The 144,179-nt window shown below is 41.1% G+C and overlaps 10 protein-coding genes across 11 annotated transcripts; 2 read left to right on the top strand and 8 right to left on the bottom strand.

The window, feature by feature from the left end:
• Positions 1–3,428: 3,428 nt before the first annotated feature.
• Positions 3,429–7,354, bottom strand: aimp2 (aminoacyl tRNA synthetase complex interacting multifunctional protein 2). Of its 2 annotated transcripts, none has more exons than XM_083896981.1 (4): positions 7,214–7,354; positions 5,352–5,570; positions 4,862–5,096; positions 3,429–4,288 (listed from the first exon to the last, which is right to left on the bottom strand). In XM_083896981.1, exons 1-4 carry the CDS (start codon positions 7,226–7,228, stop codon positions 3,900–3,902), a joined length of 858 nt encoding a protein of 285 aa, XP_083753107.1. In that variant the 5' UTR covers positions 7,229–7,354; the 3' UTR covers positions 3,429–3,899. The 2 variants fall into 2 exon arrangements, with proteins under 2 accessions (XP_083753107.1, XP_083753106.1); XM_083896980.1 differs by having other exon boundaries at positions 7,100–7,341.
• Positions 7,355–14,169: 6,815 nt separating this feature from the next.
• pvalb8 (parvalbumin 8) lies at positions 14,170–15,290 on the bottom strand (the record flags this gene model as incomplete). Its single annotated transcript, XM_083895802.1, has 4 exons — positions 14,170–14,195; positions 14,491–14,600; positions 14,779–14,911; positions 15,230–15,290. The coding sequence occupies 4 exons, from the start codon at positions 15,288–15,290 to the stop codon at positions 14,170–14,172; spliced, it is 330 nt and encodes a 109-aa protein (XP_083751928.1).
• Positions 15,291–20,006: 4,716 nt separating this feature from the next.
• Positions 20,007–21,809, bottom strand: LOC310932810 (parvalbumin beta-like). The gene is made up of 5 exons (XM_083896174.1): positions 21,726–21,809; positions 21,215–21,287; positions 20,976–21,108; positions 20,408–20,517; positions 20,007–20,296 (listed from the first exon to the last, which is right to left on the bottom strand). The coding sequence occupies exons 2-5, from the start codon at positions 21,279–21,281 to the stop codon at positions 20,274–20,276; spliced, it is 333 nt and encodes a 110-aa protein (XP_083752300.1). The 5' UTR covers positions 21,282–21,287; positions 21,726–21,809; the 3' UTR covers positions 20,007–20,273.
• A 1,475-nt stretch (positions 21,810–23,284) lies between these two features.
• Positions 23,285–25,214, bottom strand: LOC310932811 (parvalbumin beta 2-like). Its single transcript, XM_083896175.1, has 5 exons — positions 25,121–25,214; positions 24,429–24,494; positions 24,205–24,337; positions 23,767–23,876; positions 23,285–23,567 (listed from the first exon to the last, which is right to left on the bottom strand). The coding sequence occupies exons 2-5, from the start codon at positions 24,484–24,486 to the stop codon at positions 23,542–23,544; spliced, it is 327 nt and encodes a 108-aa protein (XP_083752301.1). The 5' UTR covers positions 24,487–24,494; positions 25,121–25,214; the 3' UTR covers positions 23,285–23,541.
• A 2,923-nt stretch (positions 25,215–28,137) lies between these two features.
• On the bottom strand, positions 28,138–29,881 carry pvalb5 (parvalbumin 5; the record flags this gene model as incomplete). The annotated part of the gene is made up of 4 exons (XM_083895803.1): positions 29,818–29,881; positions 28,798–28,930; positions 28,419–28,528; positions 28,138–28,169 (listed from the first exon to the last, which is right to left on the bottom strand). Exons 1-4 carry the CDS (start codon positions 29,876–29,878, stop codon positions 28,138–28,140), a joined length of 336 nt encoding a protein of 111 aa, XP_083751929.1. The 5' UTR covers positions 29,879–29,881.
• A 1,684-nt stretch (positions 29,882–31,565) lies between these two features.
• lmtk2 (lemur tyrosine kinase 2) lies at positions 31,566–56,110 on the top strand. The gene is made up of 14 exons (XM_083895769.1): positions 31,566–32,041; positions 36,603–36,736; positions 37,268–37,421; positions 37,691–37,767; positions 38,630–38,748; positions 39,077–39,164; positions 44,262–44,392; positions 46,965–47,049; positions 47,982–48,103; positions 48,544–48,693; positions 48,798–51,837; positions 52,027–52,159; positions 53,081–53,335; positions 54,191–56,110. The coding sequence occupies exons 1-14, from the start codon at positions 31,936–31,938 to the stop codon at positions 54,217–54,219; spliced, it is 4,623 nt and encodes a 1,540-aa protein (XP_083751895.1). The 5' UTR covers positions 31,566–31,935; the 3' UTR covers positions 54,220–56,110.
• Positions 56,111–57,129: 1,019 nt separating this feature from the next.
• tecpr1b (tectonin beta-propeller repeat containing 1b) lies at positions 57,130–69,607 on the bottom strand. The gene is made up of 25 exons (XM_083895944.1): positions 69,549–69,607; positions 67,945–68,177; positions 67,681–67,863; positions 66,601–66,723; positions 66,384–66,506; positions 65,789–65,963; positions 65,443–65,543; positions 65,239–65,340; positions 63,496–63,623; positions 62,798–63,408; positions 62,238–62,350; positions 61,995–62,150; positions 61,752–61,901; positions 61,465–61,622; positions 61,216–61,343; positions 59,929–60,022; positions 59,730–59,826; positions 59,561–59,640; positions 59,414–59,470; positions 59,162–59,336; positions 58,874–59,009; positions 58,672–58,764; positions 58,499–58,605; positions 58,288–58,407; positions 57,130–57,868 (listed from the first exon to the last, which is right to left on the bottom strand). Exons 2-25 carry the CDS (start codon positions 68,167–68,169, stop codon positions 57,722–57,724), a joined length of 3,582 nt encoding a protein of 1,193 aa, XP_083752070.1. The 5' UTR covers positions 68,170–68,177; positions 69,549–69,607; the 3' UTR covers positions 57,130–57,721.
• Positions 69,608–73,869: 4,262 nt separating this feature from the next.
• Positions 73,870–80,552, top strand: bri3 (brain protein I3). Its single transcript, XM_083896392.1, has 3 exons — positions 73,870–74,493; positions 77,029–77,137; positions 79,892–80,552. Exons 1-3 carry the CDS (start codon positions 74,316–74,318, stop codon positions 80,022–80,024), a joined length of 420 nt encoding a protein of 139 aa, XP_083752518.1. The 5' UTR covers positions 73,870–74,315; the 3' UTR covers positions 80,025–80,552.
• Positions 80,553–82,447: 1,895 nt separating this feature from the next.
• Positions 82,448–114,277, bottom strand: baiap2l1b (BAR/IMD domain containing adaptor protein 2 like 1b). Its single transcript, XM_083897033.1, has 14 exons — positions 114,153–114,277; positions 111,976–112,051; positions 111,738–111,824; positions 103,655–103,716; positions 101,959–102,030; positions 100,871–101,005; positions 95,579–95,731; positions 95,257–95,412; positions 93,823–93,937; positions 93,446–93,665; positions 90,975–91,037; positions 88,460–88,688; positions 82,647–82,684; positions 82,448–82,554 (listed from the first exon to the last, which is right to left on the bottom strand). The coding sequence occupies exons 1-14, from the start codon at positions 114,201–114,203 to the stop codon at positions 82,482–82,484; spliced, it is 1,530 nt and encodes a 509-aa protein (XP_083753159.1). The 5' UTR covers positions 114,204–114,277; the 3' UTR covers positions 82,448–82,481.
• A 16,171-nt stretch (positions 114,278–130,448) lies between these two features.
• Positions 130,449–139,162, bottom strand: nptx2a (neuronal pentraxin 2a; the record flags this gene model as incomplete). The annotated part of the gene is made up of 5 exons (XM_083896116.1): positions 130,449–130,676; positions 131,333–131,512; positions 134,743–134,987; positions 136,315–136,561; positions 138,713–139,162. The coding sequence occupies 5 exons, from the start codon at positions 139,160–139,162 to the stop codon at positions 130,449–130,451; spliced, it is 1,350 nt and encodes a 449-aa protein (XP_083752242.1).
• Between the last annotated feature and the right edge of the window lie 5,017 nt (positions 139,163–144,179).

The raw sequence follows: 144,179 nt of genomic DNA on the forward strand, positions 1-144,179 counted from the left end.
AACTCAGAACATACAAATGTCACATCTCCAGCATAACGGGTTTTTCTCTCTCTCTCTCTCCCTCTTTTCTCTCTCTTTCTTTCTTTCAGAGAACACACTTGGGCTGTGAAGCCAGTCCTGATGCCAAGAGGGGGAGGAAGAAAGAGGAACACAACGGGGAAGAGAGCAGGCACTGCCAACTCAAAAAGCTGAAGGCAGAAATCATCTCCAAATGCATGACCCAGGCAAAGATCAACGAGCTAATCTTCAGCTTCATTGTGGAAGATTGCCAGTCATTTTATGTGCTGGAGCAGCCCGGCTTCAAGAAGCTGATTGAAGGCTTAACTGAGGGGCTGAAGTCCATGGACCGGGTGACCTTGTTTACAAAGGTGGATCAGGGCTTCTCTAGGATGCGGGAGGAACTTATAGCCAAGTTCAGCAACATCCAGTATGTGTGCACCACAGCTGACATCTGGACGGCCAACAACAGGAGCTTCTTTGGGATGACCTGTCACTGGATCGATGCGGATACTTTGGAGAGGAAATCTGCCGCTCTGGGGTTCGCACGGCTGCAGGGCAGGATCACATACGACGTCATAGCCGGGCGAATACACGACATCCACGTGGCGTATAATATCGAAAGCAAGGTTCAGACCACGGTTACTGACAATGGCAGCCCCTTTATCAGCGTATTTAAAGAATTTGCCATGGATAGCCAAGAAAGTGACGATGACATTGGTTTCTATGAGAATGTGAGCACCATCCTCGAGGGCGAGCCTGAGCAGGACATGCTGCTGTTTCTGCCACCTCTACAGCGCTGTGCATCACACACCCTGGAGCAGATTGTCTCTGAGGACTTTTGGCAGGCTGTGTCAGAGGGGCCCATGTGTCAGCTGCATTTTAGCACAATGGCAAAGGTGTTTGGCATATGGAACAAGTGTCACCATCTCCAGGTGGGGATGGACGCAGCAGAGGAGATAGGAAAGATGTCCCTCGTTGTCCCGACAATTATTCGCTGGAATGTGGAGTTCTGTGCCGTGCAGAAGATCGTCTCTCTCACCGAGCGGGAGCTCACAGAGCTGTGTGCCCGCCTGGAGGTCCCGCGCCTGCAGTCAGAGGAGATGGCCTTTCTCAAAGAGTACGTGACTGTGTTCCACCCGCTCGCTTTTGCACTTGAACTCTTCCAAGCTGAGCAGAAATGTTACTTGGGTCTGGTCATCCCAACCGTGCTCAGTCTAAAGAACAAATTAAAGGAGCAGAAAGGTGCTGCAAATTACTTCGGGGATGTCATCAACGCCATTGTCGTGGCTATCGACGCGCGGTTCCAGGAGTTGTTTGCGAGCACAGAAGCAAAGATTGCGACAGCAACCACTCCTCAGTTCCGCTTGTGGTGGATGGCTGCGTCCGAGAGGGAGGAAATGTGCTCCCTGCTGGCTACAGAGGCGTCTCAGATGGATCCGTGCAATATCGACGAGGCAAACACCAGCCGCAATCTGTCCACCATTGAATCGGAGGACGACTTCTTCAGCTACGGCTCCGCGAAGCCGTCGACGCAGATCCAGCAGCGAGGGGCGCTGGAAGAGATCCGCAAGTACATTGGAGGAACGGGAAAGAGCCTCGAGTGCTTGCAGGACTTTCCGCGAGTGAAGCAGCTTTTTCTTAAATACAACACCACCCTGCCATCCACAGCCCCTGTCCAGCGGCTCTTTAGCCAAAAAGGAAACCTGGTCACGTCACAGAGGAACTTTCTGACCGATGATTACTTTGAGCGCCTTCAACTTTTGAGATACAACGGCAACGTGTGCTCTTTGACCACAGAGTGACATCATTTCACTCTCTGTATCAGCCTGTTCGCTGATACATAATCAAACCACAATGAGCTTGAATCAGTGCAGAAATTAGTTCATATGTAATTTCAGACAGCATAGCCCAGATGTGTTTTCTAATATTACGTTTGCCTGTTTTTATAAGCACAGCTTATGTCTCTCACTCCAGAATAGCCTCATAAAAAGTATTTAATTGACAATCATGGACAGAAGCATCTTTTTATGTGTGCTATTGTCGTGATTTGAAGTAGCCACAGGGTTAAACTGAAGTGATTTTGTCTTTCAGTGCAGTGATTTGGTTTTTTTTTCCCTTTTCTACAGCTATCCAATGACAGTGCATCTCATGTGTGTATGTTTTATATAAACTATAAAGAGACCAGGGAAGAGCACTTTTTTGTTTTCATTTCAGCTGGAAACCATGGATAGTGATATCAGGGTTAGGCTGTCTTATCTTTGTGCTCAAGTCACACTGTTTCAAAGAAAATGTTGTTTGTTAATGGAAAAAGCTGAAGAGCGTGCAAACATAACAATGTCAGTGTTGCTCAGTCCCGTGTGTATTCTTGGCTTTGTGCCATGTGTCCAGTTGTCAGTCTGGAGTTTTTGCCACATATCACAGCTGTCTGGAGACCAACTGAAGTCTGTCAAATCACACACACACGTCACCAACAGAGCTGTCAACAAAAAAGAAAACATGACAAATCCATGGGTTATGAATATTGCCTGTATATGTATATTTTAAATACGTTAATCGAGTCACAGGATTAGATTTATATAAACTGGAAATTCTTCACAGACTGGGTATTGGGAGCAACACAATCAGCTGATCAGGACAGCTTGAACAACCAAGTGCAACAAAGGGATTGCTGTACTAATTAAAACCATCACGTCTTTAACAACCCTAATAATTTTACATCTGAAATTAATTGGTACCTTTTTCAGTGCTGACGTATTATGCAAAAACAGGCCAGGAACTAATAAATCCTTCATTTAAAATAAAATTACTTCCTTATGGAATTAATTGGTTTCAATTGGAGCATAAGGAATATCACAGCACTAGATTTTATACAGTTTTCAGACACAATGTATTCGTACTTATATTATTTTAATGCATAACCAAGAATAGTTAGTTTCCTTCTGGGCAGTTCAACTCCAATAGATAATCTATAGGATGACTGATACTCAAAATATGGCATTTCAGTACTTTTCTTAGTTATTTATTGGTTGACATCTACATTGATACGGACATAGCCTAAGATGAAAAAGTTATAAATTGAGCTTAGCATTTAAGATTACAATATTCTTATGGATTACATTTTATTTGAACATCTGGACAGACCTTAATCTGTGCTTCTTCTTAGATCTTAACTGCTGATGTCCGATGTAAGCCAGGTGGGAGTATTTTCAAAGGATGTGACCGTTCTTCCTGATTGCGTGATAGAAAGAAGAGCAGCTCTACATCTTTGGATCAGTAGGTGATCAAAATCGTCCATTTTCGAATGACAACTCTGCCACCTGCTGGACACATAAGTGTACTTGAGTGAATGCCAACTGGTCTGTTACGTTACAGAAGCACTGAAATAATCAAAACTGTGTCATAAAACAAAGCCCAAGCCTTAGTTCAAAGTTTGATCCAAAGTAGAAGTTTTAATGGCTTGAGAAAAAACATTGTACAAAGTATTATTCCAGAAAACATCCAGTAATACCCGCCACCACACATGAACACACATTTAAAACAGGATCATGTTAGGCACAAAGTGGGAAGGTGTACCGTGTGTTTCTGTTAGTACCTTTGATTTAATCCATCACCAAGCCCTCGTCTTTACAGTCCTCTCATGCTTCCTCCCATGCAAAAATAGCTTAGAATCTCTTGTTATAGAAAAGCAGCATGGCAGAGAAATTGTCTTAAGTAACTTTAACCCATTAACCATCTAGCTTCTACTGCGTTTTTGTCAGTTCAGTGATACAATACTGTAAGGAGGGAAGCATTAGAAAGCTGTCCAGACAGGGCTGGGATATTTTATAATTCTAATGCCTTTCTCTCACTTTACTACTTAAGGAGACTCTTTCTGGTGTCCGGTCCTGGGACGCCTCCATTCACTGCACAACTACCTTGGCCGGGCTAAAGTGGCCCAGGTTCTCGCATGACTTGAGCCAGCGCTGGACATTAGCAGGAGCCGAGGAGGCCAAGCCACTGCGCAGAATGCAGCAGTAGCAGGCGATGTCGGCCAGGGAGAATTCCGGCCCTGCCAGCCAGGGGTTGCGGCCCAGGGCAGAGTTGAGAGCACGGAGGACGGCGGCATGCTCTTTAGCACTGCCCTCTGCCAGCTGGAAGAAAGCAGTGTCCACCCAGCTGTCCACCAAAGTAGCAAGCGCAGGGTCGCTGGGGTGGGGAGCCAGCAGCTTGAAGAGGAAACGTGCCACGTTTGCCTCACCCTCGATGGGACACATGTCACGGATACTGAACTTCATTTGCAGCTTAGGGACTGTGGATAGGACACGGGAGAAAACAAAGACACTGTTAGACTGCAGCTTCTGTAGTATTTACAACATTTAAGTCTATACCGGGGTTTCTCACTCCTGGTCCTGGGGAGCCACTGTCCTGCATGTTTTAGGCATTTCCCTGCACCAACGCACCTGATTCAAATAAAGTTGTTATCAGGCTTCAGTGGAGCTTACTGATGAGTTCACCATTTGAATCAGGTGTGCTTGAGTGGGGAAACATCTAAAACATGCAGTACAGTGGCTCCCCAGCACCAGGATAGGGCTGTCACTTATTATCTGACATTTTGTATGGTTTAAAGCATAACATGTAACGTTCAAACTAATTACAGTGTGATCAAATGTATTCAAATTGATTTTGGATCATTATAAATTGGTTCAAACTTTATTTCTGCAAAAGTGACAGCCCTACTAGATTAAGACAACCGTTTGAATTGAATACAAAGTTTGTATAGATTGATGATAATAAAAGACAATAGCAGTTTTGTGATTTCATGCAATTACTTTCTGCCTACATCCATCCACTAATACTAAATTCGCTCGCAATGTCATTTTACCATCTTTCCATATGAGTGTGAAGCCCAGCTGGAACATGTGGCGGGCATAGCTGTCTGTGTGGCGTGGTCCGAGACAGGAGAGGAGCTGTGGCAGCACACCGGCAACGGACGAGTGAACGTGGACAGTGGAGAGTACCCGATAGCGCTGACACAACAGGCTATGGAGCACCAGCAGGGTCAGAGGTGGCTGTGCTGGGTTGGCATTTATGACAATGTCCCGGAGAGCGCCGCGGTCCTGGCATAGACAAGATGGAGGTAAATAGCTGTACAATCCAAAATAAATGCTAGATTTATAGCAAGATGAAAACTGCGCCCATAATCAGTCCACAACCTCAGTTATGCTTCAAGACAAATTCCATGATGAACAGACTGTGCCAGTTAGAGTACTGGAACTTGTAAGAACAGGCAGATACAACAGCCAGAGAGGAAAGCATATAAACAGAAAAAACTATGCTTAAAAAAAAATATAGTATTAGTCCCAGTTTCTCACCTTGCCCAGTAGTGTGTCCAGGTCTGTCGTGCATTTGAGGGTTGTGGAGCTCAGGGTTTGGGAGGAGAGGCTGCTGCTGACCGTCAGGTCCAGGTCAGCATCTGGGGTGGTCACAGTTTTTGCCAGGCCCTCAACTGCTGCTTTAAGCTCATATAGTTTCCTCAGGATCTCATCCTGACGAGCCTCCAGAGCTTTGACTGCTGGGTCCACCTCACCATTCTGGGGAAATTTCACAGTTAAAACAATTTCAGCACAACCCCAGAGGGGTTTTACAGCCTGCATGTTTACTGGAGTACCGACATTAACTAGGCAACACAAGAACGCAGGGAACTAAGAGATGAGACTTTATGCCCTAGGTCTTATGTCACAATGTTTATCCCAGACTAAAGTGAGTGAATAAATTGTTTGCAAGAAGTATCCAAATATGTCACTAAAACTACCAACGTCACAGGGTTAAAATACTTGCTGTATTAAAGACATGTCAGCTTCCATAAAGGAAACTGTCTGACACAGGTTGTTATTGTTGCTTGTTGATCACTCCTCTTCATTATGGCAAATCAAAATAATTATGTTTGGTTGTTCACAAATTAAATAAGTTTGTTCTGGCTTTTATGGTAAATAACAGGGTTTCTTACTCCTAGTCCTGGGGAACCACTGTCCTGCATGTTTTAGGCGTTTCCCTGCTCAAAAGGTCAGCTCGTCAGTAAGCTCTGCTGAAGCCTGATAACGACCCATTTATTTGAATCAGGTGCGTTGGAGCAGGGAAACGCCTAAAACATGCAGGACAGTGGCTCCCCAGGACCAGGAGTGAGAAACCCTGGTAACGAGGAACAAATAAAAACCAGAGGATATTCACATTTAAGAAGCTGCAAAATCTGATAAGTTATCTGTGGCTTGTTGCTCTTTTGAAGCTTGAATAAACAAGAGGAATGATGATTGGGAAACACCCAAGGATCGGTTATAAATCCATCAATAGAAATGAATCTATCGTTTAAAGAAGGGCTGAGCAACATTAGGGTTAGAATTGTTATCACGGTAAAAACGTTTCAAATCAGTCAGTATTGATCATTATCCTGACAAAAAGTTCTACTCCTAAATGAAAACTTAAACTTCATGGCAACATTTCGCAAAACTCATGAGAATGGTCTTGTGTCTCAGTGTGTTTGTTTATACTTAAAATATCCATATACACAGAACATTTGTTGTACTATTTTAAAGTAATTTAAGTGAGATGATGTTGCACTTGTCAGTGTAACAATATTATTAACACTGGTGATATATGAATGTGTACTGTCAATTCTCAAAGTGGAGCATATAGATTTTTTATGAAGTTAAGATTTGTCATTTTGAACAGAAAAAGAAAAAAGGTCGTATAATAGGAGGAAAATGTGTTGAGCATTGAAATATTCAAACTGAAACTATTATAATACATTGATATACTATCGAAAAGCTTAACGAATAGTGTCCTCGTTGCTAATGTACAACCATCTTCACAGGTTAATGGTCAGAGAAGTTCCTATCATTGTTGCATCAACTTTACGTGACATTACTCATTATCCTGACAAGCTAGGATAGTTAGCCAGCTAGCTTAGCTGAAAGCAGCTCTTGTTTGTGCGGAGAGCGAAAGTCGGGGAAGAAAACGAAGTGCGGGCTACAGAAAAGCGAGGGCAAAATGGGGAAAAATATTTATTCACAAAAGCATAAGGGAAACATTGGAGCGTGTCGAAATGAAATCAGTTAACAGTTACCTGAAGCGCGTGTTCGGGGGTGTAGCTGTTCCCTTGCTGCGCGTGGATATTTGGTAACTTGTACATGCACGTTGGTAAATCAATCTGTATATCACCCCCACAGGTGGGCTTTACCTGGTACATGGGCATGGCGGAGGACAGCCTGAGCACTGTTACAGACAAACTGATAAAAACACAAAAGTCCCAACACACACGTCTTGTGAGGCTGACAGGCAGTGACAGAAGCTACCGGTGAAACCGGTCCAACCGGAAAAGGCCGCGCAGGCGTCACTTCCGGTATGAAATTAAAATAAGATATATAGAAATGTTTGGTTGTTGTTGTTTTACTTTATTGGTTATCAAGTAGTAAGTTATTTATTAGTAGTAGAGCTAATAAGTCATAATATGGTGATATAGTCATAAGTAGGTCATTATTGTGAGATAAGTCATAATTATGAGAAGGTACCTCACAGTCATGATGTATATTACCAATATAATTTATATTATCTGAACAAAATTTACTTTAAAACATTTTTATTTTTTACATTTGAAGTAAAAATATGAATCATTCATCAGGTATCATCAGCCTGTTGATTTTCTGTCTCCAATTGACAGGGATTGTGGAACTTTCTCTATAATAGGAGGTGTGGAAATGCTTGTTACATGTTTGTGCCACAAAAAAATGAACTTAAAACAAGACAGACTGATTAAATGATAATGATGCAAGTTAAGGTTAGTAATGGAAACAAACTGATGCCATTGTGTGTATTTTCCTCCACAAAAATGAAGATTGAATTGACTGTATCTGTTTGAATTCATTATATTCCAGTTTTTGTGACACCACTAATTTCAGCCTGTAGAGGGCAGTGCTGATGCAGGTTTCTGCCTTGTGTGAATGAGCTGAGGTTGACATTTTGATGCATCTCTTAGACTAAAAAAAGCAATAGCATTAGAGTGTTTTTAGACAACACAGTTCTCTGCCCAAAAGCATTTGACGTAGCCTCTCCTTTTGCTTGTCCGCTTGATTTCATTGTTTTGCTGTTTTACACTTGAGCCACCGCTGAAAAATGTGGACATATTTTTACGTCCCAACAGCTTGTTAACCCTGAATAATTCACTGAAGTCTGGAGAGAATGAGGGATGGAGGGGAACAGTTGTGGGGCCATTGTGGCAGCTACGCTGAGGTAACAGTCAGATCTAATAGCCAGTCTATACACCTGAGCTAGAAACTGAGACTGCAGGGGGAGCTGAAACCTGACAGTTCAAAGTAGTTCTTTCAATCATGTAGGAACAAGGGAGTCTGTCAGGATGTAGGCAGCATGGGAGTAGAGTTGGAGGTGACATAGGCCCTTGTCAGTGCTATCTTATCCAGGTTCAGTCTTACTGGGTCACTGATATAGATAAACAGCGGTGTTAACTGATAGATGGCACTGGATACTTTGCTTAGAGTTGCTTGGAGTACCATAAACACAGCTTATAAATTATATGTGGTGCACACATGGCTACATTTTAAATACCGTCTCGAACTGAATATAATTAAGGAGTATTAAGTTCCTCGAAGAATTTTGACAGTATAGAGCTAATCGTCCTGTACATGTGGAGTATTTAGTCAGTGAGTGTGGAAAGGCAGGGTTATGTTATGTTATTACATTACATTTCATACAGCTATACGGTGGTTAAGGGTGTACAAATGTGATAGGAAGAGATCAATGTGCAAACAATGCATGTGGCAGTGAAGGTCTGATGTGTAAAATTTAGTTGACGTGATTACCCGATTGTATGAACTGCTGTTTTTCGTCACCCCAGTATGATGAGCAGAGGATGCAGCCTTGTATGAGTATACCAAGGGATACTTGAGTAAAAGTACAAGTATCTTGCCAGAAAAAGTCTTTGGTAGAAGTTAAAGTCACTTTTTAAAATATCCCTTAAATAAAAGTCTTAGTATATGACATTTAGTACACAAAGTAATACAATTTTACACAGGGTTTTCCTGTCCTGGATTTTCATGGCTCAGACCAGCCCACTTAAGTTCACAACATTTTCAAATGGTCAGCTCATCAGTAAGCTCTGCTGATGCCTGATAACGACCCATTTATTATCAGGTTTATTCCTAATGAGAGTAATCCAATCTTTTACTGGTGTTTACCGACCAAACTCCACCGAGTCAGACATTTTCTTACCCGTCCTCTCCAACCAGATACTTTGCCCCATCATTCAGTCAAACCTAACTTTGTCCTGGATGACTCTCACCATCTTGTCTGATTGTGCCTTCTCATTTGGAAAAGTCTGCAAAGTACCTGTCTACTTTTCCATGACAGCCATTACTCAGTCTGAGGTGAGTCAGCACATGCAGCAGCCGCTCAGGGCTTTAAACAGGGTGCGGCTTGCAGTTTCAAAATTGCAAACTTGCATTAGTCTCGTTTAAAAGAGACAATTTCTATGCAAGAACATGTCAATTAGCAGCGATGCAAACAACAGGTTCGCACCTGTGGAATCTGATTTCAAGAATTTGCCTTGCACTGACGGTGCCTGTCCTATCATTCATTAATGAAGGGAAGCTACATGCAGACATCATAAGTAGAGGCTCGGGACTAATGCATGTTGGGGAACAGTGGCAGTGCTGTCATCTCCTGCATTATGGATAGAGTTCCTGCTCAGAGCTCACAAAGCCTATTCAGCCATCCTAACACGCCAGTTAAATCTTTTACGATGTTCCTCCCTGTTCAGACTATCGGGTAGCAAAGTCTCGGATACTTCCAGGCTCCAAACGCGAGGAATTAGTCAAAATATGTTCAGTGTTTGTCGCCGTAAACTCTGGATGCATGGCTGACGTCCGATGACGCTTCCCATTCCCTCTTCGCTGAAGAGCAAATGTTTATCAGCTGAAGATGGGGTGCACATTAATGTTTCACACAGACTTAATCATGTAAGCTGAGCCTGACACTCCTTTCTTGATATGAGTTTTTAGTGACAATGAAGCAAGGGCATCAATTATTGAGGTGCCAGGCAGGAAAGTAGACGAGCCTGCATTTTGCGTTTGTGTAGAACATTGAGCAGTCATACAAAATCTTAAAGTTAAGTTTGTGTGTTGAATTTCTTAATTGTTCATTAATTGGGTCACGACGACTGTTGTAACTGACAGCCCGTCACTGGCTCACAGTCAAACTCAGAAATGGCTTCAAAATGTGACTCACAATTTAGAAAGTCCACGATGGTTTTGCCTCATCCTGTCTTTTTCAGAACTCCATTCTTGCATCGGTAAAAAAGGGGACACTGCTTTTTTTTGGCAAGAGCTCAGTCACTATGAAAGAACCTACTATATGTTTGAGGTGTTTCCCTGCTCCAACACACCTGATTCAAATAAATCATAATCAGGCTTCAGCAGAGCTTACTGACGAGCTGATTTGAATCAGGTGTGAGAAACCCTGGTATAATGCAGTACACCCATATCTTATATTTAGCAATATGTGACTCAAATGTATTAGATTATAGAGTGAATTTTTTTTTTAAAAAGAACTTGTTGCTCATGGCATAGTTCCTGTCCTGTTGCTCTCAATTATTCTAGTTGTGTTTATTATGGTTAAAATATGTGGTGTTAAAATCAGGAACCAACAAGATGTCAGAGATGTGATTTTTCTTTTCGGGATTGATATGTGTCGCTGATCATGTAACAAATACTCCTCCGTTCTTTTGCTGCTTACAGAAATAAGGGTTCCAAAAGGGTCCTTCTACAAGGGCTGAGGTTCTACCTGGAAAACCCTTTCTTTCCCGAAGAAAGGGTTTTTCAAGGGTTCTTTGTAACACTAATGGTTCCAGTAAGAACCATTTTGATCCAGAGAACCCTTTAAAACCCCTTTCTTGAATAAAAAGGGTTCTTAGTGGAACCCTCCAAAATGGTTCCAGGTGGAACCTTTATAAAAAAAAAGGAGCCTTAAAAGGGTTCTCCTATGAGGACAAGCCGAAGAACCTTATATGGTTCTACTTAGCACTTTTATTTACACACCAGGACAGATGACCTCACAGAGACTATAGGTTTAAGGACATTTTGGTTCAGAACAATGATGAAACTGTTGTCCTCTCAGGGGAATTTTATGAAAAAGGACTTCTCACACACTTACATGCCCACAAAAAACGATTATTATCGGGTTTTTGTAGTTATCTGGTTATTCAAGTGCTCATGTAAATGGAATAAACCGATATTTATTATCGGTTTTTGAAAAACACGTTTAACACACCTATTTTTCTTTCAATAATCTGATTTCTTCAAGACATGTAGACCTTAAACGGTTTATTCCAGTTACCCGATCATTGCCAGTAATCGTTTTTTTAGTGTGCATGTAAACGCACTCACTGTCAGCTTTTGTACATTCCTCACCTGTCACCTCTCTCATCTCTGACAGAGAGAACCCCAGCTGGAGTCTCTATACGTCCTTGAGTCCAGGTAATCTGCCTGTCACATTATCTTGTAGTGCCGTCCCACAGCAGCAGCATGTCCGACCGTTAGCGTCAGCCTGTTGTCTCACGTTTCCTTCCTGTTTACCACTTGCTGCTACTGACCCATAAGGGTCACAGGGCTCCATTGTGAGCTCCGTGGCTTGTGTTACCTGATGGCTTCCCCAACCCTGTTCCGCTTTCAGTTGCACGGCCCACCACCACCACCACCACCACCGTCATCACCACTGCCATTTCGTTCCTCCACATCATGTCTGTGGGTGACGTCATGATCAGATCCAATGACATCACGATCAAATTTGTGCTCGTTCTCTGCTGTGTCTTGATTTGATTTGAAGCTACATTCTTATTTTAAAAGCAGGTATTGTGATTTTTATTTGTGATTTATCTTTGTCAAAATGTGTGGTTACCTGGACTTTGCTTACACCTTAAAACATATGAGTTCATCAATAAGTTAACACGCAAACTACCAGAAATGATGTACCTATAGTAGAAAGACCATAGATCTATCTATACATCTGGCAGGATTTGAAGATAAAAATAACTGTTGATTTTTGTGCAGCGTACAAAACACACGATTTTAAGAACTGCTGTTTTTCAAGCAGTCTCGTAAAAGTACCTTAAAGGGATACTTGAGTAAAAGTACAAGTATCTTGCCAGAAAATAACTTGAGTATAAGTTAAAGTCACTTTTTAAAATATCACTAAAGTAAAAGTCTTAAAGTATGTGACATTTACTGTACTTAAGTATCAAAAGTAATTGTACACACTTTTCAGATAATGTTGTGATATTCAGGGCTGGAGTGGGTCTACTTTTCAGCCCTGGATTGTCACGGCTCAGACCAGCCCACTTAAGTTTTTTTATTGGAAATAGTTAACTTGCCTTACTAGTCAGCAAATAGGAAATAGCACTTGATTCTCTACAATATTGTGATTTATGCTGTATTTTATCAAAAAATAAATTCGAAAACATAAGTACACATATAAGTTAACCAACATATAGCTGTCATTCCCTGTGTAAACAGTGTCTGAGTTGACACTGCTCCCTCTTTAACTCTTTATTTATGTATTTAACCTTTTTAACCAGGAAAAAGGAACATTGAGATTAAAAATCTCTTTTTCAAGTGTGTCCTGGCCAAGACAGTATATATTATTTTATAATACAAAGACATTTCAAAAATCAAACACTCATGTGCACCTGAATTAAATCACAATATAAAACGCAATGTGTATTTGAAACAATTGAGATATATAAATAAAATACAGTGTCCCTTTTAATTATGGCATACTAAGCATAATACAAGACGTTTCCCTGCTCCAACACACCTGATTCAAATAAATAGGTCGTCATCAGTTATTCAGCAGAGCTTAGTGATGAGCTTACTATTTGAATCAGGTGTCTTTGACACATAAAACATGCAGGACAGTGGCTCCCCAAGATCAGGAGTGAGAAATCCTGATCCAAATCAACGTAATCGTGTTTTAATTAATTAATTCATCCATCTTCTGCCGCTTTCTCCTCCATAAAAGGGTCATGGGGGTCACTCAATACAGTGTCATTGCTTTATTGTTGTTTGTTCTAAATTATGTTACATACTGCATTAATAATTGGGAAAGCGTTATCACTTCACAGTGAAATCCACTGATTGGTAGAATTCACAGACACAAACAGTGGCCACTAACACGCTGTCCAGTCCCTGCTGAAGAAACAGCATCGTGAATTAAACTAAGCGATAAAGGCTTAATTACACCACAGCCTTGTGCTAATGCCAGGGTTTGCTCTTTACAGCTCTGAGATGCATGTGTGTGTGTGCTGTAATAATCAGGTTCTCCCTATAATATACAGATAATTGAAATGATGCTAAGGTGGTGGGGGAAAAAAATTGTTACTCTGGGAGAAGAGTGAGGTGATTGTTAATTTGAATCCTGTGGATCCTTTAAGTGCAGAGAATTCAACACTCGGGTGTTATTTAGATGTTGTTAAACTGACAGTTTGGGGGATTCCTCTCACCTTATACTGAGCAAAACATGCATAGCAAGGCAAGGAATATTTTTGTTTACTCTGTATGTGGTCAGCTGGCTTTACAATGCTGAGGTCAGGCGTCACCGGATCCAAACACAATGACTCTCAGGCAGTCATCAAGGTCACCTCCGCTTCTTTCTCCCTGTGTTAGCTCTACTGGCATTTGCAAAAATACTTCCTCTGTGCATGTAAATCAGTTCAATACCCCTTTATGTAATAACCATCGCTTCCGTGTAATATTTTACATTTCTCGTCATGCTCCTCTCCATCAACACAAAAACCATGTCTAACTAGAGGACACACACATGTACACATACAAATAATGCAAGGACTCGCAAGATCTGGATTTTATGCTTTTATTTTCTCAGTAAATTTGGTAGATTGTACAATTTGTGTTGGGCAACGGACTTGATCTGTCTCAAGCCTGAAAAAGAAAAACATGACGACAAGGTGAATGTGCGTGTGTGTGTGTGTTTGGACCAGAGCGAGTTTTGTCAAATGAAAATAAATCAATAAAGGTTCTACTTAAATACTGATTGCCTAAAGCTAAGAGAAGCAGTGAACTGAGGGGCAGCACTGTGGTCAGGTGACTTTTGAAGAGATGGAGATCTAGCTGTTCAGGGGAGAACCATGGCCTGGAACTCTGTGGAGAAAACAAAAAAGTAAGATTAGTAAGAATGTTAAGAAATACACATAAAGAAAGAGAGCTTGCATCATGATTCCAAGTTGTAATTGCACTTATGTGTCTTGTGTGCTGTTAAGATGATAGAATTGGAGATGCCCTTTGAAAACAGCACACATTTAATATTAACCAAACTAAGCAATGGCTTAATTTCTAATATATAACCAACTCAGAAGACACACTATTCAAAGAATACAACTGTGTACATTTACATCTTGTGGAAATGGATATATCAAATAATTGCGCATCCGCTCACCATCTACTCCAATTCGGCCATCGCTGTCGTCATCAGCAGCGCACAGGAAGGCCTTGGTCTCGTTGTCTGTCAGAACACGAGCTCCGGGGGTAAACCTCTGCAGGAAAAACCTGTCAGACAAAAACAACAGCACACAGTTAGAGAACCGTGAAGACCGAGGTGGCTCCATCTTTTGCAGTATCTTAAAAGAACTGGATTTTCAGTAGGACGTCTGGTCATCTTGGGTCTAATCGAACAGTCTCTGAGCGACCGGATCCTGTAAACACTGGGAACTGGCTGCTCACTCACTTGAGCTCTTCCTCTTCGATGAAGCCACTGGCATCATTGTCCAGGATCCCGAAAACCTTCTTCACATCCTGGGGGGACTTCTTGCTGAGGCCACACATCGCGAAAAACTTCTTAGCGCAGAAAGAGTCTGGTGCTATAGGGAAACATAGAAAGCCGAGTCAGACACAGCATGAGACTATTTATTCTTATTCCGATTTTTATTTTAATTTAGAGCGACAAAATGTTGGCCTCAAACTGCAGATGCTGCAAAGTCATACTACAGTTTAAATTGTGAAGACAATCATTGCACAGTGGTACAGAACCTTACATTTCTGGCTCGTTCCCAATTTCTATGAATATAATAAAGTGTCAATGAAGAACCTTATACGCACTAAAGCTATACATTTATGGTCTGTATATTTTTAACAGCATAGAGGGAGAATGCAATAATTAAATTGGAGGAAGATGATACCTTGGCAGTCCTTGATTGCGCTGTCGATGTCAGCAGCAGAAAGGATAGATGAGAGTGACATTTTAATCCTGTATAGGAAAAACAAACAAGGTGAATTATTAACACACATTGACTCAAGTGCCGCTGCAAACATTTAAACCTGTATCCACTCATGAGGACTAAAATGTGTCCAGGTAACTGTGATGATGAGTAGTAGGAAGGAAAGCCCTTAAACCCTGATGAGCTTTTGTCAGTCAGGAAAAATATCATTTACGATATTTAAGCGAGGTCCCGTGTGACGGATGAAGCATGATAGAAGTTGCACAAGACAAACAGACAGCACTTTTAGTTTACTTCACCTGTCACTCAGCAAGCAAGACAGAGGCAGATCCCCCTTTTTGAAACTAAAAGAAACAAACAAATAGCAACCTCCTCGGATCAGCTTGGACACTTACCGTGTTGAGGGGAACTCGCCTGGTTGTTGATTCAGCGGAGAGGTAAAGGCTATGTGGTGACTGCTGTCCGTCAAGGTGGATTTATATAGGTCTGATTGCAGTGACAATGGGGATTACTTGAGTTACCTGTCTGTGGATCGAATTCTAGCTGCCCGCCCCGATCCAGTTTCTCAGCTAACTAATTAACCTTTACTATTTATAACGCCCAGGGCTAGAGGGACTGGACCGTGGACATCTGTAACGCCCTCGTAAATAACAAATTAAGTTAAAAAGGGGGGATTCCTCTACCTCCTTCCTGTCACTGTCATCCCAACACCACTCCTCCCCTCACCTCCAGGATTATACAGTAGAGTGAATGCAGGGAGTCTGTAATGTAACTGTAACCTCCCTCTCTCCCTCCCTCCCTCCTTTTCTCCCTCTTCATGCTCTTTCCTTTGCAGGCAGCAATCTGAAATAAAGAGCTTATTTGTTTGATCCTCATCTTAAGTGACTATATGCTCTTATTGATACATTCAAAGTGGGTTGTGTTAAGTTGAACCATATAATTTTCTTCGGATTGTCCTCATAGGAGAACCCTTTTTGGCTCCAAGTAGAACCTTTTTATAAAGGTTCCACCTGGAACCCTTTTGGAGTGTTCCACCAAGAACCCTTTTAAAACCCTTTATTCCGGAAAGGGGTTTTAAAGGGTTCTCTGGATCAAAATGGTTCTTAGTGGAACCATTAGTGTTACCAAGAACCCTTGAAAAACCCTTTCTTCGGGAAAGGGTTTTTCAGAAGCAAATGTTTTCCAGGTAGAACCTCAACCCTTTTGGAACCCGTATTTCTAAGAGTGTGCAATTAGATTAGATTCAACTTTATTGTCATCACACAAGCACAGAAGGCATCGAACCAGAAGCGCATACAGTAGCAGGTTTAGGTATATGTATATATGGTTATCATTAAAAGTATAAATATGGTCATATAGATATGAGATTATATACAATAATTAGTAGGTGGAATACCAGGTTAATATAAAGTTGAGTTATGGAGTGGTATGAGTATAAACAAATACAGTATATACATACACATATATATAATTACTAATCTAATTAATCCATGTGATAGAGTAAACTGTGCATTTATTGTTTATTTATTTATTTCATAGCATGTGTTTTTCCTGCTTTTTTTTAATACACATTGACCTGGGTTGCACAACTTTATTCTATTCTATTCTATTCTGGGTTAAAGGGAGAAAACATGATGTCCGTTGTGTCTTGGATAATCCTCATGTTAGTCATCTGATCTGATGACTGACCAAATGAAAAGTGATAAAGTTAAAGAAGTTTCTCACACTGTCTCACACTGACAGGGTTTCACAAAGCCTTACTCGACAGCTTTGTCATGTGTGCTGACCGAGGGACCCAGGGTCACCCCTTTCTCCATGATGCTGATGGTGACGATGATGATGCATAATGTATATTGCCCTGGGTATTATTAACATGGACAATGTAAACACCGCTCTAGAAGACAAAGGTGACACTGGAGGACCGTTTGTTCCTCATTGTCACAATCTTGTTTCTGTTCAGAGCCCAGAACCTCTCATACCTCTCCCTAAGATGGCAGGTGAGTTGATGGTGTTTAAATGTTACAGTATATGTGACACGAGACGTGTTAAATGCAAGAATGTGAGCTGCTATTTCACATTAACACAAGTATTTACATTTACATTCACATGAACTCTCATTGAACAAGCGCAAAAACTCGGCAGAAAATTCAGGTTCCACCGAGATTTGAACTCGGATCGCTGGATTCAGAGTCCAGAGTGCTAACCATTACACCATGGAACCGCCATGCGCTGCTAAGGGCACAAGACAAAGTTTATTCATGCCTCATGGAACGTTTTCATTTGTGTTTGCATCTAAACGTTGATTATTTCCTGAAGGTTAAAAAAAAAATAATATATATAATCAACTATAAACCATGACTGTCCGCGCACGCGGCAGGAGCAACTCTTTCTTGTCGCCGCTTCGCTCTCGCACGCGTCGCCCTGACGTCAGTGAATGACAGGAAACGGAAGTCTTGTTCACCATCGTACCACGACTTGTGCGTAAAAGACAATCTTAAACGTTATTTAAACAGCGTGAAGACAAGCAGTCGAAATGCAGGATAAAGGAACTAACATAATATCTATCCCTTTTGTTTTAATTGTCGGTTCTAGCTTGCCTATTTTACTGTTGTCTCTTGTTTTCTCCATTTCCTCCTATTTTAAAGCGGACCTAGACCGGAAGTTCCAATTAACGCTGTCTTTTAGTGTGTATCTGCGTCCTTACCTTGTTTAAGAAGCCCTGAAGGTTCTAAACAAACAGTTCAGCCACTGCTGAGAACGCTGTGTTTTATTGTAATCTCGGGCTCAGCGAGATCTCTGAAAAAACCCGGTCCGGTTACGTAAACAGCGGTTCTCCGGAACAGCAGATCATCCTGCTCCGGGCACATCCGGTTGTGTACATTGAACCACAGAAGAAGAATAAGTGGAGGTGTTTCACGAGCGACAGTGTCTTCTGACTCTGGGTCTGACTCCGGGTCAAAGTCATAAAAGGAACTGCGGCTGGGAGTCGTGAAGAAGAATTTTTAAACATTGTTAAAACAATGTTCTGATAATTAGTATCAGTGCATCCACTGTTCCAGAGGGGGGAGCTGTGCTTCTTCAGCGGGTTTGCTGAATATGTCACTTCCGGGTACTGGCCAATCACAAGACTCTGTCTTCTGGGTGTGAGAGTTGAGTCTCAAATCTCGCGGCTGGGAAACACCGTCAGAAAAGAGGATTTCTATCGGCTCGTTTACAGCAACTAGGAGGTTTTTGACCATAAAAACAAGTTAATGTATGTAAGTAGACCTCCATAACTAACATATATGTGCAACAGGACCACTCTATGTGAGCTTTAACATATTTGCTGTATTGTTTGATTGTTGACACGTTGAATTGTCTTGCTGTCCCCTATTTTCCTTTCACCCCAACCTGCCGAGGCAGATGCTGCACATGTTTGATTCTGATTCTGAGTGATGTGTCTGGCTTCTCATTTGAAATATTTGATCAGGCTTGCTTGGACTGTTAAAATAAATAAATACAAATAAAGCTCATTATTATTATTATTGCATGGCCTTGAGTGTGGAGGTTACAAATCCTGTAACGAAGAACACTTTGGATGATACAGGATATGCACAACAGCGATTTGTTTACCTCTTTGCCAGCTTCCTGGCCTCCTCCATTTTTTAAAGAAATGCTTGTACCGTCCGGTGGTTTGTCAGTGACAACGTTTCCTGAACCTAATCCCTGGTGCCGACTTGTTAATGGGGCGTCTCAACATGTGTGCTATTGTTGAGTAGAGAGTTATGGTACATGTGGACTCCTGAGCAGGTGAAGAGAAACTCTAGCTCTGGATTGTGTGTGAAAAAGAAACAGCAGGGGACATCAGATCGAGAGCTGTGGTGTGAGTCTTACCCACAGGTTCATGATGTCATGTGCCATGTTGATACCTTGTAGACTATACAGTTACGGGCCAATCATTTATTCATTTACATTTGCTAATGCCCTGCGCAGGCCTGCAGCCGTGGTCACTCGTATGGATGTGTCGAGAGGAAGACCTGAGCCTTTCTTCTAGCTTATCACTGCTCTTTATGGAATCAACAGGGGATTTGAGTTATCGTGCATATTTAGACAAATGTGTTTGTGTGATGTCTCGGCCTAGAAGACGTCACCTACTGTTTTAAGTAATGGGAATTACATATCCAGAACATTTAGTGTCCACTGAGTGTGTGTCATGCCCATTTGGTCCCAACATCTCATGCATTTACCTCCATCTACTGGCTGCAGGGTGCAGCTGCATGACCGAACACACACACACACACACTGTGACTGAGACGCAGCTGTCCAGCATGGACGTGCATAGATAAATACCAGGTGGCTCTCCAACAACTGCCCTTTCTGACCAGATAAAGGTCCATTATAGTAATTATAATATAATTACTATATTATAGTAATTATTAACTCTTTGCACCAGTGTATTATTACTGAAATACTGATATGTATGTAATTTTTGTGCAAGTCTAAAAGCAGAAAAGCTCAGAGAGAGATTTTTATTTGTAAAACTTAGATTTGTAAAATTACAATTCTTTATCCGTCCATCTTCTACCGCTTTGCTGTGCCAGTACAATTCTTTATTAATTTCGAGGTTATATCTTCTTTAAGTTTTAGCTTAACCCTTACATGCTTATTGAATTGAAATCTGGGAGGCAGAAGTAGATTAAACTGGTCTTTTTATGGTCATGTGTGTGCAAGTTTGAAAAAGAGACACAGAACGAAGGAATAAAAGCCCAGTTAGACCGTAGCAAAAGAATATTTATTCTTTTTTTACTGTTTGTTCCTGGAAAGTGCATCATAAATTTTACAGTAAGCAAAATTCATATTTAAGACATGAACACAACCGAGCGACATTCATCATTTTTTGGACAGTGTGTTGCATAGGAGGAAAGGTCTCTCCAGCAAATGTATAAAAATTATTCATATTTGGATGAAAAGGGGGAGGTCGACGTGGGCTTCGTTGTTCCATCAGAGCAGACGTTCAATTGCCAGTTCATTTGATCAAGTCAGCAAACTCTGCAGGGGTGACAGAAGAAAGCAAACAGTCGATATCAGTCGTCCTAACACAAATAATATCCCAATTAAGTCTATACAGGATTAGAACACAGTTGATGAGGCGATGCGTACCACTCTCGCCGATCTTGCCGTCATTGTCGGTGTCGCCGGCCTTCAGGAAAGCCTTGGTCTCCTTGTCGGTGAGTGCGCGTGCATCTTTCTTGAAGTTCTGCAGGAACAGCCTGCGGACACACGGGGGCGCTGGTTATTTCACGGATTTTGAGAGAAGACGTTAAAAAAAAAAAAAAAAAAATTAAAAGCTACATTTTCATAACAAACTCTGTTTAACGGATGTCCCAAAGAGACACATACAAGCTCGTCGGCCTGCTGACCATAGAGGGGGAAAATAGAAAGTCACTGTAAAACATAACACTGGTTAAAGATAGTTTGACCCCGTTGTCTCAAATGATACTTCCAGTCAGTCCATGCGCTCTGCTACTGTTTATGTTATTCATTGTCCCTGCAGACAGAAACATGAAAAACTGAACATTTTGGGAAGAATTTGGGACCTTTAATGGCATAAACCCTGATCCCTTTTCAAAGTCTTGTCCTAATGAGGCATTTAAAAGGAACTGGTTAAAGGCATAAAGTGGTAGTTCAGTGAGGGAACTTTTTCTCTGTGTATGTGTGTGTGTCCTACTTCAGCTCGTCCTCCTCAACGAAACCACTCTGGTCCTGGTCAATGATGTGGAAGACCTTCGTCACTTCAGCAGGAGTCTTGCCGGCCAGACCGCAGGTGGCGAAGAACTTCTTGTGGCTGAATGAGTCAGCACCTGAAAGCAAAGCAAACAAAAAAACAACAACAGCAGTGTGTTAAGAAAACATCCTGAAACCTGCTGGCTGCTGCCGATGTTTGTATCGTCACACTAGAGGACTCACCTTTGCACTCTTCCAGGGCTGCATGGATCTTACCATGATCCAGTATATCAGTGATAGTGAGTGGCATTTTGACCTGCAGAAATAAAATACAAGTGGTAATTAAACTTGTTAAGTAGAATATTTGACTAAATAATTGCTTTGGGGGCCATGGGACCATCATGGAACTTTAGTGGTCTATTGACAAAAAAACTCCATTGCCAGGATATTTATAATAAAAGTAAAAGTAGAGACATTTCACATTTCAAATCATTAAATCCTCTTCTTTCTGAAGTATAAATGTTTCCAATTCCAGTTCTCCAACGCGAGAGGCTGAGATTGACAAGCCTATAGATGCCAGGAGATAGAACCAGTAATCCGTGTCTTCATGAAAGAAAAAAAATCTCAATGCGAAGTCCTTTAAGGAAATTCTTTTTTTTTAATGATTACTGATCTCTCATGCAGCGTGGGTGCTGCAGCTCTGACTGCATGGATGCCCGGATATCTGTCTCTGCTCTCTTTCATTCAAACTCACCTCTGGTGTGGTTGCTTGTTAGGCTACAGATGATACAGACAAGGGTCGAGTCGACTGCAGTGATCTTCCCGGTGCTCCCGGTGACCTTTTATAGTTTCACTCCAATCGAAATCTGAGGCATAAGATAACTGACACCAGGCAGCAGCAGCGGCAGCAGCAGGAGGAGGAGGCTGGTGGTGAGATTTTCTATTTTAGGTTTCACAAATGAAGACGCTTAAAAGGTGCGTTTGAAGAAGTCTTCAATATGCCCCAATGCTAAGAATAGGCCTGTGCACTGCTGAGGGGGACGATTTGGAGGTTCTGCTGGCAGCACACAGAACCTTAGCGTAAGTGGCATTATTGACTGTTTTCCAACTTTTCTGTGTCACATTGTTTAATTTGGAGGCCCTGTCTGTTTTCATTTATGCATTTAGTTTCCCTCTTCTCTTCGTGCTTTTGGGGGAAAAAGTCAATTGATATCATTAATTATCCATTTATTTGTTTTTATGATTTCAAGGTTGAGAAATGTGAATGTTTTTTGCTTTTTAGCCATGCTCAAGTTAGTTACCTGTGTAATAATGTAATTGGTTAAATTTAGACTGCGGCTGTGAGAGTTTTTATGTGATGCATTTGAAAACTGCCAAATTTGACTGATTATGGGTCATATTCTGAGAGTTTATTTATCATATCTATTAAGTTTCTATTCAAAGGGTTCTGAAACTCGTTTTTGTTTGTTTTTTAGCTCTGTGTACCATTTGTTGTTTTTTCGTCCATGCTGACTGGTTGATATTGTATCATGTCCCAGTTTTGTCAGCTCCATTTGTAATGCTGAGAGAGCAGCTCTGTCCAGTAGGTGGCAGCACTTGGTTTACATGTTTCTGGCCCTCATGACTTTGTCACTGCAGGCATTCGACTTAGGAGAGTGAAATTTAGATTGAGATTGGGATAATAGTATATTTTGTTTGTGAAAATGTCACTTTCTAAAAAAGCCATTTTGTCTATAGTGAAGGAAAAGTAGAGGAATCTGTCACAAGCGATGCTGAATTGAGCTGTTCTATGTTCTTTGTCAATTGAAATGTGGCACATCTTAAACACTGCAAAGCGTGTTTCAATAATGTTTTTAGAACAAGTAAAGATTTGCATTTTAGCAGCAGGTGTAAGAGATCCTGCTGATTCAATGGTAGCTGTTAATAGCCCTCCTGTTGCCACAGCACATCAACTAATTGACTACGCGGCAGTTGGTGGAGAAAAAGACCTTGGAGCAGCTAATTATACTATGTGTGACAGCTATCCATTGCAAGTCTCCCTGAATCCAGGAAGTACCCCATCCAAGCCCCGAAGGCCATTCCCACTGTGTTCCTGGACTGAGTCCAGTCCCACTCTCCTTCTCATTAGCTAATTGTCAAAACAAGTGTTGGCCAGGTCAGTTCAGCTGCCTCTCAGCACCTCCCAAGTATTCAGAACCCATTAGCACCACCTCATCCTCAGCCCGTGTGTTGACATGCAGTAGTAGAAGTTAAAGCAGTGGATTAAGATACAAGACAAGTTGACCGAATCAAAGACAACTGACCTGAAGGGGATGACTTTACACCAAAAGAGTATTTATTCCTGGTTTTTCACTCTTCCTCAGAAGTGCAGATGGTACTGTACAATTTGCACAAGTCATTTTTCAAAACATATCACACATAACATAAACAGTAAAATATGTGTTCCATGTTGAGAAACAGTCTGCAGGCAACTCATAAATAAGGTATAAAAAAATATTCTTTCAGCTGATGATTAACTGAATCTTGCAAGGAGTTCCATGAAAAGAGGTCGATCTTGGTCAATGGAAAACTTATGCCTTTACAAGGGCAGCGAACTCTGTGAAAGAAGAACAAAAAAAAACTGCTATTAGTGGCGAACAAAATGTGCTGGTGCTATGTTCTGATTGGACCCACTCTGTGAAGAAAAGTGTGGGTCGATATAGAAAGTACTGTATGTGAATGGATGTTAATGATTTAAAATTAAATACATTTTAAACTTCATCATGTTTGTGTGTTAAATGAGGCAGGACTCTTACCATCCACTCCGATCTTGCCATCACCATCACTGTCACCAGCGGCAAGGAAGGCCGCGGTCTCCTTGTCGGTGAGGGCTCTGGCACTGGAGCAGAAGTTCTGCAGGAACAGCCTGACAAGTGGAGAAGCACAATTCATTAAATCATCAAGTAGAGTGATTTTCCTTAAGAACAATCTCTGTGTTGTTGTTGATGTTGATGATGTCCACCCACCCAGGCTGTCCATTAGATATCAAATGTGCAGCTTCTGTTTGACCATGTCACCCATATGGGGTCATATGCCAGGCTAAGCTAATGCTTTCACACATGTGGGGACCCCCACCCTGTTTTTGAGATTGACTAAGGCCTGACTCAAACATGCCACAGTAATACTATATCTGGTGAATATTTTGGGCCACTGAAGCCTGAGCTTCGGTGTCAGCTGTAAGTGTGAAGTCTTACTTCAGCTCCTCCTCCTCAATGAAGCCACTGTTGTCCTGGTCAATGATGGCAAAGGCCTTCTTGACATCATCTGAGGACTTGCTGGCCAGGCCGCATGCGGCGAAGAAGGTTTTGTAGTTGAAGGAGTCAGCAGCTGGAAACGCACATTTGGACAATATTGGCACGATATTCAGACTCGAGTGAATCAGCCAGTCGTCATGATGTACAAAGACAGTGAAGCTCACCTGAACATGCGTCCAGAGCCTTCTTCACTTCTCCTTCGTTGAGGTTGCCGAACACCATTTTTATATCTGAGAGGAGATAGATGATGGTTAGCATGTGAACATCAGGAATTCCATACAGTGATTTTTTTTGGTTTGTTTACACATTGCAAATAACTTTCCAACTCAAATAATGTAAAAAAATACTGATAACATGAAGATTCACAAAGGCCCAGGGCCAAGAAAACATGACTTCAGTGTCAATAAGTGAAAATGCCTAAAATCTGAAATCATAATGCATGAGCTGTCAGACATTAACATACTTCTGCAAGGAAATAAAACTATAGTCATGATGTATGTAAACTGTATTGTAAAGCCACAGCACAAGTCTGAACTTAAAGAGATGATTCCCCCACTGACCAAACCAATATCTGCCACAAATAATAAAGAGCGCAGCTGCGGAGACGCGGTGATATATTTATCCGGTCAAGAGGTCAAATTAAATAACGCGTTTATCATCCAGAGACGTTGCTCCTTTGAAATGGCCACACTGGGCCTCCTCTTTGCACTCTTTGAATCGTCCTGAGGTCCGAGTGCAGAGCTTTGCCTATGATGGGTTATAGTCCAGCGCATCTCCTCGTCTGAATCCCTATCCTCCCGGTGCAATCAGCCGGAAGACTGAGTGTAGTCTGTGCGGGACGCCTCTTCCCACTCACCTTTGGGTTGCTGTTGAGGCGAGAGTGAAAACCAAGGAAGACTCGAGTGACTGTCTAAAGCCCCGGACCCTCTCCCTTATATATGCAGGAGCAACACCATTTACAGAGCTTTGCGTCTCAGTGTCAGATGCCAGGATGCAAGGGTTTCGAAAAAATTTGCCCAGTCGTCTCGACCTATTTTTAGGGGAACAAATGAGGATGCTACCATGTGTGAGGCCTATAGCAAGACGTGTGGAAACCTGAGCGCGCTCTCCCAACTCACCAACTTCACGGGACACGTTGCACTCAAGTATTGCGTCGCCCTCCCCTCATCCGTTTACCAATGACGATTATTTTAATGTCGCCAAATTAATCCGAGATTATCATTGTGTATTGACCCGGCCACGTGCATCATCTGTTCTGCTTTGATGCATGGCCACTTTCCTCATTAAGGAGAAATGTTTAATAAATGGCTTTATGTCATTACAACTCAAAATATATACACGTTTTCATAAGGAATACTTAAAAAACACCAACTTTTTTTAAATTCAAATGTGTATTGTGTAATTATTGTGTCCCTCTGTGCTCAGAATGCAGATAGTTAATGTGTTAATTTATATATATTTGATAACCTTGTCTATGGTTCAAATGCTCAGAGATGAACATTCATTATTCTTCTGCCCTGTCATTTCTAATTCAGTCCATAATTTCAGTTATATCACAAGTTCATGATAAAAAATATAGTAGTCAGGATTTCTATTCTTAAACTGGGGGATTGGGGTTGCAACTGAGATGGCCTCAGATGATTGAAACCCTTTTGCTATAGGCCACACCATACAGTATCTCCACATGGTTCATCTGAACTCCATATGTGGGGTTCCAGTGGGGTTTGAGGGGGGAAAGGGGAAGGTGTAACAAACACTTGGGGGGAACCTCTCTCCATCACGACCCCGTCTTATCATGAACCGACCATTCAAGACATTTCTTCTGTGCCGTGTTCTTGTGCGTGTGAACATGTGAACAAGTTAGCACAGTGTGGGAGGTGTATATTGACAACTCATTTATACCCTGGTGCTAACCATTGCTCAGTTTCTCCTACATTTATAACTAATCCATGGATGACATTTTGGCACATGCAACTAATGAATGAATGTGTGTGTTTGCGGCCCATAATGTGACCTAATTATGAATTAATTTACTGTGTGAAGACCCTGTCTTTTAATGATTTGGTCCATTTAGTCTTAATCATCAGTCACCTCATCTCAGTGTCTCTTGACTATTTCTGCTCGGTCCACGGGAATTTGAAATGAGAGAACCGAGGAATTTTTTTGGTGGAAGCCACAGGTGTGGACTCACAAGGAGGTAATTTAAAAAAATATAATGTCATCAGTTTAGGCAACCACTTACATGTCAAAAAAAAAATTATTTGGTAACACTTTACAACAGGGGTCTCAAACTGGCGGCCCGGGGGCCACATGCGGCCCCCCAATCGATTACATGCGGCCCCCCACTTAATATCATGTTATAATGAAAACATGGCCCACGACCTCACTGTCTTTTAAACACAGTGTGTAGCTGAGGCATATGTTTGCTACCAATGTTTTTTATAACAGTAAAAATAAGACATTCGGTCATAATTATCCCATTATTAAATGTATCATGTTCAACATTCAACATATAAATACACTTGTTAGTGTAAACATGTATCCCTTAGGAAATGCATAACAGTGGTAAATAAGCATTACTTCATCACTATTAGCTGAAATGTAGTTTCACATAAAGGAGTCAACACTTTTTATTTAGACACATTAAAACATATATTTACAGATAACATCTCAACATGCACAGAGGAGAACTTTGAGTAAACATGAACATCCAATCCCTTATTTAGTTAAGAACACAGAACAAAAACAACTAATGGTAGTTAAGTAATGCTTATTTACATGTTTACACTTTACAATAAAGGTCCAAAAAACATTCAGTAATGGTTAACTATGGTTAATTAATGCTTATGAGGCACTTCTTAAGCGTTAGGTCAGGCTACTAATGTTAATTGAAACAGTATGTGGCGAGGAGGTGGTTCCAAGTTAAAATACACTTTACTTCAATAATTAATTGGTTCTAAAACCTCAATGAAATGCATTCATACAAACAATAAAGGGGAAAAAAAACCTAATCAAGGTTGAGGCCAAAGTGGATGGACAAAGGCTAGTGCAGGGAGGATCCACCAAAGGAAAACAACAAAATCTCTGGGTATACATATCAGACACTCTCAGTGAAGAAAACCCACACCCAGAAACACAGCCAGACAAGACGGAAGGATACCCCCACCAGGTCACCAGCACCACCACCATCGGCCTACAGCAACTGAAAAGGGAGGAGAATAGCACATTAGTGGGGTTGTACACACTCAAAAAGAAAAACTCAGAACCTAGCAAAACTATAAGAATGGACAGGTCACATGCTTACACAACCAATATAACTGTACAATATAAGAGGAAGTTAAAGAAAACAAAACTCAATTACCTCATATACAAAACAAATCCCTGAATTAACAAAATAGAAACACAAATGCAAATGCCTCGAGCGTAATGACCAGCGAGGTGAAGTAGTGCGTGGATATACCTGTCGAGAGCGCGGCCTCTGATCCGGAAGTGACGCAGGTGACGCAGTAACTGATGCAATGATAAGAATTTAGGTGAAATTGAATCTGTGAACATCTACAGTACACTGTCATTATTGTGATGAAAATCTATGGGCAATATTATTATGTTTTTTATATTACAGTGGGACAAAAATAAACACACAGAAATTTCACATTTCAATCAATACATTTATTAATAATTAGTACCACATACTTGAAATACACACCAAATTAACCACCATCTTTAGGTCTGCCAAACACATTGTGCACCATTGTATCACATCAACAGGGGAAACAGCAGACAGTACATTATATCTGAAGTTCTGCAATGTCAGGATTTCCATTAAAAACGTCGTTCTTCAACATAAGGAAAGCCAGCTGTCGCCATGTGTGTTCATTCTCTGAATTTCAGGAGATCGCAGAATTCTGTGAGGAGGATAAAAAAAAGTGGATTTTTTTTTAATTTATTTTTTAATGTTGGATTATGGTTGGTGCAAAATGATAAAAGAACCCAAAACAATGTACTTCTGTGTTTGAAGGCATAGTTATATCATTTTATTTTTTGTTGTTTTGTTATCCAGTGCACTTTCAGCACCAGGTGGTGGACAGTTCCTATTCCAGTTCCACTTTTCCTCAGCTGACATCAGCTTTTTCAGATGCTTAACATCCACTCACCTTCCATCCCAATCTTGCCATCACCGTCCTTATCGCCTGCAGCCAAAAGAGTCTTGGTCTCAGCCACAGTCAGCTCCCTTGTCCCGGGAGAGAAATTCTGAAGGAACAGCCTGATGGGTAGACAAAAAGTAGATACATTCATTTTAGAAAATCAGCAATAAGTGAAAATATAATAAAATAAACATTATAGTTTCATGTTAATGTCGCTTCTAGTCCTTTTTGAGATGTTTTAACCATAGTTCACATGCCATTCATTGACAACACGCTCTATTCGTTGGCTTTATTCACCAAATTTTGCTTGATAAGCACAAGGGAGTTACAAAATAGACACACATACACAAACAAAACCACACGTGAAAGCATACACAGCCATCCCTACTTTAGCTCCTCTTCCTCAATGTATCCACTCTTGTCTTGGTCCAGGACATTAAAGACTTTCTTTCTATCTGCCTCAGATGAGCCGGTGAGTCCCACTTGTGCAAAGAAGGACCTGAATTTGAATGTGCCTGGAGCTACAAAGGAAGAAAAAGAGAGATAGAGACAGAGAGACGAAACACAGAATGACAAGAATGGCGTGACGCTGAATAGAGGCGTCACATTTATTTTTCTCGCTCTTATGACTTTGATTTTCACTCTCGTTCCAGTGGCATTTATCAATATGGACCCTGTAGCGCATCATTGCCCTACACCATTTAGGGCTAGTTCATTGTGCCAGTGAAACGTTCCCATGGCTCTAATATGAATGGAAATTTCAAGAGCTCTTCATTTATCCAGCTGTTTGGAATGGAACTTCAAATCCCGGATGAGGTGACTTTCAGTAAACAAATGTCTTGCACCCACTCACAGGCAGATTAAAATAAATATCCGAAATCAAGGGAAGGGAATCAAACGTTGTGATTTGTCTTCTATTCTAAGTTTCATTCAGTTTAAAGAACAAGACATTTGAATGCTACAGTGTTTTGCCTAAAAGATTGGCATATAAGCATTGACATTTGATTTTCATCATGGTTGAGCGGTTTGTGCCTTGTCATGCAGATATAATTGCTCAAGATAAATAATTAAGTGCTCAGGGAAGTAAAGGCTGTATTCCTTGTGTGATTAGTTCTTCTCTGTGTGAATACTCTACATAAACACGTTGGTATCTGGGTGGTGACTACCCTCTTGCCACATGGCTGCCAGGTTACCTGCAGGCTCCCTGTCCCCACTGAGAACTATACAACATAGCTGCTCCCTGTGGGAGTGGGTTTAACACTACGTGTGTCACTCTCTGTCTGTCTATTATGTGGGAGGATATGTAGTGAATTCACTTAATGCAAAGGATGTGTTCTTATGGGTAATGATTACATTCTTGTAGCGAGTGTGTCCCGAGTGTCCTCGAGTGTGTGCTGTCTTTACTCACCTTGACAAGCCTGGACCGCAGCCTTGATGTCCTCCTCGCTCAGCATCCCTGCAAATGCCATGCTCCTCTGTGGCTGCCCGAGGGACACACACACACACACACACACACACACACACACACACACACACACACACACACACACACACACACACACACACACACACACACACACACACACACACACACACCCACACACACACAAATGCATGCAAAGTTACAATAAATGAAACCGGTGTGTTTTCTGCAGTCTGATATCAGCATGAAAACTGTCATAAATGGTGATTAAGCTCCATCATTCATCATCATATCAGCACAGTATGACACTTGGGGGATGAGTTGTACCTTTTTTATCAATAAGGCTATATATCGATTTCACATAAGATACAACCACACGACCAAAAGATATAACTACAATTTTTCCTCACCATATGGGGATAGACTGGTGGTCCAAGATTTGACAAAATAAAAGCTATTCATTTCGAAAGTTGTTGCATCTTATTGGTTATCTCTCTTACATTTTGCATTTCCTTCAAAAAGTGGGATGCTCAAAGGCACAAATACATACAAGATTACTATAGCTACCATCACATAAACACTGCAGTGCAGAGGCATTTGCAAAAACAAAACTTTGTACTCACTGTGCTTCAGGTTTCGGTGCAAATCTTTGCCTCTCTGTGCCTATGAGCCACTAACACTCTCTCACAGCTTTGTGATTCAGAGCGCAAGAATCAACCTGACTGTCGTCAAACCCAGGGAGATTTACCCCAAGCTAAAGAATCCCTCCTCCTCCTTCTTCATCAGCGGTTCGGAGCAGATCATTTCATTGTTCAGCAAGAAAGAGAGAAAAAGGAAGACAATGGCCACAGATCATTTCTGAAATTGATAATATAAATGTATTTTATTTTTGGAAATTGTAAGAAGAAGTACTCTTTTGTTGCTACTGGTACAACAATAGCCACCACTATTCAACCACTAATACCACAAGATTATCATTAAAATCAATTTAATCATTCAAATAAACTTTGATTACTATAATGTAATACAAAAGCCTTCAGGTAATGTAAAATCTTTTGGCAGATTGGATGACTGTTATTAAACATATGTACTATTATTAAGTGGATTCACTATGACAATTTAAAAGATGCAATGCACAGTTAACTAAACTATTATAAACATTTCCAACCTGTGATTGTGCAACTGTCATTGGATATTTGGTGCAGTGTCTTTCCAAATATTCACAAAACACTTGAATGAGCAAATCAGTTTTAAATAATAGTTTATCAGATAGAATTAGTTATTTTTGCATATACCCCAATTCGTGATAGAGAATTTAACCTCTGCATTTAACCCATCCTTATTACACAGCAGTGGTGAACACACACACAGTGAGCAATGGGGGAGTGAGTGCCATGCTCATAGGCACTCCAGCCCTTGGCCCTTTCCGGTATTTGAATCGTGAAATATGATCAACATTACGTTGTACAGGTATTATTATATGAGTATATCTTTGTATTGTGTTTTTTTTACTATTGTATTTATGTGTGTAGTATTTGTTAAAATGTGCTGGATTTACACGACTGATAATGAAGCTGGAAACCGATTGGCTGCGTGTATTTAGGGAGAAAATCCTCTTTGGTGATTGGCTGAACGACCTGTCAGTCATGTTATTTTTACGCCTCATCCTGTGACGTGACGTTGGACAGGATCATGGCGCTATGGATGAGCGGTGTTTGGTGATATGTCAGAGGAACTGATTAATTTAATTTGCCCGTAGTTTGGGTAGCTTTTAAAAACATGACTGTACATATAACAAAGATGATAAGTCGCGATAGGTAATTACACGTTCTCGTCTCTATGGACAACGGAACACTGCATTCGGTAGCAGTGTTTGCTGTCGTCAGCTGAAAGTGTTAGCATCAACATGCTAGCCGAGGCTAGTTAGCTGGTTAGCAGCGGGTCGCCAAAACAGACAGAAACTATGCGTCTTGCTGAAGTCTACATTGACGTTAAGCTCACTGTAACCAATGACCATACACTAAATATAGAATTAAACCGGCCGTTTTTTGTTTAGGACGAACGATTCCGGTTAGCCAACATTTCGTTAGCTAAGCTAGGAGGATGAAGAGCCGCCGCCATGGATGTGTTTTGGTGCTGGTCACTGGGATTTTCATGTTGGCGTTTTGTTTGTCTGAAGGTGCCCCTCTTCGGCATCATCACAAAGCAGGTGAGACAACTGACTGCAAACTGACACACACGGTTAGACTATTGTTTGACTGTCTAAATGCATAGCTAGTAGAAGTTAGTGCTAGCTAATAACCACTAGCTTGGGTAGCTGAGGCTAATCTGCAGCAAAAAAGATAGAGACCTACACAACACACTGGCTGTCTTTCCTGCTAACCAATGGTGACACTTTCCACTATGTAGCTTATTATAATGTTGTTCGTTGTGTTTTTGTCCAAATGAGCAGGTAGCACGTTAAAAAAAAGAACGGTAATAATAGCTCCATGCAAGCGTATACTGTGAAGTCCAACCGGTAAACATTAATTTACTAGTGCTCAGAAAGCACTTATTAACCAATTATGACTTAACAGTGATTGGTGTTTCACGCAGCTAAGCTAGTTTCCGGGTAACAGTTATGTATCTGAGTTAATGTATTACATCTTATTGTAACTGCAGGTTGAGAGGTGTGTCAACCTGTATGGTTGGTCTCCTCTGACATATAACCAAGTTTATAGGACAATAGAATGGATGTTGGCACACCTGCATGGAAACACTCTTTCTCCATGTTTTGAAGTGAACCATGAGTCATATCTTGATATTGGTAGTTGTGTTTTCACTCTTTGCCTGAATCACTGGTCCTGTTAGGAGTGTTATCCTCCAAGTTAAAGTTTGAAATCTATTGTCTCCTGCTTTATTCTCCACCTGAGGGTCACGGGTCACTGGGGCCAATCCCAGCTGACAGGTCACATCCTGGGCAGGTTGAAGTTTGAAAGGTCCATCTATTGTCTTCTGCTTTATTCTCCACGAGGGTCACGGGTTACTGGGGCCAATCCCAACTGACAGGTCACATCCTGGGCAGGTTGAAGATTGAAAGGTGTAAACAATAGTTTTACTTAGGATACTAATGTGATGCCCGTTTGACAATCAGGACCATAATCTACTGATATTGGAGACAATTCTGTCTCCAATATCAGTAGATTATGGTCCTGATTGTCAATGGTCCATCAGGACCATTGACAATCCTGATGGTTTAATTCATTACATTATTCATCAAGTCAAACATTTTTCGTAATAATTTGGCCTTAAAATGCATGTGATTATTTCACTTTATTTCACAAGTGTCAATCTAATACAAGTGAAATATTGAGATGAATATTTTGTGGTGAATTCAAAAATCTAAAAGAACAGTGGTTGCAATGAAATTTGCAGATTAATCTACTCAGAAATATTAGAATTATTTCAAGCAGAATGTCTTAATGATATTAATGAATGTGCTTGGATGTGAGGGAATGGTTTCTGTCCCATCACTGTGACCTCCCTTGTTTTAACCTGCGTCTCTGAGAGAAATAAAAAGATGTAGACGCATTTGAGGGTTGGTAATTTGTAACTGTAACACATTCCGCTCTTATCCGAACCAGTAAATCATTAACAGTGGTGTTGTTTGCTATAATAACTCAACATACAGGCAGGTGATGTTGCAATATGAGCATAGTTTTTTTAAATGCTTTTATTACATAGCAAATCATCCTTTGCACTCCTATCCCACTCTGTGTCACATGGCTGCCTGGTTACTGTGTACAGTTGTGGTAGAGTAATAGTAATGGTGTAAACTTTAATTGAGGTCATGGATTGTGTGAGAGATACAATAATAAACTCAACTAGTCACATGTTCTCTGGGATAAAGGTAGACAGGTCTGCTTTAATGGAAGTGTTCATCTGTAGTATTAGCCAGGTGAGAGTAGTATGTCTACTTTGTGAGTCAGGGTGGGCCTTTGTCAATGGATATTAGCCTTAACTCTGCCCTACTGCTTGGTGCGCAGTGACTGTATAACATCTAGACTGTAGGGATGCTGCTGTTAACAAACCAGCCTGTGCTTTATGTCTCCAGCCATAGGCCCTTCCTTGCAGTTGAATTCTTCCATAATACATCCTTACCAAACAGAGGAGTTTTTATACGACAAACAACAATGCATTCAGGTGTTGACGACAAAATATGGAATCCATCAGTCAACTGGTTAATTTGATCGAGGCGTATTTTTCTTTTCTTTGAAATCTCATCTTCTTGCACCCAGGCATGTCAAGCCATAGTGGTATCTTCCTTCTTATACAAATGTACTACATCCATGGTTATCCACACTGGTGGGCAGAACCTGTAGGAAATGGGTCAACTCAACTCCTCTGTGTGAATACCACTGTAATATGCAATGGAAGTTAAAGAAGACCTGGCAGCTCCCTGTCGAATTGGTCTCAAAAACCAATTGACTCATTTGGTGGGGCCTGCCAAGTCATTACATGAACCAATGAGTCAGGTCAGACCTAACCAAGGAGTAGAGATCCCATGTAGAGCTGCCTTAACCAAGGTTTTTTATTTCTTTTTTTAAGTCTGTCTGACTGGTGCTGAAACCTCTCTTGAAATTGCATTGCTTTGTCGAATCAAACCGGACTGTTTTTCCACAACATTACTATGAAGTTAAGATCCTTATTGAAGTCACTTGTAATACTCAGTATATCAGTAGGGCTCAATACCAAGATTGAGCTCCATTGTATAAGCTTGATAATGGCTTGTTCTAAAGATAAATTTAACTTTGGAAAGCTGTCTTCTTGTTGTTCTCATCTAATGTATGACCCAAGCCAGGGTTTTTATCTTCATTTATTTTGGGATTCACGCAGTAATAGATGCAATATAAGTTGAGTTTTTTTAATTTAAGGTAAATTTAATATTTATATATTACAAATTACACAAAAGGTACCTCCAACTGTTTATGCTGATACACTGGCAGAAAGTCGCTAACTAGTTTCCAAGTATGTTTGGACTAGCTTGAAACTTTGTTTTACAATCACAGTTATTTTTCAGCACATATTCCATTTCTTAGATTTTTCTACAATTAAGAAAACCGCTATATGGGTAGTGTTTGTGTAGTTTAGTGTAGTTTTCCTCTCTAATGGGCTGTGCTGTCTGCATACACCACATCTTCATATGACATAACCATATCTGTCTAATGATTGGTCATTACTCAGCATTTTGGTTGTTGGACTAATTTTCAGCCTTAGAGCACTTATCACTGTGGGTAGGGACGGTCAGAATTAGGTGCAGCGTCATTTCAGTTCCACACAAGACCTCAATACTTAAGAGAGGGTTTGGCTGACGTTGTCATGGTGTTAGCCACCATGCTGTGTTTTCTGCTCCTGAAGCTCTCCCATAAAGTGCTAATGCACAGGGGAACAAAACAAGACTACAAAACAGCAATTCCCATGATCCCATCTTGCTTCCTGATCTTATCAAACTAGGTATTATGTATTTGTTTTGAGTGAGAGCCAGATTGGGAGGAATTAAATACTGTATGTGTAAATGCACCTTTGTTGTGGGGTAGATTTAGACACATTTATGTAGGGCCCTATGAAATCCGTTTTATTTTTTTCCAAATTCCGTTTTATTTTTTTCCAAATTCCGTTTTTTCCGTTTTAATTTTTTAGAATTCCGTTTTTTCCGTTTTATTTTTTTTTTATTCTGTTTTTTTACCTTTTATACTTACTTTACCACCATAGAATGTGTCCTATTTGTGTCAGTGAATAAAATGTCCACTGAAATGCAACTTTCTTCTTGAATCCACTGACTTCTCAATTGTTCAATTGTTTTGACTTAAGTTAAATCCTAATTAAGTAAATGCCAGTGAATCTTAAAACAAGCCATGCAATGCTGGTCACATTTAAAAGTAAAATAATTAACATAAATAAGTGGTAGTGCCCCCTCATCTGGTGCAGACGGATTTCTGATTTCGGAGTACTGTTCTCCTGCTCCGTCCGCTTCTCCGTATCCGACTGGATCATTTCTCTACACGCAATATTACCCCTACAACTCTGCAATTAAGGGAATAACAGATGCATCAGATGAGCCGATGTCTTTAGTTAACTGTTCAAAGAGAGAGAATGTTCTCTGCTGTGAAGTGAAAGTCGCGGGGAGTTCATAAGTTTCACTTTTAACAGGTGATGTTCCACAGTCTACTCGCCGTGTTTCGGCCGCCGAATTATCGGTGCATTCCTAAATATAACATCTTTATTGACAATAACAATATAACCGTAATAATGGCGTATGTGACTGAGTTTCAATCGGCACCTGGACAAGGGGACGCTCGCCGGTTACATGCGGGCGCAGTGCACTTGTTCCGCGGTGTAGAAAAAAAAGTGTATATTAAGTAAATAAACAAGCAACACGCAATGGGGGAAACCCTGACCGGGTGAGTGTTTGTGACGAGATGCACGGGTGGTGCCACGAATGAGCGTTCCCCGGAAGATTTCTCCAGACAAACGTTCCTTCTCCTCACGATGACAGCATTTCAGTCACATTATGTCAATTTCCGCGAAATTCTGCGTTTAACATTAGATTCCGTTTTTATTGGCCAATTCCGCGATTCCGTCCGCGATTCCGTTAACACGGAAATCATAGGGCCCTATTTATGTTTATGCTTTAAACTTCACGAAGCTGCCAGATACCTTTTTAATGTATTCTCTTCTAAATTGAAACACAACTTTAAATATGTATTTTCTGTCTGTTTTTCACATTTCAGATCGAAGTGCAGGCGACAATGCGTCTGCCTCTCTCTACCTGTCCTTAGTGGTGTCTCTGACGGCACTTGTGGTCTTGGTGGTGTTGATGGTGAACTGTGTGACCTGCTGCAAGGAAAGGGAAATCAACTTTAAGGTGAGACCCAGACAGATCTCTTAAACCTCAGTGATGTTACTAGGTGTGTATCGTGCGTCCCTGCCACATAAATATCTAAAAGGATGCATTAAACTCATAATCCATGTGTCCCAGGCACACAGTATTTTTTAAATTGTGCAGATTTCCACAGAAAAACACAGAATTGTAGAAATGTTTGCAAATTGATTAAAGAACAACAACTGAAATATCACATGGCCATAAGTATTCAGACCCTTTTCTGTGACACTCTTATATTTAAATCAGGTGCTGTCCGTTTCTTCTGATCATCCTTGAGATGGTTCTACACCTTTATTGGAGTCCAGCTGTGTTTAATTAAATTGATTGGACTTGATTAGGAAAGACACCCGTCTATATAAGACCTTACAGCTCACTGCAGTAAGGTGCTGCTTAGGATACATTTATCTCCTTTTAAGTTTTGTACAAAGCCCCTAAAGCCCTGAATTAGTATTATTATTATTTATTTTTTAAACCTGTGCACACAAGATTAAAAAAATATCTTTGTTGATGTAGGAATTTGAGGACCACTTTGACGATGAGATCGACTTTACCCCACCAGCGGAGGACACACCTTCTATGCAGTCTCCAGCTGAGGTGTACACCCTCGCTGTGTCCCCTGTGGCACTACCTGGACCTCCGCATCTCCAACCTCCTGCCCGCGTCACAGGTGAGACACATGCATAGTCTGAGACCAGCTGATTTGTCCTTGATGGTCAAAGGAGCTGATGCAACCAGTTCCTTCTGAACAGCAGGGTACATCCTGGACAGGTTGCCAGTCCATCACAGGGGCCAACATATAATAATTTTCAGTCTAATGACTTAATTAAATCAGGCATTGTATGGACTTTTCACCGTTTTGTGCAACTATTTAACTTTTACAAGACTCTAGGTGAAACTTGTTTCTTAATTACTACTGTTTTGTGGTTGGTCTCACAGAGGGATCCACAAGCTTCCAAGTTGCACGTCACAATCTGAGTTACATCCAGGAGATTGGCAATGGCTGGTTTGGCCAGGTAAGGCTTTTTTAATTTAGTATTCATGTTTTGCAATGTTTCAGAATTAAGTAATAGAATAAATGTATTCTTTAAGACCTTTTAACTAGATAGAGCAAATATGGCCTCTCACCTCATCTACATAGACCAGGGTTTCTCACTCCTGGTCCTGGGGAGCCACACACACCTGATTCAAATGGTCAGCTCTGCTGAAGCCTGATAACGACCCATTTATTTGAATCAGCTGTGTTGGACACAGACTAATACAATTGTTTAGAACACATATTCTCATATTTTGTGACTCATTGTAATTGTGGATAAGTAAATGTTAGGGATTGGTTCAAATACTTCACCTGTTGACATGGTAATCAATAAATTATTCATATTTAAATTATGATTGCAACATATCACTAAAAATAAAATGGTTAATTAAGTTACCCATTGTTATTCATTAGGTATCAACATCAGTTATTCTCTTAAATTAACAATCAATGATAGTTTTGTGAAGCTGTCATGTTACCAGGTACCAGTAGGACAAAGGTGTGCGACGGGCTTAAAAAGATGTGGACTAAATTCCAATGTTGTTATAATGATCCCTAAATAGTAATTTTCCACATGCCAAAGGAGACTGGCACACATACAATGCATTTGGCAAATCACCTGCTGTCTTGAGATGGCAGGCTTTATTTTTGTTGTTGTTTTATGACTTGTATAAAGCTACCTACCCACTTAAAAGGTATTGATAACACCCCTGGTTTTAATGCATCTAGATCTCAAGATAATCCTTTCAACCTGTGTAGTTTTAAAAAAAAAAAAAAAAGATGTATGCTCACCTGGAAGGAGTTAATTACAAATTGTTATAATTATCTTTGTGTATGAACAGGTCCTTCTGAGTGAAATCTACACAGATCCGGGTGGAGCCAGGGTTGTTGTTAAAGAGTTGAAAGCAAATGCAAGTGCCAAGGAGCAGAATGACTTCCTGCAGCAAGGGGACCCATACAGGTATGTAATTTTTTTTTTTTACCTCTAAAATCACTGTAATCTTTCTGGCTGAGAAGTGAGAACTGGACATATTTGATAAACTACTGATGATATTTATTTATATATTTATTTATTTATTACTTACCTCTTGTACTTTATAAATATCCATGTGTTGGGCATGTCTATCTGGTGTGATGTGCACGCTGTAAATACAGACAAAAATAGCTTTTATTGCATCACCTGCAATATAAAAGTTCTTATTCAGTGCCTCAGACTTAAAAATCCAAAAGCTATTGTTCAATACTGTATTACTTAAAAGCTTATCTTAATGTGATTTTTGAATTCATAGAGTGCTGCAGCATCCAAACATCCTACAGTGCCTCGGACAGTGTGTTGAGGCCATTCCCTTCCTGCTCGTATTTGAGTACTGTGAAATGGTGAGTGACCACATGCTCGGCTAAATGTTTTCCGTGACCATAAAATGCTTAATTTAACCAGCTATGAAGGTACAGCAATGTCCAAAGGTTGTCAATTGTGTGTGAGTTTATTGTGTTCTGTTCATGAGCATGAAATGGATATACCTTGTTAAATGTCTGTATTTGAAACACATGTTCTCCTGCTTAACATGCTTGATGATTGAGAGGTGGAAGATTTCCTTTATTGAGAAATCTGAGAATTATCTCTTGCCATTCTGTCAAGCTTCTGAATTCATCAGGCATGACCCCAACACACATGCATAGCTGACCTGCTCTGTTAATTGCCTGTGCTGAAAGCTCACTGTCTCGGTGACAAATTAGTCACTTCCTTTCATCTTAACATATTAAACTCTGACTCAGACTCCTCGATGGCAGCTGATTTATTCACTGTTTCTCTATTTGTTCTGGGTGGCCCCTGATAGCAGGGAGCTCCCTTCTCTGCTCCCCTCCCCTCTGCCTGTCCTCCCCCTGCATAGCTAGTCCAAGCCTGGGACTTCTCACATTCCCACCTTGCCAAGTAAAGCAACAGGCTCCATTTACACTCCTGGTGTCATGTCCACCAGTTGCTGTGTTTGTGCATTTTTATTGCTAGCATGTTGTCTATGCAGGAGACTGTCGAGTTCTGTCTAAAGTAAACTGAGCTGGAAACCTATTGGTGCCCTTCGGGCAACAGTGTTACCTTAACATGTACAACATTTATCTTAATATGAAGAACCTTTACTCACTCAATCACTTTTGTTTTATTAGGTGACAAGGAAAATGGATAGCAAACTGCACATTTAAATGCTAACCAACCTGTAATCAACACAAATTGTGATTTTATTTTATTTGAGGATGTGGTTAAAGTCCAGCCTTAAAATGTACAAAAACAATTGACTCTACATTCAATAATCTGTACCAAATTAAATGGAAGAATAAAAAAAAAAACAAGCTTAATACTGACATGTATTTTGCATTGCCTCGAAACAGTGATCGCTGATAGATTATTGAGCACCACTGTAAACATTTATTGCGTAATAAGTCATTCCTCTCAATGTACCTCTAAAGATTATCACTCGTATCATGTGTAATGTCTTGTGCTCTCACGCTTTCTCTCTACCTCACACACACACAGACTAATTGCTGATTTGTCTGCCCCTGTAGCCTATATCAAACGATACCTCAAAGACTGATGTTTGTGGTATTTTTTCTTTCAAGAGTGTCTCAGTTTGCAAGTTCGGTAGCATTACCTTCCATCACCCCTCTCTATTGGTAAACCCAGACATGGCACAGTATCAACATTATCTCCCTCCCTGTTTATTATCTAACCAGCGAAAGCACTACCACCATCAGAGTAAGTGCACAGTTGTGCCCGTGTGGGTGGTGTTGACTGACAAAATACTCACTACAGTAGACCACACTAGACCATAGTATAGTAGTTTCATTTTTTAGCGGTAGTTGGTAATAATTTAATATTGGGATACTGGGTGCCCTTTTTTCTGGTCTTCTTTTAAGCCATGGCTTTAAATTGTATGTAATGTTTTAGTTGCACATGTGAAAATTGTGTAGCAGGTTTTCAATTGTGCTCATTGAATGCTATAATATTTAACTTGCTAATAGTTTTTGGGTGTCCAAACTGATAACATGTCCAGCAGGATCCAGTCCACTTCTCCTTACAAGACAGTGCATATTTGTTGGGGTGAAGTTTTGGCTGGTGTCCTGTCATTGTGGTATTTCCCTGCAAGCTTTGCTGAACTTTCTGACAGGTCATGGAAATGAGTCAAGGTGAATGACTTAACACAAATGTGTGCAAACCATTAGGGAAGATGGTGTGACGGGGAGCAGGCCCATGTTTGTCAGAGGTGATAATGTGTGAGGGTAAAACAACTGAGTGAAGTCTATGCTTGTTATCTCTCACCGAATAAAGATTTTTGCAGGACTTCAACCAAGTGAAGCATTTTCTTATACAATATGTAAATCTTTCAAGATAAGTCATGTTTGCACTTCAAATTGAAAAAAATAAATGTAGTTTGTATACAGTAGAAGCAAGTAATAACCGATTTCTGTTCACCTTTCAGTCATCAGAGGCCACTTGTCTGTGGACTTTTAACTGCCTCAGGCCCTGTCAATAATCCTCTCAATGCCGAAACATGAAATGTGACACTGCAGCTGTGCAGTGGACAAGGTGAATCCCAAAAAACCAATAGACGGTGACGTTCCCCCAGACAGCCTGGTGATTGATGATGGTTTGCCTTCCAGTATCACCCGTGCTTGGTAACCCTGACTCAAAGCATTTTAGACATCAAAATATAGTGTATCAAGCAACTGGTGCAGAGTCCACAGAATGCCACATACCATAGTGTGAGTGACCGCTTCTAGTACATGGCTCTCTTGCCTGGTGCCTCAACATTAATGAGATACTTCACTGATTCAGGGTGCTTGACAGACTTTTGGCTTTTGGAAGTTGTTGAGCAACCTCATTTATTAGTGCTGTTAAAGTATCAATTTAGATAGACATTACTGACCATGGCATGCCCTTAAGCATTGTAATTTACCTTGAGGTTAAAGTTATGTGTTTAAGCGCTTGCTCTTGTGTCTATAATTCATGTAAAAGTAGATTTAATAAGACATCTAGTTGATTTTTCTCATTGCTCTGGATTTCACAATTCTTTTAATTACTGTTTTTCACCTAATTGCGAATAAGCTAAATTTCTACTAACAGCATGAGGGGAGAAGCACTTAAAATAGCTTGACAAATACATCCTTTTTATATATGACAATCATGTGATGACTGAGCCAGTCATTAATCTTGTTGTTTATTCAAAAGTCAAACTCAAGACCTAATTGTTTTGGCCTTTCACTTTTGATGTTGTTTTATTAACAGCACTGGAGCACTCCCACTTGAACCCAGACCAAATCACCTGCTGCGTAGCCTTCACAGATAAAGACAGGCAGAGGGTGTCACTTACCATACATTGAATATAGCTCTTCTGTGAAAACCCCTTCTCAGAGCTCCTCCCTGCTATAATCCACTGCAGCATCTTCGAATGTCACTGACTGAGAGTGATAAGGGTTTAATTAGCGATCAAGTTACACTACTGGTTTATAGGGTGTTGCATGACTTACTGAAGTTGCATCACCGCATCACCAGTCAGCCTTGGTTTTGTCTGCCCACTTAACATTGCTCTTTTTGAAATTGTCTGGCGCAAACTGTTTGTTAGAAGGCCAGTCTGACAAACCCTTTACCGAAGTGTAACCCTAAACAACAAATCTAGTGCCTTTTTGAAAAACATTTGCTGCTTAATGTCATCAACTGTGCTGCCCAACAAACGTAAAGCACACCTCCGTTTTTACTCTTTTTAGTCTTTACTTGACTAGCAAATCAGTAGTGTATTACTCAGATGAAGGCTGTGTGTGTGCGCGCGGCTGACAAAAGGTTTCATACGATTATACATGCACTACAACCCTGAATCTTTGCAGACGTCACCTGCTTGGGCTTTATGTGTTTAGCAATTCTGGTGACACTGATTGATGACCTATATTGATTAGTGTGATGTGGTTCCACAAGAGAACTCTGTCCTTATTTGTGCACATTAATGATGCATGGCATATACTATGGTTTGATTTAGTCCAGGGTTTCTCATTCCTCGTCCTAGGGAGCCACTGTCCTGCATGTTTTAGGTGTTTCACCTGCTCCAACACACCTGATTCAAATGGCCAAGCTCTGCTGAAGCCTGATAACGACCCATTTATTTGAATCGGGTAGGGAAATGCCTAAAACATGCAGCACAGTGGCTCCCCAAGACCAGGAGTGAGAAACCCTGATTTAGTCTGATGTATATTGTATGTGTTTTGGTGTGTGCTGGCATGACTGTGTGTGTGCGCATGGTCCAGTGTGGTTTAAGCGGTACATATTGCTACATAAGCCCGCTTTGCGGTGAGGTAGCTCATGGAGAAGTAAAGTTTATTTGACTTGACATTTTTCGTCACATGGGCTTCCCAGTGAGTACAACAGGTGGTTCTCAGTGGCTGTGAATGTGAGTGTAAATCCCTCTTTGTATCAGCCCCATGATATGCTGGGTTCTGGAGATCTGTCCAGTGTGTACCCCGCCTCTTGCCTTGTGCCAGCTGGGATTGGGTCCAGCTCTCACAACTCCTCCAGCTCCCCATGTGACCCTCAATGAACTGGCTGTTACAGCTAATGGATCAACTTTGTTTTCACACATTGTAGTGGAATATCGAAAGTGCACTGTTTGTCCCATACAAATTAATTCTCACTTCTGGTCCTGGGAAGCCACTGTCCTGCATGTTTTAGGTGCTCAAACACGCCTGATTCAAATGGTCAGCTTGTCTGTTATCTCTGCTGATTCCTGGTAATTATTTAAATCGGGTGTGTTGGAGCAGGGAAACACCTAAAACATGCATGACAGTGGCTCCCCAGAACCAGGAATGAGAAACCCTGGCTTAGACCCTTGTTGCATTTTAAATTTACAGTCACTGTGGAGTTGGGTCTAGCCTTAAACACCACTGTGATCTCAATAGTGATAAACCTCTAGATTGACTTTCTTTTATCACCTTCTCACAGTACTGCGATCCATCACGTTGGTGAACTGACATGCAACATTGTAACACAACACTTAATATCACTCTCTAGCTGTGTGTGCCTGTGTATAAGCTTGTGCTTGTTTATTGTGTTGGGATGTAATTAATGGTCCTGTGTGCCTGGTCCCGTTTCCCTTGATCTTTTGTCCCATCCACTCATGAGAAACCCAGCCAGATACAGGCACATTATATCACTGACGTGAGTGTGGACTCCTTTATTTATAAACCCTGTGACACAGCAGAGAGGACAGTTAAACAGCCCTACCCTTATTTGGTCCTCTCGCAATGAGAAGTGCTGAGGAAACAGGAAAAGTGGAGCCTACTGCCCCTGTGTGGCAGTCTCACCACAGTGCATTCAAATATGATAACTTGTGATCCTCTTCCTCCTCCTGTGTAACTATTATAGAAATAAAATGTAATATTTATCTTTGACTCTGGTGAGCTAATGAAGTGATGTGTGTTTCTGTGTGTTTGCAGGGGGATTTGCGGGGCTATCTGTCTCAGCAGGATTGGATGTTCAGAAATGCGGAGTTGCTGCAGCTACAGAGGATGGCCTGTGAAATTGCTGCTGGTGTCACCCACCTTCACAAACACAACTTCCTGCACAGGTATTACATCAGAATGTCAACACTGAAGTTAGGCTGAACAATTAATCGAAATTTGATCAATTGGCTATATGGCCTGCTGCACCTTTCAAATCGCAAGAGGCGCAATGTTGCAGCCAAAATGTGTGTCATGTTACCATTTTAGTTCAAGTATTGTCCTGACCTACATCATATTCTACTGAAGAAAACACCTTTGTTTCTCACAGATGTGCACAAATATCACGCAGTAATCATTTTAAATGTCATTCAAATGAAAATAATGTAAAAGTGACTGATGTCGCGAATCATATTGCAATCGCAATTTGTTTTTCATTCAAAAACTGTTCAGTGTCATGTTTTAGACCCACTTAGCTAAGCAATTACTTTTTATAGCTGACGGTCAGGGCACTACTTATAGATATACACTAAGACGTGGTGCTTAAATGTTTGAATTGCAATCATTGCACATTTGTCACATAGTCATCGCCTCAAATAAGACGTTTTATCTATTTTGGCAAATTGTTAAGGTTTGACTTTTATTGAATATATCTTAAGGATATTTATTTTATATTAAACTTCCCTTAAAACAAAAAAATGTTGAATGTTACCTTTACATATCTATGTTCATATATACATACATACATACATACATATACAGATATTGTTGCCCTAAACTTTTGGCTCAAGGCATGTTTTTTCCTTGTATGTCAAAGATGTAGTGAGTTGTAGGTGACAAGAGTCATAAACCTCTCAAGATATGATTGTAAACACTTAGGTCAACTATTAGTTTAACTTTAGTGCTTACTGTCCAGCCCATCACAGGAGTACTGGTGTTCTCCAAAAAAGGTGTGTGTAGCAGAGAGGTTCCGTTTCATTTTAATTTTTATCCCCAGCAAGTGCTGGAAGTCTGTCCACTAGCAACCAGCAGGGTACAGGGGGGTGTTAGAAATGTGTGGCTTACGGGTAACACACGATGTGCTGCTCATCAGCTCTATTTTGCATGCTCAGAATAAGCTCAGAGGGTTCCAATTACACAGCTCCCATGCATTGCCACAGTGTCAGCTGTCCGCTGCCAGAAGGATATGATGATTCTGCACTTAGCAAGTAAAAGGATAGCCTCATTTTGGACGCTGTGTTTTAATCCTTGTTACAACTCAACAAGCTAACCTCCGTATGAACTGGTTTCATTTAAAATATTAGATTTATTAAAAAATTAAACGATAACCATTACACTGACACATTTTACCTTAAGATAAAGAAAGGGGAAAAAACAACTTGAGTTCAGCCACATGTTGGAAGGAGTGAATGAGAGATTGGTGCAGGCAGTGTGGGAAGATATCCAAAGCTGAAACTTAAGCATTACAATGCAAGAGTAAGAATAGTGGCGCAGATGAGCAAATTAACTTTTGATGATTTGAATACTTTAGAGCAGGGTTTCTGTCCTGTTCTGTATGTTTTAGGTGTTTCCCTGTTCCAACACACCTGATTCAAATAAATGGGTTGTTATCAGGATTCAGCAGGTCTTACTGACGAGCTGAAATATAATAATCCTATATATATATATATATATATATATATATATATATATATATATATATATATATATATATATATATATATATATATATATATATATATATATATATATATATATATATATATATATTCCAATTTGCTTCCTAATTGGAATAGGAAAGCTTGTGAAAAAAAAAAAAATACAAGTTTGGAAAATGTTATTGTTGAAAATGTGTGTTCACTTTTTGTTTGCTCTGCCTTTTCATCACAGAGTCAGAAATCAATAAACCCATAGTTTAACACCAGACATATCAGATACAGTATCTTCTGGTATGGGAGTGTCTACTGCTACACAACCCTTGTAGGGATAAGATGTTGGACCCGCTTCCTTGCTCTTGCTGCTGTGTTACTGTATGTTGGGCCTTCAGCCAACAGCAGATGACAGGAGGACAGGAGAGTTTAAAATAAATCTCCATCTATCTTACAGCGGTTTCAGTAGCTCTGACAGTGCCTGGGTCATGTGTATGCAAGAGCACTGGTGTCAGCAGTGTTTGTCGGTTGGTGGGTAAAGGGAACTTGGAACGTGTGCGCAGGGAATGCCGCTGGGCTAATGGGAAACCAAAGCCTGCCTCTTCTTTCAGTGTGACTCAACTACCATATGTCTGCTTAATGTGCAGTGAACCCCAGAGTTTCTCACAGCATTTCCTGGGTGACACACAAAAGGTTTAGATACCTTGTTTCCTTGAGGGAAAATAAAAACCTTAAGGTGTCCTGTAGCATAATGGAGAACAGATGAGATGAAAGCGTGTGTGATAATTTCCTGTAGTTGCCAAAGTCAGTCATGTTACTTGACAATTTACCGTCTTTGATTCTGACACTGTAATATCATCTTTTATTTTAACTCAGTTTTTCAGACACAAATGATCTTGCGCAGGGTAAAAACTATACTATAACATCTGCTGGATAGATTTCAGCCATGATTCCATACATGTCTCCCATCTTCTTAATAAACAGATTGACTTGATTAATTTAAAATATTTTGTGTTTTTTGTCTGTTATATTTTTCTCCCTGCTCTCATAGTGATTTAGCGCTGAGGAACTGCTTCCTGACTGCAGACCTGACTGTCAAAGTGGGAGACTATGGAATAGGACCTTACAGATACAAAGTGAGCTCTAACCTTTTGCTCATTTACTGTTTTATGATCTGTATAATGTTATGTCATCACCATAGACTCCTGTCCTGGGCCAGATTTAGTGTTGCTACTCCCAGATGTAGTGTTGCTACTCCCTATAATTCTCTTTTGCCTTTTCTGGTCTGCTACATGTTAGCGGCTAAATGAGCTAAGTCCTTGCAATGAGGTTAACGGCACCATCTCGAATAATTCAGGAGCAAGATAAATACTGCTCATGTCAGTTTAGTCTGTGAAAGTGATTTGCTTTTTCCTAATTTGTAATATTTTTTGATGGGGAAATTTAAGACCACTTATCATTTCTATTATCATGTTTATTTCCAGATGGAGCAGCTCCACTTATTAGTTTCAAAGCTCAAAAAGTGATATAAGCTGAAGATGCTAACATGCTTTACACAGAAATTGGAGAAGAGCTCAAACTTATTTTTTATTATTATATAAGTAGCACTGCAAAGTCAAAATCAGCCTATGTTAAAACATTTAATTACCAAATTTACCAAATAAGAATTTTTTCTACCTATGTAGCTCATGAATTGAATTTGTTGAGCTTAAAATAATAATTTTACATTGTGTAGATATTTGCCATTGATCACTGTATTTCAGTCAAGAAACATTGTCTCTTGTAACTTGACATGCTGCATGTGTCAAAAGGCAATTCTGACAGATGCATTCCTGAAATACTGCTGATCTGACACTTTGGCTGCCTGAATTTAATACCCATAAGGTCACCCAGTGAATCTATCTTTGGAAAGAAAGGGAGAGGCAAAGGGAGAGTGCAGTGCATCAGTGAAAACTACTACATAATTTTGGCATGAATCTTTTTTCATTCAAGTATTTGCAGAATCTCCGAAAAGTAACTTGGTTTGTAAAACGACTAATATATATACATGTTTACATTGTTGCTGTAGGAGGATTACATCATCACTGAGGATGATGAATTTGCTCCCCTTCGCTGGTTGGCTCCTGAGCTGGTGGGCGAACGCCATGGGGGTGTGATCACTTTGGAGCAGACCAAGCACAGCAATGTGTGGTAGGTTCTTCATCTACACACTGAGAGGAGATGGCATTTCTATAAAAGCATAATTTCCCACAGAAGTGAAAGGAGGGTTTAGACTTTGAGGTTAGCTCCTGTGTTTCTGCTCATGCGAGAGCTTAAATACAGTAAATCACAAGTAGTCATGTTAATGTCCAAAAGATGGTCGGTGGACACTGAAAAAGGCCACATGTGCCACTTCCAAGTCCTTCTCTGACTTCAGGATTCACCTCAAGGTCATAAATTAACATGAGGTAGTTCTGGTTACAGAGGCTAAATTAAAAGTTTAAATTGTTGTGTTATGAGTAGCTCATTGCTGCTGTTGTAGCTGTTTTAAAAATCATATGGTGTAATTAATAAACTCTTTGCTTTGAGAAAAAGACTCCTCTGCATCTGAAGTAAATTCTAACCGCTATATTGTCCTCGCTTGTCTGTAGGGCCTTGGGGGTGACATTGTGGGAGCTCTTTGACAATGCTGCTCAGCCATACCCACATCTGTCTGACCGTGAAGTCCTCAACCATGTGATCAAGGAACACCAAGTCAAACTCTTTAAGCCACAGCTGGACCTGCCTTATTCTGAGAGATGGTGAGTTTATTTGTATTAGGAGGTATTGTAGAAAATGTAGAAAATGTAGAAACAGTAAAATGAGAAATCTGAAAACGAGATGTCTAATTTGCCTCTAATTGTAGGTATGAGGTCCTCCAATTCTGCTGGCTCTCTCCAGACAAGCGGGCTACAGCAGAAGAAGTGCACCGCTTGCTAATCTACTTGCGCATGCAAGGTCAAAAGGATATAGAAGAAGATTTTGAGCAACGCTGGGATGCTCTCAAACCAAACCCCTCCACCCGGCAGACCACTGTTAGCCATTCCTCTTTTCCTATCTTGGAACAGTTCGCTGATGATGCTTTGCGGCAAGAGATCGACGAAGTTCTCACTGTCACTGAAACTAGCAAAGGTCTCAGCTTCGAGTATGTTTGGGAGGCAGCTAAACATGACCACTATGAAGGCAACCATGCCCGTTCAAGCATAGACACAATGTTGAACTATCAAAGCATGTTCTTTCCTGTTTCCAGTGAAGACATTCAGGCCCATTTCCCTGATCCTGCAGCCAGAGCAGTGGCTACAGGGGGTGGTAGCATTGAGTCAGGAATATCTGGGATTGTACCAGTGTTTGATGCACAAAACTCATGCAATGGAAATGAATATTACATACAACTCGAAGAACAAGGAGAAAGTACTGTAGGGGAGCATGGGAATGTAGGGCAAGACATGGACTTTAGTTCAGGGCAGCAAGATTTTGTTGTTCTTCAAGATGTCCGCCTGGATGAGTCTAGCACTGATGCTGACTTTTTCCACCAAAGCATTGACTCCAAGGATTCCTATTTACCAGACAGTCACATCTGGTCATCTCTTGAAAATGACAGTCCATACCACACCAACATTTTTACGGAGGGAGGGTCAAGGCTTGAGGACTCCCCTTCCTGGAGACAGAATTTTACGGAGCTTGCAGAACGTAACGGGAACCCTTTTCATGAACACGTACCATTGGAAGTTCAGGAGGCAGGTCAAGACAAACACTATGGGAATTCTTTTTTAGTGGATTGTTCAGAAGCCTCTCACCAGGCAGATCCTGTGAAAGTGGAGGAGGAGAACACCGATGTAATGAGGCTTCTGAGCACTGAACAAATGGTGGAAAACTTTATGTTTTTCAGAGACCAGAATCTAATGAAAGATGGATCAATTTTTTCACAGCCACAGCAGAATTTTCTTTCACCAGGTTTAGCCCATGAACCAGAACAAACATTCAAAATGAGCTCTTGGGACAACCTCCAGAATTTAGGCAGCTTAAACACAGTAGACACTTATTCAAACCCTTCAGTAAGTAGCACATTCCCAATACAAGAACCTTTAGACTTCCCAAGTACCAGCTTGGGGGAGTTCAGTCAGTCTCTGGTAGAAAATGAAACACTGGTGCCTTCCGTTACAGTGGTCACGGAAGATAACATAAGCAACCAAATGCTAGTTCAAAATAGTTCTTCCACTGAAGACCTCGATCTGCTGCAACCCTCAAACAGAGGTATAGACTCTGGCTTTGATTCTACCTCAGAGAGGTTTAATCTCAATATTAGTCCATCTGATGGCTACACCCCTGCATTTTCTGAAAGTGCCACCATAGACTCATTGTGCACAGATGCCAAAATTCCCAGCCTTGAAGAAGATGACCTTGGAACCTTAAACGATAGTTCACAGCTCATAGAAAGTGTAACACCTGAAAACCTACAAGACCATGCCTTGTTCTCACACAGTGAAGACCTAACAAGCCACGATCTGTTGAGTGAACTACTTGAGGATGCAGATGTTGAAATGGAAACCACTCTATCTGACCATGAAGAATCCTTAATAGATACTCATGGGGAACATATTGTGAGGTCTTCTCTGTTGGTCTCTGGGCCATCTTTGGACCAGATCAGCCAAGACAGTTTGTTGGAAGACAGCATGTCCACAACTCTACCAACTGTAGATAATTCAGCTGAAACCCCAGACTCTCTAGACTCCCTTGACATCCACCGGCTTGGGGAACAGGGGGTAGAGCTGAACAGTCATGTAGCACAACACAAACTCCAGCCTCCATACAAAATAGCAGACAGTGGATATGAGACGGAGAACCTAGAGTCTCCTGAATGGAATTTTCGGCCTAATGTTTCTGTCCCCTCCCCAGTAAAAAATGGCATGGAAATTGCCGAAGAAGAAGAAGAAACGGAAGACGGCACATCTGCAACAAGTCTAATTCCACCTGAAATCATCATTTCTGAAGTGCAAGGTGTGCTGGATACTCACAGAGAGAATCACTGTGAGGACCAGCAGCCAGATCTTGCAGCTCCTGCTGAGGAACCGCTCACTGGGAGTAATTACAGGGACTCTGCCTACTTCTCAGACAATGAGTCAGAACCTGAAAAGAAGTCTGAAGAAATTGCTGGAGCAATTGCTGGAGCATCTGCTGAAGCAACATGGCTGAGAGAGCCAACAGATGAGGTTAGCGCGATCTCTGAAAGCCTGGCACCAGAGGTTAATAAGGAAGAAGAGGTAAAGTCTTTATTTTCTCAGCAAAGTTTTTCTGTAGCTGAAACTCAAGTTGGGGGCTTGTCATCAGAGGCAGATTCAGACATCACAGAGAAATGTGAGAGGACAGCAACCAACAGCCAAAGTGAAGAGAACAAGTTGGACTCCTTCAGGGCCAAAACATCTGCCGATCAGCCTGCACCATCAGAGGATCCAGATGCCTCAAGTTCACTTTCTTCTGATACACCATTAAAGCTGGAGAATGCAGTTCACGCTAAACTGACCAGGACATATGCCAGCGATGGTCATAAAATAAAAGAGCCGGACATGGAGGGGCGATACTTAGGGAAAAGGGATGGATCGGGATTAGATGTACAGGAGGATGGTGTGGATGCGGATGAGGAGGACGAGAACAGCGACGACTCCGATGATGACATTCGTGCATATCAGCTTCACAGCTCCAGCTCAGATAGTGAGGATGATGTTGTGCATACAGTGCCGATTATTGTCTCGGATGACAGCAGTGCAAAGAACCTGAAGAGCTTGCTGAAACCTACCACGCTGAACATTGACATGTCGTCCTCCCCATTTCCTGAGAGGTTCAATGCAGATAACTCCAGAAGAGCTGTGTCCTTCTTTGACGACGTCACCGTCTACCTGTTTGACCAGGTAAAATCTAATTTAGTGCAATTAATGATTGCCAACTCTTTAGTTGATCAGAACAGAACAAAACAAGACATTTGAGAACATTATCATTTCATTAGTTGGCCCTTGTCTAATTAGGTTTAGGGGTGGAGTTTTGTGTTGAACATATTGGAATGACTATTGGAATTCTAACGTAATGTTTCTCTCATGTAGGAGACTCCCACGAAGGAACTTGCTGACCACTCTTCAGGCTTAAACAGTCAGGTGCCAGAGATGAGCAGCCCCGTGTCCAATGCCAGCTACCTGAACCGCTTCACCAACTCTGAAAGCTCCACAGACGAAGAAGGTAAAGCTAAAATCCTCCATACACAGTGGGTAAGGGAAGTATTCAGACCCCCTTAAATTTTTCACTCTTTGTTAATTTGCTCAAATCATTTAAGTAGATTTTTTTCCTCATTAATGGACACACAGCACACCATTTTGACATAAAAATGGGGTGCACAAAACACAGTGCAGCAGAAATTATTTTGTAACCGTGGTCTGTGCCTTGCCACATTTCTGTCTCTGAGCTCTTCGGGCAGTTCCTTCGACCTCATGAATTTCCTTTGCTCTGACAAGTCTTAAATTTATGTATCTAAAATGAAGGCCTTAAAATGTCTTAAATTCATTAGAAATGTTATATGCTGGTCTTAAATACATTACTCAAAGGTCTTAAATTTATTGGGGCAGGACTATTTAATGTTATATTTATATATATATATATTTTTTTTTTTCCTTTTCTCGTGGGACTTCTATATTTTTTGTATATTTTTTTGTATACTTTGTTGGAAACATGCAGTTAAACTGCACTTGTACATGCAGCTATTGAACCAGAGAGCACCGAGTATCACTATGTTCAATAAACAGACAAAATACAGCTGGATCCCCCTATCGCCTATATTTATAGTGTTTTTCGGTCTTTCATTCATGACATTAAAAAGGTCTTAAAGTCTTAAATTTGACTTTTTTCTATATGAAACCTGCAGATACCCTGTATATTATTTGCAAACATGTCTGCAATTCTGTGTTTTTCTGTCAAAATGGGGTGCTGTATGTACATTAATGAGGAAAACAATCAACTTAAATTATTTTAGCAATTGGCTGCAAATTAACCAAGAGTGGAACATTTAAGGGGGCCTGAATACTTTCCGTACCCAATGTACGTGCTGGTGCTCACATATAATCTTTGCCATTACGTATTATAACTCAATGCGTTGATTCCCCACAGGTGGTGGTTTTGAGTGGGACGATGACTTTTCCACCCCTTCGCCTGCCTTCTTGCCTAAGATGGATAAAAACCCAGTATCTAAGGCCGTGTCCTCATCTGCAGCAGCTCACTTTTCCTCTCCACCCACTGTAGCAGGGCGTGTGCTGGAGCCCAGCTGGACCAGCTCCTCCAACTACTCCCGTTTTTCCATCTCGCCTGCAAGCATCGCTAGTTTCTCCCTAACGCATCTTACAGACTCTGACATCGAACAAGGAGGTAAGTTGCGCACATCCTCACGTAGAGTTGAGTTAAATGCATAGTTATTATAGAATAGACACATTTATAGAATAGACACATTTGACAAACCATTGGATAAGAACATCCATACCACCATGTGAGATAGAGAGACACTTTGGCAGCAGCCTTGTGGCATAGCATAAACTGAAGTCTCTACTCTCTGCCTGGATTTTTCACAGTAACATGAGCTTTATGGTGTGTTTCTACCAAGTGGAATGGTTCACTTTGGTATGGTACCTACTTTTTTTTTTTTTTTGCATTTCCATGAGGAATAATACCAAAATAACCAGCCTCAACAGTACCATTACTCTGGAGTAAAGGTGGAGATAGACCATGGTTTCTCACTCCTGGTCCTGGGGAGCCACTGTCCTGCATGTTTTAGATGTTTCCCTGCTCAAACTCGCCTAATTCAAATGGACAGTTAGCTCTGCTGAAGCCTGATAATGACCCATTTATTTGAATCAGGTGTGTTGGAGCAGGGAAAAACCTTAATTCTCACATATGGCTTCTTGTTGCGACAAACAACCACAAACTGAGCAGGAATAAAGTTAGCTGCTGGTTGTCCTCCATTGTTGTCTGTCGTGTCCCTGCCCACCAAGTAAAGAAAGGTACTGTTCTCATTTGACATGCAAGCCTAAGCGAGGGCTTTACCATTCCAGACTGTACCATACTGTATTAAACCGAACTGTACCATGATGGTAGGTTAAATTACGTTAGCTTTGAACAAGATTCTACATGTTCCGTAATCTCTGAAATAGTAAGAGCTAGTGAGTGATGCTCATCAGTCAGTTACAAACATTTCAACTTGTTCTTCTCCTCTTTACCTCACAACAGGAAGTAGTGAAGATGGTGAAAAAGACTAGCATGGTAAATGGATATTTACTGCCACACCACTGAGAAATGAAGCTTCACTCGCATGTTTGAGAAATGGATAATGGCTGAATTAAGGACAGAGGACAAGCCTTATGAACTTTCAGCGAACAAGACAAGTCAAGGAAGGCCCGACCTCAGCCTGAGTCACATCACCTCTTCAGCTACATCCCTGTGTGCGATTTCAGTTTAGTGCGAAGAAAAAAAAAATGTCCAGAAAACGACTAAAAACTAACCTAGTTCCTAAATGTTTGCTTTAAAGACTCATCGCGCTCATTCCAAGTGTTTGGCTGCTGCTTTTTTGTTGTATGTCAAAATGCACTCCCTTGACATTTTGCATCAATTTAAAAAAAAAAGAAAAGAAAATTTATGTTCTTAATGGACACCCTTAGTTGGCTAACTTATCAGTACAGCCAAGTAGGAATAAGACCCAAAAGTGAAGATGCAAGCCTTTTCTGCACCATTGTTAATTTTGCTCTTGTCATGTTGTGCAATTATTTCAGTGGTTGCCTTTTTATAAGTAGAGTAATTTCTTTGGTGTAACATTTTGTTGGGTGTAGTCACGATCTCCTAAATGGAGAGAAATCATGTTGGTATACCTTCTGTAGCATCGCTTTGAAAAAGAAGAAGAATCCCTGAATAGGATGTTTGTAAAAACGAATAATCTCAGAGGTGATGCACTGTTTGATAATTTATCTATGTTTCATAGGAGAATTGTGGTTTCATATTTTTGAAACATCTTGGGTGTTATTTGATAAAGGATTATCATATTAATCCTTAAAGGGGGGGAGGGGGGTTAAAATCGGTGGCAGTTTTGAGGAAAAGCCTGAACAAGTAATTTATGTTATGTAATGTTTAATTTTATGCTCTGAAATGAGCAGCAAGCTGCTCGGATGGTTTTGTCTCATCTTGTCACTGGGTCATATCAAAATACTTGTCGATGTTGTAAAGACGAATTAACTATCACTACAGATATTTCAAATCACACGTTAAGTGAGATTGTGTACATACAAAAAAAAGAAGTGTGAGATTTTATTTTTAAATGTCAGAAATCAAGAAATGTATTGAAATGTTTGTAAAAAAAAAAAATAATAATGAAAAAAGAAATGAAAGAAAAATGTGCAATGAATGTTCTTTTTTTGGTGAAGATTTATGAGAGACTGAGGCAACATTTCTTAAGTAATGTGCAGGGACTTAAAGCTTTGTTAAAAATACTACTAGAACAAAACACTGCTGCTTTTGTCAGTGACATGAACGGAGTTAAAGGTCTTTGTTTCTTTTTTTTTACTTTTGTGTTTGTTCACAGGACTTTCACCTAAAAGAAATGTGTCCACTTGAAAGCGAGCGTTTAATCATCGTATCTTATCTTTTGAGGGCCATCCATTGTCTCTGAGGCTACAGCTCCACAGAGTTTGTGTACATTGTTGTACTGTTTCACGTACAGCTCTAAAATCAGTTAACTGTCAAGTTAAACAATTGACGCTCATGGTTCTTTCCTTTCAAATCTCAAAGCACCCCAAATGTCACTGACGACTTGGTGAACAGCGCCACCTGTAGTAGAATAACGTCCACGTCCCCGGCCCTGTACAGCATATCACTGTATCTTACATGACGTTAACCTCGGTTTAAAAACCAGCAGCCTGTGCTTCAGTTAAACTTGAACATTTATTTAAGGACATTTTACTTTTATTTGACGACAGTATACAATTGCTTTATCTTGCACATTTGAGAAATGTAACTTAATGTTGAACTGTACTGATGTATATAAATGTTAATTTTTTTTTTGTTTCATTTTTTTGTCTGTAAATGGGGAAAATAATGTAACTGAGTAACAGGTATGAGGTTTCACTTTGTAATTTAAACGCTGAGTTGATCAGAGGAACATATCACACTCTTTGGCTATAAAACAGTTAAATTAAGACACAGGAGTGGATGTGAGTTCATTCTGTCCTTTAAACTTGTAGATTTAAAAAAATAAAAATAATAATATTTTTACTTCATATTGATCATGCTAAGTGTAATTGAATGAAATGTTTATAATTACACAGTTTAATATGAAAATAAATGCAAACAAACTTCTAATTGTATTGGTAGTTTTGTGATGTGTGTGTGTGTATATATGTATATATATATATATGTGTGTACATATATACACGTATATGTATATGTATATGTATATGTATATATATATATATATATGTATATGTATATGTATATGTATATATATATATATATATATATACACACATGTATATGTGTGTATAGGTCTGTATTCCAGAACAAAGTTTTCCAAAACAAAGACGAAGCTGAATTTATTAGTTTTTTGTTCATTGTAGTTTTCTTTCTTCTTTTTTTTTAATTATCGTTTTTATTTTTACTTCAGTTAACTAAATTATTTTGTTCACTGCTAGTTTTACTTTGTCTTAGTTTTCATTAACTATAATAACCCTGATGTAGGATCATTTTTCCATTTCTCTCAGATCACTTTGCTTTGCATAAGGAAACATTCTGGATGAATTATCCCCTGCTGTTTCGACCACAGACTCCTCTGATCCGTTTCCAAAATCAACTGTGAAACGATCCCAAACCGTGTTGCAACATTTTTTAGACTTTTTATTATTTTATTTCACATTTCAATGCCCTTTTTACAATGAATGTCCTGTCCCGGTGACATTCACACCTGCTGTGCAGGTTCAACAGTCACCGTCGTCAAAAGCATGGATGGCATAATATTTACTGGGAAGAACTTTTTCCTTATTGCAGGAGCATAGAGAGGTATCATTATCTTTTCACAGCAGTCGCTTTGTAATTGAAGAGCAGTATATTTTCATATCGAGTATGAGGATCTGAAATGTCGCCAGTCCTTTCGGGGGAAAAAAAACCCCCAAGATAAAGGAAGCTCATTGAAGCAACATGGGTGAACAACACTGCATTTCAGGCCAAAGATAGAAATAAACAAAACCCAACAAATAACTGATAAATACTGTAAATCAATCAATAAATAAATATAATAATAAATAATAATAAATACATAAAATCACATGCAATTGGACACAAACAAAACCAAGACAGTTTAAGCTACAGTGGGGGAGTTAATGCACGATGACAAGACAGTTCTGTACCCAAGCCTTAGCCCTTTATCCAAGTCCCGGCCTATGTTCTCACAGATATTGTATATAAGAATAAAAGCTATTGCTAAGTCCCAAAAACACCCATTAGCCTAAGTAAGAGCAAACACATGCACTCACTCATATCATCCTATTAAATGACCTTGTGCTTCCCTTTTTTCTCAGAGAGTAACATTCCTCCATCAGTCCAGAGTGAAATCCAGCCAAAATCTACAAAACTAACTTATTGTGATTGTGCATTTCTCTCTCTCTCTCTCTCTCTCTCACTGCAAGAAGAGATCAGAGCATGTGGGGGATGCTCCGAGGAGACAAACGTAGATCCAGGCACAAACAGGGCTGAGGCAGGAGGAGGAGGAGATGGAAGGGGCTACACACCCACTGCGTTCCCGTTCACTTGGGTCGGAGGTCTTGGGAGGAGCGGGCTGTGTGGAGGCGCGGCAGGTGGAAGGGGAGGGTGAGGCGCGCGAGGAGCCTCTGCTGAGTTTCCCCTCACGCTGATGTGCTCCCATCCTCCCTGGAAGTTTAAAGCACATACAGGAAGTGATTTATACTGATTTGCTTATTATTATTGTTATTCTGACTCTGTTTGGTCTTTGTGAACAGACACAATGTACCATTATGTATGCGTTTGTCCTTCATCTATAAAAACTGTCTCTGTCAAGCAATACTATCAGACCTGTCTGAGGGAGTGTTGGTGTGTATACAGCGGAAGAACATGGGAGTTTTCTGAGCAGTAGAAGTCAAATTCTGAAACTTTTTCTGGGCACTTCTTTGTGTCAACAGTCATACTCCAACCAGTCTGTCTCGACATAAAAGGAATCACTTCCTGTGCGCAGCACGCAGATGTTACTAGGTGACACACTACTGTTTAATAAAAGGACCTAATAAACAAGAAGTGCGATGTGGACGCTGGTTAAGTAACGATGCACTCACCCCTATGCCATAGTCCCACGACTGGCCCTTGGGCTGCACAGGTCCTACACCCAGCCTGTGGCACACAGCTCCCACAGTCTCAGCAGGGAAACATGGAACCCCATCTGCTATGATCCACACCTGGAGACAACCATTCACAGTTTATTATCAGAAAGAAAGAAAAAATCACAATTCTTTCTTTATGAAGTGACGTCAGAGTGATGTCACTGACCTGGTCTAGCGGCCCTACAGAAACCTTGGTGACGTTGTTAGAGATGAGCTCCCATGCGGAGCCTTGTGGGTAGCTGGGAGTGACGCCTTGTCTGTACCATAGGTTACCTACAGGACACTGAATTTAGTAGGATCATTGCCACTTCTCATGTTACTCAAAAACAAAACACTCACCGTTTTCATCCACAGAAAAAACAGACGTCCGACCTACAGACAGTTGTCTGAGGTTCTGCCGTGAAGGAGACGGGATGTGGTACCAACATTCCCCTGTAGAGGGACAACAGCACTAGGTATACTGTATTTCCAGTACTCTGGTGATTTTTGCTGCACACATTTAGTGAAATACTAAAGCTGACCTTTCATATCCTAAACTCACCTGCAGGGTTTTGTGGGGACACTGACCCTCTGTAGAACACTGCTCCATCTTTGGCGATGGCCCACACCTGGTTTGCTCCACCGATAGAGATGGACTTAAAGGGCTGATCGGTGCCTACGTGTAGCCAGGAGCTGCCCTGTTAGATCAGACACGCTAGAGTTAGGAAATAGTGATGTTTACAAGAACAGAAACAGCAAAAAAAAAGAGATTATCACAAACTGAAAATCAGAGATAACTGTAAAATCTACTGTTTTTGTGACATTTCCTGGAGGTGTTGATGTTCCTCACCGCTGGGTTTTGGGGGCTGACTCCTAGCCGACACAGGACATCTCCCTTGTCGCTGAGGGCCCAGACAGGAACCTGGTCCATCCTGCTCTGGGCCAAACACGGCATCAGGGAGATGTCACTCAGTCGGATGGGCGGGACCTGCTCCCAAGGACCTCTCAGTGTTATCTTACACTTCCTGTAAAGAACATGTGATGATTTTGAACAGTGTCATTTTACAAACCATAGAAAATGTTTGTGTATGTGTGCGATTACCTTTCCCATCTTCTACGCCTGACAAAGTCTTTCATGGTTTTGTGGCCATGGAATGTGCTGTGGGAGATGAGGAAAAGATGAATGTAAAGACATAGCTTTATTTAAAATTCATTAAGGAAACACCCTTAAAAAAAAGTTACGACTCACGTGGGGAAGTCAGCAGCGTACTGCCATCCTTCTTTGTCTGTTCCTCCAGGAACATTGTAGTCCACAGCCCACTCTGACACCTGAAACACAGCAGGATCGTGGACAATTAATTAAATGGCGATGACACACTTTCACAGGGATATATATAAACACGAAAGAAAACGCATACCCAGGACCACAGAGGGGAGGGCGGCTGCGTGTTGCCTTTGGTGCACTCTTTCAGTCCACTTTCATCGCTCCACATTGGGCGGTCTGTTGGAAGTCCTCTGGAGAAATAAGCCAAAGTAAAAAAACAAAACAAAAAAACAATCGAGCCAACAGAGCCTTAAATCATAGACCAACACCAAATGCAAAGACGTTATTCTTACTTGTCTGTGTATCCCGTCATAGGGTTCCATCGCTGGTTCTCGTACATGTGCACGCTCCTGACGTCGGTCTGCTGCAGCATCTCAGCGGCTTCTCCTGCAGTAAACGCAATCCCCCCCGGACTTACATTTATTAATAAATATATGAAAGCATGTGATTAGTTGCTACTTTAGTTGTGAGCAGACAAAAACACAGAAGATTTTCTAACCATGCTGAAGCAGGGGCACACCAAACTACAAGCTTTGAACAATAAAATTGTACATTGATGCTTCTTTGTGTGCTGGTAATGTAGTAATAAATGTTAGTTAAGACACACGTTAATGGAAATTTCCATGATAAACTATTATACTAATATACACTACCGTTCAAAAGTTTGGGGTTACCTAGAACTGTCCCTATTTTTGAAGGAAAAGCACTTTTTTCAATGAATATAACATTAAAGACACCATATGTAAGAATGTGTCCAAAAATTGTTACTACACTCAAATTCAAAATACCGACATCTTTTAGGTTTCGTTTTCTCCGCCATTGTAGCTCAGACAGGTTGCCTGGCAACTGAGACTCTGCTGACTGCAATGATTGGTAGATGGCGGTAGGTGGCGCTACATGCCAAAACATGATTTCAAAACATAAACATGATTTGCAGTCTGTAAAAGATTTTTTTTTAATGCGAATATTTTGGCTGTACTGTTGTTGTTGGTGAGTTCAGTTTGTTATATGAACATTATTCGGCCAGTTGTTTTAGATTTATTACATAATGCACCTTTAAATGATTCAGAAATACACTCTATACATTGTTAATGTGGTAAACGACTATTCTAGCTGCAAACGTCTGGTTTTTAATGGAATATGTACATAGGTGAATAGAGGCCCATTTTCAGCAACCATCTCTCCAGTGTTCTAATGGTACATTGTGTTTGCTAATCGCGTTAGAAGGCTATTGGATGATTAGAAAACCCTTGAAAACCCTTGTGCAATGATGTTAGCACAGCTGAAAACAGTTTTGTTGGTTCTTTGAAGAAAAGGCAAAATTATGATTTTATTATTTCTAATCTTGTCAATGTCTTGACTATATTTTCTATTCATTTTGAAACTCTTTTGATGAATAAAAATGTGAGTTTTAATGGAAAACACCAAAACATTGTATAGGTGACCCCAAACTTTTCAACGGTAGTGTAAATAAAAACAAACTACTCTATATACTATGATGAGAGGAGCCAACATTTATGGGAATTCATGGGGTAGAATAACCACATATGGCTATAGACGTCCACAGGGGCCAAGTTTACCAGGAGTGGGCTGCTGCCCATCGTGCCCACTGTAGACCCAGGCAGTGCCGTCCCACCCGATGCCCCACACCAGCCCCAGACTGTTAGTCTCTACACAGCGCAGGTGTCCCGGGACCTGCCGCCAAAACCTGCAGCACCATACAGTGGAAGCAGCCCGTGTTATTCACACACACAAAAGGCAGAGTAGAAGATTAGCATGTTAGAAGCAGAATTAAGAATACGACAAACGGCAGACAGTACGAGTCTCACATGAGGTCACAGGCCAGTGTGTTCGCAGCAGCCTCCAGGGAGAAGGACGGCTCGTGGACCATGACGTCTCCCTTTGAAGTGGTGGACCACAGGGCCTGTCTGGACGGGGGGCCTGTGATCCCTCGACACATGCAGCAACAGTCGGACAACAGGTGCAGCTGGGTCATATGGGGGGGGGGGGGGACGAGAACGTGATCATCGATGGACTTCATCCAGAAAAACGATGATTTCAGGTGTTTGAAGCTGCATTGTATTTTCCACACTAACATTTGTTGCATCTGCTTTACCCAGTCATTCATGTCCTTCTCAGTCTGCGCCGCCAGGACGAGAGGCCACCTGTGTTTGGTCCTCTGAGCTGTGTACACAGCGAAGGCATAGTGGCAGTCCCTGGGCACTGGAACCAGCGCCGTCACTTCATTTATGAACACGTGAAGGTACTGAAGCGGAGAGAAAAAAAAGAGAGAGAATTGAAGACGATCTCGAGAAGGCGAGAAGAAGTAAAATACTCTTTGAACTCTTTCAACACCAACCTTCTTCTCACCATACTGCGTGTAATAGACAAAGAAAATGCTGTCCTTCCTGCCGTCGCACCTGGTGGACTGCTCCAGAGCGACGCCCACATCCACCCAGCGCTGAGGTTTCCAGTCTCTCCACCAGCGCAACACACCTTTACGCACCCACACCGACTGGAAGAAGGATGGGGAGATGTGGTGAATGTGAGGAGATCGTTTTCAAATGAAGACAGAAACGGTAGAGGTAAAGAAAAGTCTTACATTGCTTCTCTCTAGCGGCTTCTTGCTCATTTCCTCCCTGTGCTCCTGCTGCTGCTGCTCGCTCCAAGCTGCCGACTGAACCGGAGTCAGTGACAGAGAGCTGGTGAGAGGACCTGACACAGAGACACACACACGTACGAATCAAGACATTTAGTCAAAGAGATGTTTACACAGACACAAAGATGGATCGAATGGCAGCAAACCAATGCAGTTCAGCATCTCGGCATGGTCATAATGACCTACTGAAATTCAAATAGAGCAGAATGTAGGGAAAAAAAACATTATAATGACATTTTTACACACAGCCATCTCTTGGGTTTAAAGAGAATGGTCCCCAAACAATAAATATCCACCAGTTCTCTGGGTAAAATGCCTTGTTGATGCCAGAGGTCAGAGGTGAATGATCTGATTGATATGAGATGATACAGAGGCAACAGTATCTCAAATTGAAGCACATCTTTATTCCCTGTGTTCCTAATTAAGTGGCCAGTGAGTGTATCAATTAATTTTAATATTGTCCTTAATTGTGATTTGAAACGGCATACTTGTTGTCAATATACCTGTGGAACTGAGCCAGCTGATGTGTGAAATTGCATCCACATCGCAGCCTCCACCAGAGATCCAGGTCCAAGCCGGGACGTCCTCCTCCCCGACATGCTCCAGGGTCCCCAAGGTGTAGGTAGCGGCATCGCTGCCCTCGGCCGACGAAGCCCCCCCCGCCTGTGCACTTCGAGCCGCTTCCGCCCCCTCCAGATCCACATTCATCCACGGGACATCATGTCCCACAATCTCAAGGGTCGGGAGTATCGGGGCAGGAGGTTTCTCCTCGACCTCCTCCTCCTGCTGCAGTGTCTGTGTAACGCTCGCTTGCAAAGTGGAAGTTCTGTCTCTGTCTGAGACCAAGCTGTTGATGAAGCTGTCACTGGCGGGGATGAAAGGTTTGGGAAGATCCCGTCCAGATGCTGAAGGAGCGTCGTCTTTCTCCAGCAGGAGCGTGGGAGCGTCGCCTCCACCTAAAGGAACGACAGACGGGGCCGCTGCTTCCACGACCGGGGCGTCGTTTGTGCCGTTTTGCGGTTCAGAAAGACCCAAATCTGAGTCTGACTCAGTGCAGCTCAGAACTGAGCCCTGCGAGGCCTCGGTCAGCTGGCCACTGAACTCACAGTCATCTCTAGGAAAACAACAAAAGCATACGAGTAAAGAAATAACAAGGGTCTTGGTTTTGCAGATGTGATTCAACTAAATTATCTACACAGACCTGGGTGGAACAACTTCTTTTTTATTGCCCCACTGGGCAGAAACAGGAATCCAGCCATTCCCACTTGGTTCAGACGGGGTTACACCGATTCTGAAATACAGGCCGTGGTCCTCACCGACAGCCCACACCTGACAGACACAGGCAGAGGAGAGCAAAAAAGGTGAGAACAATACATCAAAAGTGTCAGGTTGAGTGAATTCAAACTTTTATTTCAGTCTTTAAATGTACGATGCACGCGTAGGACACAAGCGACTGTTACTTTATAAGGTCATATACTGTAACAGTGGTGCCACCTCACACATGCCATATCCATAACTGCGGCCCTGAGATATGTAATACGGGATATGATGACGACAGCTTGGCCAGCTTCTAATTAGGGAGTCTCCCATCATGTCAGGCCAGTAGTAATATAGTCTGCGGATATATAAGGCAGGGCCTGAGGTGCTACTGCTGGGACATTGGCTGGACACGGCTGGCTGTGCTCATGTTACAGCGCAGCCACGGGGGGAAAAAGTCGAGGCTAGAGGTAGACGGTTCTGGGGTGGGGGGGGGGGGGTGAGACAGAAGGGGAGGAGGTGTGAGGCGCAGGTTTGCAGTGCTAGCAAAGTCCTCAGCAGTGAAGCTGTTCTCTCCCCCAAACCCGACCCCGACCCCGACCCTGGGCCATGATCTGATTTTGTCCTGAAACCAGATCCAAAGAGTGAAACTGCCAGAGAGGAGAAGCAACAGAGGCTGGTCAGGGGGAAGCTGGCTGCAAGGAGGGTAGGACAGGGTAGGGTCGTCACGTATCTTTTTTCAATTGTGATATGTTGCAGTCTTGTTATTTTAAAACGGCAAACATGTCTGATGCATTTCTGCGTGTGTTCCGATTGAGTAATTGAGAAATAAATATACTGTACAGTTACTGAGGCACTGCTAAAACAACAAAGTACATGATCTACACTACATATCTTGGGTTTATCTACCCACTGCAAGTGCATTCTATGAAAGAATATGATGCGTTTCATACAGAGGTGGAAAGTAACGAAATACATTTACTTAAGTTACTGTATTGAATACTTTTTTTGTGTATTTTGTATTTTTTAAGTACAATTTAAAATCAGGATTTTGTATTTTACTTGAGTACGTATTGACTCAAGTATTGTACTTATATACACCAGAACCAGATGAATGATTAGGATTTCTGACCCCTTGTCATATTCTCTTCTACCCTCACACCCCATGCAAAGTAACCAAGTAACTTTTACTTAAAGTATATTTCAAAGGAACTACTTTTTTACTTCTACTCGAGTACATTTTCAGATGACTACTTTTACTTCTACTTGAGTAATATCTCATCAAAGTATTGGTACTTTTACTTGAGTACAATATTTGAGTACTTTTTCCACCACTGGTTTTATACACGTCATTTATCTTATATAGATCATATCAAGGCTTCAGACACAGGCAAATCAAGCCTTTCCTGCTACACTATTCCAGTATACGAGACTTTTCCAATACCTGGTCCTGAAAATGTCCAAACTGAAAAATCTTTGTCCTTTTAAATCATTTCAAATGTGGGACAAAGGAAGTAGTTAGTGTTAGCTGAAGTTTTTTTTAAATGACACCATTTGTGACTAATATTGTCTGATGTTTGTGTTATTAAAGAGATTTCAATCTTAATGTGACTCCCTAGTAAAAATAAAGGTTAAATAAACATTCAAAATTGTGATTTTTTTTGTTTGTTTTGTTTTTGTTTGTAACCTGGTCATTGAGTCCTACGTCCACCATTATCATCTCTCCTCCGATGCTGATCCAGCCAGAGCCACAGGGATTGTGAGAGTTCACGCCACGCCGGAACCACAACTGCACACAAACACACACACACACACAAATAAAAATACCGACGTGTTAGCGCCACACATGCAGCTGTACAGTACGAGGCGTGTGTGACGAGTATTCATTCACCTTGTAGTCTTTGGTGACCACCCAGACCACACTGACCCCGACTGCCACATGAAGAGCTTCAATGTCCTTCACAGGTGAGTCTACCTCTTCCCACGATGTGCCTGAACGAACACAAAATATGTTTATTTAAACTACAGAAAAAAACAGAGAGCCAAAAGTATCACATGACAAAAGCAGAAAAAAAAACTAATTTAGACTTTTTAATGATTCATCAGTTAGGTGTTTTTTCTATCTTACATTAAGGAGCATATCACATTTATGGTCAATTATCGAAACTGTATAAAGTCACAAGAAAGTGGTCGTTTTTCCTATAACGAGGTAAACGTCAAAGATGGTGAACGCTGACCGGTTGGACTGTCCAGGCTGAGGCCAGTCCGAACCATCAGGTTTCCATCCCAGAGTAAAGCCCACAGCAGATCTCCAGGACCAGCTGATAACTGAGCCACCTCCTTAGGCACCTCCACCTCCTCCCAACTGGAGCCCTCCGGGACCCGAGGGTGGATGCCCTCCCTGAACCACACCTGCAGGAGACAAGACAGTCAACATAAATATTGTGTTCTTTAAATTAAACCTGACTTCATGAGCTCAGGAAGAGCAAATTACATGAGGTCATGCTGCCCCCTTGTGGTCAAACATCAGAAGTAAGTGATGCAGCTTGCGAAAATGGAAGAAATTTGTCCTTCCATACCATGACAAGGACTATAATAATAACAATAAATATTTGTATAAAACATTTGTAATTAAAGCTGTTGTGATGCATTAACATTTAACACAACAACTCTCTCCCAGAACTACTTTTCTCCACTGGGAACAGGGTAGAGATCTCTGAACCGGAGACTTCCTTTAAGTTCTCAGTAGTGCTGTGAGATAGTGTTGTCCAAAGAGAATAAACCTTGTAATCTTTCCTAAAGTAGACAGAAGTGCTGGTCCAGTGGACTGACCTGTCCTTGTTGGGACACACCCCAGAGGTAGGGATACCTTCCAGACTGGTCACTCATCTCCCAGCCACCGCAGCTCATGTCACAGAGAGGCAGCGGAGGCTTTCTCGGATTATCCAAAGGGATCTGTGGGAGAACATCAAACCATGGGCGTGAGACTCTTCGACTCTCAACTGTAACATTTCAAAAGGGCAAAGCAGTGAATAAACAGTGTCCAAACCTTTGTCCAGGTGCCTTGTGCGACGTATCTCCTGTAACGGATCCAACGCCTACGCCGAACGCAGGAATTCCACTTCTTGTCGGGGGAGAAATTAGCTGGAAAATCCACCGCATATTCCCAGCCCTGAAGAGAGGTACACGTTACAGTACTGATCAGACTAGGAAGGAATAAAGTGAGAATGTGTGTATATATACACACACACTCACTGGCCACTTCTAGTAAACATGGTCAAGACAACCTGCTGAAGTGAGCAGCACTTAGTGATTTTGAACCTAACATGCATGTTGGTGCCAGATAGACTGGTCTGGTCATTTCAGAAACTGCTTATCTGCTAGAAATTTCACCCACAACCATCTCTCGTGTTTACAGAGAGAAAATAATCTGTGGTTTGAGGCCTGACCTCTGGCATCAACTAGGCGTCAACTTAGACGTCAGGAGGAGACTGGTCAGACTGGTTTGAGACGATCAAAAGGCAACAGCAAACTCAAATGACTACTACTAGCTACAAACAAGACATGCAAATCACCAATTTGGAAGCAGATGGACACTTGTGTGTATTAAGGAGCGGCTGGTGAGTGTACACTACCGTTCAAAAGTTTGGAGTCACTTAGGAATGTTCTTACTTTTGAAGGAAAAGCACACTTTTTCAATGAATATAACGTTAAATGAATCAGAAATACACTCTATACATTAATATTAATGTGGTAAACGACTATTCTAGCTGCAAACGTCTGGTTTTTAATGCAATATGTACATTGGTGTATAGAGGCCCATTTCCAGCAACCATCTCTTCAGTGTTCTAATGGTACATTGTGTTTGCTATTAAGGCTATTGGATGATAAGAAAACCCTTGTGCAATAATGTTAGAACAGCTGAAAACAGTTTTGCTGGTTCTTTGATGAAAGGGCAAAACTGATTTCTAATCTTGTCAAGGTCTTGACTATATTTTCTATTCATTTTGATGAATAAAAGTGTGACTTTTAATGGAAAAACACAAAAAAAAATGTATAGGTGACCCCAAACATTTGGACGGTAGTGTATATGTGTTCATACGAGTGCTGTGTGCGTTGCGTGTCTCACCCCAGTCTGGCTGGGTTCTCCTCCACAGCTCTGGTCCACGTACCAGTCTCCCTCCCAATCCCAGCTGCGAGACGGCAACTGGAAGCTGTGGAGCGGCTGAGGATTCAGTCCGGTCACGTCGCTCCACGGCCAGCGGTCGGTGGGCAGCAGCGTGTCAGTGAAGCCGTCCACTGGGTTCCACCTCTGAAAAAACAAGCACGTTTGAGCACGTGACAAACTTGACAGCCGTGTCTACTGTGTCTGCGAGGGACAGCCTGAGCTCACCTGGTTTTCATAGGTCTCTTCCTTGTAGCGGATGGGGGTTTCACTGGGCATCATGTTGAGGTAAACATGGTGGTCACAGCCTATGCCCCAGCAGCGGTCCTTCCCGGCCGTGACGCGCTTCAGCTCCAGCAGCAGGTCGTCCGCACGCTGCCAGCGTTGGCCTGCTGTGGAGAGGCTGTACACTCTGCCATACACGTCCACGGCCCACACCAGCGTGATGGGCATGATGGACCCTGAAGAGAGACAACGGGCCACTGCATATTTAATGACTCTGAAGAAGCACAGACTCACTGTAAGTAAGCAGGTAAGCAAGACTCTTGTTTGTTCCATGTTGGTCGTTTGCATCACGATAACTACTCAGTCATTTGAGCCGTTACACAATACATGTACATGAAGTGATGTGATGAAACTCAGACTGAGATCAGTTTACTATGACTTTAACTTTAACAGAAAGGACAAGTCTCAGGTCACTGCCACAGGGAGCAATCGATCAAATCAATATTTACATCAGTTTTTTTAACATAGACCATATGACATAAAATGGTTTGTGCAAACACAAAATGTGGAGATAGTGTGATTCATCAAGTGCCAGGTAAATTATAATGCTAATTAAATGTTTTCTTTTGTTTTTACATGTTGCATATGATGTGTCTGGGACAGAACATTTCTATAGATGTGTAATCGGTAAAAGTACTTAAACATACTGTCTGCAATATAAAGATTTACGAGTGTAAAATGTGGCTCAAAATCCATTTAATTCTAATTTAAGTCAATTACTACTACTACTACTACTACTACTAATAATAATACTAATAATATGTTTATTTACATGAACAAAAACATAATAATGTTGTAATAGACCACAAGGATTTTAAATCAATATCCAATTGTGATTATTTTTGGCTGAAATTGCGATATGATTCGCGACATGAGAGGGAATGATAACTTGGGAACGCACAATTTGATATTTTGAATACAATTTTAGCCGCTTTATATACCACACAACAATAACAACAACAAAACAAACTTGGACAAATGGGTTATAAGGTGCTATTTAAACACCGATTAAATCCAATGTGCGAGCTCCAGGCTCAAAAGCCATGTCAGTGGAGTTTAAATTTGAAATCTCTGACCGGAAGTCTTACCTCTACTCCTACTGGCTGACTTGACACTTTGACTACAGATAGCTTCTAATCCGCTACAGTATTATTGAGTTGTCCCTGAGGCCTTATTAATATGAATGTGCAGAGACTGTAGCGACTCTGAGAAATTAACGTGATGTTACTGTATGACATAGTTATGTCAGACTGCGGATATCACACACACATACACACACGTAATCCACTGCATTGACTACTCATTTAGACAATATAAATAAGCCTAATCCAGACCTTTAACCTATCCACAGTCCACACCTTAACTACGGCACCAAGAATGAGGTTCATCCTCATCAGAACCTCATCAGGACCGGGATTATGTGGTCCTGTAGAGGGCTTCAGGTTCAGAAAAGGTCTCCAGAGGTGACCAAAACAAGCACACACACACACACATGCGCACACAGAGCTCAGTCAGCAGCAGCAGCAGCAGCAGCAGCGTACACACACCTGTATATATTTGGTATCCGATCCGCGGTTGTCAAGGGAATATCAACATGACATCAGGTGCAACAGCTGCCATCTTCTCCTCTGAGGCCCATGCTGCAGGGACACACACACACACACACACACACACACACACACACACACACACACACACACACACACAGATATGCAGACACAGACATCACGCATGGGAAAAAAAGACAGCAGCACGTGACATCCAACGCAAACAGCTGATATGGACTCTAATATGCCGCAAAGTCGCCTTTAAGCTGTTTACATGAGCAGGATCAGGACAAAATAAAACCTCACACAGTTCGTGTCTCGAGACACAGACGCTTTACTTACTCACGAGACGAGTGACGCTCTGTCATCACGTGCAGCCCCTGTGCGGGGACACGGCGCAGTCATTCATACTGTGCTTTTTAATTATCATACAAGTGGACCAGAGGAATTCTCTCTCTGTCTCTATCTGCACTGCCTGAGCTCAACCAACTCCACCACAACAGGAAATGGAGGAAGTGTCTCTGTGATTGGCTGAGAGCAGACAGGGGCGTGAGGATCCTCCTCCTCCTATTGGTCCACCATCAGAGGTCATGATATGTTTTTTTTTTTTTCTTTTTCCGACTGCCGCGCTGCTGATATTTCAATAATTTATTCAGCGCCAGATGAATTATTGAGGCGCAAGGTTGGTTTCACGTGTTTGGCTACAGTTCTTTTATTACTGATATCTATGCCTACTAAGCGTGATAATAAATTAAAAAAAACATTGAAGGGACCACTCTTGGAATAATTTGATGATAAATTGCTGGATTAGAGCAGTGCTTTTCCAAAGTGTGGGTCATAGTATACCTAGTGGTGGACTGGAGGTATTGCAGGTGGGCCTTAACCCTTTATTGGGCATTGGAAATTCTAAATTTCTACCCTAGGGTGTCTAGGGTTGAAATTTTAGGGTATAGGGTATAACATTTTCTAATCTAATCTATATATTGTATATATATATATATATATATATATATATATAGTGTTGGTATTACAGTTAGGCAACCATAACCCTGTAATCCTAACCCCTAACCTGTTGTTGTTTGGTCTGACACCGTGGCGTCATCCCTATCTGTGACACAGCCTAACCTTCGGTGAGGCTCTCTGGGCCGCAGGATGCCATTTCAGATATCCGCAGAAGTTACTATTTATAGCCACTTGCTTGATAAGAGTTAAAGTTGCAGTATGTAACTGGTTTGTTGTTAATTATATATTTTTATTCTTTGGCATAGGCAGTATAGACAAATGCTAAAGGCGTCACAAATTTCACTATCATACTAAAACTAGCGAGTAGTATTATTTCTCACTCGTCTTTTACCGCTTTATCCTCCACATGAGGGTCGCAGGTGCCAATCCCATCGCACAGTCCACCGTGGAAAGGTCGCCAGTCCATCACAGGGACACATAGAGACAAACAACCATTCATGCTCACACCTACAGTCAATTCAGATTGTCCACTCTGTCAAATTTGTCCAAATCTGCATGTTTTTGGATTGTAGGAGGACACTGGAGAAAACCCACAAGGAGAGAACATGCTAACTCCATGCAGAAAGACCCTTGTTTTCATGAAGCCAGGACTTCTCTATGTAAAGGCAAGAATGCTAACCACTACCACCATACTATTATTTCCCAAAATGACAAAAATAAACCTGCAGCCTATTTAATAATAATAAACTACTATGTCTCTCCACCATTTCTTGATGTTATTGACAATAATAATGGACTCTCTGGTGTCCAGGGAAGGAGAGGAAAAAAGGAAAGAAGACGAGGAAAAACATGACAAAGACAGAGTACAGTGAAGATAATGTAATGCAATGATTTTTCTGTTGCATTTGAGTGCAATTATACTCATACAAATGTGAGGTTGAATTCCTACTTGTGTCAATACTGGGTTCTTTAATGTCTTATATTGTAGGCTATTGTATTTCAATGTTTGTATTTATTTATTTCTAATTGCAATCTTACTTATTGTCAGCTGCTTTGATTGGGGGCAACTTCAGTTTCTATTCAAAGCTATTCAGTTTGTTGTGTGAGTGTATGAAAATTGGCAGTGGCAGCGTCCTTATTTATATGCTGCGTCCTTCACTGTCCTCAAAATGGGCTCTGCCACGCACTGGGCTACAATCAGACCTGACTGTTTGTGTGTGTACAGTGAGTAGAGCAGAGGTGGTGGGAGCAAGAAGAATTTATCCCATCAAACTGCTGAATAACAAGCCTTCTATAACCACCTTCCAATTCAATTCTGATTCAATTCACATTATAGATGTTATCATTTATTTTTCTGGCCTTTACCTGATCGTGAGCAGCATTATTGAAACAGTTTAGGAGGGAATTTTCATGGGGGGGAAATTGTCTGGGGATGTAGGTTATGGCCCAAAGAAGAAGTTAGTAGATTTTGGCAGAGAACAGCAAAAAAAAAAAACAACAACAACAAAACCCTGTGAGATACAGTATGTGTGTGTATTGACAGTTAAGAAACAGTGGTTATTTATTATTATATTTACTCACTTTTCACAACCTGCAGCCTCATCCTTTGGTGACCACACTATTACTGATACAACTAATGATGTAAGCCACAGTGTTAACAGCTATTTACCCTCCACTTCACTAATGGAGATGTTCACACAATCTGTGGCAGAGCACATACATATTCACCTCTGACTGTACTGTAGTACTCTGAGTTAGTGTGTTTTTGCCATAAAGCTCCACACACTAAGAAATCAAAGCACGAGACTGTACCTAAAAGGTACAAATGCTTTGTCGCTCCAGTTGTACCCTATCAGGGGTACAAGCACTGTACCTTCAAAATGTGTACCTGCTTGTTTGTACCTCTAAAGCACATTATGTCAAACTCAAGGCCCGGGGGCCAGATGTGGTCCGCCACATCATTTTATGTGGCCCGCGAGTGATTCATCGGTCTTTAAAATCTGTGTTAAAATATGTCTATGCTGCTTTAAGGCATGCGTTGACCATAAACTACATTTCCCACAATGCATGGCGATTGCCTTACCACGCAGTGAGGGTAAGTGAAAATACAGAAAGTTATTTAGCAATATCTTACAGAGTAGTTATTTTTATTTTACATTATATTTGGTTACATTTAGTTACATTTACTCTGTATGACAGTTGGCCTACTGCAATTTTCAAATCGCAGGAGGCGCAATATTTGTTAAAGCCAAAATGTGTGTCAATATATCATTTTAGATGAATCATTTTCTTCATATACATCATATCATATTCTTCAGACTGCAGGAAACATCTTTGTTTCTCACAGATCTGCACAAATATCACACAGTAAATCATTCTACATAATGTTTTCCGATTGAAAATGAGAATCATGATTTACATTCCCTCTGATATTGCGAATCGTATCGCAATCCCTGTTTAAATAATCGCAATTAGATATGTTTTATAATTAGATAATTAGATAATGAGTTTGACACCCCTGCTCTAAAGAAAACTTTCTGCACCCCATAGTGCAGGGGTCTGCAACCTGCGGCTCCAGAGCCTCATGTGGCTCTTCAGCACCTCTGTAGTGGCTCCTTCTCGCTTTGAAGGAAAAAACTTTTCATGTTTTTCCACACTTTATTGTCAAGTTAAACGCGTAAAAAGTGTTTTGAATATTTTGTCCGTCACACCCAATTGTAAAAATCTCCCCTGAAAGCCATTAAAGTAATGCGTACATGAAGAAGTTCACATTTGGAGTCCTGTCCATCCTTAGATCCATATATTTAGGCCAGGCAGATTTTCACAGACATAAACTACATATAATTGTACATAAAATTTCATCTCAAAGTCATTTTTCTACACTTTAGAGGTTTGGTATCAACGTGGGACAAACTGTAGTTCTTTAAATATAGCATGTGTAAAAACGACAACTTTACATGTGATTTTATCTTCATTTTAAGGATCAAATAGGTTTTCTGCGGCTCCAGAATAATTTTATTTGGGTGGAGAGGGGACAAAAATGGCTCTTTTCATTCTAAAGGTTGCAGACCTCTGCCATAGTGACATAAATGTACCTGTACACAATGAGAAAGGTACAGTGCTTGTACCCTGATAGGTTACAACTGGAGCGACAGCAAAAGGTACAGTCTCGTACTTTGATTTCTTAGTGCAGGCTCTGCAGTGAGTGCTCACACTGCTGCTGCTGCTGCTGCTGCACCACAGCCGTTTATTTTGGTGAACTGTCGCTTTAAGAAGCCCTTCATTGCGCACAGGCGCTTACAGCAGCTCATCACATGATTCTTCTCTTGTGACAATCCAGACAGAAAGGAAAAGCCTTTCTGACTTCCACCGGAGTTATAAGGCACTGCGATGTCAGACACCAAGTGTTGTTTTCGTGCCACAGGACCAACAGCGAGGAGGGACATGGAGTTAAGTTAACCATTACCACACTGACTTGGATCATTCCCGCCCTTTGAAGTAAACATTTGGTAAATATTTGGGGCTGTTGCGCCGTCGGGGACTCAAAGTTGGCGCATGGAGAGGGACGAAGTTTCATTTTTGCGCAGCGTCTTTTCTTTGTTTTGCGTGCGTGTTGTCAGCCAGCGTCGCGCGGCGTCTGAACACTGCGAATCAAAGTAACCGGAGTTGACTTTTTTTTTTTTGGAGCCTCTCCGCTGCTGTCGAAGGAGACACGAGTGAGCGAGCGAGCGAGCGAGCAGGGGGGAAACAGCGAGGACACGAGACGAGTCTGACTTGAGGACGCATTATTACGTCGGGGGTGCGATGGTGGACAGCAAACCTCTTCTCCAGGACAAACCTCCCGCCTACAACACCGTCCCGGGAGCGTATGAGTACGGCCCGCAGCAGCAGCAGCAGCAGCAGCAGCCGCAGCCGCAGCAGGGATATGGAGCCATTCCTGCTCCTTCCGCCCCGCCGCCCTATCCGTACCCCGATGTCCAAGGCAAGTGACTGCGCTCATGTCGCGCACGTACACGTCGAAACACACATTTACAACATTAGAAGTGAAGTCTGTGTACGGAAGAAAGCGAGGGAGAGAGAGAGGGAGAGTTCAGACTCCTCTACACTTCCGCCCTCGTTCACACGAACGCTTGTTCGGTCTCAGTGCGTCATCAAGTGTTTCTGCCTCATAATGTCAAATATCAATCCGAGATTAAAAGTTTCCCCGTGTGTCCTCTACAATAGAGCGCATGCGCAATGTAGCTTCATAGACATGTTTACATACATACATTATGAACCCCCTGCACTATAACACTATAAACAATCACATAAGTAAATAAATACTTACTTATGTACTTTGTTACTGAACTTTAGTACAACATTCACGTATCTGTATTTTACTTTGTTATTTATATTTCCAGCAACTTTTACTTCTATAACACTATAAACAATCACATAAGTAAATAAATACTTGTGTACTTTGTTACTGAACTTTAGTACAACATTCACGTATCTGTACTTTACTTGTACTAGCAACTTTTACTTTTACTCCACTACATTTCCTCTAACTATCTTTGTTACTCGTTACTACCAAATAAAATCAGAAGAAGAATAGTTTGTAATGGTCTGTGTTTATATAGAGCTTTTATAGTCTTGAGCTACTTTACACTACAGTTTTGATAGAGTTTATCCACTCACACATGTCACACACTTCAGCATGGGGTAAAGTGCCTTGCTCAAGGACACACAGACTAGCAGAGCCAGGAATTGAACCCACAACCTTCCAGTTGAAAGACAACTCTCACTACCACTGAGCTGCCATGGCTCAATCCTTACTCTTCATCTAAAACTTAAGTACAAAGAAAATTACTTTTGATACTTAAGTACAGCAAATGTCATATACTTTTAAACTTAAGTATTATCTACCAAAGTTATTTTCTGGTAAGAAACAATACTGTTTCATGTATTTAATACTTTTACGCACTGTAGTTCAGACACAAAGTGCAGATTGGAGATGCACACCATGACTGATTGTATTTCATTTTTAAACTACATTTAATAAAACAAAACAAAACAAAACAAAAAACTTAATCAACCAGTCAATAGCTACACTATTTATTTATGTATTTATCTATCTATCCATTTATTTATGTAATTAAAAGATTGACATTAATAATTCCTTTTATTTGGATTATTATTATTAGTTTCCGATAAACACCTGTAGCATCAGAATCAGAACGTGTGGCCCAGCACACAGAGTAATCTCAGACCTATTTTAAAAACAAGTTAATAAGAATATGGATATGTATTAAGTGCATTGGTGCATGTGTGACTAGTCTTAAAGGTTTATTGTTTTTTTTTGTTTTGGTTTGTTTTTTTAAAGATGTTTATGACAGTGGAAATGAAGGGTTTTCTGTAAATGTTTTTCTTAACCAGGGGAAGTTTACAGCCCAATATACATAACTATAGCAATAAAGTCACTGACATACAGGCCGAGTCATTTTTGTTTGAATATCTTATCTTCTATCCACTCACTTTCCACTCCATATTGATCTTTGGTATAACCAGCAGTTCTCGTAGTGTATAAGTGTGCTGTATACGAGAGAGGCAGTCATAACATGATTGTGATTTTTTATTTTATTTTAAGAGTATTAGTGAGTGCTTTCCTGAAAGGAAGTTAGATTTCCCGCACTTACACTATAACTTCCTGGTTCGCTGTAGGCTGAGGAATAGTTTTGGTTTCCTCACAGAGAAAGGCGTCTCCCTATCACAGGAACAGTAAAAAAAATAAATAAAAATCAGGTGAATGCAATGCATGCGTGTCACTATCAAAGTTCTCTGTGTCGTACATGTGTCACTACAAATGTCCACAAATGATCAGAAAAGTCAGCAAAAGCCTAAACGTGTCAGTGAATCTGTGCAAATTTATTTATTTCGATTTCATGTAAAAACACTTTTCAACACATTTCTGATTTATTTTGGACCAAACCACTTATCGATTTACCAAGAAAGTAATGTATTTATTTCTTTTTTATTTTAATGTTCATTTAACAGGGACAATACATACAACATTGCCACAGAAAATGTGATGCATGTAAGACGTCTATCTTCAGCTAATTTGCAGTCTTTGTCCCTGGTCAGGCTTTAGAGTAGAATAAAATATTCTGAATACAATAAATGCAATTATACAAAGGCGGTGGATAATACAGTGAATAGGTACAAATAAACACAGCTGCAGTTATACATTTCAGATTAAAACACAAGTTAAATTGAGCATAAACATAGACTAAAGTACTGTATGGACAATGACTTGAGAGAATATTCACATTTCTGCTGCTGCTTTAGCCACAATGGAAAGATGAATCAATTATGTCTTTATAGCTGTTAGTTTCAGCCCTATAAGTAACCAACCAAATAAAACACAGACTGAATAAAGGTTTAACGACATCAATAACAACACAAAACAGCACATGGATATTTAACATCTGTAAAAAAAAGTGAGTTTTCAGTTAAAAACATCATTCTCTGTCACCCACAGGATACCCATCAGCCCAAATGGGCCCTGCTGTATCCCATCAGCCTTATCCTGGGACTTATGCCATCATCCAACCCTCAGTAGTGGTGGTCGGAGGCTGCCCTGCCTGCAGGTGAGAACACGCACATACACATAAAATTTAACTAATTTTCAGACACAAACTTCAGAAAACGTCAGGGGTTTTCAGACAGCTGCTGCTCACGTACTATAAAAGCAGCAGGAGATGGTCTGAGTGAGATGGATTCACAGCAACAGCAGGGGGTTCCAGCGTCTGGAACCTCAATGATGAGTTTGTCACACGCTTATTATTCTTACCTTTTGACTAAGGCTCGAGCTGTATTTGACTGTTCGAGTTTCAGAAGAAAGTTTCACATCGATTTCATTGCGCCTGAGTCATCACCAGTCAACATCACATCCTGTCAGTCAGATGACTTCAGCATGAGACATGTGACCGCGTTGGTCAGGCCACACCGGGCCAAAGGTGACTGCAGGACAACCATGCACAAGCATGCCCTTTTTAAAAAAGAGGTTGTGCTGCCAGCATGACCTTTTTACTGATTCAAAGTGAATCAATAAGAGGAGTTTAGAGTTAGAACTTGGTAAGCAGTTAGTAACTTTGATGGCTGTCAGTCTGGGAATTTCTTTCTCCTTCTTTTATCCCCCTACTGTATATTCTTTCCAGTTAGTATTCGTCTTTCCTCTATAGCAGGGCTGGCAATATGAGCTTAAATGTGTAACACGGTTAAGACATTCATGATATTTCACATAATTTCAAAGTAAAAGGTCTTGTTTTGATATGGAGTGATGCATACTTCACAATAAAAGCATAATCAGGAAGCAAAAATAATTCTAACAATGTCAAAAACTGCAACAATAATCTAAAATTAAGTAAATTAAGTAACACTGACAACTGCAATTTAAACACCAAAGAAGATTTTGCGTGCGTGCGTGCGTGCGTGTGTGTGTGTGTGTGTAAGCAGGTCCAGAGTTCTAATCTGTGTTTTCACCATAGCCAACACTTGGCCCGGGTTAATGATTGCTACACTTCCTGGCAAAAAAGTGGAGGACCACACACACCATAACCAGTTAATACCTATCTCTAACCATAATTTAAACTTGGCTCAACACTTAACTAGCTCCTCAGAAATCAGCTCAAGAGAATTTTAAAAGAAAACCTGATTTTAGGAGCTAGAATAATATATTTTTGATGGGATTAAGTCAGTTTTATCATGACCGCAGAATAACTGAGGCCTATAAAAGATTGTTTCTATTTGTTTCCCAACCCCAGTGAAAGTCCATATCTAAGGCATGAGCTCACATGACATCAACAGGAACTTCGGCAGCTTCTCGTTTCCTATCTTTTTTTTCCGAGTTATCGCTTGGTCGCGGCAGATTTACAGTGTCGGTCAATGTGGTGAAGTCATGAGACCGTGTTTAGCTCGGTGTTTACAGTGAACCTGGATTAAAGCCTTCAACACTCCCTCACTCGCTCACTCCCTTCAGAACAAGTTCCTCCACGTTTCACGGTGTTCGTGAGGCGAGGCAAAACAAATCGTCCAGATTGAACTCACTTTGATTTCTTTATTCATAACAACATTATACTTGTCCAGAACTCGTCAAAGACTTTATTGCTCTGTAAATGAAGCATTTCCTTTTTTTTTTTTTTTTTTTTTTATAATGAGGTCAGACTCAAACAGAGCTGTTTATTCTTTATGGCTTGTTGTTGAAAGCCATGGTTCAGATTAGGACACTCTCACAATGCTGTAATTAACATTTGTTTTGTCAGTGGCAGACCTACCTTCCTGCACTGATCACCGTGATGTTGTCACTATCAGACAAAACTGTCCTCGGCGTGTGTTTGCTCTCCATTTTGAGGGCAGAGCTCTGACAAGAGAGCTGCACACGTTCTCCTGAAACGAAACATCTGGTGTTGACTCTCGCGCCAGATGTTTCATTTTTTTCAGACACATTTATTTAATTCATTTATTGATGGCCATCTGGACGTAAAGAGGATTTTTTTTTTTTAGCAAATGACATAAAGTGTTTCATAAACTAATTATGGACTCAAGTAGGGCAAATAATAATAATAATAATAATAATTAAGTAGTAACAGAAAAGTAAAGTAATACTTTTTTTTGTTCCATTCAATAAACAAATCATGATTAAAAATCAACATTTTGAGTTTTGGGAAACACCAATCCATATCTTACAAGATTTTCTGACATTTTATAGACAAACTAATTGTTTAATCATGAAGGTAATTAACAATTTTTTTTGAAGAAAGTCATACAATATGCAGCCCTAGACGAAAGCTTTAAAGGTGCAGTGTGTAAGTTCATCTAATGGTGACAATACAGATTGTAACAGGAGAGGTGTATCAGAAAAATAGGATGGTCTTCATTTACCGAATGTGCTATCATGTGTAATATCGGCAATATTTTAATTGCAGATAAAATATCAGCAGAACTTCATATAGCTGCTGCTCTTATCTATTATTTTTATTTGTCTATATTTTATATTTTTTACCTATTTTTATATATAATTTATTGCCCTTTTATACAGCTTGCGTCCATGTCTTTGTATTTTATGTTTTTAAAAATTTCATTGCGGAATCACAATGACAATAACACTTCCTTTATGTCCTTACAAGTACACACACGTACAAAACGTGCTCTTTACATTTGAACTCCTGTTAAACCTTGGCAGCACAAGATGGTGCACTTTGTAAAGGAAAAATCCCAATAAATATCTAATGTAATGCATTTTTATGTTTACGTGATAATATAAACTTGTCATTAGTACCTTACATTTTTGCCAGTTACTGTTAAAGTGGTGTTTTTTTTTCTCTAATGTGTGTGTGTTGTAGAGTTGGTGTCCTGGAGGATGACTTCACCTGTCTGGGGATCATGTGTGCCATCTTCTTCTTCCCCCTCGGTCTTCTCTTCTGCTTCGCACTGCGTCAGAGAAGGTGCCCCAACTGTGGCGCCACCTTCGGCTAGAGGGACCAAACCACAGCTCACACTCTCACACACACACACACACACACACACACACACACACACACACACACACACACACACACACACACACACACATACATACACACATGCTTGTGCTCCCATGCATACACAAACACACACATGCACACGTATAATCCAGCAATTTTTGTGTCTTTTTTTTTTGGTTATCTTTCTTAATAATGTACATTATCGCTGTTGCCAATATGTTATGTAAAAGAAATGATCAAGATATTACCATGAATTAGGCTGAGGGATTTCTTTTTATTATTATTATTATTATTATTATTATTATTATCAGAGGCTTATGTAGAAATCTATTTTCATCAGCTGGCTGAGGATGTATTCTAGTATAATATGTAAGTGTCCAGCTGTTGTCAGTGCCTTCACTACATGCAGAGTGAGCTTCGGAGATTCTATCAGTTATGATTTATTCTGTGGATCTGAGCAGAACTCCTTCATGTTTTGAAAAGCCAGAATAATCAGTGTTTTTCCTTCTTTTTTTTTTTTTTTTTTAAATTTGCTGGCATTTCTATTCATTTACACTGAACTCTTTTTAGTTATTAAGTAACAGCAAGCATGTAGATCACGTTACTTCCCTTCATCCCTTCTTTGGGTTCATAACAGATATATATATATATATATGTATATGTATACAGTTTGAGCTTTGTGATGAATTCTATCTTATTTTTGTTCTTTTTCTTTTGGATGATTGTGACATGGAATAACAGACACACAAACATGTTAAAAGAAAAATATATATGTGTGTATATATATATATATATGTACACATATATATATTTATATAAAGATCCCTGAACATGAACTGTCCCACCTGAAACGATCCACTCGTGTCAGAGACGAAGCCTACAGCAATTTTGTCCGTTTTTTGTTGATCTATTTCTTGGGGCCATATTTGCACTGACCGTGTTTTTGTTTGATGATAATTCTACTGGGTTGTGCTTTTCCAGGGCCAATACAGACCTCAGGTACAAACAATCTGAAACGCCCTCGACTTTAAAAAAAAAAAAAAAAACCTCAATCACTGTTTGACTCTGGACTCCTGTGACGGCGGCGCAGACTCGTCCTTTTAACGATCCCTTTAAGGACGCGTGCGGATGGCAAACGCTGAAGAAATCTCTCAATAATATGTATAATCTTTGGGTTTCTTTTTTTTTTTTTTTTTTTAAATCTTAGTACTCTACTCTGTGACAAGTCACCCTCTGCACCTTTCTTCCCAGCCAGACAATCAAGAATGTCAATGTCCCTGTCCCTGCAGTCTCTGCAATGTCTCCATGTCCGTGTCTTCCATCAAAGCAAGAGGATATAGAACTGCTCACAGCAGACGAGAGGAGGTGTATAGCTGGGGAGAAAAAAACCACACTACGCATGCTCTTATGATTGAGGTTCTTACTTTTTATATAAGTAACTGTAATTAAAAATTAATGCTACTTAACTTTTGAGCACTTGTTTTTTTTTTTTTTTTTACATCCTCTCTGTCAATACACTGCATGGAAAGTGAAGACTTTTATAATGATAGTAAGATCATGACCAGAAGAAACAGCAAATTGAAGAAATAAATGTTTATTTTTCCGACAGCACATTCTTATCAAGGGAGTAACGTGGGCCAAAGACCTGATCTGACGTGCAGACTGGTCTTTGTGTGTAATCAAAGCAGAAATAGTTTCACTGTGAATGTAAAGATCAGTTTTTGTTTTTGTTTTGCCACAACTCATGTCCACAATCTGAAGGACGGCACCGGTACGTGTTATTTTACAGTAGGCGAGTACTGTTTACTGTGTCCTTAAGGCAAAAGTACTGTGTGTCCAGGATCAACGTCGATCGGTTTGAATATTTATATACAAAGGGGATAAAGATCACTTGTGTGCTGATGCGTCTCTTTAAATGATTGCAATTTCCACTTGCTTTGCAACATTTTTCATAAGGGACCTGAGGGTGAAACACAGGCGCCGTCTACATTCATCTACTGTCCTATGGCAACAGAAATGAGTTCCAACAGTTTGTCATTTTTTTCGACGACACGCGTACAGCATAAATATCTTTTATATTTTATTCATCTGGCTCTCAAGTGCAGTTAAGACTGTGGTCGTTTGAACATCACCACCGCACACAGAAGCACAAAAAAGACATAGAAAAAAATTCAGACATTTAATAATATATATAAGCATCTGTTCTGTCGATAACATGGTCCGAAAAAAATACTTCCATGTGAGAGTTTGCAGCAGGAAGGGAATCTTAGATTCAAAATGGCATTTTTCTCAGTGCTGGCCAACTTGTGTCTTGGTCTCATTCAGACCGGGGAAGGGACAGCTGCTGGTCAGTAAAGGCAGGACAGTGCTGTATGTCCCGGGCAGAGGACACTGGAAGATTGTTGTGGGACTTGAGGGGAACCGAAGCTGGGGCGGAAATGTGGACAGATCAGACGACCGGCGCGGATCGGTCGTTAGTGACGGTTGGACGTAGCCTAACTGTGGCGAATGGGTTCCCTCCTCTGTGAAAAGGCATCAGAGATCAATCAATGAGTGAAGCTTGTCTTGAGCGAGAGAGAGAAAAGCATGCTGTCAACACTCGCCTGTGACTTACGCGAGGAAAGCAGGTGGAGGTCTCGAGACACCATTTGCCTGTGGAGAAAAACACACACACACGGTATCACTTACGGGTCACAAGACTACCACGCATATCATCTCATTGAATAACCATGACACATTAGCATTGTGAATGTCACAATACCCCCTCCCTCCCTCCCCCTCCTTCAAAATGTCTTAAACACACAGTACATGATCACACAAGGCTGCAGAAAGTGGACACGCTGGATTAAAAGTTGGGGGAGAGTGTGTGGGGGTGGCGTCACATCACAAGACGCCTTGTGGAATCTGGACCTTCTGGAATTTCAAGTCTGTTCCACATTTCGAAAACACATTATGTTTTCCTGTGACGCAAAACACACTTTCACAGGAAGCTCTGTTAAACATAAATGGTACGTGTTTTTTTTTTCCTCATCTTTGCAGAAAGAAGGTTAATATATAGGAGGACGTGATGTTTACACCCAGTTTTTATCTTCTAATCAAGGCAGTAAAAGTGGGGACAAGGAAGTTGGAAATGCATGTAGCTGCACCTGCACAAACAAAGACACACACAGGGACATTACACAAACAAGCACGACACACCAGGCTGCATATTTCACATCATTTGAATATGTCTTTACCTCTGCGGCCGATCAAAATAGCACCACAGAAACATTTACACATGGGTGTAAACATTACACAGTGTTAGTGTGTTTACTGTCCACATTTATTTGTGGTTCAAAGTGTGCCCAGAATGCACACAATTGGACAAAAAAGTGAACAATGACAAATTTAAGTCTACAATCTGGAAAAATGTATGATCACTGTCGTAAACAACAACGACAAACACAAAACACAAAGGGTTTAATGTCAGTTATACAAGCAGCTAGTTATGCTATTGGAGTCTCACTCATTTCAACGTGCACTACCACACAGATTCCACAAGAGGTCAGGAGCGGATAGGGTGGCAGATGTTGAACAGGTCTTTTTCAGCATTGCCATGATCCCAGTCACTTAGCTGTAGTGCTGTTTTCCACAGAACTCTCATTTGTCCTCCCTTTTTAAACAGATGTTTGGCTCACGAATCACAGAGCTGAATAACCAACGTGGACACACCAGTACGGAGTTGTGTGTTCTCTGTGTGTTTTCTTAAACGATTGAATCTGTTTGCGAAGTGAGTGTCCAGTGTAATGTCCTGGTCTCTGTGATTTGTGCAGGGCAGAGTTCTGTGAATCAGCGTCTCTGGGCTCTTGTCTTTGCCTCGCTGTCCTCACTTCCTGCGTTGGTGCCTTTGGCGTCGTCTTAGCCCGGACGCCCACTTCAAGAGAGAGAAGCCACAGCATAAACTGTTTCCACTTAGTTTGTCCAACTCTGGACTGATGATTATCTAAACTCTCAACTAGATGACATGGTGGCCTCCCCCCCAAAGAGTTAAAACATAACTCATTAATGCTTGATAAACATCTCTATGTGATGTTTTCACACCAGTATTGTTGTCTTTATGAGTTTAAGCCTCCAGTCTCCTCAGCTTTTGTTGGATTCCCACACTTTTCCCATCCTACACTCTTGAAAGTAAGCATGAACAAGAATAACACAATGATAAATGCAACAGCTCAGGAATTAGACTGATACTGAACACTTAGGTCAAAATGGTGTCCACTCCTTTAACTTTCTCTGTTGATCTCTTTCTCTCTCTCTATCTCTCTTTCCATCCTCTAAATATATTCATTCCTGTGAGTCATTATCTTTTTCTTCCACACAATGCACCAAACCAGTGAGGGTGCATTTTTCTCTCATGGTGACAGTGCATTCCAGGGTAACCCCACCTCCCCCGGCCCTTCTGTCTTCTCTTCTGCCCCCACTCTCCTCCTCTCAGCTTTCCTTCTCTGGACCAAGAGAGAGTTCCTGTTTGCTTCGATGACACCAAAAATATGTGGCAAAAGCACTGGTAACATTGTTTTTTTACGCGCGTAATTTGTTATAAAGCTCGATCTGATCTTCGTCCAAATCAAAAGCACAGGCAAACACGTTGTGCTTAAGTACATTTACACACACACACACACACACACACACACACACACACACACACGCACACATGCAAATTTTTTCAGAGTGCACAACCTGAGAAAATACATAAACTAATGCAGCACACACACGCATCTACATGCCAGGTGGTGGTCCACACAAGTATAGCAAGACAAGAGCGTATATACACACACACACACACACACACACACACACACACACACACACACACACACACACACACACACACACACACACACACACACACACACACACACACACACACCGGGCATAATGTCCCCACAAGGAAAATTGTCCCCACAAAAAAGGTGTTTTGCCAGGGGGTGGTCTACACAAGCATAGTAAGACAAGAGCACACACAAGCACGCATGCACGCACACACACTGTGACAATAAAGTTCATCAAAGTCACAGCTAGTCTTTAACTATCCAAACACAAAACCATGCGCATACTAACAACTTCATCCTCCCACTCTTACTCTGAGCTGATCATAAACCAGCTGTATAGCTGCAGAGAACTTTTTCCCACACACAAGTCTATTCTGGGATGTAAGTGTGTGTGTGTGTGTGTGTGTGTTTGTGCTTTGAATAGAACTAAAGTAGGGGTTCTGTAAGTTTTAAGAAAAGGAGGGAAAACTACATTTTAAGTTCCCCTTATTTGTCTATTTAACTCTGGAAAAAAAGGTGGGAGGGAAGTAGAGAGGGAGAGGAAAGGCATGAAATGAAGACAGGCAGGTAAGAGTTGAGATGTGGAGATAAACAAACAACGTCAAGAGAAACTGAAAGACTCAGAGCAGCAAGGAGGGAAGGATGGTATCAGGTTCACTCAGAGAGGAATTCCACAATAATGCTGAGCCAGTGATGGAGAGATGTGACACTCGCACACACACACACACACACACACACACACACACACACACACACACACACACACACACACACACACACACACACACACACACACACACACACACACACACACACATGCGGTGTATCTGCATGTGGCTGCAGACCAAATGAGTGGTGTATAATAAATACTGCAGGGGCAAGAAAGACAAAAGTATCTCTTTGTGCCATCTGACCACTGAACCTCCACCTGGATCAAACATCACGAACAGTAAAAAAATAGCCACAGTGGTCAATATATAATATATAATATATATTATTACTTGCCACTTTGTTAAGCTCCATGATTTAGACATGCAGACAAGGTCAAGACGACCTGCTGAAGTTCAAACTGATTTCAGAAACTGCTGATTTTCTGTGTTTTTGTGCACACAAGAAGAAAAAAAAAAGTATCCAGTGAGCAGTTCTCTGGGTGAAAACTGTTGACGCCAGAAGTCAGCGGAGATGATAACCTCGTACATGCTCTCTGATAAAAGTAGCTTTGGTGTGATGCAGTGCGGAGAGTGTGCGTGCATGGATGACATGAGGTGCAATGCACAGGTCAATTTGACCCTGACATACCGCAACACATTTACATTAATGCAGCGTAGGAGAGGAGAACTAAACAAGCTTTTCACAGAGGGGGAAACCGCAGGATTGATTGAGACTTTGCATGGTATGTAAATGGAGGGACGTTTAAAAAGTAAGGACTATGTTGAAATGTGAAACTGCTAAAAAATGTATTTCCCAATAACACAACAAAAAATATTTGTACAAACAAACATTATTATTGTAATCATATCTTTGGGTGTATATATATATGTATATATATATATGTATATATTAAAAAAACATGCAATGTAGAGATACAGAGAGATTTATTTATTGTAACATTAGTTGACTGTGTGGCGTGTGTGCACTGGGCGTGTCACCTAGCCTGACCTTGGCTCTGTCCTCATGTGTGTGGCAGTGTTACTGCCTCTCACTGCAGCCCAGTCTCCAGGAGACCCATTATCAGCACACCAGGGATTATTGTAACAAAGATGAGCTTCTTTACAGCTGTGTCCTACTCAGCCACTGCCTTCATCTCCTGCAACCATGTGAGGAAGAGTGTTGGGACAAGCAAGTTTGTCAGTAGAGCTACAAAATGGCCCGTGTGATATAGGGCTGGGCGATATATTGAAAATGTATCGTTATTGAAATTTACGATGATAATCTACATCATTTTGCCGATATATTTGATAATTAAAAAAAAACAACAAAAAAATACAAAATAAAAGTCGCTCTTGGCTGTGTGTGTAGGCAGGCTACGGGTATGTTCATATGTCCCTTTAAGACACTCAGACGTGTACAGCATGTGTAGTCTTGCCTGAGAGCACACACTCCACCAACACTTGCAACAATATTATGTAAAATCTCTACATTTAAACATCTAAAAACGACACAACTAATGTCTGATACTGCATTTTGTTGAATAGGGTAAATACAGTGGCTGAAACATTTTCAACACTGTGTAAATCTATGAGATTGAGATTGTCTGCCCCGCCCCTGATTGGTTTCACCTGCTTTCAATTACCTCTTGTATAAATAGTCCTTGTCTCGCCTTGTCTTGATGCCAGTTCGTCTTGTTCGGTCCATGTGTTAATGTCGTCAAGAAGTTCTAGCCGGAGCTTCATGTTTCCAGGTTTTTGTTGATTGATTTTGAGATTTTGTTTGATCCTCCTTGTGAGCGCAGAAACTTTTTGTTAAAACTTTTCCTCGTTTTTTGAGTCGTGCATTTGTGTGCACCAGTGTCGTGTCTAGTGCTGTCAGTTTAGCCCAATTTAACGGCATCAATTGTATTATCGTGAGATTTACGCTCGTTTTTTGTTTTTTTTAACAACTAGTAACGCTAGAAAAACTACATCGGAACTAGCTAGAGTGGAAACCAGAACCGAAAGCCCGCTTGGGTCTCGCCTCCCTGCCTCACTGGGTAAGTGAAATTGAATTTCTCACTTAGACATTCAGAGCACACACGCCGTAGCTGGAGAGATCCGCGAGAGGGTTAACGCAAGAGCATTAAAATGAGAAAGTATAATGGGACAAAAAGAAATCAAGGGACATTTATAATAGATAAAAATGTGCGATTAATTGCAATTAATCGCAAGTTAACTATGACATTAATGCGATTAATTGCGATTAAATATTTTAATCGTTTGACCGCACTAATTAAAACTTTTCACTGTTTTTTTTGAGTCGTGCATTGGTGTGCACCAGTGTCGTGTCTAAAGCCGCCACGTGACTTCATCCTCTTTAGTCAGTCTCTCAAAATTAGCGACTTCTTACTTGGTTCGAATAATCACGCTGAAGCTCAGACAAACAGCGTTGAAAACACATACGACTTCCTTGGCAGAGTTTACCAAAGCAAGTAAATGAGCTCAAGCTAAGAATGAAAATATCAAGAACGAGAGCTTTCACCATGTCCTTGTGCATCATATGAAGCTTTTTCTGGGATAACGACGCCGTAGTTAATAAAAACACTAGCATCTAACTGTATCAAGGCTGAATTCTATATATATATATATATATATATATTTTTATTGTGAATGTCAGCTGACACTGAGAGTGTATCAGAGTTAGGTCAGGTTTCCATTGCAAACATAAAAAGCTCATGTGACACCACACACATTCATGCACATGCAAAAACTCACACACCCACAGATACTGTCATCAGCAAGCAAGATAAAGCTGCACAGCTGAGGGTACAGTCGTCATGCTACAGCAGGTATCAGGTGAGACGTGACCTCGTGGCACAGTGGCAGAGCTGCACCAGCAGTCTGCCAGTCGACCCGATAACATTTCTTCGAAGTGGCTGAAACCCCACCCTCCCCCCTGAAAAACAGAGAAAATGTCTGACACTCACTGTGTTGTGATCGGACGAGGAGGAAGAGGCCGCAGACGGCGTCGGGGAGTGCTGGTGGTTGTTATTTGGGGTGAACGTGCTGATGGATAAGCTGCTGCTCTTGACGGCGCTGTGCTTCGACGAGTCGCTGTAGTCCGCCGCGGGGAGCACCATGGTCGCCTCGTCCGTCTCCGTGTCCTGATGGTGCAGGTTGACCACGCTTCTGCTGCGGTACGGTGTAACAGCCACGCTGCAGGGGGGGAAGAAGACGGTGGAGAAACAGCGTGGATGTGATGAAGGATGACAGAAAAGTGAGAGTGGAGGAAGAAAAGTGGGAGAACTTTACTTTTTTCACAGATCAGGATAATGAATGGCGTGTTTATATCTCATTTCGCTTGGCGACATGAGATACAAAACAACAGACGCAGGCCACGGCAGCGCTGCGAGACGCCTGTAAACAGGTTTCTAGTATGACTGAAAACACAAAGAAGTGGCCACGAGGAGTTTTCAGAACTGAATTCTACCATCTCAACCAGTCGCTTTGACGAGATGAACTCATCTCACCCCAACTTTGCCTACACTGCTGCTGTATGCACACAAACAATCCCCACTCGACTAACCCACCAGTGGGGGTTTACGGTTCCAACTTTGTGTTTTTGTGACTGGCAGCAGTTGGTTGGCAGCTTCTCTGTGGGAGGTGGAGCACATTAAGGGCTAATAAACCGACGGGGATTAGTGTCTTTGAAGAAAAGCCTTGAGTTGATTTTCTCTCCATATATCAGGAGCAAAAATCTTATCAACACACAACATCCTGTTTAAGGATGTTTTTGCTGGGCTTGTGTGGAAAAATCCACTTTTACATAATGACACTGAAAACTGAAAGAAGCAGAACAACCTTGAAAGCCTTCACTATCGTATCAAGTGACGTTCATTCTGCTTCTGATTCTGAACCCACGATACAAATGTCCACCAAGCTGTGGAGCAGGCACTACTTTACGAATGTAGCAAAACCCATTCATTTCACAATCAACACACGCACACTGAAATGATTATTATTATGCAAAATAGGGCCGGTTGTGTATTGTATTTAATAAATATTACACAGGACACTTGTTTTGTTGACTTCAAACAACACGAGGCGTGATTATTTTGGCTCCATTACTATCGAGATCACACCTGAGGTCATTCATTAACTTAGGATCAAGCAGCGTTACTTTAATTATGCCACGTGCCCCCCCCTTCACGATCCTCTGCCATAAACAGCCTCCTAGTTTGGCAGCTTATTCAAGCAGAAAGATTTTCCATCTCTCCCCCTGCTGTCACTGCGTCCTTCGCCCTACATGAGTGTTGCTGCCACCACCACTCCAGCCTCCACCTGCAGGCTCACTCCCTGTTATCACCATATAATCATAAACGATGTGGTCAGAGCCTAAATGGCAAACTATGCTCTGCTGTAACAAGCATTTAATTTTTTTTCAGTTGTATAAACAAAACCAGTCATAACACAAGTGCAATATTCATATATAATAAGCTCATACTTTATATATTCTGGTATTTGTCTATAATGTACATCCTATTTTAACTTTTTATAGTCAATATCTTTCTATATTGTACTTTCACAGTATGTGAAAATGCATGTTTACTCTTTATTATCTGTATCTTTACTGTCTTTGCTGCTGTGACAATGTAAACTATCCCACTGTGGGACTAATAATGTCATGTGATTACTGTATGTTTGATGTTTACTTTTATGGTAGACAGCACTTGGAGATTTAGATGGGTATGGGTAATACAACGTGTCTGATGTTTCTGCTGTTGCCATTGGACCTGCCTAAGTTAAAGGTGCCATATGTAAGAATATGGCCAAAAAACGGTTACTACATTCAAATTCAAAATACCGAGGTCTTTTAGGTTTCGTTTTATGATGTAACTTGCAACCCGTGGTTGCTCGGCAGCTGAGACTCTACTGACTGCAATGATTGGTAGACGGCGGTAGGTGGCGCCACATGCCAAAACATGATTTCAAAACATAAACATGATTTGCAGCCTGCAAAATATTTTTTTTAATGCAAATATTTTGGCTGAACTGTTGTTGTTGGTGAGTTCAGTTTGTTATATGAACATTATTCCTGAGTCTCTGTGACATATTAGGAGAATTTTATGGCCAGTTGCTTTAGATTTATTACATAATGCACCTTTAACACCAAATTATAGTAGCACCAAGAAAAGCATCAGCAAGTAAAGGTAAATCAATAAGCAGTACTGGTAACAATAATTATCCCTGTCTATCTGTGAAAAAAGTCAGCTAATCAGAAGAGAGGCGCAGAAACTAGAGAAAATGTGTACTAGTTAAAGCTCAAGAGATAAACTAAACTGATCAGGCTCTTAACGATAAAAGACCACTAGGATTTGAAAGGTCAACAGAGGTAACTGAGGAAATACTGTAGACAACACAGCAGCAGCAGCAGGCTGTAACATGAAATCAGCTGATGGTGTGTGTGTGTGTTGTGTTAGCTGTGCTGTGGGGTCTTCTTACCTGTTGTTATTCATGATTGGCTCAGAGAGTGCAACGCAGTAAGACGAAGGGAACCAGCCCCTCCTGCAAGACAAGGACAAGAGAGAGAGAAAGAGGGAGAGTGGCCAAGTTAGGGATGATTACATCTGCATCATTTCAATAAACATATAGCACATTACATAATTGCATTTTTTTTTGACACCCAATGTGGCCCCACGGACCCCTCAAAGAGGGGCAGGGGGAAAAATAAGAATGTAGTACAAGCAGTGGCTCAATATCAAGCAGATTCATGATCTAAATGAGCAGAAATGTGAAAAACCTCTTTAGGGAAGAGAGATGCAAAGACAGATATTCCCTGCATAAGATATTATAGAGTTGTTTTGATGGCTGTATATACCAAGCGAATGTATGCCGATGGTAACCATGGTAGCAGAAGGCAGGAATCATTGTAGAAAAAATACTTCCTGTCCAATGGATGCCTCTGCTTTGCAAACAGAGATCTCGAATACTTGGAAAAACACCGCTACCGAGTGAGTCAACGTCTCAGTGCGGCGTCAAAGAGCTACCAGGATTGCGGTGGCCTCAGTAAGACAAACCACGCAGCATGTTGCTCCTGCCCACACACAACACACACCAAAATAAACTTGACTTCTTTATGGAGTTGATAAACAGGGGCGAGAACACGAAGCGAGTTTAAAAAAACGACTAGAATTAAAGGATAAAAAAACAACAACAACAACACTGTGAAAATACGTAGGGTGGAAAGGAAGTTAAATGGGAGAATGTGAAAAATGAGGCACAGCTCAAGGACTGAGTGTCATTGTGCTGTGAAGTTGCAAGATTGTTCAGCAGGTAGCCAGTCTCTCCCTCCACGTGAATAAATATGACTATTTACACATTTGGCTTTTGAAGAACAGGCGTTTCTGATAAAGTAGCTGGAAAACACACCTCACTCAACCTCACTCGCATTAATAATAGCTTTTATTTGTTAAGGGAAGAGTTTTCCCGACATCGCTTCCAGCACCAATGCCGCTGCTGGCCGCTGAACACAACCTGACATTAATAAAATGGGACAGCTTGCTCAAGGAGAGCTCACTCATACTGGTAGTCAGGAGGCGTTCACTTTCTCCGGTGACTCTTCTTGGACCGAAACAGCAAAACTGTAACGAGCCAGCTTCTATGATATGTTGAGGGGATCAGTTTTAGATTTAAGGAAGGCATTTTCACGTCATTGAATCTGGTGTATTTGTATATTACCACCACACTAATGCAGCTCTGTCTTGCTGACATCCATTCCTTCAGTCCATCAATATTGTGTGTGTGTGTGTGTGTGTGTGTGGGTATCTGAATCAGCCCGAGCTGTTGCCAGGCAAGTTGCCGGGAAACACTATCAAAGCTGCTATAAGACAAAGGAAGAAAGCCAGCAAGAGACTCAAACCTCCAGCAGGACACACGAAAAAAGCCTTTATTATTCTCGTAAAAAAATAATAATAAACAATTTTAAAGCCTTGAGGCGCTGCGGCTCGTACCCCTGCAGACACAAGGCGGCGAGGCTAAAGTTGATCTCTGTGGCAGCCGCACTTTTTCAAAGAAACTCACAAATTATTCTTTTCTGCCCTTGATCATTTTTCTCTTATATATTCACCAGGTAATTTCCCTGGACAGAGACAGAGATCAAACCTGATGAATGATTAAAATTCAAAAACACACTTCCAAGGGCTTCAGATCAAGTCCCTGCTTAAAAAGTCATCAGAGACTGGCTGAGACCAGGCTGCCTCCACGCTGTGTGATAGAACAGGTGGTTCTCTGAACTTCCCTCTCGCGCTCTGCTATCTTACGTCCTGCCCTCGAGCCGTACTTAAGTTTGATTTCCTTATCAGTGAATATTCCAGTTTGGATATCGCTCATAGAGCCGAGAACTCACTGTGTGTGTGTGTGTGTGTGTGTGTGTGTGTGTGTGTGTGTGTGTATGGTCGGCATCAACAATGAGGTAGAAAACCATCTGGCCAGTTTTGATACTGCAGTCCAACATGCTGTACAAGTATTTCACTTTCCTTTCTTGTGTAATTACAGCCTGCATGGTTTTGACGGGACCGTATCTATGTTCCCCGGGTCCTATGTTCCCCGCTTTGTATGTGACCGGGGAACATAGGACCCTTTCTCTAAAAAAGGGTCCTATGTTCGCCTATGTAACCCTAACCCTTCCCCGCTGTTCACCCAAAAGGACCCGGGGAACATAGGACCCTACCCCTTACCCTAACCCTTACCCTAACCCTTACCCTAACCCTTACCCTTTACCCTGGAGCTCCACACCCAGGCTTCCACAAAGTGGGGAACATAGGACCCTTTTTTTAAAAAAAGGTCTGTTGCTCCCCGATCAGGGAACATAGTCCCCGGGGAACATAGGACCTGGGGAACATAGGACCCGGGGAACATAGGACCCGGGGAACATAGGACCCGGGGAACATAGCTACGACCCCGTTTTGACTCACTTTCCGTTCTTCTCCATTTCGCCGTACAACCACCCGTCTTTCTCTTCGGGGATGAGAAGGATGATGACGTCGCCCTCGTCAAAGCTGAGCAGCGTGCTGTTGTTGCCCGAAGTGTGAGGGAAGATCGTGCGCACGCGAGGCCTCTTCGTGGTTATGTGGTTGAGGCCGGTCGCCACCGACACAGACCGGGGCATAGCACTATCCACGCTGTTCCCGTGATCTAGAACTGGAAGGTGTGAGAAGGGTAAAGTGAAGCAGATTCTGTTGTTGTCGTCACATCGTCAGGAAAGAACATATGGTTCTCGCACTGCAATAACCAAAGAACCACAAGCTCAAAATGAACGCCAAGGATTGTAATTATACCGCAATTATAATACCTTTGCTTTTGTTGTTGCTGGTGGTTACAGTCGTCGTCTTGTGCTCCTGGGAGAACATGTTAGCCAGAGGGCTGGTGTGAGGCTTCAGAGGCGGAGCCACAGGAGCGCTGATATTCTGTCACAGGAATATCAAGCATAATGTTTGCATGTTGTCTGCTTCACAGTCAAATGCATCAACACTAAATGTAAATCTATAGTATAGAGCTGAACAACCCCAGGGACATTGAGTCAAGCCATTTTTCTCCCAGATACTGTAATTGTGATTGGACTTGCAATAGAGTTTTTAGGTCAAGCTTCTCTTCAGTCGTCACCGCGTTATAGATTTAAAATCCATAGATACCATCAAAAATATTAACTACTACTACTCGTAATTCTACCACACCTCATTGACACAAACACAGTAGTGTAGAGTCTGGGTCAGATATCCTGCATAGTGTATATCTCAAACTGCAGCCTTTGTGATTTGCTACCTGCATTGTCTCAAATTGTAATTTTGAGGGTAACAGGGTAACACTTTAGATTAGGGAACACATATTCACCATTAACTTGGTGCTTACTAAAATATATTAGTAGCATACTAGCCCTTTATTAGTAATCATTAAGCACGTATTTAACACCTTATTCTACATAACCTTATTCTACCTCTATTATGACATGAATTCAGATTTTTCCTACATAAGGTGTGAATACGTGCTTAATATTTACTACTAAAGGGCTAGTATGCTACTTCTTGAATATGTGTTCCCTAATCTAAAGTATTACAGAAAACACAAGATTTATAATAATGCATAAAAAGCGTAAAACATTTACAATAACAATAATGCAACAATAAGAATTTGAATGTAACATGTTATGTTACCCAGGGGACCAGGGTCTTCTTGCTGCAAAGGTGAGAGTGCTAACCACTACACCAACCGTGGGCCTGCAGAAAGGCCCTTGTTCCAACCGGGGAAAGTTGGAACAAGGGAACTTTCTGCAAGGAGTTTGCATGTTCTCCCCGTGTGTGCGTGAGGGTTTTCTCCGGGTTCTCCGGCTTCCTCCCACAGTCCAAAAACATGCAGATTTGGGGATTAGGTGAATTGGTCACTCTGGATTGACCGTAGGCGTGAGAGTGTGAGTGAATGGTTGTTTGTCTCTATATGTGGCCCTGAGATGGACTGGACTATCCAGGGTGTACCCCGCCAGTCGCCCTATGTCAGCTGAGATAGGCACAGCAACCCCTGCAACCGTCCGGTGGAGGATAAATCAGTAGATAATGGATGGATGGATGGATGTTATGTTACAATTGTGGTCCATAAGTCTCCAAATGCCCAAATACACAAACGTTTACATTAACCTGAGCAATTATTAGGTTTCTATAATCTATTCTATGATCTTATCTTCTGTAAGACAACTCTGCGCAGTGTCTCTCTACCCTCGTCCATCCCAACATACCAAGCTGCGCTGTGACGGGGACGGAGAGGGCATTGGTGTGATGGGGACTTGAGTCCGCAGGCCCTCGATCATGGACAACACGCTCTCAGGCATGTTCGTGGCGTCGTTGCACTGGTCCTGCCACGTGCTTAGCTTTTCCGTCAGTATGTCTCTGGCCTGGACACAAAAATACAGATATTAAAAGAAAAATGAGCAAAACTGTGTTCACATTTCCATCACTATGGTAACACGATGCATCGTGGGTTTTGGACAAATGTTTTTTTGAGGTCTGAAGAGTTGGATGTTCTAGCATTAAAAAAAAAGGAGCAGGAAACTCTTGTACCTTATCATGGAAGGAGGCCATCTGGTAGGTTAACATACAGTGTTTGTCCACCAGGAAACAGAAGCGTCTCTTCTCCTCCAGCAGAGCCTCCTTGCAGCCATCTGCGACGAACAACTGCATGTCCATCTGACGGCTCGTCAGTGTTTCCAGGCACTGATAACGTACACACACACACACACACACACATACATGATTCATGTGAACATCACTCAAAAGTAAATATAATTCGAGTCATTTTCGTAATGGATTACCGGTCTTGACAAAACACGGTGTTTGTCGAACAAACTACCACCAACAATAGAAGTTGTCTTATCTTCATGAGCACACGGTTAGCAGCAAATGACGTGAAAAAAAGCAGGGTTTCTTTTTGAATATCCTAATCTCTGTGTTGCAGAGAACAGGTGACATTAGACTACAGTTTACTGCATTGACATACCAGGCTGCCATTTGTGTTTGGTGAAAGGACAAAAGCATTAGCACACAAGAGGGACACAACACAGCAGTTAAAAGACGGGTCAGTCTTATCTACACTGGCAACCTGGGATTATAAAAAGACAAAGCCTGACAGGATCTTCCACTGATAGTGTGTTATAACACAAATCCATGCATAACATCTGAATTCACATTTGACTTCTTTAAAAATCTACATTTATTTATTTCAATGATCTACATGTTTGATATTTTGGTTTTTTCATTTTTCTTTTGTGAACCTTCACATAGATTCATATTCAGAGTTTTGCTATTGTGTTTTTGTGCAAATGCAGGATTATTACCTGACTCTAAAAAGTTTGCATTCTGGCTCCTATCTGGCCTTTTTTATTTATTTATTTATTTATTTATTTATTTATTTATTATTATTATTTTTTTTTATATATACATGAAGACAGTTTTGGAAGTGAAACTAGTATCTGTACATGTGAGATCCATGTTGTCAACCTCATCCAACTGGCAGGAATGGGCACACCTGTTAACGGCTGATAATTCAGCGACACACACACAGACACAGACACACACACAGACACACCCTCTCTATTCAGCCTTTACAACCTTTCTCATCTGATAAATCCCTCATGGCTGAGGGCTTACAAAAACAGGAATCTTTGGTGTTTGAATGTTTTACACAGATTGAAATTGTGAAGTCACTCAATCTTCCCGGCTCTGTGAGAGCGGTGGGAGAATCAACTCACTGCAGTCAGGTGTGTGTGTGTGTGTGTGTGACACTGATTGACGTTGATCAAGCCCAGGTGTGGGGAGTGTTCATATACCCTGAGTCTCCAGTGATCTGCTCACTCTCATTGTCTCACCTTCACAGGCAGTGAGAGGTTCTCCCTGTGGCCGCTTAAGAACTTTGTGTGTGTTTGATGTCAATCGCCTGTTTCCCAGTGTGTAACTTGTGTCGCTGGAGAGTTTGTTGTGACTTCAGCCTTTTGGGTCTCGGTTTCGTTTTGCGTTTTCTGGGTCTCTTGGACAATTATGGTCTTCATTTATAATTTTAGTGCTTTATTTCATTCAGGAAGCCTGTAGTGGCGCTATACACTTTTTTTTCTTCTCCCCTTTCCAGTTCCAATACCAATCGCTATTCGTGGTCGTCTTACTCTGGTACAGGCAAAATAGGATAAAATGATTGTCTATAAAAACATTCACAACTGATCTAAATGACATAGAGGTTTTTATAAATAAAAAAGTACCTCTTTAAAGTATATAACTATTCCAGTGAGGAGTATTAACAACATGAACTGCATCCGTGTGTGTGTGTGTGTGTGTGTGTTTAGTGCAGAGTGATATCATCTGTTTAGCTGTTGTCAATTGGCAAATGCCACAGAGTCCTCAAATGACCGCAGGCTTGGAGAAATAAAATCAAATAAGCAGATGCAAAGTATTATTATTAAAAAGTAAACGCACCTGCACAAATACCACCAGAAGTCTTATTCTTAATCATTTCCGTTCGCTCCCTCCCTTCATTTCCCTGTTCCTCTTCTATAAAGCGTTTACATCCACACATTTAAGCCATAAAGAACGTGATGACGCATCAACAATGTTGCCTTTACAACTTTAAGAGAACAACATAGAAGTAATGTGGCATAAAATAAAAGACGCTTACTGACAGAAAGGTTTCCAGATTTACACACATTATTTCTGTAATATGTAATACTTCACAGCACAGATTACATACATATTGACAGTAGATCCAAAATGCCAGCAATTAACTTTATTTCTTGAAGAATAATGATAGAAATGGAGTGTGCTGCAGCCGTTGCTTAATATGCAACAACTTATAACGATTATAAATGCTGCGGAAGCGTCAGATTGCATCATTTGCATTCATTAAACTCACCGAGAAGCTCCCGGGAGTGAATATAATGTTATTACTGGCCCTGAAATGATTAACCAAAATACATGCATTTTACTTAATTTCCTTCAGTGCTTTAATTTCCTATTGTTGTGTTTTTGTTTTGGCAACAGACAAACACTGCTGTTGCATCCCATGCCAGTAAGAGCAACAGAATTAAAGGAGAAATAACACAGAAATGGTGGGCGGCTTAATTTCGGCTAACAAGTGGATGAAAAAGGAGAGAGAGTTTGAAATGTTATTCCACACGCTCACGGGAACACGTTTGGGGACATTATGTCGACTTGCATTCATTTCTCACTTGCCCTAACTCAACCCTTAAACACTAATTAAAGTTTTTGTTCCAATAGGGGTCACAAAGAAATCACAAGCATCCCAATTAAAGCAGTCTTTAGTTTGAAATAACGGAAAGAAGTTCAGTTGCTATGGATAATGTGAGAAATCAAAGGATCTTCTTAGCCACGTGATACATATGTATCTCTGCTTTTACTAATCCTGTTAACAGAGAAACTCGGGCTCCCTTTTCTAGACTAGTCTTTTAATCAATGGTCTGACAGCTGTGGCAGCTCTCTCACTTTCTTTCCTTCTCCCTCTTTATCTTGTCTTTACTTTCTGACGGATCGCTCCCTGGCTTTGACGTCTCTTTGTTGCGTGGTGAATCCATAGCTGCTGTAAGCCCCTGCCCTTAAGCCCTCTGATGACACCACTGCCCGTCTGTCTGTTTGCTGGCCGTCCATCTCTGGGCGTCTAAATCCTAATACGTGGCTCTTACATCAGATGAGAGAGCACAGCGACGGGGCAAATACTCTTGAACTTGTGGTTCGATGGGAAGCGAACGGTCAAGAGCAGTTGGAAAAGAAAGGGGGGGAAAAGCAGGAAGGATAGTAGAATGAGAGAAGGCATGAGTCAGAAGAGGAAGGTGGACTATAATAACTATAATAACATAGTTTCATAATTACACATTTATTTGTGTAAATCAATGTAATAACAGTAGCATACGAATAATTGCAACACAAAAGTCTTTTGTGCGTTGTAATTATAATTATTATAACATTACATACTATTACCTCAACTAACCTAATAGAAAAACAAACAGATTCCTTCATATAAGAGACTGAAACAATAGAGTGTTTTGTCATTCTCTCCACTTGGTCAGTACTTTGACTTAATATTCATACTTTCTGTCAGTCAAAGGATTTAATAATAATGATTTAAAGCTCACATATAGTGGTCCTGTCGCACATATATGTGAGTTATGGAGGTCTACTTGCATACATTAACTTGTTTTTATGGTCAAAAACCTCCTAGTTGCTGTAAACGAGTCGATAGAACTCCTCTTTTCTGACGCTGTTCCCCAGCCGCGATATTTCAGACTCAACTCTCACCCCGGCTTCCCAACTGTCTTGTGATTGGCCAATACCCGGAAGTGACATAATCAGCACACCCGCTCTCAGAAGTGCAGCTCCCCCCTCTGGAACGGTGGATGCACTGCTGCTCATTATCAAAACATTGTTTTAACAAGGTTTAAAAATAGCTTTGTCACGACTCCCCGCCGCAGTCCCTTTTATGACTTTGACCCAGAGTCAGAAGACACTGTCGCTCGTGAAACACCTCCACAACGGATGTTATTCTTCTTCTTCGGTTCAATGTACGCAACCGGATGTGCCTGGACTAGTGCCCGGAGCAGGACGATCTGCTGTTCCCGGAGATCCGTTGTTTACGTAACCGGACCGGGTTTTTTCAGAGATCTCGCTGAGCCCGAGTTTACAATAAAACACATCGTTCTCAGCAATGGCTGAACTGTTTGTTTTGAACCTTCAGGGCTTCTTAAACAAGGTAAGGACACAGATTCACACTAAAAAACTGCGTTAATTCGAACTTCTGGTCTAGGTCTGCTTTAATAATAATAATTGACTAACTGATTGATTAACTGACGACAATAACCTTTAGAAAATAAAGACAGTGCTCATATATCAAAAAAAAAAAAAAGTAAATGGAGCATTTCCCTCAGCAAAGGCAGGGCAGGAGTGACCTTGTTGGCAGAATACACAAACCCTTGACCACTCACACACTCACTCACACACACACACACACCCGGGTGAACAGGTTGCCCGACTGGATCGCTGTTTGGCAGGTTATGTAAAATCTGAGCTCTCGGGGTCGCCGCTTTGAACCCGCCGCAGTATTCAATCTGCATTGTCACCGTTAGGGTGTGGTGTCACCGAATAATAACCGCTCACACTGACTGTGTATAATGACATCACATTCCACAGGGATTAATTGTATGCAATTAAGACTAAACTGCGTGCGATAAGAAATGCCGCGCATATGTGGTGGCAAACAGACTGGAGTCAGGGACAGGAGTTGAAATAGCGAAAACAAACATTAGTTTGAAAGCACATTACGTTGAAGTACCAGCTTACGGGACCTGACACACACAACTAACCATGCTTGCATACACAACTAGAGAGGATTATTGAAGTAATTGAAGTACAAATGGATTAATACTTCCTCCGCTGAGCTAAGAAGAAAGTGTTTACTTAAAAGATTTATTCCTGCCTGCGCGGACACTTGTGCACAACGTACAGTGGTTTATGTACATTAAATCTGGTCTAATTAAAACAACCCCTCGGGCGTTTGCTTGCTTGTCCTTGTGTGTGTGTGTGTGTGTGGGCGGAGCCAGGCAGCACAGGAAGGGGATTGCATGCGGGCAAAAGTCAAAGGACAACAAACGGATCTTCTCCCCGCATGACTGCACACACCAGACACTTCACACACACCGACTCCCTACGATACTGTTACACTGGTCTTTGACGCGACGTGTCTCAGGTGTCAACGTTTATGAATGACTGAGTATAATATGTAAGTGTGTGTGTGTGTGTGTGTGTGTGTGTACACACGGTGTACTGTATACAAGTAGACGCGTCTTCCGTCTGTCTCACCTCGCTCTCCCTGCTCTCGTACTTGTTGGCGTTCTTGCCTTGGCTCTTTCTTCTCAGCTTCTTCAGGTCTGACTGGGACTTCTCCAGTGACTCCTGCTTCATCTTGTTCTCCATCTGGTATCTCTTAAACGTGGCCTGAAAGCAGAGGAAAGAGAATCAGGAGTCGCAGAAATCACTGCACTTTGACAATGAAATGAAAGTCTGATATACAGCAGAATCCACACATTATTATAACGGGGACGGACACATGACACATAGCCTTAGTTCATAGTATTTGTAGGGATGGATATTTCACGTTATTTCAGAATAAAAGTGTCTGTGTTGATATGGAACGTAGTTCACCTTATACATTTAGTTATAATGCACCATTAATCTATTGTTTAAAAAACTTACAGAAATAACTCCATTATAACTTGATATTAATTGAAATCATAGGGATCGATATTTCACACAATTTCAAAATAAAAGTGTCTGTGTTCATATGAAACGATATAAAGTTCACCATAAAAATGTATTTATCTGCCATTCAGCAGAAATGTACAAAACAACAACACACTATTGTCAGGAATTACACTAAAACATGAATGTTTTAGTAAATGTTTTTTTTAATGCATGTCCAAACAAGTGGACAAATTAGTGAATGATCAATTGAATGAATGAATGAATGCAGGAATGTATAATTTCGGTTTCAGCTGGCCTCTCCAGGGTCTACCCTGATTTTTGCCCTTTGTCACCTAGGATTTGCTCCAGCGTCCTCCCACGACCGTCAAGTGGTTGTTTTTATTCCTTTTTTATAACTTTTCCTCGATTTTGGTGGTCAATACTACACTAAGAAAACTTTCCCTTGCTTGTCTACTGTGCTGTCTTTGCAGCACATACTGTAGCTCCCACCGGGATAAACTAATTGCCTTGACTGCAGCACTGAATTACTGCATAGCTCAAGTTGGATAAATTTGGTAAATTAAACCTACGTGACCACATGAGTTATCACATTCCAAACACACTCGCCCTGTTTATGGTCACAATGAATAATCAAAGACATCTGGCTTACAGGTTTATATTTATATTTGTACACACAGAGAACTCACTGTCATGTATTTGACATCCATCTCGGTCTTTCTCTCCAGCTCGGATATTATCTCCCTGTGGAACCTTTTAAACTTCAGGTGAGAGGCAGCAGAGAGAGGGAGAGAGGAGAAGACGCACTGATTAGAAACTTGATGGGTGGATGAAGTCTTACAGTTTGTCAGCAGCCCACAGGGGAAAAAAACAGCAAGTTTCATCGAGACAATCGAAGACTGATCGCACACAGTGTGTCAGTGAGTGTGTGCGGGGGTGAGAACCACGTCCAAGGTTGCATTTATGAATGAGTCAGACGCTAAGCGTGGAAATGCCCACAGCCTTCTTGCACACTCTCCGGTGCTCATTAATGTGCGCGGTGTCAGCGCACTCCTTCACCACAGCCTTAGCTGTGAATGCGGTGTTGGCGCGTACACACGGGGCAGATCGATGAACAGTAAGACCCCATCTCTGAACCTGCAGTGATGACCACACACACACAACGCACCTGAATAAAAATGCCGTGACTCACCAAATGCAGGCCATTAACAAGCAAACCGCCCACTGATGATGTTATCAACAAACGTCTCAGAGGAGCGGTTTGCAAATCCTCCGACCCGAGGTTCGACTTTAACAGGTTATTTTCCACGCTTGGCCACTTTTGGTTTTGCAGGGCATTATACGAATCCATAAAGAGATGAGCTTTTGGTTAAAGGTGTGTTTCATTGTGACACATTCTAATGCTCTATATCAGGAGTATCAAACTCATTTGCCACATCAGCATAATGGTTACCCTCAAAGGGCCAGATGGAGCTGTCATACAGAATAAATCTAACCAAATATAATGTAAAATAAAAGGTAACTACTCTCTCACAAAATATTGCTAAATAACTTTCTGTATTTATTACTTGTCGCACAATGATACACTGCGATCTAGTGGCGGTGCCGTCACTTTGCGGGTAATGCAATCGCCGTGCATTGTGGGAAATGTAGTTCATGGTCAACGCACGCCTTAAAGCAGCATAGACCTATTTTAACACAGATTTTTAAGACCAATTAATCACTAGCGGGCCACATAAAATGGCGTGGCGGGCCACATCTGGCCCCCGGGCCTTGAGTTTGACACATGTGCTCTATATCAGAGTTTCAAAGGAAGTAACAAAGAATTAGCTGGTAGATTGATAGACATTGGGTAAATGTCTATCAAAAGGTCAAATGAATCAAACCATGTGCTCTGTATTCTTATTATTTTACATTACATATATACATATAATAATTATATGTAGGCCTACGGTTGCATTAGCATGCTACTGTAGTTTCTCAATGCACCAAACGGCTCCAGACAGTGTTTTCCAGGACATGTTGAGACTTGCCTTCCTTGTTCCCAGCAAGGAAATAAAGCAACATGTGTCCCAACAACCCAAACCTGTTGTGTCCCATCCTCTTCCACACGCTTAGTTTCACTCGTCTATTATGCAACTGGCACTGATGTAGGTGGGGGAAACGACAGAGGGAGCAGGAGAGAGAGTGAGTGAGTGGGATGTTCAGTGCCACTAAATGGCGCTTGGTGAACTTGCGGCTTCACCTGCGCTTGTGTGGAAACACCTCGCATTGAGCAACAGTCCACGAGTGAGAGTGCCTGACAAAGTGCGCCTGGGTGAGGCGACAACACAATTACAGAGTAATTATGTTGCACAGAAGTTTTGCTTCATTACCAGCACTCACATTTTCCTCCATCTCAAGATGAACCTTCCTGTGGACTTCGGAGATTTCCATCAGCACGGCACCTGCAGACAAAGAGGAAGACGAGAAGACAAAACAACTTACAGGTTGATGTCTGATGAAACGCAGGTGCAATCTAATTGTTGCCTTTCCCTCGTTCGGGCTGAACAGAACGATATGCAACAGGGACAACTGTGCACAAGGAAGAAAACGTACACTATACGATATAAGCACTGTATATGAAATCTGCTGTTGAGAAATGATGCAGACCCATTAGAGACCCCCCAAAACAAATCATCTGCAGATTATTTTACCAAGGATTTCCCTCCTTACGAAGATGAAAAATAAAAAAATTATGTACGCCTGGACTTGAAAAACTGGACCACCTAGTGCTCAGCTAATTAAAAAAAGAGCTCGGATGGAACGCAGCCAAAACGTATAACTTTCTATCGTTGCACGTTGCTCACAAAGCAATCAAATTAAGATTATGTGGAGTGCAATCATTCACGGGGAAATTGTGATTAAAATTGTGTATGACCTGCCTGCAACAGACACACGCGGCAGCCTTAATCTTTGAACACTATAATCACACTTGAATTCCCTGTGCTTTAGGTGCAGTGCAGATGTTTCTGTACGAGCAGGAAAACCACAAAGAAATATAAATAACACACAGTTTCATGAACATGAACAAAAATAAATTTGATCTAAAGTAGGTAAAAATCCCAGGACCGGATATCGGAAAAAATAATCGGTAAATGCTTCAGTAAGCTCATGCACCACTGCCGTGTGATTACTGCAGTGTCAGCAACTTACAGCACTTAAAGCAAAACAGCAGAGTGTAATTTTGTTTTAAATTACAGGAGTACAGCATTTGTTACACTCTTAGAAATAAAAGTGCTAAGTAGAACCATACAAGGTTCTTCGGCTTGTCCTCATAGGAGAACCCTTTTTGGTTCCAGGTAGAACCTTTTTATAAAGGTTCCACCTAGAACCCTTTTAAGACCCTTTATTCAGGAAAGGGATTTTAAAGGGTTCTCTGGCTAAAAATGGCTCTTACTGGAACCATTAGTGTTACCAAGAACCCTTGAAACCCTTTTCAGAAGCAAATGGTTCCAGGTAGAACCTCAGCCCTTGTAGAAGGACCCTTTTGGAACCCTTATTTCTAAGAGTGTACCGCAGTTGGAGCATTGTGTTTTTGAAATGGCTAAGAAGCAAATGCATCAGCACAAAAACAACTGTATCGGACCGATCTCACTCAGTATCGACAAACACGATGATTCAAAGATACAAATCGATGCTAAAACTATGTGTCAGATAAGATACTAATTTGCAACAGTATGAGTGTGTTGTCTCCTGCAATGTTGACAGCCAGTTAATCATACCACCTCTATTTGGGGCCAAGTCACTATAAGCACATGTCAGACAGTTTTAAAATTGTATTGTCATTTTTGTTCTAATCTTACTCTATTGGGTTTGAAATTTGTAGTAGTTGTGTCGTGATACTCAAGGTTGTGATAATGCCGAGGTATCAAAAATGGAAGAATGGTTATTTATTGTGACCTTTGAACCCCGGCTTAATGGCTGTGCGGCATTACACTCGAATCAGCGATTCGTGGCCCTTTACTTATGTCTGACACATATTATTGTCTGTGGCTGAGACAATGTTGTTAGCAGACACAAAAGGCTTCTGCGCGTCTCACTGGCTGACAATGCGTGGCTGCTTCTGCCTTACGAAAAATACCCCTCAAGTACTGTTGGACAAAAGAGGAACAACTTGTGTGTGTGTGTGGGCCAGTAAATCTGATTACATGTCTTGGTGCAGATGGGGAGTCATTTTATTGCTGGAAGCAGCAGAGAAACAATGATGGAGAATCAGCAAAACAACAGCTGCTGCTCTGTGGCTGTGACTCTAGTTGTTATAAAAAGGACCGTTCTGGTTTTATTCAAAGAAAGCAATGAACTAAATATGTTGGCATTTTCCCTTGTATACACTGCTCTATGAAGGAATATACAAACAAGGTGCGAATCGCCAAAGCGGGAACATGAGATTACCTTTTCCCACAATACAGTTTTTACAGTGGACATTTATTTTTCATGTACAGTGAATGAACGCCATGACATAGCATTCTATATTATCCAATAAGTGCAGCTGTACTGTACTGGGCTGATGTAACCACCATCCTACAGATACACTGGTATGTCATCAGAGAGTAAGGAAGATTGCAGCAGCTTTAACTAAACACAGCAAGCTGTAACTCTGAGTCAAGAAGTCCAAACTTTACCAATCCTAAAGAGCAAAAAACGTCTTGACCATAAAAGAAGAAAGTCTGCAGTGGAGATGCGTTAACATACAGATGGCTGAAGAGCTGAGGGAGCTTCATACATGTTCTTGGTGGAAGTATAATGTTTTTCTGTCCTTTCATTATGTGGTAATTCTCCACTGCTGTGACACACTTTCACTTTCAATAGTTCAACTGTTGCTGACAAGATCAAATCATTAATTCATTCATTGTCTTCCGCTTTTGTCCTCAGAAAGGTCCAGTCCTTCTTGTTGTGAGGCAACAATGCTGGCTAACGGTCCGCAGTGTGGCCCTAACCCAAATCAATTCAGTGTTTATAAAAAAAATGAAACATACTGTGAAAAAGTTACATTAAAGGAGTCATATTATACCCTATTTCTACAAGTTAACCCTTCCCTGGTGTCCTAATGAACATGTCTGTGACATGCTTTGGTCAAAATACCATAAGGATGAAGCACCGCAGCAGTTCAATCACCCTGCCAACACAGCCCTGTTCAGAACGCTCTGTTTAGTAGTATCTCTTTAAAAAAAAACAACCCGTAAAACTAAACTTAAGGGACAGGAAATGACATCAGCCACAGAGGCTACTGGGAGCTAACAGCAGTTAGCATTTGGAAAAGTGATCATTTGCAGGCTCTAGCAGACACATTGCCGTCATACATAACATGTATCCACTGGACAGATAAATCCTCTGAGGCCGGAAGTTTGTGTAGAACTCTGTGCTGCACTGTGGAGCCAAGAAACCCTAACCCTAACAAAGAACTTTTCGCGAGGACTTCCGGTTTTCGAATACAATTGCCCTCGCCAGCACTCTCACGTTTTTTACGGACAAAGCGGCGCTCCGCGAGACAACAATTCCAGGAATTTAGCGCATTGTGACGTCCCAGTAAGCACGGAAGTCAACATCGAGTGTTTTATCTCCTGTACTTAGACTGTGGAGGACCACAAAAACATGAGTGAATCCTCTTTGTTGACTGATAGGGCCTCCAGAGTCCCAAATATAAGGATTTAAATGATTAAAAAGTTGACTTTGCATAATATGGGACATTTAATGTATGTAAAACTGAGTTTAAGTGCAGCATCATTTTTGGGGGGGAAAACCTGGCAACCGCACCCCTACAGTGTTTTCACCTGAGATTACAGCAACCATTTTAAATGCTACAGGTTGCTGTTTAACATACTTTACATTCTGTAAATCCCCTTTCAGTTTAAAATCAGCGAGGCAACAAAGGAACCTAAAGCATGTGAAAAGAAGTGGAAACGGAAAAACCCGTGTAGAAATTTACTGTGCAACTTTTTCGCAACAGTTGTTCAATAGGCTGCCTGGTGTGATGCATCACTATGACATGTACATTCATCTGTATGTAAACACTGCCCATCCCTGCTGTGCTCCACCTACAGTGAGCCTGCTCCACCTTGCCCTATGGCACAGTAGCTCTTTCACTCAGCACAGTTCAAACAGCCCAAAGAGATAAAAGCTCAGTAAATCTGCCCTTTCACAGCACAGGAGAAACCAGACGACAGAAAAAGGATATACTTAGATACATAATAGGGGAAAAAGGCTTGGTTGCGACATATGTCCACCAAATTACCCCCAAAGGACACTGGGTAAAAAGTACACCAGGCACTCAATTTATCTAATATATAAGTCCATTCATCCTACCAGAAGAACAAGGTAATCCTTATAACATTGGCAGGTGTGGAACCCCAAATACCTGACAGACAGGATTCATTTGTGAAACAAAAAAAAGTCTTGAGTCACCGACGCCTCATAATATCTTTATAAGATCAATGCAAATGTGTCATGTAACCGTTGGACGCGCGCGCCTCGGAACGACGTCACAGAAATCAACAGTCCTTTTCCTGCGTGTCACACTCCTTTTGTTTGTTGTTGATGCAATCTGCACACACAGCGTTGCCAGGCGACCGGCGCATGCACAATCGGGGCAAGGTATGAGGGCAAAAAAAAAAAAATATGCCATGATGTGGACAAAACCAGAGGCAGCAACGCAACACCACAGGTAATCTGACACAAGGAAGACAGGCTGCTGCTGTATAAACCGTGTTTTCCCCCCATGTCACAGGGCTACTAAACGTTCCGCTACATGCCAATGTAAAAAGAGACTTTATATGTTGTTTTTGAGTCAATGTGAGCTGTTTGAACAACACTTTTCCTCTGGCTTGTGCCAACTCTCAGGACTATCCTGACAACTGTACCCTGTAGTCCAAAGAAAATTCCCCTTTCTGCTAAACACACAACCTGAAAATCACAATAAATGCCACTATTGGCATTTATGTGGCGTGGGAGAAATGGTTTGCATACATGTGTCAAACACAGCAAAAATGATTTTATATATATATATATATATGTGTATATATATATATATCTGAATGATCAGATATAATATATATATATAATCAGATATAATATAAAGAATACACTACACTCTAAGAACTAAAAGTGCTAAGTAGAACCATATAAGGTTCTTCAGCTTGTCCTCATAGGAGAACCCTTTTTGGCTCCAGGTAGAACCTTTTTACAAAGGTTCCACCTGAAACCCTTTTGGAGGGTTCCCCTTTCCTTTATTCAGGAAAGGGGTTTTAAAGGGTTCTCTGGATCAAAATGGTTCTTACTGGAACCGTTAGTGTTACCAAGAACCCTTTCTTCGGGAAAGGGTTTTTCAGAAGCAAATGAACCTCAGCCCTTTTAGAAGAACACTTTTAGAACCCTTATTTTTAAGCGTGTACACAAAACAATACAACCTACAGTCGGCTCAAGACAGTACTCAATACCGCTGTCAAATATGTCAAAAGCAGAGCAAGAAAGTCATGGTTTCAGGATCTTATTATGCGTAACAACAGCAGACGGAACAAAAGAAAATCCATGTGATGCAGACCAATAGACGTGCTATTATATGTAAGTGCATTCGACAAACAATGATCACTTAATTACAGACGATAACTGTATAATTCAGTGTCTTGATGCTCAATTGACAGTGACACTGTGTTTTTTTTTATGTGAGCAATGAAGTAAAACTATTTCAAAAATAGAGAGAGAGTGAAATGATGATCAGTGATGGATGTATACACACAAATAAAAAGGAGGAGGGAGGGGGGGGGGTTCTTCCTCTGTTTTTGAATGTGGACAAATTCATTTTGGCATTGGTGACAGCCGCCATGCAAACCTGCCTGGATTATGTAAAATGGGCCAAAAGGCATTTCAAGGACCTGTGTGTGTGTGTGTGTGTGTGTGTGTGTGTGTGTGTGTGTTGAGCATCCGTAAAGCCCTGTAAAAGGACAAAATTAAAGCTGGAAGAGATTAAAATCTCTGCAGACAACAAAATGCTTATGGGCTTTTGAATGCCCTTCAGTTTTTGGTCATCGACCAAAGGCATAGTTAAACCTCAAAGTTAGAAAAGAGGCAAAAACAAATAAAGCTTGTTCTAAACTCAGTCATCCATCTTTACACCCTGGTCCTTCAGATCCACTTGTTCCTTGTTCCAAACAATGAAACGAGGAAGAAGTCAGACTCCTGAGTTCCTGAATGAAAGAACTGTTGACATTTGAACTATGGCACAGGAGGAGGAGGAGGAGGAGGAGGAGGAAGAAGAAGACTAAAGGAATTAAAGGAAGAAGAAGTTGGTGGGATAAGGTGCACCACTCCTCCGCTGCCTCTCAAGAGTATCTGGTTTCTGGTTGGCCACGCATTGGTGAAGCTCAGGTTTCTGATGGGTCAGATCTATGAGCAACCTCAGGAGCAAAGGGCACACACTTGAAAAGCCGACATCCACCGTCAGAACATTCAGGTGTGAGTTTTCCAACCATTTACAGTGCATTTCAGTTTCCAGGCCTGGTTAGATGAAATTAGTTTATGTTTGTGTGTATTTAATCACCCCCCCCTCCCTTGCTCCACATAATCCACCATAATGACTCAGACTAAACTGATCCGTCATGAGACAAGAGTGACTAAACCTCGCTCTCCCTCTCTTTGTCTCTCTGTCCCACCCTGTCTTTCCCAGCAGGGATTAGTGGGTGCTCGGGTGTGAGTGTGACATCCTGACTTCATCTTACATAAAGCTGTTTTGGTATACTACTGTTGTATCTATGTTATCCCATTTGATTTAATTTCTAATTTAATTTAAATTGACTATTCAAACAGGTCATAATTGGACATTTTGGGTCATTTTTTTCATAGCTTATACGGACACTGATAACAATCACCACTCCCCCACTCACTTCCTATTACAGGAAGCACATTTCAAGCAGCCACAACAGGACGTCATTAACTGTAAACTGCCTTAATCCCTTTCCCTTATTCTACACTCGACAAAAATTCTCAGGTATTTTTAACGTCTGGCTTTTATCACCTGGCTGTTGACAGTTCTGTGTCATGTAAGTATTATTTTCAGAGCCTGCACAGCAAGTCTCACCTGCACACTGAACATACTTCTTTAACCCATCCCTGCCAGACAACAGTGATTATTCCATGTGATGTTTTACTCTGAAAACCATCAATGACCCACCACCTGTACACGTGGATTGACGACCAATACGACATGTAAAAATGTACGCTGAGCTGGTGGAGAAAGCTGAGTTGTAGATTTGTACAACAAAAACATGTTGCCCTATGAATCACCACAGACCAATTACATGTCTTCTTTATGGGGCAAATTATAAACCTTTACAGTTCCCTTTCATGTATACACAATAGGGGGTGGCTTCATTTTTTTTTTTTTTATTGTGGCGGAGAATAACTTTCAAGAGTGCCAGGAAACTGAGTCCCATATGGCACCAGGTGGTGCCTGTTCCCACTGTGCTGGTGAATTTAATTAGCAGTTTTGCTCCCGATCAGCAGGGGAGTAGAGAGACATACAGTGGTTAAATCAAAGTGTGCCTCTGGTGACAGTGGGGTTAGGATGCCAGACCTCTTTGGGCTGCAACTGAGCTTTGGGGGAGTTGGCTCGAAACAAAACAGGGAACCGCACAAAAACTTTGGCTCGGTGTGTATTTTGAAGCTCGTCGTGCATCCATCAAAGGTTCCACGGTGGTGTTACAACACAAGTATTACTGCTGCTCTGCTCAGTGTGTCTCTATATGACGAGGAGAAGATTTGACAGTGTTTTTCTTGTTAAAGTTGTTTTAGTAGATCAATTACAAAACCTGCACTTCTCGTGAGACTGTGAGGCCAGTTTGGAGAATACAAGTATCCACACTAATGCAATCAAAACTCTAGGAAAGAGACTCATTTTGTCTTATGGGACTGGACTAGTAAAGTTGTAGACCAACGACTCGAACCTCAATCATATAAGGGGGTTAGACGTCTATTTAGAGCTCAATTTGAAGCTTTTTTCATGATTAAAACAAGATTTTTGATTGTTTTAGCTTCTTAAATGTGAGTATGTTCTGGTTTCTTTGCTCCATATAACAAATAAATCATTTTAAACTGAATCATTGTGTGGACAAAACAAGACATTCGAGAACATCATCATATCCAGGTTTGACAAACACTGACCAACATTTTTTTTTCGTTTAGCATTTTCTGACATTTCATGGACCGAACGATTACTCGATAAATCATGAAAATAATCGACAGATTAATCGATTATGAAAATAACCGCTACGTCTAATGTACAATACACGTGTGTCAGCTAATACCGGTCATTTGCAGAACCCCCGGAATCCCTCTCCCCTGAGACCCAAGTGAGACAAACAACTGTTTCCAGAAAGCAGGAAGAATCGCAGCAGTTGGCAGATCCATCACAGAAGAGAGCAACATGGAAACTTACCTAATTCTCTGGAGACGGGAGACACAGCAGCGTTCTCCCCAATCTTGGACATTGCATCAAAGTACAATCTTCCCGCCAGGTTCGTTGCTGGGAAAATGAGACACTGATTATTGATGTAGGTCAGAATAGTTAAGGAGAAAATAAAATGCTCCCCAGTAACTCATTCAAGGATTACACAACAATGGGGCAAACAAATAATTTGTTCACAAGTGTATTGGTGTTGTATATAAATACTCACCAGCCACTGATTTCTCATAGTTTTTGCCAAGATTGATCATATTCCTCAGTCCCGGGTTGAACTGATCCATCACATTCTGGGCAAAAGGAAAATAACAAACGTGTTAAAAACCTTTCTTTGAAAGGTTTGGTTTGAAATACATGGGCAGTCTGTCAACGTTGGTGTAGAGGAAACACACGTTAATCCCTGTTAACTATTTATTAACAACAGGGATGTCCTGTACTCTTTGGGCAAAGCTTCACCTGAATGTTTTTTCTTGATTTTTTAAAAAAAATAATGAAAAACTGAACCAAAATCAGGCTCTCAGTAGAAGGTATGGTTCTACCAAGGCTAAACAAGGCTCCCTTTAAATGTCCAGTGTGTAAGATATAGCTGAAATTACTATTAAGCATACAGTAAGCTAATTTAATCAATTATTGTTTTTCATTACCTCAGAATGAGCCTTTCATCTATATATAAATATATATTCTATCAGGTGTTAGGTCAGCTGATGTGCAAACCCCCCCATCCATACACCAAGTTTTGTTAGAAATCTTCTCAGTTATTTTTCCTGTACTCCAGCTAACAACCAAACCAACAGTGAAAACATCACCTGCTTGGTGGAGGAATAAGTGCAAGAGTGGGAGACGATAAAAGCATCACAAAATATTATATCTCCAAGACACAAGTGGTGGTTTTTAGACGGACAATACCCAGAACGAGTGGGCGCCATCAATCCGTTCATTCATGTTTACTGAGTTATGGAGCGATGTCGTTCATAATAATCATGTCCTGGCTAAGCATTAAGCGTTTATCTCTGCAATTATGTAAATGACTCTGCCGTTCTGTGTCCATTATTGTGCCTACAGTGACACTGTGAGAGAATAAAGGGCCTGAGCTTCAGTTCACGGCCAAGCGCCTTAAAAACAAACATTAGCGAAAAAACCTGCTGTATCGGAGGTGGGTGATCATTCAAAGGCTCGAGACAGATACTGTCACTCTCATCACTGCACATGGAGGAAAGAAGATGTTGTTTTTTTTGTATCTTTGGGCAACAAAAACAATACCCAACTCATGGCCTCATTTGCTGCTGCACTAATGCAAACATACAGCACTCTGGGAGCTTCCAACCACTGTTGATTATAGCTGCGAGTCAGAGGAGCTTGCTGTATAATCTTACCACACAACACACTCAGCCAGCTAAATTATTAAACCCAGAGTCTTTTTTTTCCTGCATTTCATCACACCAAGGAGCTGTGGGGGCTGTCCCGAGAGGAGCAGCAGATAATAACTATACAAGGTGAATAAATGCTGCAGAAAACCAACACTAACATCACTACATCTTTCCTCTGTCACTCTCTCACTACATGTCCCACCTGTTTAGTGCACATGATAAATACACCAGTTCATCTGAATACATTCACTTTATTAAAACCCTATCTGCGGTAAATTGCTGCATGACACACATGCCAGTGTACATTACAGAGAGAGAGAGGAGTTCAAATGATGCTGATCATCAGCCAGGGCGACGCTTTCATGAGGAAATGGCACTCCTAGGGTGGGGCTCTTCTCTAAAAAAAAATCCAAACTCACGAAACTCACGGTCACTCCTCCAAACTGAGAGTCTCAAACTGCTAAAAAGTTGCCACACTGGACATTAGCCTGATACAGAGATACATATAGAACAGGTTAGTCTATATATAACTCGGTCTATAGATCCATGAAATTGAAAATGACTATAATCTCATTGAAAGTACATGATATCTTATTAGGGCTGGGCGATAAAGAAAGGTTTTCATATAACATTCAAATCAGTTGATATAAGAAATGTAAGTAAAAGAAGAAAGAAGACATTTCATGCATTTTTTTTTAGGGAAAATAAAACAACAAATACAAAGAAATATTTCACTCATTTGAAAGTGTATAACAGTTCAAAGTGATGTTTGAAGTGTGTTTGCAACACTGCAACTGGAGAAAGTTATAATTTGTCCAGTCCTCCACTTTAGAACAACTTAGATTATTATTATTATGATTATGAATGAGTTTACAGTAAATACGAACACATATAAACAGCCACACAGAAAACAAGGCGAGTGTTGAACAACGTAGAGCATTAATGGAGGACACATGGACGAGGACACATGAACGAGGACACATGAACACTAGTGTGATGTCGCACCTGTTGAATTCCCACCCACCTTGTATGTACTTTCAGTGAGCTTGTTCACCTCCTCCGCACTCCTCGACATGTTTAGATCCTTAACGACAGCCGACCAGATAAAAAAAATATATGTACAAAATAATTATAATAAAAATAATTTAAAAAAAAGATACCGGAGTGATCAAAAAACTACGGACACAAGAAATTCCTCATAGCCACCAGGAGACGCACACATAATAATTATAATAATAATAATAAAAAAAAAACAAAAAAAAAAACACACACACACACACACCAAGATGAATAGATGAGAACAGACAGAGGAAACGGAGAAAAGTCCGTGTCGGTTTGTGTTTGTTGCTGCTGCTGCTGTGTGTGTGTGTGTGTGTGTGTGTGTGAGCAGTGAAAAGGCTGAGCTGTCAAACTTGTAGGTGGAGAGTTGAGGAGGAGGAGGAGGAGGAGGAGGAGGAGGAGGAGGCCAGAGGAGGTGTAGGAAAAGACAAGTTGTTACCGCGATTAAAGGTAAAATAAATAAATAAATAAAAAAGATCTGAACACGTTTCCGGTCGGATATATTTTCAAATTAAAACTCCTTTTAGTCTAAAACAACTATGACATGAACATATGTATTCATCTGTAATTTTAATCCACAGGTGAAAGAAAGGTACTGACATATTCTAATCAAGTAAAAGCACCACCATTTTTTAAAAATAATTTTACTTTTTACAAGTGAAAGTAGTTGGACTAAAAATGTGCTCAAGTTACAGTAAAAAAAGTTCCTCTTTTTTCTTTTTTAAAATTAATTCAGAGTAAAATTAACTTGCTTTTTTTTTATTCAGTTACTGATTGAATTTAAAATGTAGCAAAATACAGAACTTCCAAAAAAAAAACCATACTTATGTAAATGTAAAAAAAACCCAACAAACCTACTGAATTACAGTAAAGCCTGTAAATGTAATGTATTACTTTCCACCCCTTTTGTTAGTCATCATTTCTTAATCACACCCATGTACTTGAATATGACGAAATATATTTATATTCTGTCTCTTAGTCTCACCTCGTCTTATTTTGTAGGGGTACTTCCTGTACATTTGTGCTTATAGGTTACTTGACACTCTGTTGTCGGCCGGTACAGAGAAGGTGAACAGTGGACTTGTCCTGGAGACGCGGGCGCTCCCTGGAGGCAAACAGCGTCGTACATACAAGTATATAAAGCATGAAACAGTTATATACTTATAATGTATGATTCTGGGTGTTACGTTTAGTGTCATTATGGCATGAATTACAAACAAACAAACTAACTAAATAAACACGATACTTTAATTTCCTGATTACATTAAAAAAGGGTTTTGTAAATATTTATGATATTTAATGAATTTATTTATGTATAAAACTTTTGTGTCACCTGACAATAAAGTCTATAAAGCCAACGTATTAAAATAATATTAAATGTAGCCTACATTTATAGTATAAGTTGATGCAATAGGTGTTTGTGTTGCTGTGATATATTCAACTCCAGCTATGAAATGTTTTGAATTCAGATTATTTTTGTACCCACGACTCAGCAATGACTGGATATCTGACATTTAAAAAAAAAAGAAAAAAAAAAGTTACACGTAATGTCTTTCAGGTACATTAGAGGAAAGTTTTATGATTCACCACTAGATGTCCCCCGTGGTCAGATTATTCTATCATGAGGCATTTGTCTCCATGAGAGACTAAATCAACATGTTTATTAATGTAAATCCACACGTGCTTTGGTGCTTTTTCAGCTTAGTATTCAAGTCATTTATTATGTTTTGAATATATTTAAACGTAAGACGTACAATTACACATCAGCTAACTTTCTTTCTTTCTAGTTTTTGGACTTGGATTTTGGATTTGTCTTTGTTGACAAAACAAACAAAGCAAGGGCAAATACGGCGTTGAGAATCAACAGCGAGAGCAAATACATTGACTCTGCTTTGCAAATGTCATTTGATGTAAAAAACTTTGGAGATCTCCCTACAGCCTCGGAGAGCTACAAAAGGAGGAGAGGAATGTAAAATGAGATTGTGCCCCCAGGCTGTGAACACATACCGCTGCTTTAAGCCCTCAAAATGCTCTAAGGTGACACATAAGGCGCAATTAGTCTCCAAAGTGTCTGAGAGGTTTTCTACTCTTTTCTTGACTTGCAGTCATCTCCTGCATCATGGCCGCCATGACAACCTCCCACTGAGCTTTGATTCTGCAGGCATGAATCCATACTGAAGGAATATTTAGCAAAATAAAGCAATATGATGCCCAATTAGAGCGTGCCACGTCACGATTTCTGACGTTGCTTGATTAGCAACCTGCTTTCACAAAGACACATGAGGTGATTATGTTCCGACAGGACTTTCTATTGAAGGGATTATAATTCTATTAGATTTCTATAGAAATAATAGGATACCAGAAATAATAGGATACCAGATACCCAAAACATGTAAGACATTGTATTTGGGGAAATTTGACACATGATAATATACTAAAGGGAGATGAATATTTTGTTAAAGGCTACATATTAAACCCTATTTCTCCAAGTTAAACTAGTTCCCTGGTGTCCTAATGAACATGTCTGTGACATGCTTTGGTCAAAATACCAAAAGGATGACGCACCAAAGCAGTTTAATCACCCTGCTAAAACAGCCCTGTTCAGTAGTATCTTTTAGGTCCACCTTAAAAAGTAAAACGAAACTTAAGAGACAGGAAATGACATCAGCCACAGAGGCGACTGGGAGCTAACAGCAGTTAGCATTTAGAAAAGTGATCATTTGCAGGCTCTAGCAGACACATTGACGTCATATATAACATGTATCCACTGGACAGATAAATCCTCTGAGGATGGAAGTTTGTGTAGAACTCTGTGCTGCACTGTGGAGCCAAGAATAGAACTTTTTCACGGACTTCGGGTTTTCGGATGCTGTTGCCCTCGCCAGCACTCTCGCGTGTTTTACGTACAAAGCGGAGCTCCGCAAGACAACAATTCCAGGAATTTAGCGCATTGTGATGTCCCAATGAGCGTGGAAGTCAACAATGCGTGTTTTATCTCCAGTACTTAGACTGAGGAGGACCACATAAAACATGACAGTCATCTTTTTTCACACTCTGCCGACTGATAGGACCTCCAGAGTCCCAAATATAAGGATTTAAATGATTTAAAAGTTGATTTTGCATAATTTGTCCCCTTTAAAACACTTCTATTACCATTACCAGATTGTGGTACAAAGTGGAACCACTGACTGAGGGGCAGTGGGTGTGCACTGATGTGAACTTACACACAGGTTTGTCAGAAACCTGGTAAAAATGGACTGACTTCAGGAGGACAGTAGAGGACACCACCACCATCACTGGACATTAATGACATTGATAAAAAGTAAATAACAACAACTAAATAAGTATATCTCAGCGTTAAAACACATGTTGCAACATCAAAACACAGCAGGATGTCCCCATAACATCACACCACCACCACTGATGAGGTGAGAATGTTGGCTTTAACTGTGTGAAACACTCACTCACTCATCTCTTACTGCTTTATCCTGCACATGCACAGGGCTACATAGAGAGAATTATCCATGCATGATCAATTTAGAGTGTCCAATCTTTCTAATCCACAAATCTGCATGTTTTTGGGACTGTGGGAGTAAACTGGAGAATCTGGAGGGAACACACGCACACACACACATGGGGAGAACATGCAAACTTTGGCAACTTTTGCCAAAATGTAACATTCAAACTTTTTTTCCTGTCCAGAATGTACAAATGCTACCATGTCCCATGGTTTGCTGAAAAAAAAAAAAAAAAAAAAAGGTTCTGGGAAACCAGGCTGAACTGAGCAGAGATAAGCACTGAAGGTCAAAATAAAAGAAAAAACATAACCAGTGTGCTGCTATATATTTGAGTAGCAGAGAAATGCTACAGTCTTTTAGCACTGTCATTCAGATACCTGGAAACTGAAGCACAAAAAAACATTTAATCCGCACATCTGTTCAAGCTGTGCAAATACTGTACTCTGTGCCAGTCACGTCCAAGCTATTAGTGACCTCTCATTCATCGTGTGTGTAGTGCTCGTCCTCTCAAGGACAGCTGCGTTTCCATTGTGATGGAATGGCTAAGTAAAGCGGGGCATTCAGAACACAGAACACAGCCTGTCTACGCTTTTGCTAGCAAGGCCACCTCATTTTCAGAATTGTCATATTTTTTTCTACTTCTTCCTGACAGTGCTTTGCCCAGTCAGTGGGTAGACAATAGAGACGGGCTAAAGAGTTTGCGTTTTGCCCTTGAAGATGGTACATGACTTTAGTTGTTAGTTGTAGTTTACAACCCATCATGTCTCATCAGTTTTAGATGTGTGAATGTGGACATTTATCTTTCAATTAGGACAGGGAAGTGAATGAACACAATCATTAATCACAGATTGGACAGAATATCTTTGTTGATAGTCTTAAAGAGTCTTTGGTGCTTGGACACAAAGCAGCAGTTTAAAAGTTAAGTCCAGACCTGGTTAGACTGATGTCCAATGAGTCTGTGCATGATAGTAGAGCAGGAGAACTAAAGCAGAAAGAGACATCCTTGAAAAGACGACAACAAGAGGAATTTTTATTTGTGTGAAGCTCTTTGTGTTCCATTCTACACTCTTAGAAATAAAGGTTCCAAAAGGGTCCATCCATTTGCTTCTGAAAAATCCTTTCTCCAGGAAAGGGTTTTTCAAGGGTTCTTGGTAACACTAATGGTTCCACCATTTTGATCCAGAGAACCCTTTAAAAACCCTTTCCTGAATAAAGGGTTTTAAAAATGCAAAAAAAGGGATCTCCTATGAGGACAAGCCGAATATGGTTCAACTATGCACTTTTATTTCTAAGAGTGTATGTGTATGAAAGGTGCTATACAAATAAAGTTTGATTGGTTTGAATAAGGAGGAGATAAATACAGGAAGATTTAGAATTTCCCGGACTGAACTAATGCCTGACCTTTGTTTATTCTGAGAAGCAGTAAAGTGTTCTGTTTTTTTCTTTTGTTTCCTTTATCCGTGTCCTTGTGTATGTCCTTATGTGAGGACGCAATGAATCCGAAGAGTATAAAGATGCAAAGTTCCTTAGAAAACACATCCATTTTGACCAAAACAACGACCTACAGTTTAAGAGACTGAGGTTCAGTGCTAGTGCAGCTCATTACTTTCACCAAAAAAAGACTATAAATCTACAGTAACTCTAATAGGAAGCCACTGGGCTAAAGCTAATTCTACTAATTCTTCTATACAACAAGTAACAGTTTTAGCAGGAAGTTAAAGAAGTACAAGTGGGTCTTGTTGTTGTAAAGCTGTGCTGCTTCAATAAAGCGATTGCCACGGGTGTAGGACAGATAGTGAAGAACACCACTGTGAAGAAAATCAGCGCGTATTTGAGACCTTGAGTGAATCATTATTCGTTACATATGCAGCAACTTTCTTCAGTGTCACAGTGTTCGTGGTGCAAATCATGAATAGGCACCCGACACTGAGCTCTGACAGACTCATCATGATGGATACAGAAAGTTTTGCAGCTTTTGTGGCGCTGAAACCTCAGAAATGTCAGTCTCAAGTAAAAAAAAAAAAGAAAGTTGAATAGATGATCCGACGGCGCCTGGAGGAGGCTGAAAGGACTGGGATTTTTTTGGGAAGCAAAAACTTCATATTTTACTAAAATGATCTCAAGACGGTCAACCTTTTTTTTCACTTGATTTTGTTTTTGTACATGTATTTCTGAAAAACTGGCTTTTGATTTACTTTATTCCAAAGATTTGAATAATAACAAAAACAGTGAGCCAGGCTCTAAAGGCCTACAGACAGATAAAACATGCATTTTACTATTCCTCACTGGTAAAAGCATATTTCCAGACTCAACATAAAGTGATAACATCAAAGCTATGTCTTTTATTCTTATAAAAGAGATGCTGCTCGTCCATTAAACCTGATTACAAAGAGCAAATGAGTATCAGGATGATTCATGTAGCATTTGTAAATCAAACACATACTTTTTTACCATTTACTTTCCACTCTTGGTCTAATAAGAATTCTTTTCAAGGTGACTGAGATTTTCCTTTGAATAACTTATCTTTCGGAGGACCATGAGCCTGATCTGTGTTGACTTTATGCTTGGAAAAAAGAAATCATAAGACTACCGCTGGCATTAGGATTGGAAATAATATCACCAGAGTTCTAACCAGATCACCGTATCTCACTATGCAACATCACGCAAATATATACACACACACACACACCTCCTCTCACACACAAGCACACACATAAACAAGTCTGGGAACCCGAGGGTACACAGCAGTGAGTGTTTGTGCTCTCGATGATATTGCGGTCAGCAGTGTGTGAAAATTTAATAACAGAGTTGATGTCAGGCACCACATCTCACTGGGTCTGCCATGTCGGGCTAAAGCATGAGTCCCCTGCCATGCATGAGCCGTCCATGCTCCACTGCCACAACAAAACACTCACAAGTCAGTAAACAGAGCAGCCAAGAATCCCTGGATCAACACGAACCCGTGTTTTTGTTTATCTATCCGTATGCCTTTGTAAGACAACACTGAACATTCAGAGGTTTCTGACTGAGTTCTGGTCAAATCTGGTATTTCTGAGAGGGAACTGGAAACCTGTGTTTTAGGACTATATTTTATAGACTTATTAAGGATGGGTTAACCCCTTAGAACAACTTATGTGAACCTTATGTTTTAATTATATACAGGATGTGCAATATTGAGTTTCTTATATCCCTTTTTTTCCAGCAGAACCTTTCATTTTCACCAACTATATAAACACACCTGAGCAAAAAGTCCTTAATAGGTTTAAAATCCTCACAGTTCAAAGCTCACCTGGCTCGTTTTTATGAGCAAAAAGAAAATAAAAAAAAACACTCTATTTTGTGACTTCCACAGGATTAATGCTATTTTGTATCACTACTAAAAATGTGATATAAAATGAATCACAACTTTGACTCAACAACACATAAGAAGATGAAAAAACACACCCACATTTTTTAAAAGCCTCAATATGTGACCTACAAACACACACCCCCAGGATGTCCATATAAGGAGTGTATTATTCCCATGGCTGCATCTGTTTGCATTTGTCATGTCTGATACACCAACACCAATACATAATTACACTAATCTGCAGATATGAGCGATACGAGTCACGTGACTTGACTCTAGTCTGACTTAAGTCAGACTTGAGACTTGAGAATCAACTTAGACTTGAGTAAAATGACTCGAAATGCCTTGACTTTAGGCATATTTACATTTTCTCAAATATTAACTGTTACAATGAAACATGCATTTCCTCTGTAGTTTTATTTATTTTTTTATTATATCCTTTTTTTTTTATATATATATATATATAAATAATTCAGTTGTATGGGGCCATGAAGCAGTCCTGACACTGTATGAGTAATACAGTGTTTCTGTTACAGTATAAACTATAGACTATTTTCCTCAATGTGGAATATCTGGGAAATTGTCTTCGTCTCTGACTATCTTGATTGATTTAAAGCAGGGACTTGATTTGACTTAAGGTTAAGACTTGCATATTTGACGTATTCCCATTTCTGCTAATCTGCATTAATTTGCTTTTTTTCCCTTTTTAATCTTAAAATAAATCCACATAGCTCATGTGATCACTGCAGTGTGTGCATTCCTCACTCCGTGATGTTGGTGGCACACATCAGTCTTTACAGCCTAGTGAAGCAGTTTTATGATTTATTTATTGATAATGATTTTGGAATTTTGGATCAAACCCAAGACCTACAATATGTCTATAGTTTCTATTTGCGATGGAAGAAAGACACTGAGTAATGATGAAAATCAAAAGATGGTAGCAGCAAACATGTAGTTATAAAAATGTCACATCCTCTTTTATTCAGGACAAACAAATCACCATGTCTTGAAATCTTGAAGGTTAATGAGTGAAATTTTGACAATGCCACAAATCTCAAGCCAACTTCTTTCCTCATGGGAGACATAGGAGAGACTTACCTGAGTTGAAAGCTGTATGCAGCAGCCCGGAGCCGTGATCGGGGTGCAGATTGCCCCTTTAAGTCACAAACAGCTCCTGTCTCTCATTAACATAAATATTGATCTCATAATCTTTGCGTTTATGCAGCGCTCCTCGTGGAACACCAAACATCTCAAATTGGGAAAGCTTGACATTGACTGATATATCGGGCCACAAATCGTGTCTGAATGAGATGAGAGCTGCCGTATTTAGCTGCTAAGCTCTGCATTTATGGAACACGGACCTTGACTCGCAAATTATGTTCTATTCCTGTCATCACAACATCTCACCTAAATACTCCAGGTTTGTGTCGGCGTTAATTACACCTTCCTAATCCCTTTGAGTCAACAGCACCATTGAAATCGCAGAGAACCTTTGTACTGCTCGAGTCTCTCAGCCTGCCATTTACTGTGTCGCCTTTTTTTTTTTTTTTTTCTACTTGCGGCATATAGGGCACGGACGATATATTTATATGAGCAGCACATCCAGCTGGTCTCGTGGTCCCTGAGGACGTCTGTCAGGTAGAGATGAGCAACCAGTGAGTGCTGCCAAAGTTTAACTGAAGCTGTCCCCTCCCCCCCCATTTGAGAAAATGATGAAGCAGCAGCTAACAAAGTCAGAGTTCAGCAAGAGAGTAAAGAACATTTTGTGTACACAGAGTCAGGGCTGTTAACAAAGTGCACTTGTGTGCGTGCCTGTGCATTTCTCTTAAGCTCATTATACATTCGTGTATAGCTCAGCTTTAGGTGGACACATATTTACACAGACTTTGAAATGCTTCTCAGATTTGATCAGTGGCAATAATGCAGTGTCCTGTCTACATCAACTTTTATTTTGTATAATGTGTGGTAAGAGAAGCTAAATTAAACGCCACTTTGCCTGGCAAAGCACTTAGCCATGTTTCATGGTTTGCAAAAATCTGCCCACAGTCACCTCCGAAGCTGGCAGTTTAACCTGCTACGACGTGTTTGTTAAATGAATCCCAAAATAAAAGTGTAAAAATGCCCATTTGGAACAATTTCCTGGATTTCAGCAGGCGATCAGGTACAATTCCAGGGTGTTACATTACCCCGCCAACACATAGCCAGAAATGTTTGTAATGTTCTTACTTTTTCTTGGAAAGAAAGTGAGCAGGCAAATTTCTTCATAAAGCTGCAACAAAACAACAACCATAATGAGATTTAGCATAAATATTACATTCAGGCCTAGGGGGAAAACCCAAAGAATATAGACTCCCTTTCCCCACCAGCAACACACTAAACAAACTATTTTAAAGTTTAAACAATATGTCCGCTGGCAGTCTGGCGGTGAACGGTTCAAGGGAAGTTCTCTGTAGCTGGGATAATCTGGCTTCCACAGGTGCCGGACCAATCGGCTCCCGGGAGTCACCGAAAACACGATGGATCCACCATGTACCACCGCCGCCCATCACACACACACTCACACAAGCAGAGTGAGACAGACATGAGATGCAGACAGAACTTTGTATGACCCTGGGGTCATAACAACAAACTTTTAGAAGTTTATATGCAGCGGGATTTCATCCAGAGCTGAACATGTTGGTTCGACGTGTCTTACGCGTCTTGCTGCTTGTACTACGTGCAACATTTACTGCTGCTGCTGTGAACGACCTAAAAGTCTGTCCGTAACTTCACATCCTCTTGTTGCCTTACATAATACGAGCTTGATTATTTAACAGTCTCATGTGCCATTCATACAAGGCCAACACATTAAATTATGTAACTCTTCCTTCATTCAGAGGCTCATGGACAAATGTCTTAGAGAGCAGGCACACACACACACACACAAACGTGTTATATACATAATATATATCTTAGTGGGGACACATCATAGCAGCTCAGCTCCTTACCCTAACCTTAACCCTCACAACTATTACCCTCTTAACCTAAACCTAACCCTAAAACAAAGTCTTAACCCCCGAAAAAGCCCTTTAAAGTTGTGGTACCCAGACAAAATGTCCCCACAAGGTCAAAATGTCCTCCCAAAGATAAGGTTTGTGCGTTTTATGGACCTCACAAAGATGTAAATGCCGGTACATGCACATACTGGAAGACTCTATTCATCCACAGTTTTACCCAGCACTCTCTCAGCATTGTAGCAGCCAGAGGAGGAAGATATGCATAACACGACGATCCTGATCTTGGCAGCAAAGTCAATCTGGACTGGCTCTCAGGCACACGGATCCTCTCCCTCGGTGTCAAAGGGTCAAAGTATTGTGGTTTTTTTAACCCACTCTCTGAACGGGAGCTCAGCCGTGTTCGGCCATCTGCCATCATCAACCTGTAGCCTCTTAAAATAAATAAATAAACCAGACTCTGTAGTTCAATCCAACGCAGGATGGGCTTATTTCCAGACAGTGGGAACAGGAAATTCATATTCATAGTAAGCAGGCACATGGGATCTATAAATAGGGACTCTGTGGATTTATATCCTCTCACGCACACGTACAAAAATGGATTTATGTCCCCAAGATCCCTTTCCTGATGAAAACCACATGATCTGCTAATGTCAGTAGAGAGCGCGGCTTAATCACACTGGGAAAGAGTGTGTACGCTCGGCGGGTGGGTAGAAGGGAGGGCGGTTTCATCTTCTAGGTAGGAAACGTTAGCTGCTGGTGATTTTGTTAGCAGTGTAGTGGAATGATCGAGATAATACACTTATCCACGGCCCCTCTGGGGCGAAGGCAAGGCAAGCCACCGACATCCGATTGTATTCCACGCAGATAACAGGATCTCAAAGAGTCACATATCACAGGGTCGACTATGGAAGTCTATCCCACAAGTCAACATCAGATAATAAAGTGACGACTTACTGTGTCTAATATCCAGCCAAGAAACTGATTTTATTTTTTGCATGTTTGTGTTTTTATTCCTACTGATGAGCTGCTGGGAACAAGGTGAATGTAATGTTTAAACCTGCTTAACTCGGATAGCATCTTGCTCTTTATTACTAATGCAAAAACAGAGACATAAAAGGATAACTATTCGTTTTTATGGACCTTAAAACCATGTGAAATGTTTTGACTTTAATGTCATCTCTTATACCTTAACTGTGTTCTTGTGCATCATTTCAGAAACAGGCTTCCCTTTTCTTTCTTTCTTTTTTTTGTTGCATTCTTTCAGAGATTTAAAGAATAACATGCTCGTGCATACGCTGTTAATAAAAGGTGACAGCCAGCAGCCACTTATCTTGGCTCAGTACAAAAACAAAGGCAATGGAAGGCGGAAAAACACCCCTGATTCTCTGCCAAGGTAACAAAACCAGCCTATTACCAAAAATATCTCATGACTTTCCATCCAGGATCAACAGAGGTGCTGAAACCAACAGCTGGCAGTGGGTGTGAGAGGAAAGTCGCACACTGGACATGTCATCAGTTCATCACAGAGAAATGCTCACATTCACACCTACATTCTATTTAAAGGAGAAAACAGTAGTCATGCCCTGGTCTGGCTGAGTTTTGAACCTTGGATCTTGTTGCTGTGAGGCAGTTTTATTCCAACACACCACTGCTTGATACTGATGAATATTTCCACTCACTCTTTGTCACCGTGGTAGCGGAGATTATTGCATTGTATGTATTATGACATATGCCAAATAATCCCCCAGTAACACCAGTATGGTGAGGTATCATCCGCAGACGTTATCGTTTTATGGTCGTGCTGTTTATTTGTCAAATGTGGGAACACATATTTTTGGGAGCACCTTGAGTGAAGCACAGTGAGAGATTTGTAGCCAGAGAAGAGCACACGGTTGATGGCTTAAATTTGCAGTCCACACAGGTCCGTGATTTAAGGAGGCGAGAGAGATTTAAGCTCTCATCTTTGCAGGCGGAAAATTATAAATCGCTGCCTGTCTTTTCGGATTTATGATTAAAGTTTCTTTTGCAGAAATCCTGAATGAATGTAAATGGTCCCTGCAGGAATACATCACATCCTCTGTGGAAATAGACAACAAAATGTGGGATCAGACAAAGCCATTTGGAACATACTCTGCTCAGGTTCAACACTTTATATTCTGACATGAAGCATTAAGGAGTGACAGATTTAAACATTTTCTGCTCGTCTTGAAAAACACTGTGCGATGCTGAACAGAATGGGGTTTGATTGAACATATTCATTTAGAATTCCCTGGCTCCTTGATCTTCAGACGGATGGAATTACAAGCTGTCATAAAGAAGCGGTTTCCTCCGCTGCTTTATGTATTTCTTCATCTCAGCCTTTACTGTTCTTATTTTTCCGTTCCCACACACCTTTCATTTCAAGAGAAAGTGAAGCCGATATCGTCTGAGTCACAGTGGTCATTTCCCCCCTCCCACAATAAGTGAATAATAGTAACCTGATTATATTTGATCCAGAGGAGGCAACATATCGCCTTGCACAAAAAACGAAGCTGAAAAGCGAGCACACTTCTGTGGCTAATTTGAAAATGGCTGCCAGACAGAACCAACGACGGGAACAGAGTATAACGTTTTTTTTGATGCATAATTTTATAAAGGCAGTGATACAAGCTGAAGGGGGTTTGTGGGTCTCACTTATAGTCTGTGACATCCAAAAAAACAGCAGATTTCGGATTGCCTCAGAGAGCACTGTCTTCTGCACAGGCTTCTGCTCCATCAAGCTTTAATCACTACGCCAAAGGACTTCTCCAGACTCAATACTGAAACTTGTTTTCCTCACAATCTTTATACAGCGCTCGTTCTTGAGGGCTCCGCAGGGACTCGGTGTGCAAAAGAGAGGGTGCTAGGAGCAGAATGGTACATTCATGCTCTGCCTCCCCCTCTTCTGTCTTCCCGTTGCAGATCTGTACGTGTATCCAGAGACAATCCAATAGAGTCAGTGTAATTAGATTTTAATTATGTGATTTTCACACACTTTTAATATTGTGTGATGCAGAGAGAGAGAGAGAGAGAGAGAGAGAGCCGGATGATCCAGAGCGCAGAGAACAGTGTGTGGATATGAAGCAAAGCTTTATAAAAAATAATTCTTCAATGTCACTGGATCCAATCATGAGGAAAGATATATCATAAGGGAAAGCTAGCAACGACCACTGAATAGGTAATTCTGTTTTTGTGATGCTATCATTGCATTGGTAGCTGTGGCGCTTGCTCACGGGAAATCTCCCTCTCAAACTTTGCCACGGTGGGAGAAAAACAATAACTTATGTCTTCATAGGCAGTACCACACACACACACACACACACACACAGTGATGCACTGACAAAACACTGTTCATCCTGTTGAATCATACCACTGTCAAAGAGACAGATGATAACGGTAATATTGCAACATGTTTTCACTTCAATTCCCGCCTCGGTTAGATTTCATTAGTGCCATGTGACACCCTCTGAAAGGTGATTTGTCTTACACCAACCTGAGGGAGAATGGTCACAATTAAAGCAGAAGGGATGATGTAATAGCAGTAATCAATTTATCATAAGCTCCAGCACAAACATCTGTCACTGCCCTGTCTGTCATTTCTCCTCCCTTTTTTCCTCGTGGAGGTTGAAAAACTGATGAAGAGAAATAACTGCGTTGTTGGACGAGTCGTTCTTTCCACAAGGAAACGAACAAATCTGCAGTCATGAAACTTCTGAGAAGATTCTTCAATGTGTTTTTTTCTCTTTGTTTAAACTATTAAATATTTCCTTTAATAGCTTGTTTGTTTTGATTTGAGAAACAGATTTTACAGATGTGGCCCTGCGATGGACTGGCGAACTGTCCAGGGCGTACCCCGCCTATCGCCCAATGTCTGCTGAGATAGGCACAGCACCCCCCGTGACCCTCTGGTGGAGGAAAAAGCGGTAGATAATGGATGGATGGATGGATTTTACAGAATGTAAAATTGAGAAATGGAGCAAAAAAAAAAAAATTAACAATATCAGACTTTGCACATTGTTACTTGTGACATTGTTAGTAGTCTGTTGGATGCCCCCCCCCCCTCCACCCACATCACACAGAGAATGGAAAAAGCTCACAGTGTCCTACATTGTAGCAGCTCCCATAATCCACATGGGCTGATTTTTTTTTTTTTCTCTTTCATTTCCACCTGGACGTCTGCCAGTCCAGAGGATTTCTCCACTGTCGACAGCATTACAGCGCCCGGTGAGAGGACACATCCTCTCGGTGTGTATTGTGGCTGCTCATACAAATGATTTGACTATACCACCTGGACAATCACACACACAAAAAAAAGTGTTGCATTAAAAATAGCAAGCTTTAATCTCTATCACAGTTTTAAGTTTTAAGTGATGAATGCATGACCTTGGCAAGGGTTACACTCTGAGCTCATCACCAAAGCAGTGCATTTACTGAGTTGCCGCTTTAATTGCCACACCTTTGACTCTGTATCTGGGTGAGAAAAGGACTTTCACATCATGGCAGAAAGGTGCAAAATATAAATGAGCGCTCCATATTATGAAGAGGACTTCAAAACACATTTTTCTTTTATCTTTTGCCTCTCAAAAGATACAAACTGTGCACAAGCAAAAGCACATATGGTTCTCACAAAAGGCCATTCATCATTTAAACAAAGCATTTTTTTTTTTTTTTTAAGTACTTCTGCATTTTTACATAATGTGCCGCTAATGGGAAAACATCATGAGGATAAAATGAGGGAAAATACACTTGCTACAGGTACGAAACCTTTTGGATTTTACATGAAAACATTTTTTAAACAGACTCTCAAAAGAACAACAATTACAACATGTTGACATATTCAAGTCCTTTGAGTAAAACATTCTACGCTGTCCAGTACCCATCATTCCAAATTCAAATATTGATAGCGGCATTTTAAAATGGCTCTTATACCATTAAGGAGTAAGGAGTTCACAAGCAGGACAGAGAAGAAGCTCTTTTGTCTTTTTTTCCCCCCCTACTTTCATGTTAGGGGGCTTCATCAAAAAGCTTTGTTTTCAGTGTTTTTCACAGTATATCAAAAATATCTACCATTACATCAAGGACGGACAGAAACACAAGCCGCAAAGCCGTCATTTTTATTTTCTAAGTGGTGCCTCAATTACTTGATTTCCTATTTCTTTCAAAAAAATATATCATATCCATGAATCAAGATTTACTTTTTTTTTTTTTTTTTTTTTGTGAGAGGCAACTGGCATCAAAGTGCATTTCACGGTGACATTCATAATGTCTACAGAGTGCAGCTCTCATTTTGACTCTCCTCTAAAATTCAATATTTCACTGATTATGACAAACGCTATCAATTGAAGCAGCGGTGGATCACTGGGGGCTGCTCACTGCTAAGATCATTCATTAACACAGATAATTACAACCCAGATACGGAATTAAGGAATGTCCTTGAAGGTCAAGCGCAGAACCCTGCTGTCGCTGGGCACTCGGCTGGCGTCCACAGCTCTGTTGATATGCCAGTGCTGGGCAGCTGTCCGATACTGCTATTAACCTGAACAGAGCCACCCCATCCATAAAGCTGGGATATGGCAGCTGCTCTGGGGGGTATTAGGCATAGATTTACAAGATTGAAAATGTCCTCCCTCCTTCATAATCTCTGGTCCTTTCACACGCACGACGGGCCATATGCACACGGACATACACACACTCTTCACTCTTGCGTAATGTTACCATTACGCTGCATTGATTTGTTTTGATGTATGAAGAGAAAGCATGTGCTGTCATTCCTGAACTGGACATCCATTCACCAGTTAGCCCCATGCACAAACTCCTGTTAGACAATCTGCCATGTTGGGATGCCTCAAAACAACCAGCAGTGCAGGGGATGTGCCCGGGTCTGTTTGAACTCGTGAGCATCCATCTCATTTCACTCCACGCGTGGTTTGATGTCTCGCTGCTCTTCACACAGCGAGGAAGCTCACAGCATGTAGTGTGCACTGTACGCCAGGAGTACTGTTCCATAGTGCATCAAAGTCTGTTTGAGCGCACATGCACCGCGGATGCAGTGCAGCATTGTCAATGTGTGTGTGGATTTGCAACTAAAAAGAGCTGGTTTTTTTGTTTTTTTTCCAGAAAAGAGTTGAAAGAAAGCAGATCTACTGAAGTGGGAACACAGAATGACAGCATGTCACGTCGTTACCATTCATGTAATGTCTTTAGGATTTAATTTGGATAGACACATCAAGATGTGAGCCCAATAAACTACACAGGCAAACATAAATATGTAAAGATGTTGCAGATACCCCTTCCTTTGGGATTTGACAGAAGCAACTAACAGTCAGAATACTCTGCCTCTGAATCCCAGTGACCATACTGGATTCCTTATGTAAGATCCTTTAGGAATCAAAAGCACGGTCTTCACAAATCTCCAGGGCTGCTTTACTTGCGCCGCCAAACACTTCCACGTTAGCGTCAATCCAAGGGACCACATTGCCTGGCATGTAAGCCGAGCAGTTGGCTAGACCCACGATGTCCACAGGCCGCAGAACTCGGTCCCACATGTTGAACTGGCTCAGCTCACCCACGAAGGCCTGCGTGGCGTCAAAACGGCCACCGACTATGTCCTTCATAAAGAGAGCACAAGATGAAAGTTTACTTCTGAAGGGAGAACTGTAAACACAAGTGAATTCAAATGAATCAATTCTGTTTGAGTTTCATCAGTCTGCCCAACGACGCTGGATATGTGTCAGTGTACTGCAGTGACTTTAAGACATCAAAGTGTTGTGCAATCGGCCCACTATTGTGCAATTTGGAGAAATCTCACCTTGTGTGCGACTGAAACTCAAAGCAGCGCAGAGCACCTTAGGCTTCCGAACGAGTTCAGTGTGAGAAACTTGCTCTCCACGGGGATTATTCTGACGTCACTGCACATTTCTTAAGCACACGTGGAACCGCCATGAAACTAACCCTCAGAATAACCTGCTTCTGCCATTCCCAATGGAATAAAGCCACAGTTCCGCAGTAGTTTGAATGAGGTAAGACCGAAAAAGGCCTCACTAGCGTGAGAAGAGTCTCTCTGCCGGCTCTCTTGTGTTTTCTGCTCTGTGCCTCTGGCTCCGGGCTCAGGGGAGAATACACAGGTCGTACTGACACACACACACACACACACACACACACACACACACACACACACACACACACACACACACACACACACACACACACACACACACACACCAAAACCTGTTCTCTAACACCTAAGCTTCTTTACTGTTCCCACCTGCTCCTGGCCAAGGATGATTACCCCTCCAGGTTTAATTGGGTGCCAGGGGGCCAGGTTGTCGCCGGTGCCCAGACGCTCGCCATCCTGGTACGCCTCCCAGAAGCCATCTCTGGTTGTCCAGGTGATGCAGATGTGGTGCCAGCGGCCATCACTCACAGCCAGCGGGAGCTGCGCCACCTGTTTAGACGGTAAAGGGCAAAAAGGGTGAGTGACATAGGGGCAGAGAAGGGAGGGGCCAAAGTTCAAGGAATATGGAGAACGGCAATTAGAAAGGTTAGTGGCTTCAAATAGTCGGCCCTCTGCAATTCTCCAGAGGAACCGGTGTGACACATACAATTTAGATTACCCAGGTGACATCAAGGGGTTAAACATCCTTCAAAGCTGTTGGGTTGCTAATAGCAAAATTGTGTCCTCAGCTTTAGCGCTTTGTTCATAGATCAAAGCGGAACAAATTTTTTCTTTCTACAAAACAGTGAGATCATTGTCCTCTGAGGATACAGCACCAATTATGAGTGTACAACTCATTAGTCTTTTTCATAATGAGCCTTCAAATCCTACTTCACACTCAGATTCTGTTGCAGATTTACAGTAAGTATATGAAGTTCAAGGTGTTTGCGCTCATAAAAGCAGTTCACCTGGTGATCGCTGCCAGGTGGCATCGCTACAACAGTTGGGACTAGACATGTGGGAACGCTGGCAGGATTATTACAAAGTCTGTCTGGGTTGGAGGAGTGTCGGCCTCACTGACTGTTTAAAGATTTACAAACTTGAAATGAAAATGAAACTTTGCCAAAATATTCTGCAGCACTTAATATATGACAGCCACGTTACTGAGCTTTTTATTAAAACATTATCCACGGGGCAAAATGTGACTTCAGAATCAGAATACGTATTCCTTTAAATCACGACAAATGGTTTCATTCACAACACAGAAGTACAATTTTGTGGTCAAGACATTTTGACAATGCTGAAGGAAAAGCACAAGTCATCATTAAATATGTGCCAACATTTGCAACATCTGGTACCTGTATAAGGAATACAGGTTTTACAGGTGTAAATAGCCACTAATTTACGTTTCAAACCATAAGTTTATTTTTTTAAACGAAGAGATTAATGGTGATAAAACTGATAACAGCAGCTTGAAGCATCAGATTATAATGTGCACCCTTGCCAGAAGAACTCAGTGCCAATTAGACCTGCAACTAACGATTATTTTTGTAGTCGAGCTGTCAATTATTTTCCCAATTAATCGATGAATTGTTTGGTCCATAGAATGTCAGAAGAACATGTTAAAAATACATTGATCAGTGTTTGTCAAAGCTAGAAATTATGATGTTCGCGAAAAGTCTTGTTTTGTCCACAAACCAAAATGATTCCGTTTTAATGATTTCTTTGTTATACGGAGCAAAGAAACCAAGAAAACATTCACATTTAAGAAGCTAAAACTATCAGAAATCTTGTTTTAATAATGAAAAAAGCTTCAACCCGATTATTGATTATCAAAATAGTTGGCGATTACTTTAGTAATCGATTAATAATCGATTAATCGATTAATCGTGTCAGCTTTTTAGTGCCAATGTTTTACAACGGCCACATTTGAACAAAAAATGGACATACCATAAGCATGTTATGACGCTAAAAATGTTCCCTGAGGAAAGAGACACAGGATCCTGGTTAAGATGTTGTTTTATAGCAACAAATAACCTCTCGCTGCATAACCACCCACAAATACAAAATACAGACGACGCTGCACTTTTTTAATATTGTTGAGGCAGCTTCCCTCTTAGCATGCAGCAAAGTGAACCGAATAAACAATGTGCCCCGGCAGACCCTGTTATTGCTGTGAACAAGTTCAACACATGGATGTGATGCTGCTCATATTCACCAGCACTCACTCGCTGCTTTGCTTGATTTCGCTGCATTCTTTCACAGTTTTATTCCTTTTTCTGCCAAAGTCTGATCTTTCACTCTTTCCCCTTCGCTCTCTCTCCTCAGCCCCCTATCACCTCCAAAGCTCTGCGGCTTTTCCACTGCGTAGACCTCCTTTTCCTCTTTTTTCTCTCGCTCATACAATCTCTTCCTGCCATCTTTCTCTCATCTGTCTGTCTCGAGCACATGTATAATGCATGGTGACGGAAAAAGCTGTGAGGAGAACCTGCCTGTACCAATAACGCCCAACGTAAACAAAACATTGGGGTTAAAAAAGAAGAAAAGAAGAAAGTCTCCAATGCACTGGTTTGTCCCCCCCCCCCCCCAAATCTGCCCTAATCCAGCATTGCGCTGCTGCAGAAGCAGCTGTGCCATCAGGAAAATCTGTTGTTGTGTCTTCCAGCTTACATTGACGTAATTACAATTTCCCCTCCTATTAAGGCTAAATGCCGTGAAATATTCATGGGTGCTTCCACCACTTTGTTTCTTGTCTGTTTTTGTTAATTGAAATTCACATAGCTGAGTGAAAATGCACTGTATGCAACTGCGTATGGCAGAAAGCGTAGATGAGAGCTTCGAAATGAGCACACAAGGCAGCACACGTTCTCTGATGAATTTCTCTTTTTCTTGGGCGTGTGCAGAATGTGGGTCAATGATATTAAATGTTTATAAGGGGGCAAAATTAAATATTCAGAGCTGATGGTCAGTGAATCTCCACTGCTCCACATGCTCCGTGCCACATGTGTTCATGCATTCTTTGAATTTAATTAGCATGAGAGCAGATTTGCATGTCCTTGCATTGGTGCCACGCAAACGAGACTCAGGCTATACGTTTACATGATGACGGTCTGAACAGAAGACGCAAAAGTGGCGTCGCGTCTTCACTTTTTATTCCGTGTTTAGACGAGCGTTTTTGGCAGGAAACCTGCGTGCATACGGTGACGCTAAAGTGTGTGGAATTTGAATGGGTATGCATGCCAGGCGGCTAGGTGGTGCTGTGATACACTATCACACAACACCGCCATGTCTGAGCGCACGCGTAGAATCTTCCTTCTACTCTTATCTGCGCCGCGAAAACCAAAACATGGCTACCGTTGGTAATAAGAAGAAGTTTATTAGAGCTGCCAGAGCAGCTTGAAGGTCCGGTGCATGGAAATAATCTGACATGTTAGTTTATTTCCCTGTACTGGTGCATGTAGGTGACATAAACGCGTACGCGACGTGAGCAGATCTGAGCAGAGTTTTGCGTCTTGCCAGTGTATACGGAAAAAACGCTACGGTGGAGCGTATTCAAGTTTTACACTCTGGTGGATGGTTTCAGATTTTTGCGTTTTTAAGCCCCAAAAATGCCCTCACCACTTCCGATAAAATATTTTGTCGTTCGGACCCGCAAGCGTCCTCGTGTGACCGGGGCCTCAAACACATAAAATCAGAAATCGCCATGCAAGGCGCCACGTTTTCATTATGGACTGACCTACCTTATCATTAACCAGCAGCTCAATGGGGTTGTTTCCCCACTCAATGAGGACTATCTCGTTGGCCTGACCTGGTACGCCGTACGAGAAAGGGGTTCCAATGCCAGGGCTAGCGCTGGACTTGAGCCACATGCAGACGGTGAAGGCGTACATTTCTGGAAGGCTTTTCTTGATGCGGCCGTACAGGTAGTTGGTACGAAGAGGGAGGGCCACCTTGAAATCCTCAGGTGATTTGAAAGCGTTATTAGCTGTGAAATTGAGAGCACACATGTGACTCGGTCAATAAAAAGGATGAAGAAGAATTGTCAGAGGATGGTTGTAGGAAAGATGAGGAGGAAAGGGAGACAGATGAAGGTGAGAATTGTAAGAGCCTTAGTTGGGAAGTTTACCCCAACTGCCTTCTGTAAGCTCTGCTGCTTTTAATAAACGAGGAGTCCGGGAAACAAAAAAGTTCTCTATGCACATAATACAGCCAGTGATTAAGTTGCCAACAGCAACATAATTGGGAAAATAGTTCAAGAGAAAGATTGACTAGTTTGCATTCTATCAAGCAGTCTGTCAACTGCCAGAGAACAAAAACAATATACATCACAACAATAACACACTGTATATAAGTCACTGTTGTTTACTTCACTATGGGATTTTCTACTGGAGCAATTTAGTTGACCCTGTTTATACTGGGTCAGTTTAAGTGGATCACAGTATATAAACGATGTGGCTTCTGATCAAAGATAACAAGATATTTCATTTTTAATAGACATGAAATGAGACATGGATTGTGCGCGATATAGACACGAGAGAAAATCTTGCTGAAATCTTAAAAAGGAGAAGACAGTAAACAAGACAAAGTGGGTTCCACCCAGGAAACGTGCTGCATATTTGAATAGTAGTAGAAGCACATTTCATCTGTATTCCACCATTTCTCTCAGGATATGGTGCAGCTGTAACACAGTGAGGTTTATAACGCAGGCTCGCGTTGGCTCCAGGGTTTATCTGTGAAGAAACAATCAAACCACTTTTCCCCATTGGTCTATACAAACGTAGAGGAAAAGAAAAAAGTCAACAAAAAATGTGTTGCTATTGACATGAACATGATAAATCACACAAAGGCAATATTTATTTAACGACGCTTGTACACATATTAAGTGTACTGTCTCATAACGGAGGCTCTGTATCCTAAAAACAGCCAGTGACTGATTCACCTGCGCCTCGGCGGACATGTTAAATTCGGCTGTGATGAGTAGTGAGATGATCTGCTCGAATCCATTTCCTTTGGGCGGAGATATATTCTGTTATTTTGACGTAGCTTCAAAGTGATAGCCTAGAGTGTGGACATCGCTCTAATATTCCTTAAACTAATTAAGCAGTCAGTGTTGCTTTCCAAGTCCTATTTTAAGACCAGGAGATGGATTAAGAATGGTTCTAAGAAAAAAACTATGCTGTTAGGTTTTTACTTGCATCATCAGAACCTCGCACAGGGTTTGACTAATTAGTGCTAAATCTGGAAGACAACAACAAAAAAAAGTCTGGCATTAAATCCAACCAACAATACACAGCGCCCATTATATCGCTTACTTTTCTCAAGCTCGGTGATCCTCTCCAGGAGGGAATTGAGAGTACTCTCGGTGCGTTGGCGGTGGGCGGCTGTTTCATTGTAGAGATGGCTCTTCTCCTCCTCCAGCTCAGCCACCTTGCGGAGGAGCTGGGTCTCCAGTGCCTCCAGACGCTGCCGCAGCAGCTCCCGCAGCTCTGGTGGCAGAGGAGTCAGAGCAGAGACACCTGCAGCTGACACGTTGGTGCTGGGCAGACGAACACTTTGCTGCTGGGAAAGCAGAGAAAGAAGAGAATGCAAGTGAGCACAACTGATAATGAAGTGTGTGTGTGTGTGTATGGGTAATTAGGTAGGTAGATAGGTAAGTTAGTAGGCATGTAGGTGGGTATGTATGTATGTATGTAGGTCGGTGGTAGGAATGTAAGTATATGTATTTGTGTGTATGCAGGTAGCTAGGTAGGTAGGTAGTTAGATGATAAGTAGGTCTGTAGGTAGATGGGTAACTTATTAGGCAAATGGGTGGGTATGTATGTAGGTAGGTTGAAGGAATGTAAGATATTTGTATGTATACGGGTAGGTAGGTAAGTTAGTTGATAGGTAAGTTAGTAGGAATGTAGGTGGGTGTGTAGGTAGGTAGGTAGGTGGTAGGTTTGTAATTATGTATTTGTATGTATGCAGGTAGGCAGGCAGGTACGTAGGTAGGCAGATAGGTAAGCTAGTAGGAACGTGGGTGGGTATGTATGTATGTATGTAGGTAGATGCTAGGAATGTAAGTATATGTATTTGTATGTATGCAGATAGATAGGTAAGTTAGTAGTCAGGTAGGTAAGTAGGTAGATAGTTAAGTTAGTAGGCATGTAGATGGGTATGTAGGTGGTAGGAATGTAAGTATATGTATTTCTATGTATGCAGGTAGGTAGGTAGGTAAGTTAGCAGTCAGGTATGTCAGGAATGTAAGTATATGTAATGGTATGCAGGTAGGTAGGTAGTCAGGTAGGTTTGTACGTAGATAGGTAAGTTAGTCGGCACGTAGATGGATACTATATATATCTATATATAGATAGATTACCATTCAATCTTCATAAGGACCTCAATTTGTAGTACATCACTTCACTGACCTTTCTCATTTCCCTCCCCCTTTTTCACATCATTGATTTTTTTTTTTGTACAGACATAATCATATGAAGTTAATGTGTCCCTGTAGCAGACGTTCATTGGTGACCTGCCAAACACCAATGGCTGAGTTGGGTATTAAAAGGTAGACACCACATGTGACATCACACAGAGTTCACACCAGGCATGATCAGAGATGTTTTTTGGGAAAGGGGGACAACAACTGCACGTGCCCATTGGTGGCACAGAAAGGGGAAAAAAAATACATTCTATCATATGTTCATTTTTAAATCTGATGACGTTTCCCTGCATAATATCTGCTCCACACTCTAATGTTTAATTCGTTTTCTCGGACTCAGTGTTACCAGGTTACCAGGTGTCCCTGGTGATCTGCCACAGAAGGCAAATATATACAAAAGCAATGTCCTGTGTGCAACTGTTGACATATGCAGATGTCTTTGATTCGTGAGAGAGGTCCTGCTCCAGGGAGTTACAGCAGCACCGGGCTCTCAATAATCATTATGTTGAGCAGATGAAGATCAATATACATATGTCTTTAAAATGCAACATATTATGTGTCTTTCCCTGCTGCAGGATACGTGCTTTCTTATGATGACGGTATTAAAGCTTGCAACTCACGAGAGAAAGATTGAGGTTCTTCAGTGCAACATATTGTATATAAAATAACCTTGAATTTAGATGACAAGTATTGTAACTGATTATGGTTTCAGGGCTGTCATATGGTGAAAAATGTCTTATATTGTTGGTGTGACATAAGAGATAAAGCCAAGGCTGATCAACCTCTGAGAGGACTTCACTATAGGTGACCTCAATATTAGTTGAATGTGATCTGAGTCTGTAATAGAAATAATGCATGCAACAGAATCTAAAGAAAGGGCTCTGGAATCTGCAAGAAAGACTTTCGTCAGCTGCTTTGACTAATTAGTCACATGGTAGCGAATGTAAAACATTATGTGGAACACACGCACACACACACTACTCATAAATAATGCAAAGATGCATTGCACCACATACATGATTACAAGATTTCCTTTGTTGCTCGTTTTGACTTATTTTGTGTGATCCAGCACAAGAGCCGTACTTTAATAATAATAATACTGGTAAAAAAAACTGTTACTAGGCAAAGGCTTGAAAGACATTGCTGATGCTGAAGTGCATAGGCAATGTTATGCAGTAATTTAAAGGCTGTGGTGGTCAATGTTAACATTTTTCGCTTTGGGTGGGAAATAAAGGCAAAGTGGTTTTCTGGCACGTTTACGCACGAGCTGCGTGTTTGTGCCATCTTACCTCCAAGTTCTCCAGGCGACCCTTGAGACTCTGCATGGTCTTTCCGAGCTGGTCTATGGTCTCGCCGGGGTCCCGGGGCAGGTCGCCCATAGTGTTCTTACCGTAGTCCTTCCGTCTGGAGCCCTGCACTCGGGACTTTCCCTGAGGCGACACCTCAACTGTCACCTCGCAGCGCGTCAGCTTGGAGTTGAGCTCCTTAATGGTTCCCTGTTGGCTCACGATGGTCTCCTTCTGCTGCAGGATGGTCTCCCGCAGCTGAATGATCGTGTTCCGCAACTCGTCCTCCACGGGGCTGTTGCTCTGGACGCGGTTTCCCGCAGAAATATAGCCGCAGCCTGGCTCAGCACCCGGAGGAATGGCGTTACAAACGAAGCGGCTACCTGTGGCGTCCTGGGTCCGCGCTGTGCGTCCACTGACCAGGTACAGCAGTCCAACCACTAAAGTCAGCATCCCGACTATAGGATCACAAACTCCGCGTAATATATCAAAAACAAACGACTCCCCAAAATACTGACGAATAAACCTCTCTCAGCGACATTCAAAGTACAATTAAAAGATCAAACTAAGTTTATAAAAAAATATCGCACTTCTACCAAACACACAGACAGTCCAGTCTGAGGGGGGGAAACAACACAAATGAATCTAAACTCTTACATTCAGCAGGTGATTTAAAGTCAGGGTTTCTTATTTCCTTCCCTGGTAAAACAACAAAAGTTGCATGATGCTGTTTTATCTGTTAAAAATCCACTTTGGTTCGCAGGGAACTGAGTTTGGCTTGCCTCTCCTCTCCTCTCCGCTTGGTTAGAGTCAGTGAGCGGTGCTGAAAAGACAGCGACGCTGCTGCTCAGCCAGATTACAGTGGGGAGGTGCGCACCGACGCTTCCGCTCATCATCTGCGCTTATTCAGCCTCAAACCGCGTCATCAAGTCCCAGTGGACTCCAGTCTCACGCTACGGAAACGTCTCATTGACTTTTTATTACCTGTTTATACGCGCAAAAGGCTCAAAGATGATAAACAAGAACACATAAAAAAGAGTGAATGATCCAAACAAGCTCTGTCTGGTGATGTTGCTGCGTATTTGTCTGTGTTACGGCAGCCTCTAAATACTCTGAAAAGTGCAAGGATAAACCAACTATCCATCTATCCATCTTCTACCGCTTCATCCTCCATTTAACCAAACACCGAGAGTTATGACTGATGATCCACCTGGGTGTTAATGTTAAATTCCACAATGTGTCTGAGTCTTTAGTTTGAACTAAATTATTCCAAGAGGACACACTCTGATGGTCATATTTTGAGTGGAAAATCTAGTTTTAATCCACATAATATATATATATATATATATAAAGTTTGTTTTATTCTCACTAGTTAATATAGAAAATAGTTCACATCCATACACAGCATTTTCTGTGGTTTTTGTGAAATTTCACTCTTTAGGTTTGTGCCTTGTAGGCATGTCACTGTGGAGTTACATTCGGTGAAAATTAAAATGATTGAAAGGATTACAGATTGGTGACATTGAATCCACGTCTTGCTGTGAAAATATAACCAGCTCTGGGAGTCGTGCTGAAGAAGGCTTTTATCTATGAATGCAAAGGAAATGAGAGTCTGCACCATTTCCAGGTTTTGGTTGTGTCTTTTTTTTTTTTATTTAAAACTTTAATACAGAATATACAGTTCCCATTCAAGAGGGACACTTGCATCTATCCAAATAGAAAAAAAAACATAACATGGAAAAAACCATCAGGCTCAGGCTGCGTTGGAAACCTTATACTCAAATGCAATCCCCCCTCGACATAACTCTCACCCCAATATCCTGCTTCATATTTTCATGGAAACACGGCAAACAACTTTAAAAAGAAGCCTTTTCACGATGGGATGTTCTTAGAATAACCAAAAGCGAGAGAATGATATGATGAATGATATGTATATATCCTGTGCATATATACGTATATATACGTACGTATATATATATACACATACCTTTATACATATATAAAGGTTTCATTCTACACAGCAGCTGCTTTGCTGTTGCATTTGCTGCATAATTTGCTGCCGTTGTTCCTACATATTTAGAAAGATGATTGCGACGGCTTGTCACTAGCAGAGGGAGCCATGAGCCTCTTTCAAATTGACAGACAGTCAAGATTATCGCAGCAGGTTTTTTTTACTTTCTTTTCCCCCATTTTTTTCTTTTTTTTTCTTTCCAACTCCCTTCATGTTTTTTTCAAACTAAGGGAGCAGGCGTCTGTCAGATACCTGCTAAGACTTGTAGAATGTGAAAAACGTCAGAGCCAGATGCCACCTCACTTAAGATTATGAATCAACAACACCATTATAAAACACTAACATGTTTCCCCCCCCCCTCTTCAATGTGCATTCCCACAAACTATTTCCTATAAAATTTGTGAGATAAAGGCATGGCAGATGTGAGCCGATGCACCATATTAATATGCTGCCCATCACAGCTGTCTTCGTCCATCAGCCTGAAGCATCTGAGAGCTAAATGTCAGCTGACATTAAACGCGCAGTCAGTGTATACATTTGGTTCATGTAGTGTCAGGACCGACAGTGACCGCTGAAGAAGTCGCTGCCAAAGAAGGGAAGTTTCTAATATGAGGGAGAGGGGCAGGCGATTGCTATGGCAACCTTATCCTTATCTCTGTGACCACCGTCCACAGCGCACACACACACACACACACACATGCAAAAACACCCCTGTGAGCAGGCAGAGGTGAAGTAGGAGTGCTAAAGCCAGAGCTGAGATGACAACATTCACTTCAAAGTTGACGAGATAAAGTTATTTCTCTTTCATGTTGTAACTAGTGAGCACTGGGGGTGAAGAAACTTTTTTTTTTTTTTTTTTTAAACACCCTCAACAAGGGTTAAGACGTCATCAGGGACTGAACTCTTATCTTGAGTTAAGTTTCCCATCTCAATAAAAAAATAAAAAAATAAATAAAAAACTAGGTCAACTCACTCTGCTACTTACAGAAGGCAGTCAGAATTTTTCTCCATGAAAACATAGAAATGCAATTTAACAATGAAAGACTTTTCCTATAATGTTTGGGTTCCACTGAGTCTAGAACTTGTTATGTGCAGATTGAGTGCACTGGTTAAGTTGAAAGAATGTGGTGCTTTCATATTGAATTGTATTACAATGTGAGCAGAAAATATAAAAATTAAGTTACTATAATGCAATAAAGTGCAAAAATTAATGAATTCATCTTCTATACTGCTTTGTCCTCCACATGAGGGTTGTGGGGGACGCTGGTGCCAATCCCAGCTGGCGAAAAATAGGGGGAAAAACCATGGACACCACAGGGCCACATAGAGACAAACAACCATTCACTCTCATACTCATGGTTAATTTAGAGTTTCCAGTGTCTCTAATCCCCAACTCTGCTGGTTTTTTGCCTGTGGGAGGAAACTGGAGAAGAAAGCCAGACACACGCACGTGAACATGCAAACTCCATGCAGAAAAGGCCGTTGTTCAATGGCAAAAATGATGGCCTGAAAATGTCCAGATTTTATTTAATTATGGGATTGTTCTGCCAAATTTCCATTGGCTCCTAAATACTGTATATGACCTGTATGGTGTTAATTGCTTATAACTCATCAGACATCACAGATAAAGTGATTGGATGAATTATGACTAACCGTGGGACGCATAATTAACTGCTCTTAATCATCTAGCGTGTTCCTGCTGTCTCGCTCGCTGTTGTGTATTTCAGTGAAATTTGTCGATTTAAAGGCAGAGGACATACCATCATGCTCGAGCACTTAGAGCCTCTGACCAGAGCCACACTCACTCTGCATGACACAGTCTGATGACTGCTCGATCACTCAGCTATAGTCAGTGCATCCAAAACACTGTGTTTCTCTCTTCCGGTGTTCTCACCATCACTCCATCTCTTATTCCTCCATCAGGGACACCACCTGCTGCTGGGCTACCTGTTCGTGCATGCTGTCCGTGTCCTGAGGGACGTCCACACAGGCAGCAGACACATGCACTGTACACATGGCGACAACAGGAGGCGACACAAAAGACGCTGACGCATGATGTGAACTCTATGAGACACACTTTAGTCATCGCATTCAGGCATGTGCACTTACACACGCACAAAAATGTAGGAAAAAAGAGACATACTTGCTTCACTTAGATAAATGCACTGACACAGACTGAGTAAAATACATTTTAAACATTGTTGACATAGGTCTACTTTAATGCAGTGTTATCACAGCCAAAGCTTCACTATCATACACTGACATTTTTTTTCTGCATGGATACCAACACCGTCTCATTACCTTGGGCTCCCACACGTTTCCCAGGGTCTCCCAAACATCCAGCCAGGGTTTACTGGTCCAGTGTGCAACATGTATGAGGGTTTTATTGGCAGAAAAAAAACACATCCCATAGATAAATATGCATGAACAATATTGTTCAGACTTAGAAAAAAGCTTTTGTTGTGTACTTTAGGCAAGGGCCCAGCATGTTTCTACAGAAACTCAAGAGGCATTTTGAAGCAAAAGCTTACTAATTTCTTCCAGTCATTGGTGTCCTCTGGCTTCAGATCCAGTAACGTCATATAGCATTTTCACCTCTGCAGTTTCTAACTTCCTCTCGTCAGCTTTTGTGAGCATAGAGCATGGCTGGCCTCACTGTGACCACGGTATGCTGCACCTTTTGCCTTTGTGGATTTCCTTCGGTCACAGATCACGCCTCGATGATCCAATCCTGGCCTGCACATCTCCACTGCATCCGCCTTCTGCCAGGATCTAAGAGACTAAATACTTGGATTTATGAACTTTTGGGAGGGCTGTGTCCAAGACAACTAGGTCGTCCGCGAACGACATCGCCCACGGGACATCTCTCATGTGATCTGGTCTGTCAGGAAATTGAGCACCAAAAAAAGAATGACATCCTTTCTGGAATGGGAAGGATACCCAGTTCCCTGACGCATGGGAAATGGAGGTCCTGCATTTGTTGCAATCTGCCATTCTTACACACTGTATAAAGGTATATACAAAGGCTGAGAAAAATGACCTTAACTGACGAGGCAAAATGAAACTGACATGGTTGACAACTGGCTGATGGGGCTGCACTACTCACAGAAATAGAATATATCCCACTCATCCTTTGTTCTATGCTGTTTAAACTTTACTTGCAGTTATCTGTGCTGCTGCTTAAGAAGAATTTCAAAATGCAAGCTCATCTGACAACAGTGATGTCGCTGTCAGGGTGAATTAAAGGGTTAATGATCCTGTTTGTGATGCACTCTCAACTCCTCATATATATACACGCTGATGTCTTGGCTTTTAGCTTTGTTTAGTCACTGTTTGGTAATATGCTGCTGGTTGCTTTCTTGGTTACAGATCTGCTTGTAGGCAATGTGTTGACATCTGCTGGCTACTAATCTCTGCTGTTATACTGTTGTCTACTTGTGCATTTGTGTTGGCACAAAC

Source organism: Microchirus variegatus (genome assembly GCF_963457635.1).
Source record: "Microchirus variegatus genome assembly, chromosome: 10".
Taxonomy (NCBI): domain Eukaryota; kingdom Metazoa; phylum Chordata; class Actinopteri; order Pleuronectiformes; family Soleidae; genus Microchirus; species Microchirus variegatus.

Excerpts from the sequence above, each read along its gene's own strand:
- aimp2 (XM_083896980.1), bottom strand. The coding sequence starts at position 7,228 with ATGCCCATGTACCAGGTAAAGCCCACCTGTGGGGGTGATATACAGATT. Across the intron at positions 5,097-5,351 it reads TGGACACACTACTGGGCAAG|GACCGCGGCGCTCTCCGGGA; the intron begins GTGAGAAACTGG and ends TGTCTATGCCAG. Across the intron at positions 4,289-4,861 it reads CACACTCATATGGAAAGATG|TCCCTAAGCTGCAAATGAAG; the intron begins GTAAAATGACAT and ends TCCTATCCACAG.
- tecpr1b (XM_083895944.1), bottom strand. The coding sequence starts at position 68,169 with ATGCCCATCACGCTGGTGTGGGCCGTGGACGTGTATGGCAGAGTGTAC. Across the intron at positions 67,864-67,944 it reads AAGAGACCTATGAAAACCAG|AGGTGGAACCCAGTGGACGG; the intron begins GTGAGCTCAGGC and ends TTGTTTTTTCAG. Across the intron at positions 59,827-59,928 it reads ATGACGGGATACACAGACAA|AGGACTTCCAACAGACCGCC; the intron begins GTAAGAATAACG and ends TTATTTCTCCAG.
- LOC310932810 (XM_083896174.1), bottom strand. The coding sequence starts at position 21,281 with ATGCCACTCACTATCACTGATATACTGGATCATGGTAAGATCCATGCA. Across the intron at positions 20,518-20,975 it reads GTTGAGGAGGACGAGCTGAA|GCTGTTCCTGCAGAACTTCA; the intron begins GTAGGACACACA and ends GTGTGTCCGCAG. Across the intron at positions 20,297-20,407 it reads CGGCAAGATCGGCGAGAGTG|AGTTTGCTGACTTGATCAAA; the intron begins GTACGCATCGCC and ends TCACCCCTGCAG.
- baiap2l1b (XM_083897033.1), bottom strand. The coding sequence starts at position 114,203 with ATGTCGAGGAGTGCGGAGGAGGTGAACAAGCTCACTGAAAGTACATAC. Across the intron at positions 111,825-111,975 it reads CTATGAGAAATCAGTGGCTG|CAACGAACCTGGCGGGAAGA; the intron begins GTGAGTATTTAT and ends TCATTTTCCCAG. Across the intron at positions 82,555-82,646 it reads CCTCCACCTGCTTTCCTCGC|AGGAGGGAACCCATTCGCCA; the intron begins GTAAGTCACAGG and ends GCCTTTTCACAG.
- lmtk2 (XM_083895769.1), top strand. The coding sequence starts at position 31,936 with ATGAAGAGCCGCCGCCATGGATGTGTTTTGGTGCTGGTCACTGGGATT. Across the intron at positions 48,104-48,543 it reads ACCAAGCACAGCAATGTGTG|GGCCTTGGGGGTGACATTGT; the intron begins GTAGGTTCTTCA and ends GCTTGTCTGTAG. Across the intron at positions 53,336-54,190 it reads CTCTGACATCGAACAAGGAG|GAAGTAGTGAAGATGGTGAA; the intron begins GTAAGTTGCGCA and ends ACCTCACAACAG.
- bri3 (XM_083896392.1), top strand. The coding sequence starts at position 74,316 with ATGGTGGACAGCAAACCTCTTCTCCAGGACAAACCTCCCGCCTACAAC. Across the intron at positions 74,494-77,028 it reads TCCGTACCCCGATGTCCAAG|GATACCCATCAGCCCAAATG; the intron begins GCAAGTGACTGC and ends TGTCACCCACAG. Across the intron at positions 77,138-79,891 it reads GGAGGCTGCCCTGCCTGCAG|AGTTGGTGTCCTGGAGGATG; the intron begins GTGAGAACACGC and ends TGTGTGTTGTAG.
- LOC310932811 (XM_083896175.1), bottom strand. The coding sequence starts at position 24,486 with ATGGTGTTCGGCAACCTCAACGAAGGAGAAGTGAAGAAGGCTCTGGAC. Across the intron at positions 24,338-24,428 it reads GGCTCTGGACGCATGTTCAG|CTGCTGACTCCTTCAACTAC; the intron begins GTGAGCTTCACT and ends GTGCGTTTCCAG. Across the intron at positions 23,877-24,204 it reads ATTGAGGAGGAGGAGCTGAA|GCTGTTCCTGCAGAACTTCT; the intron begins GTAAGACTTCAC and ends TCCACTTGTCAG.